Source organism: Paralichthys olivaceus, chromosome 3 (assembly GCF_024713975.1).
Source record: "Paralichthys olivaceus isolate ysfri-2021 chromosome 3, ASM2471397v2, whole genome shotgun sequence".
NCBI classification, from domain to species: Eukaryota; Metazoa; Chordata; class Actinopteri; order Pleuronectiformes; family Paralichthyidae; genus Paralichthys; species Paralichthys olivaceus.
Window position 1 is genome coordinate 3,350,905 of NC_091095.1, and position 121,896 is coordinate 3,472,800.

The 121,896-nt window shown below is 43.0% G+C and overlaps 2 protein-coding genes across 3 annotated transcripts; both read left to right on the forward strand.

Moving 5' to 3' along the window:
* Window positions 1–3,715: 3,715 nt before the first annotated feature.
* fetub (fetuin B) lies at window positions 3,716–8,057 on the forward strand. Its single transcript, XM_020102601.2, has 7 exons — window positions 3,716–3,998; window positions 4,719–4,832; window positions 4,933–5,020; window positions 5,158–5,324; window positions 5,523–5,627; window positions 6,235–6,321; window positions 6,964–8,057. The coding sequence occupies exons 1-7, from the start codon at window positions 3,789–3,791 to the stop codon at window positions 7,696–7,698; spliced, it is 1,506 nt and encodes a 501-aa protein (XP_019958160.2). The 5' UTR covers window positions 3,716–3,788; the 3' UTR covers window positions 7,699–8,057.
* Window positions 8,058–14,747: 6,690 nt separating this feature from the next.
* nos1apa (nitric oxide synthase 1 (neuronal) adaptor protein a) lies at window positions 14,748–118,004 on the forward strand. 2 transcript variants are annotated; one of them, XM_069520997.1, is made up of 10 exons: window positions 14,748–15,246; window positions 15,833–15,904; window positions 65,382–65,474; window positions 68,160–68,218; window positions 85,950–86,058; window positions 92,115–92,256; window positions 96,462–96,679; window positions 105,907–106,068; window positions 114,780–114,945; window positions 115,869–118,004. In XM_069520997.1, exons 1-10 carry the CDS (start codon window positions 15,142–15,144, stop codon window positions 116,447–116,449), a joined length of 1,707 nt encoding a protein of 568 aa, XP_069377098.1. In that variant the 5' UTR covers window positions 14,748–15,141; the 3' UTR covers window positions 116,450–118,004. The 2 variants fall into 2 exon arrangements, with proteins under 2 accessions (XP_069377098.1, XP_069377107.1); XM_069521006.1 differs by having other exon boundaries at window positions 96,510–96,679.
* The last annotated feature ends 3,892 nt before the right edge of the window (window positions 118,005–121,896 follow it).

The following is a 121,896-nucleotide window of genomic DNA, read 5'->3' on the forward strand; positions in this document are numbered from 1 at the left end:
AGCCTAAGTTCTAAAAAACGAGTACTTAACCATTTAAAAGCATTTAAAATCACCAAAGACAGTTTTTACATTTCAAATAGATGCATCTTCAGCTGTTCATGTTTCAGATGAGTTTTTAAGAAGTGGTGAAGTGTCGTCCATCTTTTTATAGTCTCTGATGGAGAATAAACAATAGAGTAAAGGTAACAATAAAAAGCAATATTCTAAAATAATTTGTGAAATAATGAAATAAAAGTACTCAATATTAAAATTGTCTGCAGAACTATTGTTCAGTCTCATAACTCATTGTTTGAACAAGCGTTTCAAGCTGGTGTTTTGTTATTGAGAGCTGGTGGAGGACGTCTATCGAACATAGATTCTCATATTTCTTCTCCAAATAATCAAAAGAACATCTTATATCTCACTCATAAGAGGGTTGTGTGGTTTACAGAGCAGCGCACGAAGCACTCATTGACCTGCGCTGTATTTCCTCAAGGGTGAACTGACTCACCAGCACAGAGAACACTTCATCTCGGAGGATCAGCACAGAGCAGCGATCCTGGAGATTGAAGGATAAACCCACATAAACCGCTTCTTATCCACATGATCTCTAATTTAACATCATACCAATGTGAAACTGAAGATGAGGAGAGGAAGAAAACATCAGCTGTCTGTTCACAAACACTGTTGAGGTCTGAGTCAGTGCAGAAGGTCTATAGAAGTGAACATTACCCTAGAACACAAAGGTTTAACTGCCCGTTAAAAACACAATTAAGTTTATTGGTTGAATGCATCGTGTAAATATTGCAGTGTTGTTTGCAGTGGCCTGATTTAGAAAATAATCTTTAGACACTTGTGCAGCAAGTTATTTTGACACTCATGTCGATTAACCTCATTAAATTAATTAAACCACATATAATTTTTTATTCTAGGGAACATATGACCTCCTCTTTCTCTCTGAATAAAAGTGAAGCTAACATATTCTGGATACAGGGGCATTTGTCAAATTAGTAGATTAAGTTTTGTAATTAGCGTTATGTAAAAATGATGTGGAGCCGGGGTATCGAGGTCTCGACCAATCAGTGAAATGAATCAGAAACCTGAACACAGAACTACCTCAAATCTTTATATCTAATGTGTACTTTTACTTTTTAGTGTCCCATCCACTAACACGGAGCAGGTTTCTCACCTGTACTGTACCTGCATGAGTACGACTTCCACTAGAGGCCACCAAACAATGAAAATGGTTCGTAATCGCCTGCTCGCTCACACACGACCTACCGTTTGTGCTCGTTCTTCACAGGGGGACAAACTCTGGAATCTAAATGTAACACATCATAAACCATAAACACAGTCCAGGTCTGACACACACACTGAAGTGGGTTTTTACACGTTACCCCCGGAGCAGCAGGACCTGAGACTGAGACGAGATAAACAGAGTCATGACTCTTAAGGAGCGTCGTTCATCATCCTCCACCTTAACTCTGTTTGTGGCTCCTGCTCGTAAACGGTGAATGTGTAGTTTTGTCTGTGTAAATGTGTATTTATACCTTCATTTTACATTACTGTAGTTTTACTTATCTTATTCGGAATCCGTTCGTTCTCCACCTCACACTTGTAAACAACTTATTTTGCACCTTTAAAGGTTCAGCGTGTAGAATTTAGTGGATTTGCATGTTGCGGCTGAATAGCCCTCACCTCCCCCTCCCCCTCCCTCTTCCAAACATAAAAATGACCCTTAGCCTACAATTTTTATGAAAACTCAAAAGGCGTTTAGTTTGTCCAGTCTGGACGACTGTAAAAAACATGGCGGCCTCGGCCTCTGCCTCCCAGTGAAAGAATTTAAACAACAACTTGTACAGTTTAGACACCAGTGAGAACATTGCTAGGATTAATTTATATTCAATTTCTGCCAATAATCCCTTTCACCTAAATCTTACATGCTGGACCTTTAAGTGAGTCTGTGTGTGCTCTGATGTTACATTATACTGTAGCACCACCTAGTGTCTGATATGAGACCTGTCACACTGAATCCCCGAGAGCTGACTCAGTATTTCTCAGAACTTGGCTAATTTTCAACCTTATCTGTATAGACCTGTCGTACATCATCATGATTATACAACATGTATTCACTCAACATAAACCTGTGGTCAGAGGTCCGAGTTTATTTTCTTATTCTTCTGCTCTAACTCTTTTCTATTTTATTCCAGAGTAGAGTCGTGTAAATGTACTTTTGTATTAAAGGTTAATATATTTCACTGTTAAGACGACAGATCGATGTACGTGTAACTCAAACCTGCAGGGGGAACATGCCCTATATACATTTTCACCTTTGCCCTTTGCTTGTGATTGTGCTGTGTTTGCTTTATCAGCAGCTACTCTGCTCTGTTAATAAGATACCAAGATATATGGATGGATATGGATAACAAGATATATGGATTATTTCATTATTGTACTGATTTCACCCCCAAACAAACAGAGAGTACAACCTCCATCACGACTCCCGTCTGTACGACTGGGTGCCATCAGTGTGAGGCCCTCTCATTCAGATCAGTATCTCCGAGAGCGGTCATGTTCAAACAGTTCTGAGGTCAGTGTACCTGACAGAGGTTGCAAAACAGCAGCTGCACGAGAAATATAGATTTTCTGCATTTCAGACATTTCCATGGATTGTCTATCTGGTCATGACAAAGGTCAGTATGTTTCACCGCTCGTTAGAAAACAGTTGCGTCTATTTACCCTCAGACCAGATGTTGATTGGTGAAGACTCAGAATAGGTAAAAGTTCAGAAAATGTGCTGAAGCATCGTCTCCCTCAGTTCGTGAGCTCTTCTTACATCTGTTGTCTTACACCCACAGACTCCAGCAGGCCGTTCACAGATGTTTGTGCAAGGAGACGCCTTAAATATACAAACACATACAAAGCAGATGCTTGATATTTTTATCTTCCTCTGGTTACATTATGTTTTTACCTCTGTCCCTTTGTGTGTTGGTTGGTTTGTCTGTTTTTGAACAAGATTACACACAAAAAAACAAACGTATTTTCATGGAAATTGGTGGAAACACGCAGCGTGAGTCAGGAAAGAACCCTTTAAATGTTGGTGCAGATTCAAATCAGGGAACGGATCCACGGATGTTTGGTTAACTTACCTGAACGTTACTAGATCAGACATTTCTCAACATTTCAGCAGCAGTCAGAAGAAAGTCTGCGGTCACGACCTCTGCCCTCCTCTCTGCTTCACTGTGATACAATCATGGATCGTTTCCCCCTCAGATGTGTCGCAACGGCCCCCTCACGCAGCTTCAGGACCAAAGTGTTTACATAGACCTAAAATACTGAGTTTGGACGTTGTTCCTAGTGGCGATCCAGTGGATCCTGGCGAAGCTGCATGTCTTTAAACGAGGATCCAGCCTTTAGTCTTGGATTTGACTGAAATCTGTTGTGTTGAGTGATTTCTGACCTTTTCCGCTCCGATCACAGATGGATGACGGATCACAGTTCGACTGCTCATTATCTCCCGACTGATAAGCTCCATTGTGCAAGTCTGTACAGTAGCTGAGTGGTCAGCAGATGTAGATGGACAGATGCAGCATTCTTTGAAGGGGCCCTGTGTTTTTAGAGGGGTTCGGGGGTCAATGGTTATATTTACCTGAGGTAACATGAGGGGAGGGTAAGGGTGTGTGTGTTTGGGGGGGGGGGGGGGGTTGCTTACATGATATAAGAGGACACCCTATACCTCTCTGCTCATCTCTCCACTCAGTGTGTGTCTGTGCGTGAGTGTCTGTTTGGACTCATCTCAGGCCTTTACCATGAAACACTGCGTGCTGTTGTTGCTGGTGTTGGGGTGCGCCCACGTCCGCGGCGCTCCGGTGGAGCAGGGAGGCCTGGAGCAGGGGTCGTGTGAAGACCCGGCAGCGAAGGGCGCTGCAGGACAGGCTCTCAAGAAGATCAACCAGGACCGGCAGGAGGGCTACATCTTCGCTCTGCACCGTCTGTCCAACGTGCACTTGGCAAAACATGTAAGACACTGACCAAACACCCGATCCTGTAATATTGTTAATTCTACATTTTCTACAGTCTTCATCCAAACCTCTGCTGACTGACCACATCTGATATCCGACATTTGAATCTATATCTGCATGTGACAAAGCAAGTTTATAAAAGCAATTTAAAACAAGAAATAAAAGTAAAGTTTAAAAATATAACAATGAAATGTAAGACCTGGGTCATTATTTGATTCAGCTAAGGCCGCGAGACACAGGAAAGACTTCAGCATTGATTTAAAGGAATAGAACTAGTACCAGTAGAAGGATGTTTGGGTAAGAAAAATTATGGAAATGATCCAGATTTTACTTTCACCAAAGCCAAGCAGCATTATTTCCTCCTCTCTAACTGAACACGTAGGACTTTTAATCCGGGACACTCTGCTGTGAAGAGTTTGTGAATAATGTTTTAGGTTCAAAATTCATTTTAATGTTGCGATAGAAGATAATCTCATTTTGGTTCATTGTTGTTTGTTGACTTCCGTGACACATTTTAGAGGAAAGAGGCTTTTCAAGGTTCAGTCAAAAGAAAAACCAACCTGGCAAAAAGATTAATGAAGCGTCTCTGAGTAGTTAACAGCAGATACGTTTAGACTGGATGATAACGGACAGTGACAACTTCGTCAGTCACATGGTTTCCTAAACAAGTTTTCTTCAACTTGTAACCGACTGTGATTGTGTGTGTGTGTGTCACAGGGAGAAAATGGCGTTGTTTTCTACCTGACGCTGGACGTGGTGGAGACCAACTGCAGCGTTCTCAACAGGAACGTTCAGAAAATCTGTGAGGCTCGTCCCACCCACGATACACCGGTCAGAAAACACACTCACACACACTTTGTCAGACATGAACAACGCATCTACATTCATTTATCTTCATTGCATATTTCAAATATTGTGTTTGTCTCTGCAGGTGTATGGACAGTGTAAGGCTGCCATCTTCATCAATAGGGTGAACAGAGTGGTGCGTCTCTACAAATACAACTGTGCTCTCAGACCAGGTAAAAGAAACAACAACCAATAACTTTGAAATGTCTTTTAATTTAGATTTCTCTTTTCTTTTGAATTAAAACTATAATTTCTCAGACTGAGATTCAGTGATGTAAACTCACTCCGACCTGCTTTTCTCTCTCATAAGCTCCTGCAACCAGGTTGACTGAAATCTGCCCCGACTGCCCGACTCTGACCAGCAATGACGACGCTGATATTCAGAAGGCTGTGTCCGCCTCTCTGGAGAAGTTTAACAAGGAGAGCGGACTGGCCAAGCGTTTCGCTCTGCTCAATGTCACCCGCGCTACTGTTGGGGTCAGTTCTCCAAAACACGAAGATGTCATTTTTACAAGCTGTGTCCTCCCTCTGTCTCATATAATCTGAACCATGCAGAGAACACGGTGGCTGTGAACAACACCACTAAACCTTTGTCCAGCTCCTGACCAAGTAAATATATTGTGATGCTATTATTTGTTTTCCTTCACAAACCTTTCTTTGGCGTGTTGCATCCAGATGGGCATGGCCACATTCTACAATGCTGAGTTCACCATCCATGAGACGACCTGCAACAAGGACACGGAGGCTGATAAGTGCCCCATCATGGACTGCGAGTTCGCTGTGAGTCCTGACAGATTGTTTGTTGTCTCTGTATTTTTTTCTCCAACATTCTCATCACGGTCAAATTGATCATTTCAAATTCCAGGATCTGTTGAAAGAGACATTGGACAATCCTTTAAACATTCACTCTCTGCCTCTCGTAAATATTATAAATTAAATAGCAATGTTTGAGTCTCAAACAATTGTATATTGGTCTCAACTGTCAATAGTGATGTTCCACCTTGTTTTGGCAGCATCAGAAAACCAAATAAAACCAAACGTATCGGATACATGAACACTTGAACAAACATCGATGTGAAAAGAACTTCCCTAAAGGACATCTTTGAGAAAAAATATTTATTCAACGTGCACTTTGATTTTTGGAGTTTGGTCCATGTCCCGTCTGCTAAAATGGAGAGAGCAGGGTTTACGACTAGCCAGCCACCAGGGGGCAATCAAGATCATGTGGCGTTAGTTTTGTGCTGGTAGCTCTGCCACCAGTATATTTTCAATTCAATTAAAAAAGTGGGAAATAGCAGATAACTTTATGGATGATTTTGATTTTAAAGTTTATTATATTCTTGGAAATCCACAGTTGTCTTATTGGTTTCTCTTGTTCCGTCCTCAGCACAAGGGCTTCTGTAAGGGATCCCTGATCACCCCTCCCACTGGTGACACTGAGACCACTGTGGAGTGTGAGATCTATGAGCCTGAGGTAAGACTCTCACTGATTATTTTACATGTCACCCTGGAATTAAATGGAAATGGAAGAATTCCTCGCAGCAATGATGACATATTATAATATTATTCTATAGAATGACCGTTGTAGAACTGAGACTTGGACTCAAGTATTTAAAAAGGTCATTGGTTCAATCCCTGGACCAGCAGGATTAAATCTAAATTGGTTGTGTTAACGATATTGTTTCGACTCTAAGTGCCGGAACCTCTTAGTCCCAGGAGCATTTTTCAAGAAGGTAAAAGGTTCCTCCAGATTGTTGACTGTATTTCCAAAAGAGTGAAGTCTTGCGTGGAGAAGTGCTCTGGTATTAAAGCACATTCAAAATAGAGCGACAGATCTTTAAAATGGCTGACATGAAATGCTGGAAGCCCCCCCTCAAAGCTTCCTGCACTTTTGGAAAGTAGAAACCAGGGGTGTAAAAACCTGATCCTCCGCAAATTAATTTAGACCCGAGAGTTCCTGGACAAAGTTACGGAAAGAAAAAAGAAGAGGAAACAAAAACCAACAAATATATGATCCAGGCTAAAATTGGAAATAAACTTAACAACATGTCTTTATGGTTTAAAACCAATATTTAAACCCAGACACTTGATGAATCCTAATTATGTGTGTTTGCAGGCTGCTGACAGAGAGAAGAAGCTCCACCTGCTGGGCGGAGAGGCTGACCACAACCACAACGACACACACGCACATGACCACGCCCATGACCACGCCCACAGCGCCGACCACTCACACACACACGACCACGAGCATGACCACACTAAGGGCCACGCTCATCACGACAAAACCCACACACACGCTGACAACGCAGAGCACCACCACACTCACGACCACGAGGCAGGCAGCGCCCACAAGCACGCTCACGATCACTCCCACGACCACGGGCACGGCCACGATCACGTGCATGCCCATCATGCCAAAGCACATGAACACACCGGTGACTCGCCAAACCAACACCACGACTACAAACACACCAGTGGTGAGCACACCCACGATCATGACCACGAGCTGGCCCTGGACCACGACCACAAGCACCCTCACCTGCACGCACACGAGCACCACCACCATCACCACGACCACCAACATGAAAATGCACACCACGACCACCCAGAGGGCACGGTGAAGATGTTGCCCGCCATCGACCGGCCCGTGACCCTGCCTTACTTCCCTGAAGTCCCTGAGGTTGGAGTCACTCTGCCCGCAAAGCCCGATCCCCAGATCCCCGAAGAGGTGGAGCCCACAATTGTGGCGTTCCCCACCTCAAACTCCGCGCAGTGCACCGCCCCAACGGGAGAGCTCACACTGGTGGACAAACTCTTCAACGAGGACCCTCTGTTCAAGCCAGCCGCATAAGTAGGAACTCAACTAGAACCTGAATGGATCTGGAAGAACTCACACAAATGCACAGACTGTTGTGAAGTAACAGGAAACTTCTTTAGTCACATCTCGGCCGTTTCCTCTCGGTCAAAGTTGGTTTGATGTAAGAACAAAACATCTAACTGCTCCTGTGTCTCTTCACTTCCACCATCTAATAAAGGTTGAACACATCTAACACAAAGGGAAATGTTACATCAACCTGTTTTATTTTCACATTTTCATCGGTCATGTCATAAAAAAATAAAAATAAACAACAGAAACTGTCGAGACCTTCAACCTTTGTTCAAACATTTTCTGTGTTTGGCAAAAAACCAATAAACTGTACTGCAAATACTCATCTGGTGTTTGATCAATGACCAGGAAATCCATTGTGTGTTGATTCAATTCACTAAATGCACAAAATCTGTTCCCCTGTGTTTCCTCTCACTGCTACTGACGTGGAACAGAACATGAAAAATAATCTTTAATCCAACACTAACTGAAATTACACAAAGATAAAATGAGCCAAAAGTTGTTTTAAAAGACTTTTTTCTGATCATATCAATGCACAAACACTCACAGTAGCAAACAATCAACATTGAAAACTCCATAAGAACATATATATATACAGTATATATATATATATATATATATATATATACAGTATATATATATATATATATATCGTCTGCAGTGATGCTCCACACATCAGGACTGTACGTGTCGGATCTTCATGATTTTAACAGTTAACTAATTCTTTAAATGCAGAAACTATTTACAGCATCTCCTAAGTCCCAGTTTTGTTTTATAGTTGCTTTTAAATAATATTTCGTCAAATTTCTTGAGCGCCCCCTGGTGGCTTGCTTCAATGTAGTTCATAAACCCTGCCTCCTCCATGTTAACGCACAGGAGATGGACCAAGCTGCACATTAAAGATGGTTTCTGTCATTTTATGTTGTTCACTTTTCCTCTATGTTTTTAATTAGCCACAATCACAACTTTCAGACTCCGGCTCCAAATAATGTCAAAGGCGCAAAATAATAATATAACAATAAACTTAAGTTGTTTTCGATTAGTTCAATTACTTATATTTGTATTTAAAGTTTGTTGTTAAGTGATAAGAAGAAATGAAACCTTTGCAAAAATGACTAAAACAAAAATAACAAGTTAGTATAAATGGAGGTTTTGAACCAAAATGAATATTATTATTATTATATTATATATTTTAGCGATGCGTTGTCTGTCTTTATATAAAGTCAAGAATACAACCAGATTCTGCAGCTCCAAGGAACTTCGATGAGTCTTAATCTCACTGTTTTTGGTTTTAAGCTTCATGTGTGGTTCAGCGTCTTATAAACATGTGTGTTTACCGAGGCTGAGCCAGCTCCTCACGGTGGCTCTTCTCTCTCCTCCTCTGCAGGCCGCCGCTGTGGAGGAGCAGATTCATGCACAAGCAGAAACTAAACACAACGGGCATCAGCACCACATCCACACACACCTGAAACCCCACGAGCACGTCACAGTCACACCGAGCCCTAACGTCACTGTCTCCAAACCACGGGGCTCCCTGGGGACTGTGGTGTATAAACCTGCTGCTCCCAGATCTGCTCCGGCTGCCAGCTCCTGCCCCGGCCCACAACGGCACTATCTGAACATATTCGGTGTCAAACTCTGACCGGCTGCACACACAGGGCCACGTCTATTTCCTGTATGTTGTAGATAAATAAGACAAGAGATTGTAACTCAGAAGTAAAATGAAAGAAAATGTTGAGTTTTACCAACAACAATCCTTTTTATGTAGTAATCAGGTTACATTTACTGTTTGATTAAAGCATTTATAAAGCTGGAAGTCGTATTATTATTATTTCCTTCTCACGTGGGAACTGGTTCGGAAGTTGCGTCAGTTTAGTCTTTCTGTAGAAACATGTTTTCTTGAGTTTATACAAGAAAACAATATTGGTGCATCAGAAACAGCCACATCAGCGTTGAACCGTCCGTTATCAATCACCTCTTTTCATTTCCTCGGGTCGATCTCTGTAACAAAGCTGAAGACTCACTTTCTTCCTTGGCAGCCTGAGGAGACTCTTTCACAAACGAGTAATTGAAATTGTTTTCAGGCAGCTTCCTCCAGAGACCGAGGTCAGATTGGTCCGTCGTTCTCCCCTCCACCACCGGGCAAGTCGGCCATAACGGGCTCATGAAACAGTCGCCACAAATCACAGCAGAGCTCCTGTGTTGTGGGCCTCTTGACTCAATGTGCTGCCCAACACGCTGCAGTAAACCCATCGAGAGGTAAGAGGTGTAATGAATTTTCAGTCTGATATAACAGCCCCCAACGGTTTGTCCACACACACACACACACACACACAATAGCTCCAGCACAGCGAACACTCAAACCTGTTGCTGAGTTGTTTCATTCACACGACACCCTGACAAACCATGAGACTTCCAAGGCTTATTTAATTGTTTTAACACTGAGGATTCTGCCAATTAATTTCCTGGACCTCAAAGGGAAGTTTTGTTTACCAACTTTTTAATTCCTATCGTTTTTTAATTATCATTTTTCCGGTTTTCACTGAACAAAAATTGGTGAAAAACAAAAACACGTGCCATCTGCAGCTGTAACTGAAGTCCTGCCTGACGTCATTTCAATGTGAGTACTGTGTTTTAGTTGCAGATCGACAGTCTTCACAAGCATTAATGTAAAAGGTTGAATGAGAAGCACTCTGTTATTCACGATGGCTCCACATGATGTCACCCTAGCTTTCATTTTCACTCTCCTGAGCTCATCCAAATACTAAATATAAAGACAAGGAGAAATATAAGATGCAATAATTGAAAAACTCTAATTAGTTTAACGAAGACAGAAGCACAACAATCATGTTTACTTTATTGTAAGCGAAGATAAAAATACTTATAATAACAATTAATTTAACTGGTGTTGTGTTTTTAACGGAGCTCAGAGACAATTATCATGGTTATAAAACAGAGAAAGAAAACAAAAAAGCAAATAATTAATAACCAGACATAATTAGAAATCTGACAGAAAAACCTGACGCTTGCTGTGATAGACTTTCAAGAAGCTGCTGTTGTACAGTGTGTTCATTTGCTCACAGGTTTTTTCTACACAGTCACTAGTCTGTGTGATTCAGCATCACAAAACAATGTTTTTACATTTTCTAATAAAATATTCTGTCCGGACATATCGAATACTTCCAGATCGTGTGGCTTTTAAACTCTCATTTTTAATTACATCCGCAAATGATGGTTTTAAATTAACATGCTTTTGACAAAGAGTTGTTTAACTGCAGAGCTCAATCATCAATTCACTGCTACTAGATTATATTCATGCTAATCTCCCTCTGACAGTTTCTCTGTGAGGTTAATGTTCCATGTTGTCACACAGTTATATATGATATGATATGATATTGGATACGAAGCCCATCATTTGTTCCACCGCTTTCGTCTTCTCTCCAACTCTCTGAGGAGAACTGCATCGAGTTCTCGTGCAGTGTGTCCCACATTCTGTGAAAATCCCCATTATTAATTAAGAGGCCCTCAAGATGTGAACGACTTTGTGTGAGTGTGTGTGTGTGTGCGCGTAGACACAAAGAGAAACACACACACACACCCAGAGTCGTGTGTTAAGAGTCGTAATTCTGTGGTCGAGACAGACCCCACAGGGAGGGAGGGTCCCTGAGGTCCTGCCGACACCCTGACCTCACCCTCAAAACAAAAAGCACCAACAGAAGACGTTAGTGGTGCGTTTGGATTAAGAGACAAGGTTCAGTATGTGACAACACCAGCAGCCGCTGATAACCACTGCTAACTTAACACAAATCTGAAGGCAGAGTACTGTGAACAAAGTAGAATACACATGTTTATCATTGCTGAGGTTGGAGAACTTCACGCCACAGTATTGCAGCCATTTCCACCTCCACCGAGGAAGTTGTGTTTGAAGAAATAACGACATTTTCCCTGGACACAGTTGATGGATCTTGACTTTGAGTTGATATCTAAGAGTGTGTGTGAAATCTGGTGCAGCTTGATTGACTTTAAAGAGATTACATTGGACCTTGGCAGGTATGAGCTCCAGCGAGTGCCTTTCCATGTTGCAGGCTGTTTTAGTGCACTAATCTCCAGGACCTGCCTCCCGTAGTGGGCATATGCTTTCAAAGCTGAAGCTCTAATCAAAAGATCACATGTATTTGAGGACCTGGCCGGGATTAAGTTGCTCTCTATCCGTTTTAAGAGCCTTAGGAGCCACGTAGGGCCCCGGAGAGCAGAACTGGCTGCAGTCAGCAATAATTCCTCATGCAGAGACGGCAGCTGGTCTCGTCTGCCTCTTTGCTGTTTTGCTGCCATGAGGGGAAGACAAGCTAGGAAATATCCTTGAACATGCTCTGTCCAGAATAAAAAGTGGGAATGCTATGAGTGTCGTGTGGGCCTCAGTGTCCACACCGAGGCTGGAGACTGTCCAGAGCTGTTCCGCTCAAACTGTTCGGCCACACATCTTTCAGAAGCAGTGGCTAGACGAGGCAGTTAATTTTTGATGACTGGTGATTGTGTGTTGTGTTTTCCATGACCTGTATAAAGCGAAGACGCTAATCGAGAGCAGGGGCTGAATAGCACGCAGCAGAATCCGGCAGCCAGATGCCAGTTTTGAACCCACGGAGAGGAGATCACATGCAGAATCATCCTGTTATAAACCCCGGAGACACCATTAGCAGCAGCAAGCAGCAGCACTTTATATATATTTCCAAAGAGGTGGTGAGAATGTGAATTACTGCTGCCCCACTTCCCCCTCCACTCCACGGCTGGGACCACCTTAAAGGGGAGCGATGCATCCTCACTCCCAGGGTGACACAGATGGTGTGTGCATTATACAACGTGACAACTGCATTATGCATTAATGCAGCTCCACTGTGTCGGCTGACCACAGATCGCCGAGGGTCGTAGGAGGCCTCTCACACTGGAGATGTTCTCAACGACAATTTATCATTATTCTACATGTTGGTTTCATCAACTGCAGGATGATGTTTTGACCAGGATGCATTTATGTTGGTTTTAGTTTTGATATTTAAGTTTCGACTCCTGACCCTTAAATAACTAATTTTTCTAATAATCTATATTATTTTTATGACCCTTTTTGCTAGTTTATATATTTTGTTTTGCATTCAGTAATAATTGTAGGTTATTGATCTGTACCTAAAAGCAAAAAAAATTAAAATTGTAAGTGCCTGCCTATGATGCGAAAGATAAAATATGAGGAATTACAATGAGACATTTAAGTGGAATTACTTAATTAACTGAGAACACAACATTTCTGCTTTGAAATAACTTAAAACTTTGAAATTCCTCGTGGAAGGTTTTGTTTTCCACTTTATGATCGAGTGGATTCTTTTGCCAGAGAAGGAAAAACAGAGACAGTAAAGTCTTATGATTTCTTAATCTTACATTTTCTAATAACTCAGCTGCAGGAGTTGCACACAGCCCAGGTGGGTACAGATGTGGCCACTAGTTGGTAGTCTTTCCCTTTTTATTTGACCTTATTCAGATTCTGGTATTTGTCTACAACAGCCTGGGAAAACACATTCATATCCTGTTTTCGTCATCAGGATCAATTTCTGGGATGCGAATGAACCCTTTGATTCTCACTTATTTAAATACGACACCATCATAAACAGAGTCCACGCGATGTGATTTACAGAAATTAAAGCATAAAAAACAACATTTAAAAACAAAGAATAAAAGCAGTGTAGAAAAAAGTATAAAATCAAGAACTGATAAAGTCTCATGACGTTTATTTGATTCCTCTGTATCATTGCAGGATTCAGTGATTGATATAAAATGTTTGCGTGTGCATGTGGTGTGAGTTCATTTATCACCGGCAAAGGTAAAAAAAACTAATGTTTACATAGTGAAGTCGGCTGCACCACTCCTCAGTCTGACATTCAGGTTACTCAGGAGAGTGTGTGTACTTTATCTTTGTGAGGACCATGTTTGAGAGAACTATTTGAGGGCTGATATTTGCCTTTTTACTTGATTATTGTTTATAAAGCACTGACCGGTTATAATATATATTTCTGATCTGCAGCCACGTTCTGAAGCTTCCAGGCCCCTCAGGTCGTCAGGTCCGTCCCCAGAGTCAGAACTAAACACGGAGAAACTTCTTCAGCTTCTAGGAACATTTATGGACCGAGCTCCTGGAGACCTGCAGGTCATTTTATTCTGTTATTTAGAATTTAACTCTTTTAATTTCGTTTTAAATGCTCTTTTGTTTTGTCTCATGTTGCTTTTACAATTTGTCACGATGCCTTTTGTATTTTATTTAAAGCACTTTGAAGTGTGTGTGTGTGTGTGTGTGTGTGTGTGTGTGTGTTTGTGAGTGTACGTGTGTGAGTTTGTGAAAATGTGTGTGAGTATGTGTGTGCGTGTGTCTGTGTGTGTGTTCCTGTGTGTGTGTGTGTCTGTGTGTGTGTGTTCCTATGTGTGTGTGTGTGTGTGTGTCTGTGTGTGTGTGTGTGTGCGTGTGTTCCTGTGTGTGTGTGTGTGTCTGTGTTCCTGTGTGTGTGTGTGTGTGTGTTCCTGTGTGTGTGTATGTGTGTGTGTGTCTGTGTGTGTGTTCCTGTGTGTGTGTGTGTGTGTGTGTGTGTGTCTGTGTGTGTGTGTTCCTATGTGTGTGTGTGTGTGTGTGTGTGTGCGTGTGTTCCTGTGTGTGTGTGTGTGTCTGTGTTCCTGTGTGTGTGTGTGTGTGTTCCTGTGTGTGTGTATGTGTGTGTCTTCCTGTGTGTGTGTGCGTCTGTGTGTGTGTCTGTGTGTGTGTGTGTGTGTGTGTGTGTGTTCTTGTGTGTGTGTTCTTGTGTGTGTGTTCTTGTGTGTGTCTGTATGTTCGTTCCTGTGTGTGTGTGAGAGAGAGGGGCGGGTACCACACCTCGCGGCTCCTCCTCCACGGGGCCCCGGTGCCTCTCTGCTCCAATAGAATCACGTGGGACCTGCGGGCTCCTCCAATCACACCGGGGCTCCGGGCGGGGGGGCGGCGGCAGCAGCGGGGCCGGGGGCGGGGAGTCCGGTCCGGGAGCAGGAGGCAGGAGAACTTCCACAGTGTCCACGGTCCTCCACGGGGAAACTCCGCTAAACATCTGGCTCCTTCCTCTTCCTCCTCCTCCGCTTCCTCCTCCACCTCCTCCTCCTCCATGTGTTCAACTCGGACACGGTAGAGACGTTACCGGGGAAGACAGCAGCGGTGCTCCGGGGCCGTGTGGAGGTAGTTACCGGGGTGTGGAAGCCTCGCAGCGCCGGGACGGGACGGGACGGTTCTCCGCGATGGAGACCACGAAGTGAACGTCTCTGTTGTTCCCTCGCCTCCTCTCTGGATTTACTCCCCCCCCTCCCCTCTGTTTCCCGGTGATTCTTTGATCGGTGCCACTTTTAAACAAAATGCCCGGAAAGACCAAATACAACCTGGTGGATGACGGACACGACCTGAGGATCCCGCTGCACAACGAGGAAGCGTTTCAACACGGGATCAACTTCGAGGCGAAGGTGGGTTCAAACTTTTCACATCAGCCTCTCCACGTTTCTACCACCTGAGAAACTGATCACAGACTTTTATTAGTTTAACTGTCTCCCGGTGGGAATGATTTACTCACAAATATAAGTTATTGCTTTATTCTTACATGTGTATATCACGATAATTACAGCCTACCTTCTAAAAAAACCCCCCAATATATTATTATTATTATTATAATATTCCACCAAACACATGTGAAACTACAGTTCTGTCTGTCATCATGTTGTCATTCAAATGATTAGAACAGGGGCGGATCTAGGATTTTTCTGGGGTCAAATATAAGTCAAACAACCTGTGCACAGTTCCTGATGCAGGCAGGTGGACATTTAAGTCACATTATTAAGTTCTTATTCAAGTACATTGTGTTTGAGACACAAACTTTCAACAAATCGTCATATTTATTGTTAGTAAGGACAGGGGCACGTCAGGGGCCAATCAGATTCCACCTGCCCCCCTGGATCCGACCCTGATTGGTCAACATCTAGGATACGTGGTAAAAATATTGCAAAGTAAAGAGGTTAATTGTGTAATTGTGCTGTTTCACCCTCCTCACAACAGTACATCGGCAGTCTCGATGTGGCGCGGCCGGGCAGCCGGGTGGAGATTGTGGCTGCAATGAGGAGAATACGGGTGAGTGGACGCTCGGTTAAACTATTATTATTGCAAATTCTTTTTGGCCCCCGTCTGTCAGACTGCTGGGACCTGCCGTGTTCCAGGGTTAACTGCAGGGGAATGTTATATCACAGCAAAATGTATCTGGAAAACATCAAGCTTTTCAAGTGGGTTGAGTTTCCAACCTGGTGAAGTTCATGTAGATGGAAGACTGTGGGAACATGAGCCAAATATGTGGATTGAAATATCTTACCTATCACTTTCCTTGTTTGGTCCAGATCTTCAGACTTTTTTCAGTTTGGTCTGATCCAAAATATCAGGTGTGAAAAGTTCCTTGGAAAAGTCTGGATCCATTTTTTTTTTAGATATTTCGACGACAGGAACTCGAGACACATTTATCCCGCGGGCTCACTCTGATATTTTCTGGATATTTAACAGGGGGGGCTGGCAGGAAAAAGTTCAGGAGACTGAGCAGAGCAGCTCTCTCTGACATGCGCGTCGTCACAAACAGCCCCTCTGGATAATTTAAGGAGAACATCTGGAGTTCGGTGGTTATCTAAAAATCACTTTGTTGACCTTTCCCACCAAGAGGAGGCGTAAACCAACGACCAGACAGGATGGATAACACGGTGTTTTTATTTAGTCATCGCTGGTGTGTTGGTTATGAAAGATTCTCAGAGTTAAAGTGTGCAGACTTTGTTCTGTCTCTGAATCAGGTTTTCCAGAGGGAGGTTTTGGTTTCTCTCCCATGTGGTCCGTCACTGTTTTGAAGTTCCCTTTGAGGTAAAGCATTGGAGTGTGATCTCTCTCCCCCTCCTCACTCCCTCTCTCTCTCTCTCACTCACTCACTGTGTAAACCTAAGATTTACAGCTTCTTTTTCTCCGGCTCCAGAAAGTAAACTTCATCTTCATCAGTGACTCTGCCAGCTCGGCAGCAGTTGGTTTAGCAACCTATCAAAGGCTGTGGACGGGGTTTGGAGGTATTTAAGGATCGTGGTGATGAACTGGTTGGTGTGCCGCCGTGTTAAATAGAAGATCCCATTGAAAACCATGTGCAGCAGCACACATTTAATTCATATGTTCTCCCTAATAATACTTAACTAGTTCATAAGTTCAATTTAAAAAACAAAACGAGAGTAAAATATAGCTTTTAAGGGATTGATGCACAATCATTTCACTTTTCCTTAACTTTTCTTTTAAATACCAGCCATAGATTATTTCACTTTTCAAAGCCTGTGTCTGGATGTTCTGCTAAAAGTTCCCTCACATTCAGATCCTGTGTCCGTGCACACGTTGAGCAAAAGGTGCAAACTGTTCTTATTGCCCTTTGCAGAGGAGTGACCGGCTCCTATAAAGTGGACCTCCCAGTGTGCTGCCATGGCAGCTGCTGTTGTTGCTGGCGGGAGAAGAGGCTTTGGTTTGGCTCCTCCAGTGTGAAAATGGTTTGACACTGGCCTGACAACACAATCGAGGGAAACCACGGGTATCTCAGCTGGAAGGGAGGTCACACTGGGAAGCATGGGGACCGCTGGAGCTGCTCTGGAGGCATTTGTTTTACTTGGGTAGAAAGTGAGCTGAAGCAAACGCCTCTAAATGTTGGTTTGAGAAAAGAAGAGCAAATAAAACTGTGCTGGTGTTTTAGCAAATTTGAGTTGGATACCATGTTTTTTCAGAGTCTCGCTCTCCTGGTGTAAACCCTTTATCTCTGTAGCACGTCTACAACTGGAGGCATCAGAGGGAGGTTATGTTTTCACCCTGTGATGGTTCATTCATAAGCAGGTTATGCAAAAACTACAAAACGGATATCCTGAAAACTGCGGTGGAATAATGAGACGAGGGTCAAACAAGAACAAACATTAACATTTGGGGCTGATCCAAGATTTTCTTCTTTTACTTTTTCAACTTTATAGATAAGCTGCTTTTTTGACAGTTTCACCGATTTCCTAGAAATAACTCAGCTACAGAAAGTGTTGGAGAGTTTGATCAATCAGTAGAATTAGAGGCGTTGACTTCTCTCAGGAATAATTTTTACACACTCATATGATGGTCAGCAGAAAGAATAGGGAGCTTTTCCACACTTCACAACCCCTGTTATAAACATATAATTTATTTTAATCAAATTATTCTGGCAGAAGCTTCATAACACCGCAGCAATGTCTTCCCTTAAAAATAAATAATCTGTGACTCTGCTGTCGTTTGCTCGGTGTTTCTTTCCCCATTTGAGGAAGAACGAGGCTTCATCAAGCTTCTGGTTTTTTGCTTTCATGTAACTTTTGATGCCTCGCGCAGTTTCTAAAGGAAAAGTTTTTATCAAAAATGAAGCACCCCGCGGTGTCTGGTCTGTTCCAGGACTTCTGTCAGCTCCTTCTGCAGAGTCAGTGGGAGCTGTGCTGGTTGCCAGGCGACCCGTAGATGCATGTTGTCATTGTTCATTGTGTGCATGAGTCACCTGTAAGCCTTTGGCTGATAACAATCTAATGGCAAGTAGGAAATGGCTACCTGCAGCGGAGAAAAGTGCAGTAGGAGCTGATGGGGTTTTGTTGCTCTTGTATGTATGCAATGACACACACACACACACACACACACACTCTCTGTGAGTGGTGCATGCTGTTACAGCTACATTACACTGTAACTCCATCAAAGGTCAAAGTCACGGGCTCCTGGCTGAATGCTTATGGAAAAAACATACGTACACAATTGAGATGATCTTTAATTCATTTAGAGGTTGTGTTAATACATATGTACATGTGTACTTCAGGGATAATCAGGAACTTCACAGTTGAATGTGGTTGTAGCGTCTGTCTGCTGAGACTGAATGATTAATTATTGTTCCCTGAAATTAATGAGGAAACACACTTTATCAAACGTGGAACATTTTAAGCTTCACTCTGTAAAACCTCCTGCAGGAAAAAAAAATGATTGCTTAAAATTGTTGTTTACTTGTTCCTCAAGTGAATCTGAGTCGCTCAATATTTTTTGACCTTTTTAGAAAAGTATTTGTATTCGAAACTGACGGTGAGAGCAGTTTCTGCTTGACGAATCAATTAAGAGATGATACGATCGACAAACGGATGGATTAATTGTTGTGGACAAAAACATAATTTATTTACTCTAAGTGAGTGGGTGCAATTTGGTGTGATTCCAAAAAAACAATCTGGATCTAGTGGATTTGAATGTGGTTTCATAAAGGGACTGCTGGGCTTCGGCGGAGGCGGCGCTCCACTGGGTGCCAGTCTAGTTTTCACACTGTGAGCTGGGGTCCTCACAAAGGTGAACACGTTGTACAGTGTAATTCAAAGATCTTCCTAAATTGAATTTATCATTATAATTGTCTTTCAGAGTCTGGAAGCAGCTTATCTGGTTAAAAGGAGAGGAGATCTTTACAGTGAATTAAAGGGATGGATTTATCAGTAATCGGCCTCCGCTGGGTTAAATGACGGTGGGGCGACTGAGCAGCATGAGGAGATTAGACGTGTCTGTGGAGACGTCTGTGGAGGCTGAATGAGCACAGCCGTGGTGCTTAGTGGGAAAAAGAGACAAATAGAAACAACCTTTGTTTCTAACGAGTATTTTTTAATTAATTAGTGATGAGAAAACACAGTGTTTGTCTGGATTTCAGCGTTCACTGGTTTCACACAGCGCAGCGAGCTAAAGAAATGTACAGACAGTCGGATCGTGTCAGTTTAACGACGCGTCAGTGGAGAGCGATAACACGAGCGGTGACTTTGCAGGTAGTTTCTCTCTGGTAGGTGGGAGCTGTGATCTGTGCAGTGTTGATGAGCCATATCACACTCAGTTTATAATTATGTCTCCAGTGATGTATGCTTATCTGCCCCCAGGACTTCACCTCGCTCACACAACACATGTACAACAATGTGATGAGAGGTTGTCGGGATCATGTGCGTGTTAATATGAGGTTTGAACTACGTCGATCAAATTGTCTCGTGATATGTCGTTTCATTTTTTAGAATTAGGCTTTTTTTCATCACGGATTGATTGACAACTGTTTTGATTTAATGATTACTTAAGAATGAGGATAAATATGATGCCATATTCTGAAATGAGGAAAAAAGGCTTTAAATGATTGAAACCCAGTGTTTGAATCCATACAAACATTATTTTGTATTTGATCTGTCCTTCTTCAAAACCACAGCTCTCTCTCTAGCAGGTTTAGATGTGGTTTCACAGGGGTTAGGCTCACTCAGATTCAGTCTCTGTGTATCTTCGAACTACGTCCAATCCAACGTGATGGATTTCAGGTGGAATTTAAAGAGACTGTTGGGTTTTGACGTGTTTGCTCCTCTAGTGTGTGCAAGTAACATGAAGAAAGTTAGACTGTAACTAATTTACTTTAAAAGCCACTGAAGACAAGTTTCATCCATCTTATGAGAAGAAGCTGCAAGAAAAGCATCTTTTTACAGAACCAGCATGTGAAAAATGTCCAGAGCCACAAATCCTGCAGCCAACAACCCAACAGGAACACAGCCAACCCCAGTTTATTAAGAGCTTGGCAAACCTGCCTGTCTCTCTCCATACATGCTTGTGTACAGTCCCCGCTCACCACAGCAACACTGGGGCAGCAGCTCAGTCTGTTACACACATCTGAGGAACAGGCGAGGCTGAATCACGTCAGGCCGAGGGAAACGCACTCACGAGCCTCTAATGCTGCTTCTCTCTGTACCTGTCGTCTGCCCCACGTCCGCTCCGTGTTCCACCTACAAAGCACGAGATGAAGCGTGCGGAAGAAAAGATGCTTGATATCTGTTTTTGTGGCTCTTGACTAATGGAGCTCTCAGCCTTTTTCTTTTTAAAGTGCGGCGCTTTAAAGGATGGCGCCCTTCACTTGGAAGCAGAGAGGTTATTCTCTCCCTGAATTAAACCCTGTTCACTGTCCTCATCCGGCAGCAACACTGGGCGGCGTTTGTCATCGGGTGAATTAAATTTTGCTCCGCACGCCGAGGCTTCATCTTGATTTCAAAACAGGAATCTGAATTATTGACACAGCTTGTCAAAGGAAAGCTTTTTGCTGCTTTAGTTCAATTGTTTGCTCTCAGACATGAATGCTTTACAGATCCTTGATATTTGCCTTCTTCCCCCCCGCCCACCCCACTGCGTCTGCTCGAGCTGTTACTTGCTCATCTACTTTCCTTGGCTTTAAAAAAAACTTGTTAGGTGAGTTTTTTTGTTTACAGTTACATCACAATGATAAAATAGTGATAATATCTTAGCGTCACACATAGTTCACATGAAACATAATAGAACGTAATAAAACCACAGCAATGAGAGAATGAACGTTTTAAACAAACCATATAAAAAATGTATAGAAACCCACAAACAGAATAAAGACTCAAATCTGATGAAATCCGGAAAGGCGTGTTGATAAAAGGACATTTTAAACTGAGATTCAAAAGAAGCCACTGACTCAGCGTGCCTTTTTTCTCGGGCAGGGTGTCCCAGAGCCTCTGGGCTGTTATTTTCAAAAGCTCTGTCGCCCTCAGCCTTCTGCTGCTGAGAGTTTGGAACAGAAATCAGGCCCCTGCCCCGAGGATCTCAAAGTGCAAGCAGGGTCGTCTGGGGAAAATAGATCTGAGATACACCGAGGAGTTAGACCATGCAGTCAGGGCCTTGTACGTAATTAAAAGATTCTTATAATAGATTCTAAATCATATGGAACACAGTGAAAACAATGGAGATGTGCTTAAACCTGTTTATTCTACCTAAGAGCCTTGCAGCTGAGTTCTGTATTAGGATTCACTGACATACTGTGTTTACTGCACCTAATGGGGACATACAAGTGTGAGTTGTCAGCACAACCAGGGATAGTAAATGATACCACCTAATGGGAGAATGTAGAACCAGAAGGCAATTGGTCCCAAAACTGACCCCTGAGGTTCCCCATACTTGATTGAAACAAATGGTGACAAATTGAATGGATAATGATTAATGGATGCACATCATTTCCTGTTGGCTGCTCTGAGTTACTACCACGACATTAGCATTCAAATGTATTCAACCAATCAGGATGCAGTTTTCTCACTTTGATATTCAACTTACGGGAGAATAAGAAAACTATAATTCCAATTGTGATATAATGAATTATATAGTTTAGTAATTTTCTGCAGATCGACTGACTGAGTGCAGTTTTTCATCATCTACTGACATTTTATAGTCGAGTCAAGATTATAATCAACAATTCTTTTTATCGACAATTAAAACAAAAACGTATTTTTCAGCCCTGACTCCAGAAACGTAGAAAAAATATTTAAGAGCTTGGCGGCGCTGACTGAGCTCAACTCAAAATGCTGTTGATGTAGAAACAGGGTCACCTCGCCTGGGGTGTGTTTCTGAGGGAGCCTTAAATCCACGCTCAGTGGGCAGTTATTGTGTCGGAGAGGATGAAAGAGAATAGATGAAGGGGCATGAATTCACCCATATTTGACTTTGACGGAGGGAAACAGACCAAATGAAACCGTTTGTAGATGGAAGAAAAAGAAAAATCCTCATTTTATTAGTGAGCCATTCCTGCCTCATTCAGAAATTTCACTTCTACAGGACTTTAAAAACATGAATGACAGTCGTGCAATTATCTCACAGTAGGAACCAGAGAGCAGGAGCATCTGTGAGGCCATAAAGGTTATCGCCACACTTTTTCAAACGTGGACGACCCCCAGGGGCCTATTAGAAACGGCCGTTCCTGGTACATCAGTGCATAAAGGGGCCTGCTTATGTAGCATCTGTGCATGATAGCGAAATGTGTTTTCCAGTAAGAAAAACTTCAATCGTAAACAGGCGGTCGTGCGGTTTGTCTGAAAGGAAGATGCTCTCGAATACTTTATGTTCCTTCTCCGCCCTGCTGTTTGGAAGTGCATCAATGTTCTTGCTAAAGTTTTTATTGAATAGAGTGTTTTAAAGCATGTCTTTGTGTTCTTTGAGCTCTTTCACTTTTCTGCCCTGAGCCCGGAGACATTGTTCACACTTTTTATTCAACTTAAGGTCACAGTTGAAAGGTCAAAATGTGAGCCAATAACAACCCAGGCATGGCTCATTACCCTTCCTCCCTTTTGTTCTGCTTCTCCTCATGTGCACTGGCGGTGACTGTATTGGTGGATCATTAAAGCATTTGAGGCCAGCTCTTAATCCCACATGTCTCACCGAGCGTGAGCCAAAGTAGAAACCGCTAAACTCTGGAAAATTGTGTCTCTTATACAAAAGCCACTCATGACTTATGACCGACCACTACAGGATGCAATGTGAGGACTCTTATAGCTGAAGGCAGAAGGATGCAAGGCTTAATTAAAAGTGTTAAGTGACTCCGTTTTGAATTAAATATGATTCATGCAAGTTGTGACCGGAGGAGGGAAACTTGCACGCCAACACATCTTAGAAGCAGTGAGAGGTAAATACAGGAGCTGAAAGGAAGTCGTAACTTTAGGAGAACACTCACAGGTGATGTAAGGATGGAAGAGTTGGAAACGTTGATCTCACAACAAACAATTAATCCTTAAGATGCAATGTTTATAAAGCGTTTAGACTTGTCAGGCCGTTAATTTGAGTTTGAGGCCGCATTCACACTCGTACATTTTAGTTTTAAAACACTTCACTGTTGCTACAGTTACGCCCACTACTCCAGAGATTCCATTGTTTCTGCGTTTTCTCCGTTAGTATTAATACTTAAAGATTAAAAAACATGTTGAATGACAAACTTTAAACGAACTCACCATATAGTGATTAGTAGCACGTTCCTGTCGGGTGTGCGTGAACATGTGTTTTCAGGTCTGTTCGTATGGACGGAGATTATTTTAGATACAGAGCTAAAATGTTTGTCTTGACGGAGATCCTTCACACAGTTCGAAAGCTATAGCGTGTTAGTAGTTGTTAGATGTTTGAGCTAATCATCCTGTCACCAAGGTGTTTCGGTCACTAACCTACTGCTCGTGACCCTGAGTGAAGAACTGTTGATTGGAGGCTTCATCTCTTGGTTTAGTTCCCTCATAATAATAAACAAGAGAATTACAGATTTTTCCATTGTTGCCTATGAACATGATTAACATGCTCTGTGCGAAATGTAGATGAGAGTGAAACAGGGAAAGGGAAAAGGTTTTAAAGGAAAGGTCGCTCTGATTATTAGGCTGTTCATATCCTTTGTCAAAGATTTGTGTGCGTCGTCTCTCTACATAAGTCGTACTTGATTACACACACACACACACACACACACACACACACACACACACACACACACACACCCACACCTCCTGGTTTCCACTGTGAAGCTCAGGACTGTAAATTAGCCATTAATACATTTTTGTTCCTGTCCCCCACAGCTTTAACATTTTCCCTTTCTCACCAGTCCCACCTTGTTTTATACTTTTTTGCACCTCTTTACGTCGTCTGTCAGATTAGGCCCCTCCTCTTCACCCCACTTTGTCCTTTACCTTATATAATCTGCTGAGCATGTCGCACTGACCTGCCCTTCTTCGCCGGCTCGAGTGAAACTTTGGCTGATTCACTGGTTCTTTTCTCTGAAACAGCAGGACCTTTGTCAGCCTTTGTCTAATGGAGACAGAGGCTTAATTCGATACCCTCCCTTCTTATAATTAACGTCCGATGTGCTGCCGAATTTCCTCTCCATGCAGAATTCCTTCTATCGTTTTTTAACATTTTTAATCGAATATTAAATAACCCTAGAGATAAATATCCAGAAACCATGTCCTTCAATGTACCCCCGGACAAGAGAGGAGGAATTATGTTTAAGATAATGCTGCGGTCGACATGGAATCAATTAGTTAGGGAAGTAGAAATATCCATAGATTTCGACATTGTGAATATATGTAACTGATACATGAGGTTTTACCCTTTACTGTAGCGTTGTGTCTGTGTATCTGCTGCTGTTTAAGTCAGGGAATTAATACTGATCCCTTGAGGTTTAGAGTTTAATGCATGATGAAGATATCCTCCTGTTTCGGGGGAGCGCACACACCACCATCCTCACCCTCCAAGCGGGCGATGACAAACTAGGCAAACAGCCTCAAATTGAGTTGTCAGCAATATTAACTGCAATCCAATTACATCTTTACTTCCTTCCGTCCCCACTTCCATCTTTTCATTTTTGCTTGTATTCCTGAAACACTTCTGCTGTTCACAACCCGCCGCCTCACTTACTCATCTGTGTTCTCTGACAAGAAAATGTAATAGCGGACGATGCTGCAGGATCACCTCACAGCGATTCATTTCAAATCTTTTCCCCCACTGCACACAGCACCACAGGAGCATCACCCAGCACATCCCCTGATTGCCCACCCCCTCGTGTAAATGTCAGGACTAAATTGGGGAATATGTCTAGGTTGTGCCTTGAGCCAGGAGGCGAGACAGTGGCGATCTAGGAGTTGGGGAGGGGGGGGGGGGCCCTACTTTGGCCCTACAGCGTCAACATGGGAAGGTGCCGTGAAGAGCTCTGAGAAGTAGAGGAAAGGTCAACTTCAGCAGATTATCTGTGTCTTGTCCATCTTCAGAAGTAAAACACAGAACTGGGTGTGGCTGAAGGTTCGATTTGCTCTATGCCTTTTCATTGAAAGGCAAATTTTATGAGGAGAAATACTTTTTAATTGACTCTCCTGTCTGGGTTGTAGTTTTGAAAAAGTTTGAGTTGAAAAACCTGCGCATAGAGAAACCTTTGCTGAGATGCAGCACGGATCACCTGTCAAACTGCAGTGGGTACCCCGTGAGTGGTGGTGACTTTATTGCTTTATCTTTCGTTTCACAGTCTGAACAGGACTTTGGAGAGAAATTGTCCGGTGGATTTCTGCTCCTATTGTATTTTGTGTGTGTTTAACATGAGATATGATCCCGTCAGCGTCATGAACACTTAACAGTGGTGAAAATGTAATCTCTTGACTTCCTGATTGGCTTCATCTGGCTTCTTAAATAAATACACCAGGATGTCATCTGCATTCCCAAAGGAAGCATTCATATGTTGAAAAGTATTTGCCCTAGCATAGAGCCTTGTGGAACTCCATGACTAACTTTTATGTGCATGGAAAAGTCATCGTTAAAATAAACAAATTTAAACATGTGTAGTGCGTTCAGCCTTTTAAGGAATTTTGGAAATGACAGGGGGGTTGGATATTTGGCTGAAACATCTGGGTCAAGAGCAGGTTTGGACAGTCTTGTTCGAAAAGATAAAGAAACCGACGTAGAAGGAGAGAAGCAATTTGAATCAGGCATTAAACTTTATTTCGATGCCTCAGAACCAGTTGTGGGAATGATGTGATATTTTTTGGATTATAATTTAATGTGTCTGAGAGTTATATTCTCCTGATCTCAATGCTCCTTTATTCTATTCTTTGAATAAAATGATGCTTCGAATTTAGAAATGTTGGAACAAGATTTTAGCCTCTAGCACTTTTAAATATCCTTCCTCTCCCAGTGTGTTACCTAGATGTTCACATTATTGTGAAACCAGCGTTTTTATGTGCCTGTAATGGGATGTAAGGTTTGTTTTTGATTTTAGCCCGGCGGCAAAGTGTTTTTTCTACAGAGCAGAAAATGGATCGAGACAGAGTCGGAAATCCAAGTTCTTCTTGAAATGAAGCAATGAAGAAAGAGGTTGTTTCGCAGCATCATTTCCTCTCCATGTTTTAATTGAAAGTCAGGGATGCACTATAATCCTGGCTGCAGTTTGTGTATTTTGTCCACTTTCTCAGTTAGATGTGTGGCTGAAGAGTAATTACTAACAGATTTTATTAGGGTCTTAACTGTATGTCACACTGCATTAAACTTAAATACCAAATATATTGCGGTTTGTTCATTTGCTGCCTTTCTCTGTTGTTTTATCTCTGTAATTTGAATTTCTTTGGTTTTCGGAGTGTGGGTTGGAAAACAGCATTTTAAAGGCAACACTGGGGATTTTTACTAAATAATTTATCAATTAACTGGAAGAGTGATGAATGCATAATGCAGATTATCACCATCACTGTGGAGCTCTCCCAATAACTGTCTTGTCACCAACCATGGTGGTCTGTGGAGGAGAGAAGGGTGAGGTGTCCCTGCTGAGGTGTCACAGTGCAGACGGTCGGTGGCTGGAGTTTAATTGTTCTTGCCGTCTGGATTGGTTGTGCTTGGGGACTTTCACCACGTCCTCTTGACCTTCTGTCTCTGGCTGGAATTAAAAGTTGCAGACTCTGCTTCTTCTTCTGCAGTTTTTCAGCACATCTAGCAAACACAGGCCAAGAAAGCAAGATTGATGGAGGACAAGGAGTCAGATGGAGATTACAATCGGATTTTGGCTCCTGCTATGAGAGATCTGCAGGATTACAAACCAGCAGACCAAAACACAGGATTCCTCCTGCAGCCAGCCTCACTTATAACCGGCCTCTTTAATATCTGCACAGCATCTACTTTACAGTTTAAAGTGGACTGTTTATGAGCGTCTCCTCTGTGGAGAATGAAGACGTCCAGAGACGTGCAGGAACAGACTTCTCCCTCTGGTTGCTTCACCTCCTCTTTAACATCCTCTCATCCTGTCTTCTTATCATCTCCTTAACTTACCTCTCTGGATTTCTGTTCCTGGATTTGTCTTCCTCTCAACTCATCTTTTAGCTTCCCCTCTCCTCCTCCTCCTCCTCCTCCTCCTCCTCCTCCTCCAGTCCCTTCACTTTATCTTTTCTACCTCCCCTTTTCATCCATATCCCTCCCCCGCCTCTCTCTTTTCCACTTTCTCTTCATCCCCTCCGTTCCCTTCCCCCTTTACTCCTCCCAATTGTATTTTTCCCCTCTCCTCTTCATTCTCCTTTAGTCCTCTTTCTCTTCATTATCTTTCACCTCCTCTCCTCCCTCGCCCATTCTGCATACTTTCAATCATTGTTGTCTTCTCTGAATACTTCCTGCATACTTAGCATAGCTCATGGTGAGAGTGTCTCTTCTCTATACACACAGAGCATACTCGTGTTTATATCAGTTTAAAGTGCACAGAGTAACTGAAAATGTAAAGACGTGAAACTCTGTTTAAATGTACTAGCTCATAGTTGAAGACGTAGTGATTCTGTAACAGAGGCTGAAGCCACAAATTAAACTTCCACCAACTTAAAGTGCAATAGTGGACAATGAAACAAGGATACCAAACAGTTTAATACCATTTAAGGTTCAGCCTGTTGAGCTCACACTACTTTACCGCTGTACCAAAACAGTAATCGAGAGATCACGCCTGGTGATCATAACTCTGAGATTGCAGAACTCCCCCAGGCTCATTAAAGTCAGCAGTGTGGGGATATTCTTGTACTACCCTTGTCGATTTAGAGAACCCACTCCATATATTGCTTTAAAATCATTTTAGCCGACACACGCTAAATTTAGCGAGTCAGCAATTCTGAGAACTGGTTCTTAAAACACTCAGAAAGACTAAAAATGATCCCAAAACTGATCCAACGGTTCCAGATAATACGAAGCCAAAAGTGTCTCTTTCTCTAAATCACTGAGGGCTGAGCATTGTGAGCGGAGAAAGGAGGAAACTGTTTTGACTTGTCCCCACAGAACACGACTGTCTCATTGAAACTGGTTTTGAAACCGGTTTGTGGTTTTGAGGTTGCTCTTGATAAATGATTATTGATAATCAATGACATTTTGAGTTGGAGTGAAGTGAAGTTGAATTCACCTCTGAGTCCAGGTTCGTCTTCTGTCTTCTGCTTTGTCACGTTGGTACTTTGCCCTGAAGAGCATACTTTGCATTCACCACTTATAGATCCATACCTGCTCAGATATATATTTATACATATACATACGCTCACAGATGTAGGTATACGAAGGTGCAGGCTCAGCGGCACAGTGCTGACTGATAATGTTATGCAGTCATCTGCCGCTCCCAGCTTGACCTTGGAGCTGCCCTCATCTATCAGCCCCGGGCCCCAGCGTTATCTTCACACAGCATCCATCCCTCCTCCCAGCTCCTCTCTGCGGCTGCTTCCCTCTGCCGTATCTTAATGCTGCCAGCGGCCAATCCAAATACTTCCCCTAACCTCAGCTTAATTTCAGGGCTTCCAGTTCTCACCCCCGCTGTCCTCTGCTCCAACTGACCCCCTTGAATCATATGCATTTCCTCTAATCAAAGTCAACCCTGCCAAACAGTGATCCCCATTTTCATTAATCCCTTTAACCCTCTGAAATCGGACGTCCTGCAGGCGGACAGAGTTATTTGCATGATCCCGTTCAAATTGATCTAATATAAAAAACGGAATATTTTGAACATCCATTATGTTTTATGCTTGTGACGATGCCATAAGGTTTCGTTACCCGCGGGGGAAAACTGTGTTGGTAGAGAGAGGAGAAAAATGGGTCTTTCAAACAGCAATGTTTCTAAGTTTAATGTACTTAATCTTTTTTTTACTATTTTGCACATTTAATTACAATTACAGTGCTTTTCTTAGTTATGGTGGTTTATTGGCCGACAGAACCTTTTAGTTTATAGGATTAGGTGAGATTTTTGGGATGTGAAACATTTGAAGATCCTCCCAAGAAATGACATCACAGATAGAAAATAGCACGAAGACACTGGTGGACAATTTCTGTTGCAGAGTTCGAAATGTCACACAGGGGTTTGAACCAGATGTTAGCAGGAAATGAAGCCTTCATCTCTTGTGTACATCCAAGGCGCAATAAAAAGATATTATATATTATAATGATATAGAGCTGTCTCACATTTTTGTTCTGTTCCTTCACGGTGAAGGTTTCCTCCTCCGGCCGTAACTGCTGCCGCACGGGCTGCAAAATGTTTTTATGAAAAAAAAAAAAAAAAAACTGGACAAGCTGAGGAGAGTATCTGAGCACATCAGCCCAACAACGCTTCAAATGAATCTCTTGCTTTTTAGATCAGCGCAGATGAAAGGGCGTCAGGGAAATGGGATAGGGAGGTTACAGAGATTGTTGGCTGTCCAGAGAGAGAGAGAGAGAGAGAGAGAGAGAGTGTGTGTGTGTGTGTGTGTGTGTGTGTGTGTGTGTGTGTGTGTGTGTGTGTGTGTGTGTGTGTGTGTGTGTGTGTGTGTGTGTGTGTGGCTGCAAGGATGAAATGATGTTGCCCTCCAATATGGTTTTAATGAAAACTTTTTCCTCCTCAGATATTTTCATTAAAGCTGCAGGCTGCTGCTGTCAGCCCGACTCTACCCACAGCCGTCGTGTGGATAAACTCCTCCTCTGAAACTTTCTTCATTCCGTTATTATTCTTTTTCTGTCTCTGTCTTTTGTCTCGCTTTGTTTCGGCCCTCTCTCTGTCTCTCTGTCTCACTTTATTTCTCTGCCCCTCTGTGAGCTCCGTGGTCACATTTCCAACAAAATCAGTTGTAAAAACCAGCAGTTTAATGTTAAATTCACTGAGATGATTAGACAATTTTAATACCATCTGATTAAAAATGGACGACATGACCCTGAACTATTACTCCACATCCAATAAATGTTTCTAGAGAATGTTCTAAGAAGTTATTTTAGTGAGTTCTTATCACACATGTCCTCATTTTTCAGATAAGCTTGGTTTTAATTAGTTATATAATGATATCAATCTTGGCAAAACATCACGATTGACAGCTAAGAATAAATAAATAAAAATATTCATATTTTAATATTTTATTGATCGCTCGATAACCTGATGACTGCATGTTTTCACTCCAAATACAGAGAATATTCTCGTCCACGTTTCAAAACATGTGCGCATGAGGCTGCTGCTTGTCTCCACACAGTACACACAATGTGCAGTCAGCTGCTTTGGAATCATAAGATTGTTTCTGGTTCACAGTATTTCAGAAAAAGCTTATCACAAAAATAACATCACAAAATACTTAAATGTCTCCCAGGTACAATGCTCAAAACTATTACTACTTGTATTCATATCAAGTATGCCAACAATAATATATCGACGCGTCCTTCCCCTAAATTCAGAAACTCTCAGAATCTTCGTTATTCCCATTTGTGTTTATCTGTGTTTGTATTATTAATCATGTGAGTAATACTGTGGGGAAACAAACCAGCTGCATCCAGGCCATCCAGTCCCAAACAAGTGGCTGAATAATTCATCGACAACAATTCTCATCATTTATTTTAATTCACCAAACAGAAATGCCAAACATTTGCTGCTTAAAGGGGAGAAGATGACGTGTCTCTCCCGTGATCGTCTCATTTACAGTTCAGAGGAGAGCAAGGCACTTAATTGATTACGGTTTAGTTTCAGAGGTGGCGTGGACACCATTCATCACTGTCGCCATCATCCATCATCCCCCGGTGCTGGAGGTAGAAAAACTGAGAAAGTACACGGTCGAAGCGCAGAGGTTAGAATCACTAAATCAGTGTCGCCCCCTCTTATGTCTTCTCATCTCCTCCCTGACTCACCACATTTTATCCTCTATGTCCTCACTGTCCTCAAAACACACTGTAGAGGAGACTTTAATACCGGATTGGTTGACATTACTCAGAAATAAGATGGAGGACGTGACTCCAACTTCCCGGCACCATCCAGATATGAAGCCAAAATATCCACAATCTTGTTTCAGGCATCTTGCGCCAATGACGTCATTTTAAACCAGAGTCGATCGTGACGTCATTAGCATTAAATAACTAATTAAAACCAAACTTTAATGGCAGTCAGTAGAGCGCACACTGCCCGACAGTCTCCTTACATTCAATTAAGAAAATTTCAAACACTCATATATACTGTATATCAGTTCTGTGGTTTCCGTGTAATCATACTTGCAAACAATCTTTGAGAATAATTTATTTACATCTACTTTGACGTTTTAGCTTGGTCAATGCTAACACGTGTTTTTGGAGCGTGTTTTTATTTTTATGCACAGTCTGTGTCTCATCACTCCAAACAACCCTGGAGCGATATCAGAGGAATCATTTCCATCAGTCAATATATCCGCATCAGACATTTTTTAGTCGGTGATATTGGTATTTACATCAAGTCCCAATCATCCCTGTCAGCCCGGCTCTAGCGTTGATCTCTTCCCTCTAAATTTGTTTGCCGGTTGCGCTTTACTTCTCTAAATCATTTGAATAAATGTATTTTCTGCTGTCACCTCGGTGTCCCGGGAATCGCTCACAGTTTAAGTTAATCATTACGACTGACACTTGGAACAGCAGCCAGGAGCTGGTGCCAGCCTCAAGTGATGTCGTCAGATCTGATTTAGAGAAGCGCGGGGGGCACAGGTCGAGATGGAGTGAATTTATTGATCAGTTGTCGTTCAGTGAATCGCAGAGAGCTGTCAGTTACTCTGCTGTTAGTGGAAATCTGCATTACGCTTTATTCTGGCAGCTCCTCAACAGTGTCACCTTTTTAAATGCTCCTCCTCTGTGGCACCAGAGGTTGGTTCAAAAAGAAGGAGTTGATTCTAAAAGTACTGGAATACTTTTTTCTTCATGATATTTTGATAACCACACTTATACCAGGCAGAATGAAATTTAAAACAGCTTTCAGGGAAACATTTAGCCAAGGAGCTAGTTGGTTAGTCTGAAGGGCTGTGTACTTCAGAGAACAAGTACCAGAAGTTCTACTGATTAATTGTGTGACAACAGTACTTTATTTAACTATTGTAACAGCAGTTTATTTAAATGTATAACAACAGTACTTTATTTAACTATAGATGTATGTCATTTACTGAAAAGACCATGTTATTTAAAATAGATAGTATATGCTCTGCTCACTTGGGAGTTTTTGAAATGTTAAAATAATTCTGCCAAAATAGAAACCACATATCCTCTGGTGGCTTCTTAAATAAAAAGTTAAAATAAATAAGTTAATAGAGGAGGTGATATGGTGACAAATTTGCTAAGATAATAAGAATAATTTTGCATAGTTACTAGGATACAAGGATTATTCCTTAATCCTGTAAAATCATGCACCAGCCAAACCAGGTGTATTTTCAGCATAATGAAGCATGACTAAGCCTCATTAGCTCTTGAGCTATCGCTGCTAATTATGTGAATTTGTCGCAGTGCCTTTTCAGTTCAGGAGAAATGTGTCTCTCACAAGCAAATTAACATAAATGGTTCTCAGGTGTTTTTATGTCACAGACACTTTGCTGAGAAAAGCCACAAAACCACTTTTGATGAAAGTTTGTCGAACGAAGCCGCACTTAAGTGTGTGAGAAAAGATCAGTGTCATCAACTATGTGTTTTGTGGCTCCGCAGTTTGCTGAATATTGTTTTACTCTAAATGGGTCGATTTGGCACTTTCAGTCAAGTTCACGACGGTCACAGTTTTATATCCAGCGTTTCTCTCGGCCAGCGTTTATTATCTGGCATTACGTCTCAAAGTGGTTGGCAAAGTTCTGTTTTTTGAGCTGAATGAAATTATGTTTCTGCGATAATAAAATTCTGGGTTAATACACTTGGAGAGAAAACACATGGCTTTCAGTGGCATTGCAGTTTCTTTTGCAATAATTTAATTGATACTTCAAGAAAAAATGAAATCTTGTTATTGAACGGCACTGACCTCTTCAGCAGATTAACCATTAAACGATTTCCCCTGAATCTGAGCCGTTGGCGATTATTCAGAGTTGTAAATCTTCACAACACCAGTTCATTTTAAGTGGTTGTGTCCTGTCCCCGATTTTTTTGTGTCTCCAGTCCCATTCCTGAATATTCCTTTGACACTGTGAACAATTCCTCTTTTGACGTGCTGAATTACAGAGCATCGCCCTAAGCTGTACAGGAGGTCAGAACGACAGTATTTCCTGTTAAAGTAGCTCCTGTCTGCCCGGGCGTAGACATTCACATAAGTCGTCCAGATCAATATTAGCAGACTTCATTCTGCAGAGTGCTTTTCACTCTTAGTAGATTTTTAAATATTTAGGTAATTCTGCTTTTCCTCCACATCCAGCCGTCCCGTTGTCTGTGAGAGCAAAGATAAATTATTCACCTGATTTTATAAAGTTTAAAATGAATAATTACGAACAGGAGAAATTCACACTTAATTATTTCAAAACGACTGGACCAGAGAAGGAGCAGGACATTGACGGTGTGAGAGTTGGACGTTCGGTCGTCCTATGAGAGCTTCATCTTACATGTTGCAGTTTTACAGTTGGAATGGAAGACATCCCAAGAAGTGATGCCAAATCACCTTGATCACCCCCTGGTGGCTGGCTGTAGTATAGATCTTAAACCATGCCTCCTGCATGTTAGCAGATGGAAAATCTTATCATCTTTGTTTAAGTGTTGATTTTACAGATAAGCTTGGTTTTAATTAGTTGATGCCAAAAAAATCGTGATGAAATGACTGACAGCTGAGACCGACTCCTGATTGGTCGTATGATATCAACCTGCTCCACTAATTAAATTAGAGACTAAGTCAAACCCTTTTGAAGCCTGTTTCTGCCATAGTGATCTTTTTTACCACTGTTACAGCAGCTAAAGCCCGACACCAACATGTGCTCACATTGTTAAATTACAGCCTGAAGACTCTTTGACGTGCTGCGTGTCTGCCGTGACTTTTCCATCTCGGACTCGTCACACAAATGTGTGCTGCTCGCAAAGCAGCAGGATGAAATTTCGTCAGGATCCCTCTCTCGGCGCTCCTGTCCTGCTTTCTGAGTCAGAATAACTGCGGGGGCAGATTCAGACTGCACTTGATTAACCTCGGCAAAAGTGGATCATGTTGTGCTGCGGATTCGGAGTCAGGCCGGATTCTGAGTTGATAAGGCAGCATCAGAGAGCCGAGACATCCCAGTGCCGGAACACACAAGGAACATGCATGATTATAAAACCCTGTTTGGCGGATTTAGTTTTACTGAACTGGCTGCGTGATCTAGTGATGTGGATTTTTTCTCATTAGCTGGTTTGGAAAAACCGGAGAGGGTTGAGAGGAGGATGTGCCTGAATATGAGAAGGAAAGGAGGGAGGACACAAACAAAACAAGCAGGAGGAGAGAGAAACTAATGAGGGAAGAAGAACCTGGGAACAAATGAGGATATAAACCCAAGATTTTTCTGGATATCAGAAGGTTATGACTCAAACTCAAATCCGTGGGTCAGAAGACAAACTGAATTTTGCAGAGTAATGACGTCTGAGCAATTACCAGCACACCGTTTATTTATTTTCAGGCTTTACTGTTTTCAACTTTTCTGTTTTTTTGCTTCAAGAAGCAATTAGTCCCCAGAGTTCACTGTATACATTTATCGTGGGGATTGTTTTGTCTCCCAGATTTCTGCAGAACCCTAATAAGTTTGGTTTGTCGGTTTTAATAGTCAAAGCGCGAACCAGAGAATTGCTGAATTGATTGGATAATTTCTCCAAATTCTTCTAAAAGATTATTGGGGAACATTGCAAATTGTTGCCGCATTTGTGAGTCAACTTGTGATTAGTGGAGTCAATTACTCACTTTTCACCTGCAAAGGTTGTTTTGTGACAGACTTTAAATCATCTACATTTTCTCGAAACAAATGGAAATACAAAATAATAATCCCCAATCCATAAAAAGCCCATTTACGTGGCTCATCACTTGTTTCCTCACACGTCCTCTTATCCAGTGGCTTCAGAAAGTTTTCAGACCCCTTCACGTTTCTCACTTGACTGAATAAAATTGATAACATACCCATTTTCCTGCATCATCTACTTTTGAATTGAAAGTGAAAACATGCTTTTTGAATTACTTTCTGCAAATGAATCAAAAAGTGAAACCTCTAATTTTCAGAAGTATTCAGACCCTTGATGCAGATGCCCTTTTGGCAGCTTTAAGCGTTCTTGGGCAAGTCTCCACAGCTGGATTTGGGCAGTTTATCCCATTCTTCCGGGCAGATTCTCTCAAGCTCCATCAAATTGGATGGGAAGCGTCTGTGAGCTGCGGTCCCCGGGTCCCCCACAGATGTTCTGTTTGGGGTTTAAGTCTGGGATTTTGTCGGGCCTCTCAAAGATAGTCTGAGTTGTCCTGATGCCACTGAAGTGTTTCCCTGGCTCTGCTTCAGGTCATTTTTGTGCTCAAAACCATTGCCCCAGTTTCAAGCGAAGCTGTTTTCGACCTTCTTTCAATTCCGACTAGTCCTCTTGTCCCTGCCACTGAGGACACAGGGGGGGGTCACTTACTACTCGTTTTTCTATTTGGTGATACATGTAAATGAGAGATTTTGGTTTCTGACAAATATTTAAACATGTTTTGTCATTTTTTATGCTACAGAAGTTTGTATAAAGTATAGTGCTCTGAATAGTTTCTGGAGTCACCGTACCCGTAACTGGTAAAGTCTATAAATATTTAAATGAGTCCTGTAGGAAGATGTTTTAGAGCCATTTGCTGCAGAGAAGCTGCTCTGATGAAATATTGGTTTTACTGGGCATTTGCCAGGGGCCATCAGCCACACGCTGCATATGCAGAACATCTCTCAACTGGGCATGTGTCTAAATCCTGTGATTTTCAGCAGAGAATATCAATCTCAATGCTTTGCACCTTTTGAAAGCATTAAAGCATCTTTGTCTTCCTTCCCACTGGTGAAGTGGAGCGGTTTAACAAGGTTTACGGTCATCTGAATTCAAGTTTTCAGTTGAATTCTATTTGTATAAGAAAGGTTGAGACTTCACAAAGTTACAGATAAAAGTTTCCACAAAGAACGAGCCCTCGGTGACAGTGGAGAAGACAAGCTCAGACTCAGGGAGGGCGGCCGAAGTCCTCAACAGGTTGAGATTAAAAGACAGAAACGAGGTGAGGGAACCAGGAATAGTCATCGTTGTACTTGGGCATTCTCGTAGTGGCTGTTGTAATGACAGTAATTATAGCAATACCCAAAGACTTAATGATGCCATCAATAACAACAACTGTAATCATAGCAGCAATAACCAAACATCTGGATCGAGAGTGGGCTTTTTAAGTGGAGGTTTAATTGCCGCCTTAAAAGCCTGTGGTGCGTGGCCTGTTAATAAAGATGAATTAATACGATTTAATGTGGAGTTGTTAATTAAAGGCAAAACATCCTTGAACAGTGTCGCTGGAATTGGGTCTAGCTCGGAGAGACGCACAGAAGAGAAGCGGTCTAATTATATTGTATTGAAAGATTGACGATGACACTCACATGGCTGGCTGAAGAAAAAGGTCATAAACTCCACTTCCTCCATGTTAGTGGATGGGACAGGGGCTAAAAAGTCATACAGGTCAAATACATTTTTTGTTAAAGGTGGTTTCTGTCATTTTAAATAGTTCTTATCACACTGATGTACGTTCAAGTGTTCACGCTTCCAGTTTGCTTGGTTTTAATACATGGTTTTATAAAGATGGGTCATGATTGACAGCTGTTGCTGGCTTGCGATTGGTCTAGTGAGTGTATCGACAGGACCCTGACATCTCAGCTCCATCCCTGGATCATTAGTCTCTGGCTCCAAATGACGTCTTTGGCACGAGATGACAGCGTTCATATCCGGGACATTTTGGCATCGTTTTTATTCTTTAGTGGGAGGACAGGGAGAAGCCAAATGTATTTACAGTCTAACCATATCTATAAAAACTGAAACAGGGGGTGGGGCTATACTGTTCCACCCCTGTTGTGTTTTCATCAGACGATCTTTCCTGTACAGACAAACAGTCTTTTGCTCTATTAACTTGCTGCCACCTTACTTAAGAACCTCATTTCAGTGTCAAAACCAATCTCTCTCAGTTTTTGTATTCTGACACACACACACACACACTTGAGCGTCTTGTTTACCTCGAGTCAAGTCCCATATTAACAGAACACGTTGAAAGAAGGACGGCATAACAGAGTGTCTGAGTATTTTCATGAATCTAAAAAGATCTTTAGTCTCATGTTATGTGTTATTTGTGCAGCATTAATAAAACAAGATGTTGAAAAGTCGCTGAGCAAATAGCAGAGTATACTGTACACATAACAAGATCCAGTGGGAATGTGTCTACTGTGTGTGTTTGTGTGTTGCAATGCAGGTAGACTTGTTTTCATGGTGCTCAGGATGTGTTTAATGTCAACATTTCCACTCACCCACCCTCCTCTGTGGAATTCTGGGGTATCTTTTATATAGTTGACCAGTCTGTTACTGTGTGTGTGTGTGTTTGTACTGGTTTCAGGAAGGTGATTTTATGGACAGGAAATGGGAAAACAATGCCTCTGGCCTCAGACTAGCACAATCTGGTCAATGGGGCTGTGAGCAGGCTGAGTGCACTGCAAAAAAAAAAAAGTCACACTCAGCAGGAGAAATTCTTGAGTCCAGGCTCGAAGGCTGGACGCTGCAAGATTTTTGAAATTGACAGCATCAGTAGCTGCCTCTAAAGGCTGCAGTCACACTGTATGGAAGTCTCAGATGGAACGAGTTGGTCTGTGTCCTGCAGAACGTCACAGGATAGTTTTGCCTCTATAGATTTAATATCGCATCATGTATCTTCAGTGAATTGTTAAAAATGAATTGAGATGTTCTGGCGTGTTGGTCCCCTCCCTACAGGACTGCTAAAGCTGCGTTAGCGTGACTGTTGGGTTCTTGGTCTTACAGTAAACTGCGGGATCGACCACGGTCATAGCAGCGGTCCTCCGTATTCGAAGGTGGAATTTTGTCGAGCCATTCGTCCGCTCCGACCTCCTCCATCTTCAGACCTTGCCGTTGCCTTTGTTTGTTACTGGAGCAACTGATGCTGATCCCAAACCGAAACGAATGAACATTTAAACAGGCTACTCGACAGTGTTAGTCGCAGTATATCATATCTTTCATTGGGTTTTGCATGTTTACCTAAATCAGAAGATGTGTCTTCAGATAATTGTCTTGCTCAAAGACACCTGGACATGTCGAGAGGAGGAGCTGGGAATAAAACCAGCAACCCATCTTCAGAAAATCAAACATAAGTGTAAAGAAGAACATAAAATTATATTTTGCAAAAATGTAAAAATGCAGAAGTCATTGAATTGCCAGCACTTCCGAAAGTACTTGTATTGAAGTACATTTCCCTGGCAAGTGTAAGAAAATGTTTGACCACATTACTGTTGCTCTCCGTATTCACAAAGTCTAATGTTCCTCGACAGCCCAGTCAGTTTTTTACAGTGCTTCAAGTCTGGTTGCTCTAATTTTGGGAACACAACACAACGACTGATGAGTTTTGAATGAAGAAAGACAGGAAGCTGTGGAGGAAGTCGATGATGAGGCCACCGATACTTCAGCTTAGACACTGACAGAGGCAGAGCACAGATAACACTGTAGCCTCTTCGATCTATGAGGTCACACGTGTTTCTGAAGGTGACACTCGGACGATTCATGTACCTGCAAATCTTCTGAAACATCTCTTTAAAGTTCCAGTCTGATCCTCACTGCTCCCAGGTCTAATGTTCCATCCCTCCAGAGACTCAGGATACTTAGTCCCAATCAGCCAGACAAAATGGCCACCCTGCGTGACCCCAGATGCCACAGATCTGTGACTGAACTCTTGATAGACGGGCTGGAAAGCAGCGAGGCCGACACCGGCTGCTCACATTCTTCTTTAACTCTTTGTATCCTGATTGCTCGTTCGTCGTTTTCCTCTCATCAGTGGGTCGGAGCCGCACTGATCTGACATTAGCATCTAATCAGTTTCACCTTGCGGCTGCCTCGCGGAGATCTACACACTTTGCAGAGCCCTAATTTTCTTGTAGATAAAATGTCTTGGCATCGGGGCTGCATCCGACAGGGGGAGGCCGATTGTTTAATGTAAAACAAACTAATTGTGTGGTGGGACTGAATGGCCTGCCTGCTGAGTTATTGGTTTAATGTCACAGACAATGTGGAGGGCTGATGTTTAGTTTGTTGTCGGTGTTGCTGTCTGATACCACGGAATCTCTGAATGCTGTTTAATCCAGTAGATGCATGTAAACGTCTTAAGACCGCTCGTGCTCAACAACACTGATTGTACATTTCCCAAGTGGAAATTAGCAGCTAATGAGATCTCCTCCACGAACAGCTGGCACAGCACGATTATTGACATATTTATATTGTTTTGCATACATTTATCATGGAAATTAATTGGTATGCTAAGGAAGGGGAGTGATGGCTAAAGGTTCGGTTTTATGCTGACGGCACTTTTTTTTTCAGGTACTGCATTAACGACATCAGCAAAAAAACCTGTGACATGAAAAATCGGCTCATTTGGAAATTTGAACCCCCCCTCCCTTTTTTTTTTTTTTAATCAGAGTATTTAGGTCTGGGAATCATTAATAACTGTGAGTGTGAAAAACAACACACACCAGATTTTGAATTTAGATTCTTTAGCTCTTATAAGAATATTCATCATCAGAAGAAATTCTCCTGAATTTAAATGTCGGCTGTTTTTCCTTTTCTGAGCCGAGTGTCTTGTCTTCAGTTTCCTGCAGATGGTTTCCTCCCACATTCCAAACACGTGGAGACAATGGGTTCAACCTATTTAGCCTCATGGAACACATGTGTCTATTCCTCTAAGACTCGGTGCAATGTTTGCAGGCTTCTCTCTTTAAAGACACTAAAATGCATTTTGGGAAGAGTAGTCTGCAAAAAAGTGTGGTGACTGATGCTCAGGAGGTACAGCGGGTTGTCCACTAACCAGATCTCGGCAGTTGGATCCCTGCCTTCCTCATTCCGCACGTCAAAGTTTCCTTTGGCAAGATTTCTCAAGATTGCGAGAAAATGTGTGTGTGTGTGTGTGTGTGAATACGTGAATGGACAAAGTTTACTGTGAAGCTCTGAGTGACAAATACAGATGTTCCTGCTGAACAACGTCCAGTTGGTCAGACACGAGTTTGAGGAGGAGGAGGATGAAGACGGGTCAGATCCTGGCAAGATTTATTGTTTTTTTTAATACATGTACAATAAAAGCCACATATTTAAGCTGCCAATATTCATTTCATGTCTCTATCTGCTTCAGAGGCCGAGAAATTAAAGTTTTTAATGTTGACGCCCCTGTCAGCTCTTTAGAAAACTCAGATTTTAGGAGGTTGTTTTCAGGCCCTTCGGTCTTAATGTGAATGTGAACAGGAAAGTGTTTATTTTTCTGAGTTTAACAACATGAGCACTAACGGGTACACATTAAATCTAATTTGGCAAACTTCTCTGGCAAATTGACAGATTTACTTCCAAAGTGTGTAATTTGGTTTTACCCTCTTCAGTATTTATAGACACCTGACCAAACAAATTCTTTATTTCCACAGATCATGGAGCCTGTTTGCTTTGTATTTAAAATGGAACAGGTAAACCTGATTGATATTGTTGATGTGAAGCATCTCCTTATCCCTCATTTGTCCTTGTTGTGCTCTCCAACCTCTGACGTGAATGTTTCAATTATTATTTCACCGACAGGTTTACAGGTGACTGGTAATTTCAGTCCTGAATGATCGGGTGGAAAGATGGTTGGATCATTGATTGACCTTTGCACATTATAAAATCATAAATGTCAGTATTAACAATCATCACAAATGCCAGTCATTGACAAGTTAAAGTCGATCTTATGTATACGTTATGAATCATAAATGATTGCCCACACATTTATTTTCTTCATGTTTGTTTGAGTAAAGAGGTTAAGAAAGTATTCCATTTATAAAAAGGCTCTGACGCAGAATACCAACGAAGGGTAAAGATGTAAATCATGCAAAATGAAAAGCCATAATATTTCACCGTTAGCGTTTTTAGTTTTTATTAGTCACATTTAATTGCTCTACTGGCCTCACGCTGTCGGTGTTAATTTGGCCGCAGTGCGTTCATTAGGATATCCTCCGGGTGGTGCAGTTTTGAAGTTTGATAGCACATCCTCTGAGCTTAACCCCTCGCTAAAATATTCATGAGCTCCACTATCGTACGGCTTTGAAGTGCAGGGGTGCACCTGTGGCTGGTCTCTGAAGAACCAGGCGGCTGTGCAAAGCGTGCTGCGTATCTCCAGCCCACTTGAAACACAACAATGACATTTGTATTCCCCCAGAATCCCCCTGAAAACTTAGAGGGTGGTGGTGGTGGTGGTGGCGGGGCGGGGGGGCGTCAGAGCACAGAGGACCAGTCTGGACCACACTTAACAGGAAAAGGGTTTGAGTCTGGAAACAATGGTGTGATTCTGACGCACCCTCAGAAACACAGGAGTCATTTTTTAGTCCTGCGTGTTACGTCCTTCAGAGGCCGTCTCTTTGTTCATGCGTGATTAATGGTTGTGGCTCTTGAACAGTCACGTGTCACAGTATACGTTCATATATAAGGACACTGAAAGGTCCTTTCTGCTGCGATACTTCAGCTGTGCTATTAACCATTGATCGGGTGCTAATAAGGGGGATGGGAATCGGTTCACTGACCCCATCCCATTCCCCCTCCCCCCTCCACTTCCCCTCGATGATGATAAATTGTCCGACGCAGTGAGCTGTGATCGCTTGTTGTATTCACCTGCAGTCCTTCTGCTCATTATTGACGACCAAAGTATGAAAACGTAAATCGACAGAAGCTACATTTGTCACACGAGGTCGTGCAGCTGGACACGAGGAGACGGCTAACGCATTCAGAGCTGCAGCTTCAAGGTGTTGATGGCTTTAGTGAAGATGTGAGTTCACAAAGAACAATCTCTGATATTTATTTTCTTCTTTGAGTTCATCTTCTTGAACAAAGAGATCAGGTCGGAATAAAAAGGACCACTCCTCGATACCAGGAATAAGAATAAAGTCTTAATGAACGCAGGTGATTATGTGGCTGCTGTATAATCTAGAGAGAGATGTTAGCGTTCGTAACGACAGCCTTAAGTGAGAGCTACTGCAAATGACAATGCTTTTAATGCTGCTGTAGATCTGCCTGAATGGGGCTAATTTTCTGGTTTAGTGTTGTGCTGATTTTAATGACCTTGTATTTAAACTTCCTGGGCTGGAGAATTTTTATATTTCAAATGCTGAGCGTGTTCCTCAAACATTTATTCTCATGTGAAGTTTTGTAAATGGAGACCGGTGAAGACGATTCCCTTTGCGCTGGGATGTTTGTGGTCAATTATCTGAGGCTTTATCCCTGAGAACACAACGCAAGACCTCTTCACCTCCTACTTGCTCCTCCTTCTTCCGCAGATCTAAACTTCTACCTCTATGCTGATGACGCAGTTTTACCTCGACAACAAAGCGTTCACTCAACTCCTCAGTGAATTCATTTTCTTAACTCTGTAAAGTCCCTTGAAGGGCACTGCAGAAATCCAAGAGATAAATGTATTGATTATAATGATCCTGTATTTAAGTTCCCCACTGACGGGCTGGATCATTCTCTCATATAATATGCTGAGCGTGAAGGTTTCACAATGACGAGATGTTTTTCTCATATCGTCAAACATTATTATAAATCGAACATTCCAGCCGAGGCGTTGGAGAGTGCTGGATTGCTAATAACTTGCATGAGGGAGCCTAATTGGTGTGATTCCAATACAAGAACTTCACATTTCCTAATGTGCTTATGATAAAAGACTTGAGGATGTTTCCATCAGAATGATCAGAATAATTAGAAACCCCTGTAATGAGGATAATGAGGTGGAAAACAGGACAGGACAGCAAACAGCAATCCGTCGGGATAATTACAGGTCTGTTTGCTCCTGATACGTCGAAGGGATCAGAACAGTTTCTCGCTCAAATTCACGAGTCGTCTTTACTTTAGTACATCAAAACATTATTAGTGGCAGTTTTCCCTCCCACCTTGGGTTCTTTCATCTTTCACTGCATTCGGCTGAAAACGTTTCACTCTCCACCTCTGTTCAGTTCAGTTCACAGCAGAGGACCATTTCGATTCAGCTCATTCGGTTCTTTTCATTCACCTTCAGAAAGTCTGCGACACATGGCAATGAGCTGTGAGAATTAAACTCAGATGCAATTAAAACCATAAAATACATCAACTGCATTGAATATGAAAGTAATTATACACCTATAACTGCCCGAGTACGCTGGAGGCTGGAAAAAAAGACTTGTTACCACAGTTGAGCCGTTTGTCTCAAGCTTTGGTTTCATATTTTTCCAAACAAATAATCAAATGAAACTGTTTCCACGTCTCCATCGTGTCTCAGATGGAGGTAGAGAGTCGTATTTCCTGTTCCTCTTTGCAGCCCTAACAAGGAAGTAATATTGATTAACCCCTCCAGCAAGGGAAGAGAAGTTGTGGTGTTCGCTTCCTCTTCTTTTGCCACCGGCCTCCAGCATGCCCTGTTGTCATACTCCAGAGAGACGGTTAAATTCTGCCAGCCGAGGACTTGTTTTTCACTTAAGTAGACAGAAAAGAAACGTATTCAGTAAAAATCCAGTGTCTTCATTGCAGCAGAGTGTTAGCTCCACTTGAAGGGAAACAAATTCAGAACATTTTCACAATATTGGGAGAATAAAAAATCATAATGTGTCATTTTCGAGGGGAGATATCAGAATATGATTTTAAAATGAGTGATGTGCTGCGTCTTCTTAAGTTAAGCTTTAGTTTCATAAATGATTAAATGTCTCATCTGCTCCAGATTATCATAAGAATCAAGACTATGAAACAGTTTTTTCTGAGGAAAGAGTCGCACAGACCACTCTGTTGTACTTAATACACACAGAGAGAGTCTGAAGAAATATATATCTTTTACTGTTCAACAATTTTAATAATTCCTAAAAACCACATTAGCTTTAGAATAAAATAAAAAGCTTTCTATGATTATTTCCAGTCTCAGATCTTGTGATGTCCCTGATTTGATTCCTTATGTCAGACAGAAAATGTCCTCCCTCGTTGTCTCAACAGGAGACTAAATGAAATCCATCTGCAGAAATGACACTAAGTGTCCCACCTGGGTCGCCGGCTTCCCTCTGGCGAGCGTCATGTGGAGCGAATCGAGAGCAGGATGCTCGCAGCCTCTCGAGCACTTGACTGCTTTATTAGGACGTATCTGTCCAGCCGGCATCACTCTGAAGACAGTGACACAGACTGTTTGTCTCAGCCTCAAGGCCTCGACTGTAACATCCGCCCCTGGACGCAGGCGTTTTCAATTTACAGATCAGAAAGGACCAGCTAGGTTTAGAGGCTTGTAAGCGCTTTGTAAGATGTGATAATTATTTGACTGGTGTGTCTCCTCCTCCTCGCTCCAATCTAACTCTTCACTCTCTTTCCACTTCATTAAGAAAACCTCTTATCTGCTTCTTTCCCTTAATTCTTATATCTTTTCACTTTGTCCTCCAACTGTTCTTCTCTGTCATTATTTTATAAATCAAGATAGAACATGCGGAATGAGAAAATTGTCTCAGTACATATCATTTTCTCTCCCCCGCTTCCCTGATTACTTCGCACAGCGTCTGATCTCGCTAATTAAAGTAGATATCCTCAGCGAGGCTGAAAGAATTAAGAGGTTTTGAAATTAATCTTTTTTTCAAAATCTGTAACGTCCCCCTGTGTTTATCACAGCCCGGGTGAGATTGAAGATGTGGCACTGTTTGCATGGCTAATTATACTAGAACAAAATGTCAGCTGTCCCCATGGGCTCAGGGCAGAAGGAGAATGGAAGTGAATCTATCATTTGGTCATGAGAGTATTGATAATTAGAAGCCGGTGGATCAGAGAGGTGCTTTGATTCTTTCTTTGTTCCTGGTTCACACAGGAAGCAGAAATATGTGGGAATATAAAAGGAGCAACACTCCTTTTTTTAGTTTCCTTCAATGAAACCTACGTCCCTTAGTTGCCAGAACTGCTCAATGTCTGACAGAGCGTGACAGCGAGCGCCCACTCTCTTCCTATTCATTTGTCCCATTTTCAGAAAATCCTTAAAAACAGTTTTGAGCCTGAAACCACGGCGACCAGCTACGAGATGAATCATGACCACGAAACATGTGATTCAGAGCAAAAGAATTTCAGACAACGGAAAAAAAAAGGCAAAGGTACAAGACTGTGTACCTAATTATTATTTGAACAGTGAATAAACCCATAAGGGTATCTTTTTATTTTGAGCTCAATCTATAAATCTAGAATTTACTTGACCGTTATATTTGATTTTATATTGGCCAGTTGTTTTTTCAGAAATATTTGCATGCATGAGTAGAATAGAGCTGGTTTTACTTGTAATAATGAATGTCAGCAGATTGTCACATTATTTGATGGGTTGATTTTGGTTCCTGTGAGAACCTGGCACTCTGCACTGTTCTTCTCCTCAGAGAAAAATTAATACCCTGGGGCCAGATTGAAAACCACTCTGGCTCCTATTAACACCCATTTATGACAAACGAGTTCCTAACTGTCAAACCACCCGAGCTCATTTGTTCTGAACCATACTTTGAACTGTTATCTAATGACCAAGTTGTGCACAGCTAATGTGATTCCTCCACCCTCTGTCTCATTGCCAAAAACTTCCACTAGGCCTGAGTCCATCCATCAGAACAAGCCTCATCAGAGCAGGCCAGAAATAATGTGCTCTATGTAATGGGACGGCCATAACGTTTCCTCAGGTCGGGTTACAAGTGAGTTCATACATCACTTACGCTGCAGGAGGAGCAGCTCCAGGATGATAGGGAAGCCATCGCTAATGATCCAGCGGAGGAGTCAGGTGAGCGAGCAGAGTGTTCCTCATGGGTGTTAATTAGAATTCAGATTGTCTCACAGATTTTCCTCATCGATACTTAAAATGTATAGTGTGCCGTTTATACATGAGGGAAAGACCTGGGCAGGGGGTGTAGAGGGAAGTAAAGTGAGAGAGCTGAGTATCAAAGAGGAGAAGAGGAAACAGACGCCCTCGTCCTACAACATTTGGAAAGGCCTCTAAAACAACAGTCGAGGAGCTTCATTCCAAAAACAAGATATCCTGTATCTCAGGAAAGCACTCTGTCCCTTTTCCACATGGCCGAGCCGTAACTGTGCTGTAGCTGTTGCACAAAGACGCTGGAAGCGATACAGAAATAAAGAGCTCAGTGTTTTCAGCGACCGTCCAGCGCCAAGCAGACAGTAGTTCTCAGGACATATACGCTCCACTGAGGTGTCTCCTCTTACAGAGACACGGTGAGATGACTGTTTTCCTCAGGTGAACTTTGCACGTCCTTCATGAAACACTTGGCAGCACGCTGTTCAAGCTCTTTTCGTTTCTGTGGTTACGAAACTTAAAGTAGAGGTGATGGTCTCTCTCCTTTAGTGTGTTACTGGTATTAAACGTTCTGCAAAGTAAAAAAACAAAGAAAGTGGTAAAGATAAAACAGCTCGTCCAGGGTACGTCATTCATTCTGATCCTCAGGGGCCCCCTCTCAGTTGATTTTATTCGCCTGCTTTGCGTACCCTGTTGCGATACGCCCTGTTGGTACTTTTACATTTAGTTGCAGTCTTATCACACACTCTCTTATTTACCCAAAGATTGATATAACAACTGAAAGTAAGATCAAGCTGGTCTGGTCTTTTTAGTGCGTACCTCTTTAAAGGTTTTATTATACTGTCTCTTCTCATATTTCAAAATGTTTTCTACCTCTTGGTTGTCAGAAAGTATTTTCAGCTTTGGTTTTTTTTATTGTCGTCGCAAAGTCAGCTTTAGGTTTTTTTCATCTGTCTGAGTTTTCCTCCCTTCTATTCTTACCCATCAGCACCAATAATACTTGGTAACACCTGCTTGGTGTTGGGTGACCTCATGTTTACAAAGGTCTGCACAGATATACGCCAAGAGACAGCAGCTGAGCACAAGGGAAAGATTGAAAAAGCAAAATAAAAAGACAACACACACAAAGCGTTTCCCGAAAAAACTTATCTCATCCGGCTTTAGATTGTGTGGTTTGTATCTCAGTCAGCTCGGGGCTGTGTTAACCACCCCTGTGTGAAATGATGCTAAAATGCAGAACAACAGATTTGTAGTAAATAGAATCTGATGGTGTTGATTTGGAGTTTTAATTCATTATTCACGTAGTGGAATATCATCTATTTAAAGTATGTGTAGGATCAGCTCACGTCTCCTAACTGCGCTGCATATAGACCAGCATGCCGAGCATTTCCTCGTGTCATCCAGTCTTCTACTATAGATCACATGATGTGATGAATCATCAGCACCCGGGAGAGATTTGAGACCGTTTCTCTCCTCGCCACAATTAGCGTGCACACATTCTGTTGCTCTCCCTGTAGGTGATGTCTCAGCAGCGGTTTCCTTTAAAAGTAATATCGATAAATGCCAGATTGAGAGCGGGATAAACAGGAAATACACGCACCTCAGGCCGTATCACCTAACCTCTCCAATCTTAGCTCTGAGATTGCAAAACATGTACATCTTTCCCTACAAGCTCAACTGCTCCCTCTGGTTCCTGCTGCCAATAACGTCGCCCCGGGAGACCGTGAAGCGTGAAGCTGGAGGCGAAGAGGGAAAACTTCTGTAGGTCATCCAGGGCAAACACACACACACACACACACACACACACACACACACACACATACGTGAGAGAGAGGAAAGTGTGTACATGTCAGTGCTGGTCGTCAGGATGAGATGAAATCGTCCTGGGAGCAAACAAGACTCACTCAAACATTCCCACCTTTGCAGTGACCGTGTGTTTTATTTCAATAACCGAGCTTCACATCTGCTGATCGTTCCTCAGTCGAGCACGAAACCTCAGCCAGCTCGTCTGCGCTCGCCGTCGACGCCATCCTTCACATTATGCAAGTCACGGCAGGATCAGAAGATGGGGAGAGGTCCCGCAGTCTCTCCATCCACAATGGTGGCAGTGATAATAATGAGGGTGATAACGGCAAAAGGCCAGCGTGATGGTGTGCGTTACCATAGTAACCATGCTAAGTCGCTGAAGGGTAACAGCTGGAGCTGTAGGAGGATGGAAGAGGGGTAATTTAAGAGCGAGAGGCTGAGGTGTTGATCGAGACAGAGGAGGAGACCGATGAAGACCCACTCCCTTACACAACTATTAAAGTTAGCAGGAAAAAATATATTGACATCACTTCTGCATCTTTATTGGGTGATGAAGTCATGTGGTCATGCAGAGACAGATTTTTTTTTTAAAAGATGCCAATTTTTAAAAGCTATCTTGCAAAACATCGTAAAATAGGATCTGGGACCGTGTTCACGCACAAACACTCGCAGCTGTAGCTGTTATTATCTCTCTACACGCAGCCTATTTCATTTTCTCATGACTAAGACGAGATGATGATGTTGAGAAGCCATCAACTGTGATGATGTCACCATCTGCCTCATTGATAAAAAGACGAAACTTAACACGCAAAATATTTTTTTGGAACAATTACATGACACAAACATCCGTCTCAAGATGTTTGTGCTGCTCATTTCTCTTCCTGTGAACTTTAATCTTTCTGTTGATGCTGAACAACCATGAACCACAGACACTGACGACCGTTCCAGACTGGACCGATAGGTGTGCACTTAGACACTGTTGGAGATAAAGTAACACGCAGTGAAGGGGAAAGAACATGACGGCAATAAAACAGGTTGACATTTGGATCCACTTTTAAATTAAAGGCTGCAGAGAGAAAAGTGAGTTTTGTCGGGAGAGAAACTCTGCAGCTGCAAAACCACTGGGAACAAAACCACATCATTATGTGAAACACACAGAGAGTAAGGTCGACCTGACATTCACATGTTGAATAATAACATATATTATTGTCAACTTATTTCAACACTAGACATGATCGCTCAGGCCCGTGGTGATCAAATGTTTAAGGCATGTTCCATCTAAAATCTTGTTTGGAAGCAGTTTCCTGAATATTGACTTGAATTGAATTGAATTTTTCTCAAACTAAAACATTTTCATGGAGTTCGACTAAATACAACTGAAACTAAGCATTGAGGCTAAATCCAAAATATAATGATTAGCAGTAATAACCATTCCAGCCTCTGTTTCCAACGACTCTTTCAACAGGTGCTCTGACTCAAAATATCTCTGTTAAAAATTTGAATAAGCTGCAAGTGGCCGTGTTGCTGCTGCCACTGTCCTGTTGACAAGATGGAAACTCAAACCATCCACGATGAGTAACACGTCCCCGAGTTTGCACAGAAACTCTGCACGGAGGCTTCTGATACTGTCACAGGTCTTTTGCGTCTGTCGGCTGAAGAATGCTGCCCTCACCCCTCCTGAAACTACTAAAGAATTTGTCTGGCGACGTGAAAGTAGTGGAGTCATTCATGCATGAGTATTGTGCATCTGAATTCCTCAACAGCTCTAAGTCCACTGGGGAAGTTCGTCCTGTCCTGAGACCCCGGGCTCATTAGGACACATTAGCAGTCCCGTCATGTGGGGACCCTGCAGACGTTTGGCCCCTGCCCCCGTGTTCGGACTCAACCTGGAAGTTTTAGAATCCCTGGTTTAGATAATGACCAACAGTTTTGTTTGTGAGTTATGAAGAGCTGTCCTTTTGTGTGAAGGTGTGAATTAATGTTGCTCACGGTAAATCGATCAGGACAGAGCTGGGCTCAGTGTGGTTTCACGCTGCTTTATATTTAAACTTAATGCCTTTATTCCATCACATCAAGACGTTCTCATGCTTTTTAAAATCCATTCACTTATCTAACGACTTCATTTATCAATTGAAAGTGAGAAAAAATGAAGCTTCAAGTCTGGAAGAATTTCAGGACTTAAAGCAAGAGATCAAGTACCAGAGTGGGATGATCAGACGGAATCAGCTTTAGATTTACACACTTATTCCAGATATTTGATTACATCGATTACACGTTCCCGTTCCTCTGGGGTATTTCAGCTGTTTTAGCTTAGAAGTGTCAATTAGAAGTTTTGCTTCTTACGTTGACAAACTTCAAGTGAAGCTGGAGGTTGAGAAGAAAAGCTCTCAGTGCTCGGAGCGGCTTTGACTCGGTAGTTGCGTGGCTGAAAGCAGAGCAAAGGCTCGTGAGCTCGGCAGAGAGCAAACTCCAGCGAACGCTGTCAGCTTTGATACTTTTCTTCCTGGAGAAGCAGCGGCTTTGAAAGGCACTCCAATCCCAGCAACTTCGCCTCCACGCCTGTATCAGCGTGTAAGCCTGTCAGGCTGCCCTCTTTTATTCTCCGCATAGGTTGAAGAGAGTCATCTGAGCTTCCACCTGCGTGAGTGCAAGCATGCATGAAAACGCGTGTGTCAAGCGAGCGAGGCCCAGTCCGACTGTGGTTGTGTGTTGGAGTGCTTGCTGACAGAGGGGAAGTGCTCTGAGGAGATGTGTGTAATAACGGCCTACTTCTTCTTCTTTTGCACACAGCAGGAGACGAGTTGTGAGGACCAATCAAAAACATGTAGAGAAGTCTTCCTCCCTTCACTGTTTGCTGGGTCTCAGAATGCTGAAAGAACAAGTGTGTGCACATTTTCCCCACAACAAGCCACCTGACTGTTAAATCACACCCGGCCTTCTCTGTTGTAGCTCAACCTCAGCTTTGCTCCAGGAGAAACACAACTTTATTACTCATAACTCAAATTTACAGTGGGCGGCTGCGTGACGCCCTGATTTCTGACACAACTGGACAGGCTGTGGTTTCAGGAAGTCACGTGTTGCCGCGGTGAGCCAGACTGGTCAGGGTATTGTTCTCTCGCTCCTCCTCGTCGAGGCGCCTGGACTCTTTCACCTCGTCCCAAACAAATATCACAGGGCAGATTAAGCTGCCAGTCAGCCTGCGCCTCAGCCTCCCTCTGCTGCTTTTCCAGCGTCGAGTCAGAGTTGGCCATAACTGCCATTGTAAGATTTTGGCAGCATCTGCAGCCAAGGACAAACTGCTCTTATTACCTCCACCAAGGAGTTTATGTGTTCACCCCAGTTCAGTGGTTGGTTTTCTGCACAAATTTAAATCTGACTCAAAGTTATACAGATGCATGAAAGACAAAAATGAAAAGCTGGTTTAACATCATGCAGGTAGAGATGTTGCCCGCAGGGCAATCATCCATTGGATTGGACAAACAGGATCGCTGGATTCGGACCTGTAAACACCCGCTGCTCCACTGGAGGCTGACTTTACGCCCTGAATGTCCCCACATCTGTGTCTTTCTGTTGTTCTTTGGCATCAACAGATATGAAGGAACTCATGTGAATCCCTCTGATGGAACAGGGAGACAGGCGGGGATGATTCAAACCCTGAAACCCTTTGGAAAACTGAAAATTAGATTATTCTCCTCTCTGTGGAGCAGCTGAATAATAATGTTGCAGCATTAAAGGAATTTTTAATTTGCAAAAAGGCGCTTCGACATGACTCCCTTAATCACGGTCTGTTTTATCAGTAGAAACATCGATGGAGGAAAGTTATGATGCCCTTTACTAATGGATTTTCTTTTGAGGGGAATGATAAGCAGATTGGATTATTGGGGATATTCTGTAGAAACGCCTGACATCAGAATCTGCTTTCAACATTGATTGATTCTTTTTTTTAATTTTTATTATTGGTACAAGCGTCAAAAACTGAGCATCTTCTCTTCGTCTGCACCGGATTTTACTTTCACCTCTCTGTATCATAGGACCTGTGTTGTGAAAGTCTTATCTAGTGCTAATGGAGGAGATCACAGAGGATCACTTGCGCAATTTCCATATTCTCTGTTCCATATCATATATCAGCTGTCTGTGGCGAGAGGAGAGGCGTGTGTCTTCTTCTCTGCTGACCTGTGCTGATGCTACATGAAGCTCAAAGTGCTCTTTACTTTGCAGACACTGTTCTGAGTGTAGGTTTTACAGCTTCCATTTTCTCCTTCACTTTATTGATTAAAGCCCAGTTCAGAAGAAACGAAGCCCGAAATTGGCAGTTGAACGGCCAGTTGGAGTTCGAATGGCTGTCGACGATCTCTACGTGTGAACTCTTCAAGTTTGTGACTCGACCGACAGTTTGCAGACTCCACATAGATTTCTGTAGCGTAAAAAAAAATCGTAAACTTTGACAACAGTCAGGTTCGAGTCCGGCCCTGTTACGCCCCGGACACGCTGGACACCTGAGGTGTGTCTGTGCATCGCAGCCTTTACATGTCGAATATGTTACAAACACATATTTATAACAATTTCCAGTGTTTCTGTTAATTGAACAGGAATTATATTTTAATCGCAGGACTAGAAGATGCACAGCTTCATTCCTTAGTGTCCTGCCGTTTAGTTGAGTACTTACTTTTATTGTAGGAAATACAGTGGTCATACCAGAAAGCCCACGTGGCAGCTTCGTAGGAGACACGCTGACTGTGTGAACAATAAACAACACTCGTGGACTCGGGCGTTTTCTGTGGTGCTCAGTCGTGTACGGACAGAAAAATGAGACGTCCGCTGAATCATTTCCCCCTCCATTGAGCTTGACGTGTTATTCTGTAGCCGGATGACACAGGTGAGCAGGAGGATCATTCAGACTCACCGTGTCTATTCTTGTTTTTGTGATCAGACGTATTAGACGTACTAGTCAGGGGTCTCTACTGGTAGTAGTAGTAGTGTTGCATGAGTCCTTTACTGTGACTGCACAGCGGTACAACATCTTTGAAAGTTGTGTATTGCTCGAGTATAGGCAGCTGAATTTGTGCATCACACCTCCAACCAAAAACTCATTGATTATTATTCACGTTATACTTCTTTCCAGCAGTCCCATAAATCCCATTTAGATTAAACGCCACAAGGACTGTAAAGGAAATCCTATGTTGGCCACCAACTTGCACAGAAGAGGGGTGTGCATGGAGTGCAGGGCGTGTCACGTGGGAGATGAGGCCGAGAATTCCCTTTTACTGATCGGGATATTGAACAGGTGCACTGGTTGAATGCAGATGAAGTGCTCAAGAGAAATCGTCTTAATAAACCAATAAGGAAGGTCAACGTGTTTAATTGCCGACAAGGTGAAGCACAACTTCTGTGCTTGATTTTGCATGAATGAAAAGTTTCTCATTATTTTTTGGATTTTTTATTAAACTGTCAGGAAAGCAAAAGCAGCTACCAGAATGAGATTTTCTTAGAAGTGAATTGAAGTGTGACAGTGAGTCAGGTTTGAAAGGCAGAAAGGTTCCAGGCCTCTGAATTACTGACTACACACTAGAGAGATTTCTCCAGTCGAAGAAAAGTAAGAAAATAAAAGTGAATTTACATGGTCACACAGAAATGTGTTCCTCGAAAAGAAAGGGCATTAATAAATTAAATGTTTTCATCAAAGACATTTGATCCATTGGATTGAATTTGAAAATACGTGTTTGTGCAGCAGAATGTTTTTAAACTAGTCCATCAATTGATCAGTTGGTTCATTTGGACAGACAAAATGTCCCTTTACTGGGTCCAGCTTCTCTTTGTTTGATATCACTGCAAACAGAAATCAGTGAAAGATGAAACCTCTTCAGAAAACAGAAAACATAAAAAGACCCATGTCCACATTTTCAGTTGTGCATACTTTAAAGTTTTATGATGTGAGAAGTGAGGACATCTTCTGTGCCCTGCAGCTCGCTCTCCTCTCTTCTCCCTGCTGGGAAACCAGTGGTGGAGCTGCTAAGACTATTGAACATGAAACCTCTGGCCACAGCTCACCGCAGCGTCCCTGATCAACCACGATCATTTGCTGTGAAGATGAACCCAAGTGCCGGCTGTTGGTGCTTCTTGTTACAGCAACACCTTGAGATAAGATATGACGAGAGAGCAGAATAACTCCTCGGCCCCTATAGAGGCAGAGTCTGTACCGTACATACACTCTGTGTGTGATTTGTGTTTCTGACAGATATCACCCCCCTGACTCGGAGGTTTCTTCCTTGTCAGGGCTTTTCAGGATTTGTTTGGCTTGGTGTGGAATCATTTCGGAGAGGAACAGAATCCTGGATCATCTTAAAGTGTCTGTTTTTGTCTTTTCTCCGACATTTGTCTGTGAGAATCCTCCTGCCTGAGTGCGCACCTGCCTGCCAGCGATTCTGATTATCTGCCAATCAAACAGAGGTTTTTCACGGGTGGGCTTTGTGTATTTTTTTCTGATAAGTCGGTTTGAGGCAGCGGTGTCAGTCCAAGACAATAAAAAGGCAATTTTCTTGACTCTGCAGTGAACAGAAACGCTGCGGTCATCAGTCTTTATTACTGTTCAGCCTTTAACGGGCGCTTTTATAGACAGAGCAGAAATACTGACCTCTGTGGCCACCTACTGCCGTCTGAATAATGTGGAGCTGGTGGGGAAAAAGGGCTCTTTTCTGCAATTATGTACATAAGTTTAGAGGTCTTCATGCTTTGGTCTATGATCCTGGACGTACAACCACTTGATAAAGGCTTTCATCCTCCACCACTGCATCACATTAGTCTGAGTGAAACTATGAACCCTTAAATCTCCGCTGTCTAGCTTTACCCAGTCGGCATCGTCTCCGCTGGTGAATCATAGCAGACAATACCTCAAAGCCTAAGGACACAGTAGTGGCAAGGATGGCCAGTTACACAACAGGCTTTTTCACATTTTCAGATTTGTGGTGTGGAGATAAATAATAGCCAGTGTCACATTCAAACAGCACTAATGGCCGATAATGAGCAAGTGGTCTTTGCCAGGACAAACAATAGATGATTCTGCTCCATTTTTCCTCTCCGTCTTGTCTCCTCAGCTCAGCAGAGAAAAAGAAGAGTGGTACAAACTCAAAGTCTTTGTTGTACAAGTTGTACGAGGCGCACATTACCGTCCTGAAGAAGTGCATTACGATGAGTCAGTTGGAAGATGTGAGTTTTGTTAAGTAGAGGTTTTTTTTTTTTTAGAACTACCGAAAATGACTTGAAATGCATTTTGACTTTTTGGTTCCCATGTCCCATCTGCTAACACGGAGGAGGCAAGGTTTATGACCTATCCAGCAGCCAGCCACCAGGTGGGGAGACACTTTTGGCGCTTGTGTGGGAGTGGCAAATACACAGACTCGGTATCGTCTCTACTACAGACGCTGATACAGTCACTGTACAGTATTTCGTATATTCTCTTGCTGGTGAGTATGATTCATCATTTTGTCCCACGAGCAGAGGGACCCAAACACACGTGCAGAATTTATAATAACTATTAAGTTTTTTGTCAATGGATTGGACTCGTTACAAAACCTTTTTTTGATTAATCGTTCAGTCGATCATTATACATACATTGTGTTTTTGCCAATATACTTTTTCTGGAAAAACCTGGGTACACATTGTGAATTTTCTCAGATCAATGGTTCATGCGTACTATGGTTCCTCAGTTCCTCAGTTGCCATCATCGCCAGCAGCTGACGCTTGAGGTCGAATCATGGGTTCATTTCACCTGCATGAAACCTGACATAGAGCTCCGTCAGAACTCAAGTGAACTTAAATTGCAGCAGTAAATTGCATCGTTCCAACAGGATAATGACGACTCTTATCCACTCTGGACTTTAAAGTCCATTAGGAAGGTGTTGGTCTGTGAGTAACGTCAGTCGCTCTGAAAATATATCACCTCATAGTCACTCCCTGTTCCAATGAAACCCTCATGTCGCACTGTGTGAAAATCCTCAAATCCAGATGTGCCGAGCTGCTGCAGACTCTTTATAACTGGAGCTGGAAACATCCTGTTCCTCAATGAACTCATGAGACTAAATACTTACCGATACTTCATCCTCATTTTCACTACTTTTAAAAACCAGACTGCAGCTTCACGCTCCGCTGGAAATGTGCTTCATTCCTTTATCTTTTAAACGGAAAATGATGTTCCTGTAATGTGCTGGAATCCCCTCGCAGGTTTAAAAGCAATATTTGCTGAAGACGTGCGTGTAACCTCCTCATTAAACTGCCATCAAGGTGCCTCTGGGAACTTTTCAGGTTCTCCGTCATTTGCAGGTGCCACTGTTGCTTTTCCCCAACAAATACTTTGCATGTAGTGCTCGACGGTGTTGTGTATATTTAGATTTTTCTGTCGGCAAAAGGTGAAGTTGAGTCTTCCTCAAATGCAAAGCACATCCTCCTAATCCGCTGCTAATTGCCCTCGTCAAACACAGATTACCACTGTTAATTGCATTGTATTGAGCGCATATGACAAGTTTTATAGCATCCACTTTGAGTGACTTAATGAATGTGCTCTCTGCCTGCTAATGATACTCTTTGCAGTCACCTCTCAAACCACTATTTCACCCTGGGGTGTGTTTGATGTGTACAAACAGGATGTCTCCCTTTAATGCCTGTCAGAGGCATTGTGGGAAACTTTATTAAAGTGCCAATTAAAGCTGATAATCCTCCGCTGTGTTTTCTGTGGGGGTTTTATCATGACAGTCAGCCTGTAACTGCTGGGCCCACGCTGTAATTTCATTCCCGCCAACACTACCTTGTCAGCAGCACAGGCTCCTCCTTGTAACAGGTTGTCTGACGGTTTCTTTTTTTACACCCTTCTGCTTTTGAATGTACGTCTCTACGCGTGTGTTTGTCACTGAGATGACGAGATAAGAGCACTATGTCAATGTTTTCCTAATAAGCGACATCCTGTCTCACACAACAGTCAATGTTTGTCTTCTCATAGGAAAGGCCAGTTTATTTATATTCCACCATTCAAACACCAGGCAAGTACTCCACAAATTCAGAAAAATACATAAACAATCTAAGATATTTAAGAAGACATTACAGTTACATGTAAAAGACAATAAAATCAAATCAAAGTGTTTTAACAAAAGCCTACAGAGTAAGCCTAAAAGTTTGAGTAATGGTATAAAGGGTCACATTCTTGAATAAAACTGTTTTATTGCTGGTTTTATTCTGTGCGATAGATCAGCAGCCACCCCACAGTACAGCAGCTGTAGTCTGCGGTCATTAACACAGTGTATCATGTGTCACTTAGTGTATGGTATGACTGGCAGCCTCGGTATTCTGTGCGTCTTTAGTCGAACCAGATGTGTGTCGCAAGAAAATCTTTACAGAGACTATTTAAATCACCTCCATCAACCAAATGTGTGTCACCATGCATAACTCTGCTGTCAGTCATTTTACCCCAAATGACCTAGTTTGTGTTATTATATGACATTAAGTGCAGCTGTGTGGTTTTGTATATTGGCTTTGGTGTTTGCAGCTTCATGAGAAATAAAGTGAATGAACAAAAAGCTCTAGTTGGCTTTCATAACTTTCTCAGTCGGGTTTAGTATCGTCTCTGGTCTGATTAAGACTCTGTAAACTTCCACAAAAACAAATTTTAGTGTTTTAATCATCATTTTTGTTGAGACTGGTCGATCTCAAAAGCACAGAGAGATAAAAAGAAGAAGCTTTCAGAATAGCACAGATAAAGAAATCTATTTTCCATTCAGCGTAATATCGTGCTGTGCGTGAGTCAAACAACTGGAGGGAAGGAGAAAGTTTTCGTAACCTACTTCCTGACCCCTCAAGCTTTCTATCCTGCTGTGCTTCCCCTGCAGGTTGCATTGATACTTGAGTGGATATTCAAGTACCACCTCGTCCTCCATTTAAAAGCTCAGTGGCTCAGACATGACAGTGGCAATAACATCGGTTTATTCTCCTGCAATCCAGCTTTCTCTTCCACTTATCTGAATGACTGCAATCTCTCGCACAATCACTCTGGGACTTGCTTTGACTGTTTTCACTAAAATATTAATGCGGTTTCTTTTGTGAATACATCAAAAAAATTGGGATAATGTGTTTCTAATGTATTATTGATGGATGATAAGAATTGGGGTCATAAGATTTAAGGCTCCTGCTGCTTCAGGTTTGATATCAGCTAAAAAATACAACTTAACTGACCAGTCAATTAAATGCATCCCTTTAACAATGACTGTCCAATCATGGCCTAGCATCGGAAACTAGGAAACCCTGTTGCACAAAGCCTTGTGCATGTGGCTTTATGAGACTAGTACTTAGTTTGGACTGTTCGTTTCCTTCTCAAACCAGAAAATTAGGTACTAACCCAGTGTTGAGGCTGAGGAACATAGAGGACTACATCGTCTTGTGTCGACATTGGAAGTGTCCAGACATTGTGTTGGAAAAGGCCTAGTTCAAGACTAAAACATCTATTGCATGACTTCTAGTCAATGCTACATGCAAGTGTCAACCCATCGTGATGTCACCCAATGGATTGTGATCCACCCCCCAGTGCACAAGGTGATTTATTGTCTGTTTGACCATAATTTACAAAATGACCATGATGCTGTATTGAAGAACACTTGAAGCTGGTGTTGAACTCCTTAGAAAAATGTTTACTGGCTTTATAAATCAAGAGAGAAGTAGAGTTATAGCCTTCTATAAAACCTGTGGAGTCGCCCTCTGCTGGTCATTTGAGAAAAGTAAATGTTTCGACACAGGCTAGTGGTTGTCTACTTGTATGTCTCATTTATCTTTTAGCATCATCATCATAAACGATGCTAAAATAGAAAGCCTGAAAGCCGTGGCTATAATGACTAATGGAGCCTTTTGCTAAAAGACCACTGGCTCTAGAGTTTTAGTTGAATTCTAAAAGTATATTCCAATAAAACAAATAGGGTTGCCAGCCTCCCGTGCCTCCAATACAAAGAGGAGTACAATAAAAACCCATTTTGACGTAATCAGTGGTTCCGCTTTCCTTCAACATGTGCATAATCGAATAAAATCTATTACGAATGAAAGAAAGCCGCAATCCCTCTAACCAATGAGGGCCATTAGCCGCTTCAGCTTTTAAACGGTACGGCAGGGCCCCTGGAAATGAAAGTGCGATGGAATGATTTGTCGATATATTAACTGCCTCTAAATTGAGTTTGTCTCTTCATCCTTTTGGAGAGGAGAGGGATTTCTCCTCTGACATGGTTCAATAAGAGCAAAGAAAAGCCTCCATAACTCATCTCCTCCCCTCTCCTGCTCTGAAGGTGGAAGAAAAGGGATGGGTAAAGGTTGACGCTGATGAAAAAGAGGAATGGAAATGTTGATATTACCTTAAATGACCTCACCTTTATCTACGCTTTTAATAGTGGAACACTCTGGAACCAACCCTCATATAAAAACATTCTTCTGGAAGATCAATTAAGCAATTTACTGGTCAATTTCACAGTAAACCCAGCAACAATCTTTGTTGTAACAACAGTAGATAACAGATTAAAATGGCTAAAAGGTTTTTAATGGAAGAATCAGATATATAGTAATCTTAAGGGTATCGATCCTGGCCCGACAGGGATCTCTCTCACTCTGGAACGATATGTTTGATTCTCCAGGTGTCACGATAAGCATCTGTTGTCTTTGAGGCTTATCTCTCCCTCTGTATGAATCCATGCAGCTCGGGCACAGACGTGAGCAGATGGTGAGAAAGAAAAGACATCGGTCGGACAGGAGGCAGAAAAACTTAGATACTATGAGCCAGGACTGGGAGACAGTGACAAAGTGACGGAGGAGAAAGTCTTTAACTGTGCTTTATTGCCATGATGACAGAGAAATAGATTTCTCTTGTTTCGTCTCTGACAAAACGGGAACATGTGCCAACGTTCAAGGGAAGTCTCATTAATCAGGTCTGACAACTACACTTCCTTTCTGAAGTTGAGGTTTCCACACTGGAGAAAGTCCAGGAATTTACATGTCTTGTAAATTGGATGCAAATGTTGTCTTTTATGCTTTAGTGATGCATGTGCAAACGAGCTCTTCTCTACCTGGCAAAGAGGAATCCATCATTTCAAAATGTTTGCTTAAACTGAAAAATATCTCCAGTCTTTGAAAAAGACATTATTATTATATTGCCATTTCATAAAATATGTATATTTGAGCCAGTATTTAATTATTGGAAGTATTTTACTCTATCAGACTTACTTTATCAGAGTCACATCATAAACACACATCCAGTAGCCTTTTTTTAGGGTGCCAGTTTTTTTACGTCAGTGCGATGTGACTTTAAATTTACATTAAATATTCAGGCCATTTTGTACTATTGGGTTTGTGGACGACTGTTTGTATACTTTTATATATTTACTATATTTTGCCTTTAACTTGTCTCGTGTAGCTGAGGATGCTGAAATGAGATGGACCATGTAGCATCATGAACACAAATGGTTCTGGAAAGTGAAATGCCTTTTCATAAACAACATTGCTTGAGATTGAATCAGCCACTAGCCTGTGGAGAAAATAGAGGGAGGGGGTGGAGGCAGGGGTGATGCAGAAAAAAAAAAAACTATAAGAGAAAGGCAGAGAGAGGAGCAGGAGTGCAAAAATAATTATCATGAAGCCGGAAAAAATGTCACAGAAGGTGCATGTCAATATGGTGGTGGGAAGTGGAGTGAGAAATGACAGAGTGGTAAGAGAGAGGAAGTGAACACACACAGATACACTAGAATGACCAGCAGCAAAGGAACAAGATTAGGACAGATGGTTGAAAAGAAAAACAGAATCCAAGCGGGGCTGATGATAGATCAGAGGAAGGGATGAAAGCTTTGTGTTTGGCAGTAAATAGAGACGCATGTGGTGGTTGGAGAAGCCGAGAAAGACGATATCTCTGGGGAGATGACATGGGAGCTGTGGTCTAATCAGAGATGAGAGGATATATAACACTGGCTGTTACTTCCGTCGTACAAAACACCCTGTGATTCCATTTAATCCGTTTTCTTTCCGGATACTACATTTCTGATTCTTTTTTCGGTGAATTAAAAATGGGGGATTGTGTTTTTTACACTTTGAACCCTGCAAGAGAAACAAACAACTGTACAACTGACTTTGAACAAAAAGCTATTTATTGATTTGACCCATCAGAGTCAGCATCTACACACAAATCCCTGTTTGAGGAACATCAGACCCACTGACCAAAGACAAACCACCTGTTGGACAAACATGTAGAACGCTGCACTCGTTTGTCCTCCGCTCCGCTGTTTGTTATGTAAACATGGCGTCCGCTGAGCCGGCGAGCGCTGAGGTGTTCGGCGGTGGTCCGGGCAGAGCGGCTGTTTTCAGCTCTGCTGTCTGAGTCGATCGCGGCTCAACTTTCTCATCCGGTCGCTGCAGCTCACTGTGTATCCATGGCAACCGGAGAAACCACACCACGATCAGGTTGTCGGAGCGTAGAATCACATTCACATGATGTCACGAATTCAAGCACATTTCATCTATATCATTGTGGTTTTTACACACGGTAAAAAAAACAAACATTATATAAGAAGTACGAGCAGTGAGGTCAGGTGCTTTACGAAGGATAAAATCCCCTCCCCCTCAGTTCATCAGGCACCTAATGACAACACAGTTTGCACAGTTAAGAAACCGCGAGTTTGTGTAATAATGTGCTCAATTATCCGAGCTGTTAATTAAACATCCTATCCTCACTGTGTCACTGCTTCTCTCTCTCTCTCTCTCGCCATCACTCTGTTACTCTTTACAGGCGTCTGCAGTTTCTCGGTCTGTTGTGTAGTGACGTTGTGTAGCTGCTTTCAGACCTGCACGTCAGAGTCAGTTGATCCAGATATTTTCCTTCCAGCTCCCTACAGAAAAAAAGCTCTGGATAATGTCAGAGTGTGAGAATACAGCGGGGAAATTCACAGTGAGTGGGCGTGTGGACAGTGAAGTGAATAAAAGTCAGCGTTGCGTGACGTGTGTCTGTCTCTGTCGCTAACAAAAACTGAAAACCACATGTATTTAGCTTTTAGCTTTTGGACCTTGAATCTGTAACGTTACGGTTACGGTAACCCTGATGTCCTGGCTCTGCCTTCTGCTGCGTTCTTTATGTGGATTTCATATCTGAAAAAAGTCTGGAACAAATTTACATGCAGCATAAGTGTGCGTGTGTGTGTGTGCAGGCTAAGGAGGTCTGGCTGACATATGAGGGCTGAACACCAGCAGAAATGCTTCCTTGTGTAAAAACATGGACGAGCAGTTGGACAACGAAACTCTAATCACGTCAGCAACGAGCCGAATGAAGCTTGTTTCACTTCAGACTCTTTGTTTACCGTCCGCTGACCTGCTGAGATCGCTGAACGATCACTGCCAGCTGACCGCAGCGGCGCTCTGTATGTGTATGTGTGTCCATTTGAATGTTTTATTTCTCCTCCTCTCAATGAACCGTTGCGGTCACAGACAGAAACGCAGCCTCTTTGTTGAGCTCTTCTGGCTCCAGACTGATATTTCTGTGAGGGGAAAATAGTGGCGCTGGCTGGGGACACCATTGTGTGTGTGTGAGTGTGTGTGTTTGTGTGTGTGTGTGTGTGTGTGTGTGTTGGCGTCTTTGTTGCCAAAATGATGGATTATACTGGAAACAGGAAGAAGGGGCCTTTAGGAAATAATGACGCGTTTATCAGGAAATAGTGGCTGCGAATGTTGGACTGACTTATTTTAATGATGGATGAGACTATTCCTGGACTTGTACACTTAAGTCCTGCCACTGTCACAAAGTGATCCAACCACAAAGATCTGCACGTAAGCAAATCCTGTTTCCCGTGCTTGGCCAGGAATAAATCCCAGGAAAGGTTTTACCTGGGACTTCCTGTTATTTGTGTCCTCACTTGATGAATTAGTGAATTGATTATTGATTTGTGTTTTTTTGAATATCAAACAGAAATTCTACTTTGACGCACAAAATCTTCAGGCCTCAAACATTGATTGGACCGTCTCTCCTGATGAATAAGAAAAATAAGAGCAGGGCGAGTTTCCAGAGCTGCTGATGCACTTAAACTCTCAGATGTTGGAGCCGGTCCCAGTTTGATACTTTGAATACGTCATTAAAGAAAAAGCTCCACATCACAATGTCCTGAATAAAAATGTTGGAAGCTCACGTCATAAAGAATCTAAACTATGAATAAATTAGGATCCAGCTGCTCCTGGATGACGGAGACACAAACAGATCATGTCTCTACAGCAGGTGAAGCTTTGGTGCCTCTGGTACATTCTAATGTCATTAAACACTATTCTAGATTATTGCATATAGTTTTTCTACATGGTCGTGAACAAATATGAAATGATTGTAAAAGAGCTCATGCTCATCGGCAGTGGTCCTCATCTCTGGAAGCTCTCGAATGTATCCTGAGATATCTGGATTCTTTTTCTTTCTCATATGGAAGGTAAAGTTCCAGGAAATATCCGGAGCAACTGACTCGGACATTTGCGTTACAGCCCCTCTGGAAAAATTCAGCGTGCGTGAACGAAAGCATCATATCTACTGATAAAACATGATCTGGAGAATCTGCAGCGACAACAAAGTCACAATAAACTTAATAATTTCACTGGAAATGAATATCAGTGAAAAAATACATTACTGAAAGTCCTTCCTCCTGACCTCTGACCTCTGACCTGCTCCCTCTCAGTGGCAATGAGGCTGGTTTGTCCACAGACAGACAGGTTTCGTTTTAGCTTCACCATAAAAAATACAATTTGTTTAACCTGTGCACTCTGACACGTTGACATGTGATTATTTGATAAAGCTTTTTATTGGCCCTTTACTTTTTAGTGCACATAGTTGTTGCACATAGTCAGAGGGGTGTAAGTTCACCTGGATCACTGTGTGTCTGTGTGTGTGTGTGTGTGTCTGCTACCACGAGCGCAGCAGCTTCTGAGCCACAAGTGTTTTAATTACACATTCATTCATATTCTTATATCACACTGATAGATGCAGCTGTGATATTATGAATCATATCACCGTTGTATCTTGGATACAGAGTATCTTGGAGTATCTTGGATGGTAGAGTGTTAGCGGGCGAGGCGGCTGATGTGGATTCAATGACGGGGCCGTATCAGACGGGAATAGACAGGCTCGTTAGAGATAAGTGCCTTCTGACTTCTTGCGCTGCATACACTTAGCCCGTCAAACCCTGCGTGAAATGTGTTAAATTGCTGCTGTAATCATCTCGGCGGAGGTCAATCATACGATCCATCAGACACGCCACCGCTCGAGTCCTGCCTGCGCAGCGCGGTCGACAGATTACGGCACGCCCGTAAAACACTGACACATAAACACTCGCGCACTTTGAGACTTGAGAATAATGATTGACAGGCTTCAACTTTCTCTGTGTTACTGTGGGATGTATATTCTAAGAACCTGAGTTTTCTGCCTGGAGCTGACGACTTCGACAGCGTTTCACCAAACAGTTTTAAAAGAAGGTTTTCCAGCATATTTCCTAGAAGACGTTTCTCTCGGGGGGGGATCTAATTCATGGATCTTGATGAAAAATATAAAACATATGTGAGGGACTGATATCCATGAGTGAATGAGGCTTGATTGAATTCAAGGTGACTGTCGGGCCATAGTGGAGATATGCACTCCACTGAATTCCACTCTAATTGGTGCCGAAATGATTTGGCAATGAAATGTGAATTTATAGAATACACACACAAAAGAAGCGACTGCAGGAATGTTAATACGACACAGCATTTACAATCTCCTCTTTTGATTTTTCCAATTATGCCGTTTGTATCCATCGGTGATGTTGAAGGTCGTCCACGCTTTCACGTTTTCAATCTCAGGCGGCAGCAACTCTGCATTTCTGTTTCACTTGTGGGAACACAGAGAAAAGATGACATCGTCCTTGGTCGTCTAAACCGATGATAGAGCGGAGAATGTTCTGACTCCAACTACACGTGGAGACGGTTGTTGCAGAGTCGTTGTCTGCTAATGTGACAACTCTTATAATATGTGTTTTAAAGTTTAAAAAAAAAAAAAGGTGTAAATGAAGAAAAACTTTCCTCGGATTCACCGTCATCTCTTTAATCTCCGTCCTGCTTCCAGACATGACTCATCGTCCTGGATCCACACATCCCGACCAGTGTCACTGTAATGCAGCCAAATATTAATACACCTGTGTCTGTGTGTTCTCTCTGCAGTATGAGTTCAAGGTGAAAAACATCAAGAAGAAGAAAGTCCACATCACGGTGTCAGTAGACGGCGTGAAGGTCACAATGAGGAAAAAGAAAAAAGTGAGTGACCTTTATTATCTTGTCTGAACTCGTCTGTTTCTCTTCTTCTGTCTGGTTGTGTTGGACGTGTCGTCTCAGAACAAGAGCAGGAGATGGAGATTTAATCTTTTACTCATTAAAACATCATGTGAAAGTTTCTCAGTTGAGATTATGCACTGCTGACCGTGGCTGTTTGAATCTTTAAAACTTGATTTCCAACCGAATGGGGACGTAAACTAATAACAATCAGTTCTTACACTTCAAACTGTTATGGGAATGTCCAGGTAACAACTGGATTCCCTCAGTTTGGATATTCACAGACTGTAAAATGTTTCTTTTTTGCTGATTAGATTTTTCCCGTGTCTCAATTAAGAGGCTGCTTTCTGCGAGGGACGATCCCTCTTTTAATTAAACCTCAGACAGAGAAAGCAGCGATTGTAAGAAAGGACAGAAGCCTGAGACCGCTCAAAAGTCTGAGGGAAGATGTGGGGGAAAAAAAGCGTGACAGGTTTTGTAAAGTAAAGAGAAAAAGATGAAACGAGAGAAGAGAGTTCAAAGATGAAAAGAGAGTGAAGAGAAAACCAGAAGAAGTTGACGGGTAGGGCGCTGAGACGCGTTTCCAGGTGCGGCGAGGCTGACAGTTGTAATCCACAGAGACGGAGCGAGGTGGACTTAACCTGCCGACAATCACGGAGTCTGACAGGGTGGACAACCCACTGGATGCAAACAGAGTGAAGTTCACTTAGCAGAGCTGTCCGTTGTCTCTCCCAACATTTTACTCTTTTCATCTTGTTTCATTAATCCTGACTTGAGGCCTTTTCATGGGTTTGATATGTGTTTTAACACCGTCAACAATCATCTTCTGTTTAAACTCAGATAATTCCCAGACTCGCGTTGAATTTATCAGTCTGCATGTTCGGAGAGAGACAGACAGACGTGGGAGCTTAACAAATCTGACAACTGAAAAGGTCATTGTGAGCAGACTGCCTCGGCTGAGTGTTTACCGTTCACTCAAAGGCAAATTTCTCTGCTTGTTTCATCAGAATTGACTTCTCATGACATCTTCGCACAAAATGCAGTGTTTGGATACAGAAAATATTTTTAAAAAACCATTTGTTTAAAGTGAGAAACGTAGATTTTTGGATTGTTCGGCTTCACTAAAGTCAGGAATGACGGCAGCTGCTGTTTGACCTTGACGTGTTCTTACAGCCACGTGTGTAAAGCAGATACGCATTAGTGTCTCGTGAAAAGGAAGCTTAATTGAGTTTTCTAAATGGTCCTCTGAGGAGCATCCATTCAATTCACCACTGAGAAATGCTCCGTTATGTAAATGTGTGTGGACTTGGAAGCTTGACTGCAGGTCGATATTCTTTTGTTCCGTTTTTTTGTGTGTGGACAGAATTTAGAGAATATGTTGAGTACCTCTAAGATCACATACGATCTGAAGATAATTTCATGGTATGTGGAAAAACCTCTCCATGAGAAGATTGTCCAATACTGTTTAATTTCATTGCCATGTGTTTCTCTGTTTGTCTGGAAATTAATTTCTATAGATGTTGCGATTACGCGGAGAGTACACAAATGTGTGTATTGATCCGATACTACTTTGTCTATAAAGTATATTAGTTCCCAGGCAATTTTGTAAAATATCTATAAAGCTAGGATAAATCTCAGAGGGTATAAGAAAACCAACTCACTGTTTGAACAGCAGGTAACTTGTAACTTGCTGTTAAATTTTTATGTCGGCATAAACGAGGGAATAACCTCCATCTAATCAGAAAGTGCAGATACCAGCTGACTTGTAATATATTGGGTTTACACTTCGGTGTGGGGACGCAACTGAAGTTTGGTTTTATGCATCCAGCACAGTAACGCTAACTTCACATGTGCTGCGTCTGAATTGGGACCTGACCCTCGGAAACGTGGACCCTAACCTGCACTGGTCCCAGGTTGGGTCTCTTGTTCCGGTGGACTTGTGAAGACGTCGACCGTGAAGAGCAGGACAAAAACAACACCTGACTGTTATTGGGCTGATCGCAGGAAATAGACCTCGAGAGACATTTTCAGATCTGATTAATCTGAGTCTGTGATTTTCATCAGCTCAGGTGTCGACTGTTTTGTTATAATTTAATTCTCACACTCATCAGGTTTTGCTGATAATTTTTCTAAGACCTTTACAAATCTGAAAAGAAGCCAAGCGAGAGAAGATTTGATGAAGAAATTCATTAGAATTGTGATGTCTGTCTGATGAGTTAAATATTAAAGGCCTGTATTGAAGCCGTGATATTTGGCCTCCACCTGTTTTCTCTTGTCTTGTCTGTCTCCCTGGCTGGAAATCTGAAATGTCAAGTGTGACAGTCATCAGCCTTTGTACATCTACGGCCGAGGAAATGAAAGGAGCGAATAAATGACTGAATCAACTGCGCTCTGAGCAGATGGAAATCAATATGAATAATTCCTGTCTGCTCATGTCTCGACATTTTGATTGTGACATTAAGCTGGAAGATAGATTTAATGGAATGGAAAAGGACAAAAGGGAAAAATGTAAATAAACGTCTCAAATATTGAGACGTTAAAATAAGAGCGACACCATTGTGACGCGGTTCACTCAATAACGATTCACGGGACGTCAATACGTGATCGCTGATTTAAATTTTAATGACTTCTGGTGCAATGTAGTGAAGGTTTTTTATTTTGTGTCCACAGAAGAAGGAGTGGACGTGGGATGAGAGCAAGATGATGGTGATGCAGGATCCCATTTACAGGTCAGTTCACCGTAACATTTAATTTCTTTAGCTCCGTTTAAAATGCTGATTCAGTTTCGTTTTAATCCTAATGAGTGTTCCCCTCATGGTTCATTGGGTCTTTTCAAAAATTAATTTTAATCCAAACTTGATTAAAAAAGACTCTGTGTTGGTTCTGGAAATTAAAATCTTGTGTCTCTGCCACTGATGATGCTCAGACCACATGAGAACAGAGGTGAGAGGATTTGTGTTTGTCACCTCACAGGATTGAAACATGAGGTCAAGTTCACTCAGGCCCTTTGCTGCAGGGGTGTAATCCTCGGATTTGAACCCAGAACTGTGTCTGTGGTCGGCAGAACCGTGGAGGGACACTTTCAGACGTCTGCACCATTAATCCCTCTTTCAAAGACACACACAGGCAGGCAAATAGAAGTTTGATCAAACCAGTGAAGGGAACATGACTCAGTTAGTGAAGAACCATCACACACACGGTTCATATTCTCCACTGAGTGACTCCTCACACACTCCCACCGCAGCTCCGCTTGCAGAGGAGCGTCCAGGAGCCCAGTTCAGGGGTTTGGAAATGATTCTGTCAGGAAGATAGATTCTCTTCAGGTGTTTGTGTGAGCAGCTCTGGAAGTTGGAAATATTTGAGAAGCCTCTTCACTCTGCACTTTGAGCCTGACGCACAGTTTTTTAATATGACAGTCACAAAGCTTCGCCCCATGTGACCAGATGGGCGGAGGAACTAAAGCAGAGAAGGATGTGTACGACTCATCCATCAGTCGCTGTCGACTGTTTGTTGGGCCCTCGTGACATCTCGTCCCCTCTGATCCACAAACACATCGTGCTGCTCCACACGGTCGTTAGCTATTTGGTTTGTGCTTCTCATAAAAACTTTGATTTTTAGTGGAGATGAGGATCTGGGCTCTTTATTCTTGATATTTCCATAAAAACAAAAAAGAACTCTGCAGTGAAATGATATTTCACAGAACCCTCATTTGTTATCAATATACAGAGAGTGGCTGTAACTCTGAGCTGAGTGTTATTTGAAAAGTGAACTCATGCAGGCTGCTGTCTGGATTTAAAAGAGCAGAGACATTAGTCTGTAAAAGTGTGAAGGATTCAGAAGGCTTCCCACAGCCAGTGGAAATCCCCACGTGAGAAAACATGTAATCTTTTTGGTCTTATGGTTGAATTAAAAGCACATTTAGCTTTTCAAATGCAGAGCAAACTGCTTATCAAAGACCCCGGACTGTTTTTAAATGCTCCTGTGTGGGTTTTTTAAGATGCACAGAGGCTGGATGCCGTGTGTCTAAATCATTTGAGAGGATTTCTCGCTGAGCGCTTTGCATTTCTTCTGTGCATTCCTTTTCATCTCCAGCTGCTTTCTCACTCGAGCGGCTGGCTCGCTGCCACCGAGGCCGTCCACCGACTCAGCGTCAACGCTGGCCGGGGTGGAGGGGCAGCGATCGCACGCCGTCACGTTCACACTGACTCTATACTTGTAAATATGTCTCAGGGCTCTTCTGGTGGGTTTCCACTGATTGCATTTCATTAAACGTATCTGTTGTGGCCCGAGGACAAAACGTCTTCGCCCTGAGGCTCTTTAAGTCCGAGTGCTTCTCATAACGACAGAACCACAAAGCACACGTGCACAAACATTAGCATATGGTCAACAGTACATGAGTGTGCTTCTCAGAAACATGCAAACACAACTTCAGACTCATACATATTTATTCAGACAATCACAAGCCCACACACATTCATTATTTATTTAGCACTTCAGAACAAACCACACAGACTTTAGAGCAGCGAGAAAGAGTCGACAATATTTGGACATTGTTTACGGCCCCATGCCGAAGTTTTATGTGACAGGAAAACATATTTTATCCCTTTAATTATTTTGTGACACCTAAGATTTATCTTCGCAGCGGGCTCAGATGAGATGATCGGCGACGGGAATGTCTCGTTCCCATCACCATTTTAAACTTAATGTTGCATGGCAACAAGGCCTCGTGCATGTTTAAGCTCCCACACGCTGTTGTTGGCAACAATATTCACTGTGACTATGATTATCATAATGTCTCCAGCCATTAGGACTTCTTTCTTTTCTAAATATCAAGCCATCACAACAGGAGCAGACTATACAGGGACTCACTTGTGGCCCAGGTCTTCAAAAATAAAAATAAATAAAAGGAGGAAGTCAGATCACGTGAAACGACCTGGGACCGTTCTTGTACTGACAACGAGTGGATCTCTAATATCACTTGAGTGACGTCAGAGGAAGATCCAGGGGGTTCACGAAGTCACAGAACGTATGACATCATGAGAAATAATTTTCTGAAGCTTTGGATCGGACCATATTTTTTGTTGACCTTTGACACATCAGCTCCAAAAGTGAATCGTTAAGTTCGGTGAGAAAATCCATCCATACATATTTGTGTTATTCTGTGCACGTACAAATAGGTGTGAACACAGTCCTGCTGCTTCTGGCTTGGGTCGCAGCTTAATAATTCAAACTGGCTGTTGATAACATTGTTTGTTATCGGGTCTTGATGGAAGAAGCCACAGAGGTGGAGAACTTGAACTCATTTTTACAGGTGTAGACCTCTTCGCTCAGTTTTTTAACACACACACAGACACACAGACAGGGTATGTGTTTTACATTCCACCTGCCAGAGAGCCGCAGCCTCGGGGCAAACACCAGCAGACCAACTCACTCAGGAGGGAATCACAATCCCCTGGATCAAGCACACATACTTACCCACCCACACACACACACACACATCAAACTGACAGCCTGGACATCTTTTCATTTTTTAACCATGCTACACAGGCACAAACATCCACATACACACCAATTAGGAAACACAAAAACACACATACACACCGAGCGTTTCTTTGTCTCCAAAGCAAACATACACACTGACGAGTATTAATATATGAGTGGAGGCCACCCACCAGCTCAGAGCTGGAGCTGCAGGGCTGGGAGACATTGGAGGGATAAAACAAAACCTCTGACCAACTAAATAATAAACTCAGAAAGTGTATGACTGAGTTTTTATTTTTTTTAAAAACATATTCGTGGTGTGGGCTGTACTCACGTCCTGTTTCCTTTATAGTCGGAGGTAATAATGTTTTCTCTCGTCCTTTTGTTTGCTGGTGGGTTGGTCCTGCAAAGATTACTGAATGGATTTACACAAAACCTCATGGACAAAGGGACCGATCAAGGATTTTACTTTCTTTAACATTATAAGATGTATACACAAATATCTTCATATCGATGTGAAGACCCCTCGTAATGCCACTTTTGTTTGTTTACACTGAATTACCAGATATCAGCGTTTGTGCCGTGTCCCAATCGATGTCTGCTCTGACTCCCTGATTCCCTCCACCCATGGTATAAAGTTCGAACAGCGATGCCCCACCTCCGATTCTGTGCTTGCGTCTGAAAGGCTGTGCTGAATAAAGGTGCAACATTCCCTCCTGGAACAGGCCGTTCAAGAAGGGGCTTATGATTACTGCTTTGAAGAGAAGAAGGGGGGGGGGGGGATTTCAGAGTAAGAGTCTGGGAACTTGGCCTCTTTTTACATGTGGAAACCAAATGTGCACAACTGCTTTCGTCTGATCTCCGCTCCACTGAAAACACACTCCAGATCCTTTTTTTACACCAAACGTTGTGGTTGTGAGTCCAGGAATGCTCACATTCTTCTTGCTCAGATGGTTTGATCGATAATTTCAAAGTCAGCGTAAGAGCTCGTCTCACTGTGTGACAGCCGTCATAATAGTTGAGCCTTAAATGCATCTCGCTATTCTTAATACCCTCCATCATCTGTCAGAGTGTTGGCAGGCTCACACAGAGAAAAAGCTATTGACGATAATGCTGTGGGATTTCAAAAATTCCCTGAGGCCACTTTTGATCAAAGCTACCCAGATTCATGGTTATTTGTTAGAGCACATTAATACATAGAAGACAGGTGTTGTGGTTTTTACATGAATGAATCTGTTTTCCACTTTCCCCTGTTTCATGCTCATTTAGTCTAACGATGGACAGGTGGACGTATAAAAGCAGTGTGTGACAGCACTATCCACCCCCACATCAGTGTAGACTGGTACCGGTACCAACAGAACACCGCATGGGTTATCCTCTCCTGCTTCAAACTTAGGTCAAAGCTATCTGGCAGGACACCGGATAGTTCAGCAGGTCACCTGGACTTCATGACCCTGAGATGTGATCAGCGTCTCCAAACTTTTTTTTAGTGATCGAACTGAACTCATTCAGGTCACTTTTCAGTTCCTTTGCAAACGACTGAGTTATTGATTAGTTCATCAGATACACTCATCCACCAACCAGAGCTATTTTCAGAAATGAACATTTTTCTGGAGGTCATGACTTCGACAGCAGCGTCTGGCCATATCACCAAAAGCTCTGGAATATCCTTCTCTTTCCAAGTTTGACATCTTCAGCTACTGACTTGTGCGTTCTCACAGCCCCTCCAGAAAATATAAGGAAACTTCAGTGTGTGTCTGAAAGCAGCTCAGGTCAGTGACTTCCAGAAGCTGCAGATCATGAGGGATATAAACATTTCAGTCACGCACAGTTCGATGAGTGGATCCGTCCAGTCTGAGCTCCAGTCAATCACTTAGCTTCACCTTTAACAAAGATGTATATAAGATTTGTAAATGAACTGATTCCAGGGACTCCACTCATCAGTAGCGTGTCACCACAGTTATTCAGGGGAGCGTGGTTAGATTTGAGGGGTTGTGATCAGAGGGGCTCAGGACGGGGTATGTTTTGGTGTCTCTGAGGCACAGCTGGGATTCCAATCCTAACCTACTGAAAAAATCATATTCAGCTTGTTGTCGGTGTCTGTGCTGCCACCCTGCTGACAACCTCTGATGCTGAAGCCTGTAATCTGCTTCATGCTCTTCCACGTGTCACAAGGAGTCCTTGTTTTCCCTCAGGCTCACAGCTCCCTGCTTATACCTGATTTGAACATGTATCTTAGGTGATGAAGGTTAATGCAATCCCCAGTGACTGTCACAAAGCCTCAGGGGGTTGAGACTGTAGTTTTACGCCTCACGCTGCTGCCTCGTCAACCGACAGGGAAACGTAAACACACATCAGCAAAGCAGCAGCAGAAGAAGAGGGAGAATAATAATAAAAAATAAAAAAACCAGGACAGGAACAGACTGCAACGAAAAGTAAAGTCAGCAGAAAAGATAATTGGGACTTGCCTGACCTCCCTCCAGGACTTGTACTCCACAAGAACCAGGAAGTGTGCAGAGAAAAGGAGAAGGATCCGTCACAACCTTTTCCAACTCCGTTCCTCTTGAGGCCTCTACAGAAGCTCGTCCAACAAAACCACCAGACACAGATAGAGATTTATTTTCACCTTGCAATCCGCTTCATGAATAACTGACATGATGTTATTCACAAACACTGCCATCCCTATACCTTTTTATCCTAGTGCTTAGTGTAATGTCCCCAACCCTGAAATATCCTGAAGTCGATGATGGATGCGTCAGTGTCTCCGTGAAACAATACGATATCTGCTCCCTCAGAGTCGTTATCTGTTTGTCCATTTCATTTCCCAAAGACCTCACATAACCCACGATGAGCGACAGAGCCGATGGTTTAAATCTCCACACCCTCATTCTGAGCTTCCCTCCGACTTTGCCCCCCCCCCCGGCGTTTCCTCCTCCTTAGCCCCGCTGACATCACAGATCCAGCTCCAGGGGTAAGTGCTGTGTGGGAGAGCGCCAACAGCTGGAAGCAAGTGTAGACACACATGGCTCAGCTTAGCACAAACACCCCCCCCCCCCCAACTACAAAAATGAAACAATAGTGAAATGAGGAACAATGATGGTGAAAAGCAACGGCAGGGATTTCTCTTCTTCGAGAGATGACGAGGTGGAACTGATACTAAACGGAAGTGTTGGCGACATTTTGCATTCAACGCTTCAATTCATAGTTAAGAAGTGATACGTTAGTGTTTTCAAACCGTATCTGGGTTTTTCTCCATTTTCAAAGTTTTCCATTGCAGGTGCTGCAGCAGGCGTAACCATAGCAACCAATGCATTTGTGTGTGTGTGTGTGTGTGTGTGTGTGTGTGTGTGTGTGTGTGTGTGTGTGTGTGTGTCTTCTCCGGCCTTCAACTGTGGTAATTGCCATCATCCTCTATCGCTGACTCCCACTTAACATTATTAAACGTGTTCGGCTCTGCCTCTTCATCCTCACTTCAAAGCCCGACAGTAAGAAGTTCACACACACCCCCCCAATTAAAGTCAATCTGTGTGTTTGTGTTGTAGAAACACTCTGATCGTGTGATATGGAAAACAATCGCTGAAATGAAGCGTGCACACACAAACACGTTCTCAAGTCGTGCATTAACATAAACAACATTAACACAGACACCATTTTTTGTAGCAACAGACAACAAGGATTTCCTTTAGTTTAACATGTCTGTAATTTGAATTCTTTGACTGACTCATTTGTTCTCTCTGCGTTATCACAGTTTGCAGGGCATCGTCCAAATCGGAGAAAATAGAAAAAACTTCGTCATTGACAGTCTGAACACGCAACAGTGTCCCTCACAGCTCGACCTACTTCCTCTCCTCCCAATACACGATTCGGAAGTGGGAAGCACCGCTCAAGTTAAACTTCTGCACGGCACCGGCAGCAGCAGCGGCAGCATTACTCCTCCGACTCCAGCTTTAACTGGCATTTTTAATTTGTCACTAAAACCTGCGAAACGCCCGCATGACACGGACAACGTGTACAACTCATCTCTGTCCTGAGGAAACAGATGTCAGCTGCTTAAATGAGTGGAGTCCTGTTGCTTTCATTTCCATGATAATGAAGCCCTCTGGAGGTCCGAGTTCCACAGTCTCATAATCCACAGGACACCTCAACTCAGAACGTGTCCTAACTCCCACAGTACATGCTGCATACATACATGATGAGTTCCTTCCTGTGGGTTTTCCACATCACAGCTACAGAAGAGTTATTTTGTCGAAGTAAAACTACTTATTATGGATTCCTCCGTGGTGTTGTCCATTAATAACCGGAGACACTGTCACACCCACCGGGTTTGGTCCGGACCCTCCGACTTTTCAGTTTAGTCTGAACCAAAATATTTGTTGTGGAAGGTGTCAGACCAAGAGAGGAGATCTGGGTCCAGATCAAACTGAACCATGGTTCGGGTTCCGGAGAAATGGGCTGAATAAAACAGAAGTCGGTCATAAAATGAAATTTGTCTGAAGCATTTAAGACCTTGTAAAAGTTAAAAATCCTCTTCCTGGAGGCTGCACGTGCTCTGAGATTCCCAGATTATTTGAACGTGATGTTTTTATCAGTAAACAACTCCTGCTTCGCCTTTTGTTTGTGGTTTCCTGAACATTGATCAGCCTGTAATTGAACTTTTGAATTAGCTGTGTGGATAAAGTGAAAGCAGCAGCAGCAGCAGCAGCAGCAGCTCATTTGTTCTACAGCCTCGTGATCGTGTCTAGAATGACCTTTAACTCTGAACTGTGTCTGTGCAGAGAAAACAACGGTGACTGGAGAGAATTGCTGCAGTTATTGGATGTACTGTCCTCTCCAATCAGAGTGAAACTAAAATATTCGGAGAGGTGTTGCAGGTCTTTTTTAATCACTTCCTCCTGCTCTTCTTTTTACGCTTAACAGGCGTTTCAATTTGACTTTCTTTCCCTTTCTCATGCAAAGCAGCCGTCCGCTTTATTATTGATGACCGGAGCCCTCGTCTGGATTAAAGCTCACAGGGTCATAATACTGTGTTATCACTGATGCTCTTGCCTAAAGAGATTGGATTTCCTGGGACTGTAATTGCTTCAGTTTGTGCGTTTGTATTTTATTTATTTTTCTACCAGGCTTCAGCGCTCCGCTGCTGCAGCTGCTGCTATAAAACTCTCTCACTATTGAATGTAAATGAAGACGAAGATGATTCAGTCCTTGTTTTGCTCCTCTCTGCCCACTCATTTCTTTCCACTGCCTCTGGGAATTGAGTCTGTTTGTGTGTGTTTTGTGTGTGAGCCTCTGTTTTAGTGCGTGTTTAGGTATGTGAGCGTGACCTTGTTTTGTGCGACCACGTTCTCTGGGTAGATAGGGGTGTGGTGACTGCATACACACACACAAACAAACACACACACACTTAAGAGTACACAGAATAAGACGAAGGTGATCAGTCCCTTGGATTCAGGGCCGTGAATAAAACTACATTTACTGTGGACAAGACTAAATAAAGATGGACAACTCTGCCATTGAGGCTGATATTCGCTCCTGCCCGATTTCAAATCAGTCTCAGGTGTCAATCGTGATGTCTCACCCCATTTTCAAGAGCTATTCCTCAAATCACCAATCACTATCTTTGTAAAGAATTTAATTCACAGTTTGGTTTGTTTCATGTCCAATGTGCTCGACAAAGCACACATCACAGACTTTTTTGCCTGTTGGCACCTTACAGAACATTTATTGTGACTCTGACCAAATTCACACCCTGAAGGCAAATGTGGTTAGTCTCTTGCATTCAGGGCTTATTTCTTGTGACACTGGGTCAGTTCTGCCTCTCTCAGTTTGTCTTCATCTTTTCACCTCACACACACACAGGCACAAAGCTGCGTTAAGAGAAAAAGGCTTCACTGTTTTCATTTCGCATCGAATTTGTCACTAACAAAACACCTTGAATCTTAAAAAGGAGTCAGTTTGATTAGATTTTTCACAGATTGATTTTTTTTTTTACCTGGCAGCAAACGTTTCTCTATTTTCCTGGCACAGGATTTATTTGCACTTGAATATTGACTTCTTTCCTCCAGTTTCACCAACTAGATGGTGTCATATAGTGCTGGAGGTTTCCTCTGCAGCAGTGAAGCAACACACTGCAGTGTTGTGAGACCACATGCTGCAGTCATGCTGTTTTGTGTATGTGTGTGTGTGTGTGTGCTGCCTCAGCTTGAGGCTCCTCAGACCTGACTAAGGTTGTTAAGGAATAACCCCCCCACTCAGCCGAGTGTTTTCATTTTCATAAACTGTCACGACGACGACAGCAGCAGCTACACACACACACACATTCTTTCATATTCATTCACCCACGACCCGATGGAATAGATGTTCAACTTAATTTAAAATCACATTTGCCATATTTAGTATGTTAATCCCTGAAGGTTATATATATTAAATGAGATCATGCATTTCCCCGGCACTGTATCCGTAGATTCCAGATGTGATGGATTTAATTAGTTTTATATAGATCCAGTGGTAAAGTGTTAACTTAATGTCTGATAAAGCTTAAAGCTGTAAAAAGAATACAAAGGATTAATTTCATGACTGTTTCAGAATCAATATAATAAAATATACTATTACGCCTGAAAATGTATTAAACATGACCATTAAAGGTCAAGGGAACAGTTCACCTCTCGTGCATGTAGTTTTACAAAATACATATTTTAAATGCAAATCAGCTGCTACCAGAGAAAACAATGTCTGCAGCACTTAAGATGAGATAAGATAAACTAAAGCTTTGTTAGTCCCACTTTGGAGAAGTTTACCATCTTACAACCGCATAAAGGAAATAGTGTAATGGACTCTAGGGACACTTTGTGACCTCCGCCTTGTTTTTATTTACAGAATGCAAATCCTGAAGTTCTGGAATACTCCAGTAACAAGCACATAGTACACAGCAAGTACACCCATGATGCATCTGGTCATCTACGCGAACGTGTGACTAAACAGCAAATATATCTCCGGCCTTAGTTTTAAAGCAAATACATATTTTAGTTGTTGGGAAAACAGAGTGTTGGTATTTGATGAGGAAATAGAATCAACCTGAGTGGAGGGATCAATATCAGGAAACATTAACATTAATACATTCGTCCTGCAGCTTTAGACACCAACGTGCACAAAAAACTAAAACCTCCAGCATAACAAGGTACCACACAAAATACTTTACATGGCTGGATTTGTTTTCAGGTGTTTATGTGCGAGGAGGTGCGAGCTGATCATTTATTGACGGGAGGAGGGTGCGGGTATTGATTTTGTGACCTCGTTTAGAGGCGACTGTGGCTCAGGAGGACAGAGCAGGTCGGCCACTAATCAGAAGGTGTGATCCCGAGCTCCTCCGGTGTCCTTGGGCGAGATATTTAACCAGACTGTCGGAGTGGGTGTGTGTGGATCGAGTGAAAAGAGCTTTGAGAGAACGATAAGACAAAACAAGTGCTGAAGGAAATGGTCAGATGTTTTGTTATGTCCGTTACATCACGTCCGTAAAATATCCTCAAAACTGGGTCCATGGATTTCAGAGTTTGTCTTTCACACATGAAGACGGCGTCCGGGTCACATTTGTTCAAAGCAGGAAAATTGTCCAGCGCAGGACTCACAGACCGGACTCGGACGCAGAGTTTGGAGTGAGCCGACAAAGTTCAGGCTTTATTCTTCAAAACAAGATAATAAATAAACAGAGGGCGACTCGAAGAAGAGGGATGGCTGCAAAATTACAGCTGAAAAAACCTTCTATGAGGGAATAAGCAAAAAACAACACTTAACTGAAATCTCCTCCAGAGTAGGAAAAAGCTTTGAAAGTTACAAAATAAATCTCCTCTTAAGAGGGATAAACTATCAACGTTTACCAAAATAAAACGCCTATGATGAGGGAAAACACTTGTAATCTATAAACCAAAAATCTCCTCCGAGGAGGGACAAGACCAAAAGATAACTAAACTACATTAACCTAGAGAGCTATGAAAACTATGAGGCAAAAGGCCAACAAAAACACTTAACGAGGCAACCGACTGTGAAATACTGACTTTGACGTGACAAAAAAAAGGCTGGTGGCACTGGACTAGAGGACAAGACACTGGCAGAGGACAAACGGAGACGCAGACTATAAGCACACATGGAGGTAATGAGAAACAGGTGGACACAATCAGGATCGGGGGAAGACAATCAGACCGAGGCACATGAGGAAGGGCAAGTGACCTGAAACGAGAGGAGAGCTACTTTCCAAAATAAAACAGGAAATCACAATACAAACAAATGTCCAAATGACAAATGTCCGTAACATTCAGGTCAGGGGTGGAGCCTGTTTGGGGGAAAGTGTGCAGACTTGGGTGCACGTCTGAAAACAGCTTCATCGTGGTTTATCTCGCCGTTGCCAAGTCGGTGCTGTTTTTGTAGAAGTGTCTCAGACAACCTGTGGCTGTAATTACACGTGTCAGAAAAAGAAAGAGGGTTTGATCCTGTGAAGCAGAACAGTGTTTCTGCTGCCGAAGCTTGAATTATTAAATGTGCTTTTGTTTAAAGATCAACCTCAAGTTAAAAAGAAAGAGACTTTGAAACGAGGAGCATCGAGAACAAAACTGTCAGACAGATCTCCGTGATGTGACGGGCTCATTGTTAATGTCTCTCCAACGTGTAAAACACAATTCATGCAGTGAAAGACTGTTGGTGAAACAAATACAAATGAGAGAAGAGATTATTTAGCTGCTCCTGGGGTCGTGTGTGTTGTCTCACTGTCTCACTGCCGTGTTTTACCGGGACACACCATCTGTCCCACACGAGGTCTCAGTCCAGTCGTTTGTTCTCATTTGATCTAAATTAGACTGAGCATCTGTACGTGAGAGTCCAGGAAGCTCAGCCACTTGTTGTTCCGACTGTAAATAAAGCAAAATCCTCCATGTTAGCATGTGGGACACAGGCCAAACTGAAAATTCAATATTCCCATTCTATCAAATCTTTCTCAGAGATGGTTTTCTGCCATCGCAGGCAGCTCGTATCACACTCGTGTGTTCACGGTTCTACATAGTTTGGTTTTACCGGGTTTTTACTCCACAGTCATGAACGCACACGTCAATGACACCAAGATGCAACATCGTGCATATCTGTGAAGTTTTAGAACAAGCTCACTTGAGATATAATAAGCGTGCAGAGAAGCACAATCCTGTATTTCTGGCAGTTCAACACCTTTAAAGGCTGAGAGAACAATGAGCCTCATTAAATCAGTCTAATTAAAGATCAGACTTTAAATCCACCTGCTCTCAGTTAAACACCTGATGTAGGAGTAGTAACTGTTATATCCATAGACGTAACAAGATGGACGACAGGTTTCAACTTCTGGGAAATGACCCAAACTAAAACTATGGGTACATTTTTCTCAAATATAATTTTAGGTAGTTCTTATCACACTGATGCATGTTCACGTTTTCACCGTCACCACCCGGCTCAAAGGAGGGAGATGACAAGTGTTATATTTAAAGACATTTGGATGCTGCCCTCGGGAGTCAGGGAGACACAACCTCGTCCCTCAGAGAAAGACCTGAACGAGGCGAGGCCTTTTAAAGGGCGGAGCCTGATCTCAGACTCTGGCTTCACACGGAACAAGATGGCAGCGTTTGTCTTGGATTCAGTTCTGCATTGTATGAAGAAGTGGAGACGTGTCGTCCGTCTTTCGCGGTTACACCACTGTTCATTTCATGTTTTTATCTCCACTGTCCAGAGTTCGGGATGATGGACGTTACTAATTCTGCAGCGCTTGTGCAACATAATTCACAGGCAGAGTTCAAAAGCTCCTCAAGCAGTTTCTGCTTCATTTCGTCATTCAGCTGTACAGTCGTGTTAAATTGATTACATGGGACAGAGTGTCTCGGCCGGAATCAAAGTAAGATTAAAAGCACTTTATTTTAACAGCGCGATGTTTTAATGGATCGGCTCAGTGATCCGCCCACGTGTGTTCCATGTTACTGATACTGGAGCTTTTATTGATTCCCAATACCTGAATGTTTAATGTCGAGAGATGCTATTAATCCAGATGTACTTGGCTTTCATTCCTGGACATGATGCTGCTGCTAAAAACAGGCCCACACACACACACACACACACACACACACACACACACACACACACACACGCACACACACACACACCCAGCTGGATCTGGCACAGGTGCGTTACGGTATTGATTCCCAGTAAGTGCGCGATGGTCGATGCCGTGTGTGTGCGGTGCGTCGCCTCTTAGCTTTTGATTTATAGCAGCCAGGTTTCACAGGCGACGATTCATCACAGGAAAAAATGGCAGAGGACTTCTGAGACAAGCTCACTTCATTACTCAAACATCACGTCACACCCTCCTGTGGGGTGTGTTGTTAACGAGACGGGCTTATCAACGAGTGTGTGTGTGTGTGTGTATTTGTGTGTGTAGCTCATTTATGTTTATTTGAGCACACACACACACACACACACACACACTGGTTCTGTTTCGCTGGCAGAGGCGGCACTGAGGTTAAACGTGAAAACCTGGGAGCAATTTTCTTTTTGTCGAGCTCTCGATGCAGCCCTGAACCTAAACCCACTGGATGACTCAGACGTCTCTTTTTTTCTTTTCTGTTTTTCAGCTTCTTATTCATGCAATCTCAATCGTCTCCCTCTTTCTTCTCCTCTCTCCTTCTCCCACTCGCTCTCGTTTACTCTGGGTGTCCCTCTCTCTTTTTCACTCACTCTCGGCGCGTTCAGTCGCATTCTTCTGCTTTTTCATGGACTAAATTATTCCATCTTTTCTCTCATCTTTTGTCATTAAGAATAAATGTAATGGAGGCACCAGTGGAACTCCTTGATTGTCCTGACGTCTTCTTTTAATGCTCCAGAAAAAAGTGGTCTTAAATAGTAAATGGTCTGTTCTATTCTAACAACCATTCAAAGTGCTTTATATCACGCGTCACATTCACACACATGCGTACAGTGTTTTTCACTCCTACATCCCATTCACACGCTGCCGGCTCAGTCATCAGCTGCAGTTTGATGTTCTGACTAAGATATTTTTTATTCCCATTGAGAGAAGTTGAACATCGAGTCATGACTCTGTGACGCCACAATCTCTTCAGCTCTTTGAGTGTTAAACCGGATTTCACAAGATGAAATGATTAAAAGAAATATATAATATATATTATATAATATATAAAGGGTTGTAATGATCCTGATTCTGAGACTTTCTCTTCATTCAATCTTGCCTTTATCGATGGAACGATTATTTTACTGAATTTGCTCAAATGATGCCACGAGCGCTTTTATTCTTGCACAATGGACTAAGAAGTAATTCTGTATTTTAATGTGCTGTGTTTTTATCCCTCTGCTGCCGGATGAATTGGATTTGACCTTGATTCACACTCTTGTATTAAGATAAGCCAAACACCATCCAGCAAAATACTAGGCTTCAAAACACACAGTTTTTAACTTACATGTTATTATTATTTTATTTTACAAAGATATTTTATAATTAACATGATGTCAATAAGCTACATCTTCCCTCTGTCTCCTTCCTCCTCACTGGACGTTTCTGAAACAACGATGACATATTTTGATAAAATCACTGATCGTTTTGCAAAGAGACACAAGGGCGGATTTTCATTTAATTTCTTATCTCATTTATAGATTTGTCCTCCACAGATATGATGCTGTCCAGATGATTTAGTATTAAAATTAATTAATTTTGGCCTCGCAACAGAGTGAGTAAATCTTTTTTTTATGGGGCAGAAGATTTGTGCCTCATGGTTTACTCCGTAATTGCTCTAAAATAATAATCAATCTTTGACTTTTATTTTTCAAACTGTCGTGGTCGTTATCCACAGGGAGGAATGCATCTCCATAATCTCTGTCAGAAGATCAAACGGTAGCATTTCTGCTTTGAGGATTTGAAAGATGACGAATCTTTAATTTAAACTGTGATGAAATGGGGGCAAGAAAAACATGTTTTTACCATTCAACTTTATTATCTCCACCACGGAGGACATTGTGAAGTTGTTGGTTTGTCTTAAAACACAAGACGAGACGTTTTTTTTTCTGCCGGCAGAGTTTGTTTTCTGATTTATTTTGTGTTCAACCATCTTTGACTCATCGAGCCAGCCGCTCTCATTCCAGTCTGATGGGCCTGATCGGGTGACACTCCCTCACCTGCAGCTGGAGACACCTGATGGAGACGTATCTCACTTCCTCCTCTTGGGGTTCGTCAGCCGAGCCGGTCGCCTACGCTCACTTTCACTCACTGTCGGCTGAGCTTAACCTTGACAAGTGTATTGTGTTTCTGTTTTAACATTGCCCGCGGTTTCAGAGTGAGATTTATTCCCCTGTTTGGCAGAACACAGGACATCTGTCGGGGCTTAGATTTTGATCTGGGAAGTGGAGGGAGGGCAAAGAGATGAAACAGGAGGCAATTAAAGGGTTTCTGCAAAGATCAGTGGGTTGGGCGTGGTCGGTTTTCTTCCAGTTGATGACATGGGTTGATAACAGTGACCCTGCTAACCCTCCGTGTTTGTTGACACATACAGAAATGTTCCTGCTCCCCTCATTAAGCTGTAGCGACTCACCCGCCTGGTCTCTCACTGCCTCCCTCTCTTCGCTCCTGCATAATGTTTTCTTATTTCTGAGCATTTTCCAGCAGCTGCTCTGTCAAACTGCTTTGACTCAGCAGCATCTGTCATTTGTTCCGTTCCAGAAGGAGTTTTAAAGCTACTGTTGATGCTCGTACAGGAAAACACTTCAGTGTGTGGTCAGTGAAGTAAGAGAATACTGACAGGTTTGCTGACATGAACAGATCTCTGTGCTGATTAAATCCATGTTGTAACAACCCTTTATTTAATTACTTTTACGACTCTGGTTTTAGCTCAGTTACCAGAATAAGAATTAGAATAACAGAAAAGCTGAGAAAGAGTCAAACGGACCGAGAATAGAAGCAGTCAGCCAATCGGACAAGTTGGAAACAAACCATATAATCAAACTTCTCAGCTCAGAACAGATCAGACGACATTAAGAAGCAAGCCACATTTCATTGTTTGAGACCAAGACGAGAACATTTTAACAAGAATTTTTTTTCCTTCTATGAAATTATATTAAAATCCTCCCCTGCCATCACCATCACCACCGGCGTGCTTGTGTGTGTGTGTGTTAGAGATAACTGTGTCGACTAAACACAACTGACGAAGACACCATAACACAAGACCTCAGCTCGTCTGGCTCCCCGGAGAAAAAGGCAAATACCACAGAAATGTCACTGTGTGTACAAAAACACACACAGAGACACTCAAACACCACACACACACACACACACACACAAAACTACCATGCACGGAACTGCACATACACATTTAGACAAACACAACTGTGTCATTAGCTTAATCTCCACCTAATTTCTGTCTCTGGCCATGTTCGGCCTCGTCTCACTGTGATAAATGACTCTACATTTCCATCAGGGCCCATTTATATGACGCTAATTGCTCAATTAGGAATCTGCTCTGCCTGAGGTTTCTGCTACTTCCTTTAGCCACTTGATATTTCCAGTTCACAGCATTAACCCATTAGGACGCCGTCTGAAAAAAAATCATCCTCGAACTTAAAGTAATGTCTCGAGGGTTTTCTGGAAAACTTTCTCTGACACATTTATTTCTCAGCCTCTGAAGCAGAAGGGAAAATGACATACGCACCATTTCAGAGCTTTATTGTATTTGTACAATGAAAACTGCAGAAATCTTTTATTCCAAATTATTGCAACAAGGATTCTGTGGGTTTACACAACTTAAAGAATGTGATTAAGACAAAGAGAAGACTGTTTTAAACTCAGGAGGTGAAACACTCGGACACACGCACATCTGGTCTCGTGCACTGGAAGCAACAAAACAATGCTAAATTGAATTCCAGCTGCGTGATTCCCTCTGTGCTGGATTTCTCTGGGGAATAGAAGCGTGTCTGGGAGCAACTCGTCCTTCAAGCTCCAGTAACATCTGGAGAATTTCACACACTGATCCAGGAGCTCCAAGAGGCTCAGAGCTTTCTTCAGGGCTGCTGCTGCTGTAAAACCATCACACACGCTTTGTGCAATGATGTCATGTTATGTTTTGCACCAACATGGAGTCACTGCTGGTTTCGTGGTTCTAATGACGGCATCCAGGATCTGGGATTTCCTCTTCAGGCACCAGTGTTCTGTAGATTCCTGCAGAAATGATGAGCTTCAGTAGCAGCTCAGAATAAAACCGATGCTGCAGCTCCGCTCCGAGCTTCTCTTTTGTCTCCGAACACGACAGTTTCCAGCTTCTTGTTTTAACAACGTATTGTTATCTGCGATGGTTAAACTCTCAGGCAGCGTTCGTTTGTCATCACAAATTAGATCCAGCGTAGAGCTTAACCCCCCCCCCCCCCCCGCAGGTTATGGTGTATTATCTCATTTGCTCTTGCTTTCTGCTCCTGAAACCTCTTTCTTCCTATTTACCCGCTCTGTAGGAAATTGTGCATCTCTTCACTGATGGTTGAACTTAATCTCTCCGCACCAGGAGAACTCTATTTTTGTCTCAAACTTTGCTCCCCCGACGTCCTCTTTGACACAGGAAAGAATTTGATATAATAGTATTGCATCCTCTGCCTCCTGCTCACACCGGAATATATCACTGCTCTCGTTTGAAGTGTTGTTTTTATTCGGCATTGTTTACCTGGCGCTCAGTGTGTGTGTGTCACTCGTCCCAAATTCCCACATAAATAACAGAGAAATCAATGAGGAAGTTTGCACTTGCCAGTTTATTTACATAGTTGATTTTACCTTTGGCTTAATCACAACTTTCCCAACGGTTGTTTATTTTTGAAACCCCAGAGGAACGGGCTCGGTGCCTGTTTTGCATCTTAAGATAAATAGACAAAAACACTTGCCAGCATCTTAATCTGTTTCCTCTCTTAACGTCTGACCTATTTCATTCTCTGTTTCAGGATATTCTACGTCTCCCATGACTCCCAGGATCTGAAGATCTTCAGCTACATCGCCAGAGACGGACAGAGCAACGTCTTTCGCTGTAACGTCTTCAAGTCCAAGAAGAAGGTAAGACGGACAGTGGGGCTTTTTTTTTTTTTTAATGTGTCACCTTTTGACCCGTGCAGTGCGGAGCCTGATGCGGAGCTCGAGGGCTGTCGCTCTTCTTGAGTTATTGAGTTAGAAATCTGACCTGACTCTGACTCCAGGAGGGTTCAGGCACAAACTCCAGAAACTCTCAGGAAACTCTTAATGGATTTCCCCCAAAGCATCGAGTTATAAATTAGCCTCAGGAACACTCTGGTGGTCGGGTTTAAAGTTTTACTCGTGGTAAAATACTCAGTTTGAAACATTGATGGTGATGTCAGTCACCAGTCAAGACAAACCTTTGTACTTTCCAGGAGAGGTTCAGGTGCCCTTGAGCAAGGCACTTAGTGAAAACAGGCTTGAGTGCAGCTGCTCAGTGGCCGTGAGGAAAACGGTGACGATAACAGTTGGCATTAGTTTGTGATTTTTATAACATGTACTTCAAATTTTTGATTTTTTAAGTACAAATACATGAGATTAGATAAATAACTGAAAGTGTTTATGTTACATCAAAAGTTATTCTGTATTAATGACAACATGATAAGAATTATTTAAATATTTTTTAAATATCTGTTTTGGTTTTGAATTTTCATCAGGATCAACTTAGGGTGGAAGCCGCAGAGCTGAAGTCACAACTGAGTCCGTCTGTGTGACACAGTTTGTTAGAAAAATGAGCTGCCAGGTCTCTTTAGCTGCCAATTTGTACGACTTGATGCTGAGGTCCAGGGCTGAGCCGGGTGAAGAACACACTGCCTCATTATCTCCTGCAGACAGACCCACAATGACACGAGCACACACACACTGACACGAGCACACACACACACACACACACACACACACACACACACAGATTGTTGAGTGAAAGTGACACATAACAAAAACCTCTGGGGCAACCCATGGCCCTGAAGCCATTACACTGGAAACTGTGTGTTTGTGTGTGTTTGTGTGTGTGTGTGTGTGTGTGTGTGTGTGTGTGTGTGTGTGTGTGTGTGTGTGTGTGTGTGTGTGTGTGTGTGTGTGTGTTTGTGTGTGTGTGTGTGTGTGTGTGTGTGTGATGGTTATGGAGAGGCTAAGGACAAACTTGCACGATTTCAAATGAAATAAAGATGGAGCACATGGACACTCCCAAAAGTGAAGCCAAATCATCTTGAGGGCCCCCTGGTGGCTGCCTGCAGTATAGGTAATAAACCCAGCCGCCTCCGTGTTAGCAGATGGGACATGGACCAAACAAAGAAAATCTCAATACACATGATTTTATCTTATCACACACGTTTGTTCAAGTGTTTTAATTTGTCACTTGAAGATATAAAAACATGACTCACGATTGCTCGTGTGAGTTTCACATCAAATTTGTTTGAACACCTCAGTGTCATCAAATCATATGTCAACACATGAATCAGTGTTCGAGGTCAAGTATGTGTCATAACTTTTATTGTTTTGTGACACAGACGTTTCTCTCCTGAGCTCAACAGTGATTCACTTACGCAACATCATCAGGAGCGAGATGTCGTCACGGTGCAGGTCCTCCAAACGCAGCCTGTGTGACGAGGCAGTAAACGTTTATCTCGACTTCTAGATTCTGCTGTTTGTTCACAGCTTCCACTCGTCTCAACTTTAAACTGCAAAGTAAATACGTCAGATCACCGAGGAAAGAGAGGAGATAGAGAAACTCAATGAAGGAGGTTGCAGGAGATTGAGAAAGACAAAAAGAGAACGTAACAACGCCACAGCGGAAAAATGACGAGGACGCACAAATCAAACCTGTGATAAAAGTGTCATCGGAGGCTGAGTGTGATCTTACAGAAGTGTGTTTTGACTTGTGGAGGATTGGGAAGGTGAGATTTAGATCAGGCAGATTTTATTTCCCTCTTAACCACCAGCAGTGAAAGAACGGCTGCGCTTTAAATCACAGAGACTTTAGTGTCCTATCTGTGTGTGTGTGTGTGTGTGTGTGTGTGTGTTGATACTTTGGTCCGTCCCATTGTTGTTAACGCGATATCTCAAGAACGCCTCGTGGGAATTTCTCCAAACATTCACTTGGACTCAAAGATGAACTGATTGGATTGTGGTGGTTGAAGGTCAAGTTCAGGTTCTTGTGAATCACCCATAAAGGGAATTTCCTTCCAGCTGACACAAACATTAACATGGACTCAAGGATGAGCTGATTAGAATTTGTAGGTTACTGTAAACTCGTAGTGAAATTGCTGAGGTGTAAAAGGTGATTTGAGAACTTTCCAGCCAATGTTTTGTTTTTGTCCTCGAGCCTCTGATACAGTGACAACCACAGATTCATGTGCGGCAGCTGCTACGTGTGAGCACTGGACCCAGCTTGTGTTTCTGCATCGTCTGCTGGTCGGCTGTAATAAATGATGTATCACATTTTTTGTACGAAAAATAGTTTTAAGAAAAAACCAAAAACCTTGTTTTGTCACACTCTCATTGTGTTTTTGTTGCATGATGCACTTCTGCTTTTGAACACAACCTAGAAATCGAGCTAATGGTTCAGAAGAGTCACTGAGGCGTCGTCAATCGATTTCCTCTCACTCCACTTACTTCATACCCTCACACACACACACACACACACACACACACACACACACACACAGACACAAGCCTCTCCATTGATTAGTACTTATTTTTGCTCTGACAACATTCACCCACGCTGTTCTCGGACACTTAGCATTGTTCCTCCTGAATGTCTTACTGATATATTTGAGGCTGGAATTGCACCAAGTAAACCATCGCTGCCCTGGTTCAGGGTTTGGCGGTTAATAAGACGGAGCAAATACAAATACAGAGTGATGGATGTGTGAATTATGGAGGGATGAGGTGAAAATGCAAACACGACGAAGTACGAGAGAAGACGAATGGGTGAGCTCATCATCAGGGGAGACGGGCCGAGCGAAGGCTTTAATCACAATTAAATCCCCTGCCATCCTCTCTTTGTTTACCCCGATTCTTCATAGATTGCTTTACATTCCCTTCTGTCCCGTCTATTTGCTTGTGTCAAGACTTCCCAGTCGACCGCGAAGGCACCGCCGCACCTCCGTGGGTAATCGCCATCGCTCTTATCCCGTATCCGCTGAGAGAGACGACTAAAGAGAGCATGGAGGAGAGAGATGCTCTCGTGGAGTCGAACTGACAGAGAAGAAAAGTGATGGAGGGAGAGAGATAGAGAGGCAGACAGAGATGACACATGTCCAACATGAGAACGATTTCATTTCTTTTCAACAGGACGTGCAGACTTTTTCATTCGAGAGACAAATCCCTTAGAAGTCGTGTCAGCTGCCAGAGTTAGAGATCTATTGGAGAATCAGCTCAGTGCAAAACAAATGTCTGGTTGCAGAACATCCTGACAGGAGAGAATCTATTTAATAAAGGTGAACGTAAATCTGAACAGTCTGACAGAGCACCTCTATAAGGACTAAGATGAGTTTTCTCACATCTATGATTAAGATGTGGTTAAGTTTAGCCAAATAAATGACTTGGCTGTGGTGAAAAGGAAACGTGTGGTTCATTTCTCGTTCATTGCTTTTGTCCAACATCAGTTCAACAAGGTTCCTAAACTTTTCAGCCTCCGACTTCCAAAACAACCTCCCTCATTTTAATTTCAATCACAAAAACCCAAATCTAATGTTGACTGCACAAGAACCACATTCAAACTTTATTTAGAGCTCAATATCACACATCTTTCCCAAAGGACTTGTGCCCAGCCTCCTTCTTAAGTAGGATACAGAGAAGCCAGCTCTTGCTTTTATTCCAATTAGGCTTAACGACTGTGCTAATACACTGCTCTTCAGTTTCCTCCCAAATAATCCATAAAATAATTGCAGCCTAAAGAAACGCTGCTGGCTGAGTTAGAGCAAAGAAAAAAACATAAACTCCTGCTCCGGCTTCAAGGTATTTCAAGGAGAGATTTTTCTACCATCTTGTTAATACATCTATATATATATACATTCTCACACTTGACTGTGTAGTTGATATTCTCTGAAGATATGAGACCTCTGCCGTGACCTGAGCTGCACAGACTCTCTGCTGCAGATTAAAAACGACAGTGAAACTTTCTGCTGCAGCTCTTAATGCCTGGAACCTGTTTTTATTACCACGACCCAGCGACCCAAAATATCCGTTGGTGCTCAGTTTTAAAATATTTGAACGCTTGCTCTCTTTTTAAAACCCATCTCGATTTCTCTGTGTAGTGGAATAACTCTTTGGGAATATCATTTCAGTGTGGGGACTACAATTTACCAATTAAACCCAAAATGATAAAATCATCATCAGCTTTAAAAGACAATTTTTATAAAAAGTTTATAAAGACACATTCAAATTCATGTGAAATCAGGCTCCCTGAAGAAAGTTTGTCCAAAGAAGAGATTATACGGAGTCAGCTGACTTGATTTCCTCAGGCAGATCGTTCCCGAGCCTCAGGGTCCCTGACTGCTAACGCTCCTTTTGTCCCATTAAAATTCAGCCTGGTTTCATGGACAAATAATCTCAAGGTGCGAACCGGAGCAAAGGGTCCGAAATGGAGCATGAAAAGACATTAAGATCTTATGTTGAAGGTAAAGAGGCTAAAACAATATGTTAAAAGTCTTAAACACACAAATCAACTCACGCTGTTGTTTCCACCAGCTTCCTCCTCCACTCACAATAGTTTCTTATCTCTTCTTGTTAGAATCATCCGTCTTGTCTGTTTCAGGATATTAACGTTTGCTCAAGTTAAAAAAAGAGAAGAAGACACGTGTCAGAAGGAGAAATGAGAAACTTGAGCTGAAGGTGGTTTTTAATTTAGCCATCACTGTCTCTGTCTCTATAAAGTTAAAGGTGCTTGTCACAGTCACTCGTACATGTTGTAATTTGTGTTCACGCTCCGTGTTTGGTCCATATATCACATTTTACGTTGTTATCCACTGCCTCCGTGTATTTATAATAATAATACAGTGGGTATTATATATTGAATGCAGCCGACAAAGCCATTAAAGGTTTTAACAGGGTTTGAAGTGTGACTGTAGGTTTCATACCACAGAGGCTGATAAGTGGCTGTTGTCAGTAAAGTACTTGAAGCTCGTGAATATGTGATGTCAAGCACAGTTTGCTCACTCAAAAATCCTTTTCTGCTGATATTGTGGCGTCACCAAGGAAACAACATCAGCGCTGAACGGAGCTGAAGCAGCAGGTTTTAATGAAAAATAAAACAAAAACAATGATAAGAGTGAATTTCACCAACACTGCAGCTAAACACAAAGTGTGTGTTAGAAAAACCAACAGCGTCTCTGTGCTGCCAAAACAACAGTCGGCTTTAACTGAAAGAAAACAACCGTAACAGCAACTGCTAATTTATATTTGTTCATCTGAGTCTCAGCCTGAGGTCAGAAAATGTTGTGTTGTTTACACTTTGTCCGACGGCTCCGAGAATGAAAAGAAAGGATTTTGTCTCTTCTGGCTTTCAGGACGTGCTGCATCTGTTCTGCTCGTTCAGCTGAGGATGAGTGGTGTCCGCAGGCCAGGCCTCGGTGCCTTAAAAAAAAAATCTGTTCTGCCTCCGCACCTCTCCGCTGTGACGAGCCAGATGAGGGGGGCGGGCAGATCTACGAAGTTTTCACATGACCTGCCTTTGAGAGATAGTCTGACACGTCCGAGTCGCTGCCCCTCAGGTTAAACTCAAACTCCAGGACGTGTCGAGCCTTTTAGACGGTAAACACAGACGGCTGTTAGTTCATGTGACACAGAACTGACTCAGTGACCCACATGTGAACCGACTATTGTGTCTGTTTGATGCTAAATACACTCAACTCGGAGGCCCATCTGGAGCCAGTCTGCATCCGACACTAGTGGGAAGTCATAGGTTTTACCTTTCTGGTTTGTTTTGAAAAAGAACTCGGCTGCGGGATGAATAACGAAAAGAAAAGAAAGAACAGCACCTGCAGGAACTTTATAGAAACAACTAAATCCAGAATCTGAAACAAATGATGGTGTATGAGTGTAACAGGTTGTTTCCTGAGTTACAACTGTGTCTCTGTCTTTGTCTTCCTGTCTAGAGTCAGGCCATGCGCATCGTGCGGACGGTCGGCCAGGCCTTCGAGGTTTGTCACAAACTGAGTCTGCAGCACACGCAGCAGAACGCTGACGGACAGGAGGACTGCCACAGCGAAAAGAACGGCAACGACTCCTCCGTCACAGGTACACAAACACACACCCACACAGCAACGTGCTCCACCGTCAGCAGCATGTTCTCCCCGGCTCGTGTTGTGTGGAAATGTGAAGCACTGCCGCACCGCCCGACGGAGGAGGGGCCAGTCAGTCGCGTGGGTGGAGCTGGTGATGGTGATGATGGAGGAGGTTCGGTTTGTTTACGGGTTGAAAAATGTGTGAATGCGTCCAAAACAAAAACAAAAGCTGTTTGAGGAGAGACAGAATTTCAAAGAGTTGTGTTATCAACAGGAAAAACCGAGCTTGGTAATCTGTCATCGGCTGTTTGGTTGTTTTGCCTCCGTCTAGGATCCAGGACACAACATAAAACAAACCCCATTTCCCTCACGTTCCCAAGCAGCCACAGAAACACAGGTTTTTATAAATAACAAAACTTACAAAATCAAACTAACTGTTCACCTGACATCCATCCATCCATCCATCCGTTATCTGCCGCTTATCCTCAGTTAGAGGGGGGGGGGGGTCAACATCCTGGACAGGTCACCAGGGCCGCTAATAAAGAAGAGAAATAAAGAAACTAAACAAAACAGCTTTAGTTTCTTTCACCAAAGTCCTTGTCTGAGACCGAAGCAGTGGAAATCGATGATAAAGCTGCAGATGAGCTTGAAAAGTGAAAATATGAATTACAGTTTGTTGTGATCAGACGTGTGAAGGTCGTAGTTAATATTAGTTGATGCAGTTAAATGACAGTGAGCTTAGTCATTGTTTTTATGACGGTGGTTGTTGCTGTCGGTGATGTGATGCCAAAATGCTGCGGAGCACGTTGGCAGTTTGTTCACACATTAATTCCGATATTGGCAGCCATTGGTGAGTCACTATGGAAACAACGTCAGCACTAAGTGAAGCTGAAGCAGCAGATTCTTTCTTTTAAAAAATAAATATATAAAACAATCGTAAATTACACCGAGAACGTCAACGCTGCAGCCAAACGCCACTGCTCTGCAGAAAGTGTACAAATATCTTATTATAATGATATATTTTATTTGTACGGGGCTTTTAACAATGCATTGAAATGTACGATACACGTCACGATACATGATACACGTGTAAATCCACAAACAAGCGCCCTGACAGAAAACTGCTTGCGTTTATCGCCTCATTCTCAGTTTCTGTGTCCCTCACATTTCTCAACAACTGTGTAGTTGAGTAATGTCTTCGTTTCTAATAGAACTGAAAGTCAAGCTATGAAAGTAGAACCTGGGCTGTAAAACGTTGTGGTATGATGTGAGGTAAACTAAAGGAGCTCTGTGGGGAAGTGGGTCAGGAAGATGGAGTTCCACTGAGAAGCCGCCAAGATCCATCCACCCCCGCGTGAGCAAGCTTTCAGCTCAGCCGACGTGCAGAGCTCATCCGTCACCCCTTCACAACAGCAAGATAAACAAACCTTATTTTTAGGTCACGGAATCAAAAGAAAATAGAAATGAACATCGCTTAATTGAATATCCATGCTTCCATTAGCTTTAACTGCTGGAGCCAATTCAAGCCGGCGCTGGCTCGGAGGCGGGGGCGCAGCACCGACAGGTCGCCTTAATGCGAAATCTGAAGCCAACACATTCCACACACACTATCCACATTAACACATGCTAGCATGTTGTCAGGAAGCACAGTGACAAGCCCATGCACACACACACAGACACACACACACACACACACACACACAGACAGACGTGCTCATTCCTGCCTGCATTGTGCCCAAGTTGGCGCGAGAGACCGACTCTGGAGTGAATGTCACGGATGAGTCAACCCAAAGAAAGAATGCACAACAACACTGGTGGGCTGAGCTACTTTTATCTGCCGCCTCGTGCCGGGACGGGACGGGATGTGCTTCGCTGCAGCTCGGGGACACGTGGCTCTGAGAGGACAGACGTGGGGACGAGTTGGACGAGTATTCAGCTCTTTCACAGCAGCCGGCACCGGTCACACACACACACACACACACATCCCCCCCCCCCCGACCTTGATGAGGAAGCATCAGGCCAGGATACGTTATCTGAACAAACTCCTTCCAGCCCTCCAGAGATGAGCTCACTTTCACATGCTGATGAGCCCAGAGGTCGCCCACACACAATACTTGTACATCCACACACACACACACACACACAGTGAAGGGAGCCCACGTGCATGCCAATGGACGCCTATACACACACACACTGTCATGGTGTGTTAAACAACACAAAAGCTGCCATGCACAACCAACGAGCTTATCTGGAGAACTAATTATCACGGCATTGGAAGGAGAAGGGACAGACGAGTGGGAGATGGTGGATTAGCGAAACGCAAATCTGGAAGAAAGCAAGGATGGTGGAGGGGAGGAGAAGGAAAGAGAGATGGATCATGGAGGACGAGAGGAGCATGGAAAGATGAACGGCAGATGTGGATTGTGGAGGAGGAGGAGGAGGAGAAGTGATGAACTAGGTCGAGCAGTTGAGGAAAGAGGAGAAAAGTGCGCGACAGATGTTTTGTTCTCAGAGAAATGTTTTTCAGGACGCTGGTAGAGAATGCGGCAAAATATCACCTGAAACAATAAAACGTTATAATCGTATTAGCAAACAAATAAACCGTGTAAATAATGTCTCTCATCACTGGAACTAATAACGCTCACTGACTGGAAAACACTTCACATTAACATGAGATATAACCGCCCCGCGGGCTGATCCATTCACCAAAGCTAAGTACTCAACACTGAGCTCAAGCCTGCAGGACATAACTCTGATGAATGTTCCTGTTGAAGAGGAAGAATTATTCAGTTAACGTTCATTATTTCTGTGGAAGAAATAAGTATTTTAACTTGTTAAAAGCAGTTTTACTGATGAATAATTCCAGTAGTCATGAATAAAGGGCAGATGATTTCAAAATAGTTCAGTCATAATTATAACTTCTTATTATAATTATATCTTAATAAACTTGTTTAGAGGGAAAACTGTAAACAAGCAGTTTACATTTAAACACATTTACGACTTTTTAACGTTGTAAAACTAATAAAAACACAATGATAGATGTTTCGTGGACCAAGCAGATGACAAAGGCGGAGCTTAATTGAGACGTTCTACGGACCTGCGTAGCAATGAATTCTGGGATAGGTTGGTCCAAGAGGATTTCACCCATTGGAGCCTTTGTGGCTGAGGAAATATGTGTTTGTCTGCTGTGTTTGAAGGAGATTTTGAAATGGGACCGTCAAGTTATGCAGTGGCGATTTGGAAACAGGTGAAACAAAGCAGGGCAGACAAACACACACACACAAACACACACACACACACACACACAGCTGACAACAAACAACACTGACAACAACAAAGAAAACTTAAAACTCAGGAGCAGAGAAGTAAAAAAAAAAAGCTCTCAGTTCGACAGTTTGAATTAGGCGAAGTTGCGATTCACAGTCAACACAACAACTGCAGGCGTCACAGTCGAGGGAAAGAAATGTTCCAACACGAACAGAAGTAAAAGTTTTTTCGTGTGAAGCAATCAAATGAACTGGAAACGGTAAAATATTCAACACAATCCAATACTGCTGAAGGCAAATGTAAGAATTATGAGAAGGTTTTCAAAACCCATTTGGTTAAATCAACTTTGGAGCTTTTTGCCACAAAATGAAGCTTTTCACTGTCGCCCTTTTTGAAATGTTTGAAAGTTTCCTGCTGTTTTATTCAACTGAACTTTTCCGGAGATATTTATAGAAATCGAATTCAGTCAAAAGTAAAATAAAAACAGGGAGAACGTTTCAATTCATGTCTGACAGAAGTCAAACGGAACCCACCTCCAAGGTCGGAGTTAAAGTGTGGAGGGAAAAAGAAGAGGAAGAGTTGGAGCGCTCATCGTGAACTGTTCACCTGCTTCCATTTCCTCCAGTTGTCAGTGACTGTAAATCTGCTTTAGTGAAGCTATGAACTGTATTTTAAAAATGTTTTAAACACCAGTAAGGAAACAATCAAGTGTTGTCACAGTTGTAGATTCACATTTTCATTGTGTTAAATCATTTTTTGTGTTAATATGGAAACTAAATTACTAACTTCACTGTTTATTTGTTTTTCTATTGAACTGCTAAAATAATTATTTATCCCTCGCTCTGTTTCACTCAACTAATTTTTGTTGTTGTGTTTCCTACTCGAATGTGTTTTTGTGTGTCCGCCCATGCGTGCGTGTGTACATGCTCATGCCCACATGTGTGCGTGCAGGCGTGCGTGCTCATCCACCTGTATGTGTGTGTACTTTCCTCGGCTCAGCTCGGGAGCTAACGGGCGCCGAGAAGACAGAGGTCGTCGCTGAGGAGACAGACATCGATGCCGAGGAGGCGAGCCAGGGGCTGGCGGGCGAGGAGTCGAACCTTAACCGAGGAGTGACGGATCTGGACGCCACGGCGAAGACACCGGATCTGAACCACATAGACAACGAGGTAAATGACCCAATACTTGGTTCTGGACAGGGTGGTGGGAGGAGATAAACAACCAGGTGGAAAACATCACTGTCCTCAGACTCTTTGCTGCAGCTCCTCTCTTCAGCCTCTGTCTGAAACACTTGGTGTTGGCTCCTGTCTCTTTAAGGCCCTGATAACACCCACTCTGCTCTGATTGGCCAGCTGGCCCCATTCTGTTGTGATTGGTCAACCGTCTCAATGTCGGCCTCCGCTCTCGCTTTACCTGCTTCGTTAGGGGGCGTGTCAGACTAGCTGATAGACGTGCGATGACATCACAGTGACGCAGACGCCGGAACTACTGACGAAGCGTTTCGGGAGCTTCAGTGTTTTCTGTGGTGGAAACTTTGAGCTTTTTAACTTTTACATTCACAAAAAATCCCATAACACACTAAAGGAAAGAAAAATAAAATCCAAAAAGCATCTTACGTCTCTTTGAGGCTCGAGGACTGAATTAAATTACTTTATATGATATTTTCAAAACATCTCTTTAAGACAGACACAGTATAAGTGTCAAGCTCTCAGAGAAAAATGCTGGACTGCTGTGTTGTCACACTGGGAGCTATAGAGATAGTTACTCTCAGAATCACTTTGGTAAATAGCTTTTGTGCCAGTTTATAGTTTTAAAACACTGTAATAAATCCTGCATCCTTCAACCAGCAAGTATTTCATAACGACCACCTCCTGCAGTCAGTCAGGGGCCGCGTGTTTTCTCAGGGTTAACGTGATTTTTTAAAGGGTTAATTGTGACTTAGCTGCAGAACATCTTCAGACTCATGGTTCACATCCAGGTTTTGACCTTTTTTTGCAACTCAATCCCCATTTTTTCCTCTTTTTCCTCTCTTTTCTTTATCGGCAGCACTGTGATCAAAAACAAAACAAACCAGAGAGCAAACAGAAGTTTATTTATGAATGTTAGATTCGGGGGTTGAGGGGAGAAGAAGTCGAAGAAGAGAGTCAGCTCAGGTCAGTGCAGTAAAACAAATATCAGTTCATTCAGGCCTCGCTGACCCCTCAGTGTCCAAACTTTACACAAACCTGCAGATTTTCCAGTTGAAGCTCTCGTATAAACAAGATTTCTTTCAGGCCTAAAATAAAGAGCTTTTTCCAGTTTCATTTGAATTATACATGCCAGCATTAACCACCGGTGGAGCTAACACCGTGTCTGTGTCTGACGACGTCATGAGATCCGTTTCTATTCAGAGTCTGTCGGCAGCGTGTTGGCAGCTGAGCTCCGTGATCACCGCGCTCGTCATCCATGTGTTTGTTTGTGTTGTAGCTTTGACACAGCTCCGTCAGTCCGTCTGCTCCGCGGCCTGTGGAAAACTCACCACCAGCAGCCGTCTATGTTTAACCAGAGACATGCTCTCCGGGCCGATCGCGGCTGCGTGACTCAGCTGGCAGAGCCGCTCAGTCGCTGGGATTTACACTCGTGTGCAGGGGGGTGATTGGTTTTCTGATGGAGGACGACGCTGCATGATGAGGGAGCAGGAGGTGATTCTTACTACTTCACGCTTCAGACTGAAACCACAGGCTCTGCATCCAGTCGGCAACAATGTTGTCTCATTCAATTTATTATGTTTTCCTTTTTTTTTTTATCACGCTGTCTGGAGGTGCTGCTCCTCGACTGGATCCATGTGCTGCAACATATTTTTTACCCTCACTGCGTTGTCTGGGTGAAATGTTGTTTTTGTGTATAAAAGCAATATGGAGAAATAATTTGCTTTCGCTTTCGAGAGTCGACCTTGTTTCCCAAATGTCACTGGAAAATGATTGAATGCAGGATAAGCGGAAATCTGTATTTTATTTGTTTTACAGCTATAGCTCCTCCTGGCAGCACATGTATGAATTATGGTTTTGGTCAATTAGAGTAAATGTTGACTTGAAGCTTGTGGCTCAGTCTTCACCCTTAAAAAACTTTTTCAAAACTTACCTGGACAAGTGACAAAATAAAAACCTTAAATCTAACTTTTCTCGTGCTGCCGCAGGACTCTCTGGTCAGTTTGGCATCTGTACATCTGGTTGATCTCCGACTCCGTCAAAGTGCAGAGCCACTTTTCTCCAGGAGTGAAACCTGAGGAGTCTCTCTTTAACCTTAATAAAGTGTTTAAAGCTCACCGAGACCTTTGTGCTACTAAGACAAAGTGCGAACAGTGCGTGAAAAGCCTTTTGGGAGAGTGGAATCAGTGGGTCTGCCTCCTGAATAGAAAATCCACAGCCGTTAGTCAGGTGTATGAGGATCTGAGCTTCTTGATCTTTTCTTCATATTCTCCTGTTTGAGGGAACAGGTGTTATTTATGTGTTTGCAAAATGTTGACGACCCAGTTTGTGTGAAGGTTAATGAAGCATTAAACCCAACAACACGTGCAACAGACACAAATCAGCAACAGCAATAATTAACTAAATCAACCATATCTTACAACAGAGCTGCTGCTTCGTACTTGGAGAAAAAAAAAAAGATCAGTGCATCAACATTCATCACTCCTGAGAGAGAAGCTGTTTCTAATTTGTGGAGCCAAGTTGCAGCACTTGACAAACTTTCCTTTTAGCTAAACTATTATCTCAGAGGACAAATCTGCCGGCACCACTTAGAACGTGTTCACACTGGATAAACTAAGAACAGAACCGAGCCATGATCCAGTTTGATGCGGACCCAGACCTCCTCTTTTGGTCTATTGGTCTGGACCGTGGTCTGAGGAAACTGGAAAGTCAGTTTGTCGGAATCTAACCAGATAGGTGTGAAAGCGCCCCTGAGAAAATCTCTTTATTTCCAGTTCTAAGTCAGTTTCCAGGCTGCATTGTTTATTTATGAAAACTGGTGATCACATGATGCATGAAACCTAATTCTAAGGAACGTTCCTGTTTCTCACCTTTCCGCTAAAACTGCCGAAAATCCTCTTGCAGGAAAGTCGCCTGATCTGAAGTAAACTCGGGGTAATTATGTCGTTCCTCAGGCAGCTTCAATTAGCTGTAAATAATTAAACGGACAAGCTGTTAGGCAACACTCCAGGCCGGAGTTTATCAAGCTTTTCATCAAGGGCCTGACGACGACGTTGCGTCACTTAAGCAGCTCCGGCTTCACTCAGACAAACCTGTTTAGAAAAGCAGGAGTTAGAGCCTCAGACAATTTCTGGGTCTGAGTTACAAAACCCGGCGGCTCAGATGTTCAGTCCTCGGGTCCATTAACGTTAGAGTTATGAGACCTTTCATTACAGAGCCTGATTGAAAGCAACACGGCGTGAAATCACTGAAACAACGAGCTCCCTGCGATGACCTCTATTCTCAGGTCACTGGAAAAAGTGTGTCTGTGTGCGTAGCTGCTTTTGTGCATACGTGTACGACATGTATCCCCCCTCCTTTAGTTCTTTTCCCCTTGACAGATTAAATTGCATGGGGAGGGTAGCATTGAATAAGAAGCACGTGCGATGCGTCTGTCGGCCTTTTACGACGTTAGCGCCCATGTGTGAGGATTTTTCATCACAGAGCTGTGCTTGGATTTTCCCGAGCGGCGGGATTTTAATTCACTACAGGGTTCCTCTGGAAGCTCATGAAAGGGAAAGCAGCCTGTGAGCGTTAAAGTTCATTCTCCTTCCATCAGCTCCCTTTAGACTTACAAACCATCCCAGAGGTCGCGGGGACTCACCTCTGGCCTTTTCACAACATCGGGACGAACCTCGCCTCCAGGATCAGGGAGAATATTCAACGTTTTCGAGAGGCTGCTGTATTTTTTACTTTGGCAAGAAAGTGATGGTAATCGATGGTTTCAATAAAAGGCGAGTGCCGCGCATAACTGTGCCTGAAACCAAATGTCATTTCAAAGCCTCAAAACAGAATGCTGTTGTTCTCTCTTTGTGTGTGTGTGTGTGTGTGTGTGTGTGTGTGTGTGTGTGTGTGTGTGTGTGTGCGTCAGGCAGGTGTAAACACTCAGATCTCTGAGTGTAGCAGTACCCCCCCCCCCCCTCCTCCTCTCGTACCGTCAGTAGTTTGCCTCAGTTGATCCAGACCTGAAATTACAAACACACTCTCACATGGAGAGATTACTGAAAGGCTCAAATGGGCTCAGGCTCGGGGGCCCAGAGGTTCAGGAGACCCCCCCCCCCCCCCCCCCGGTCCAGAGCCTCTTTGTGGGGATGTCCTGATTGTTGCCTCCACATGACTCCACAGATTTCCACAAACCACGGTAGAAGGATGGGACATGAGCCAAGGAAGAAACCGAGTGGATTTAAATGTGGATTCAGAGACAACGTGCTGTTGTTTAGTTGTTGAAAAAACCTTTTTCCCCCGATCGTCTTCAGGTTTCCACATCCTCAAATGATCACACACACATCAACTTTGTTTCTCTCCTCCGTCTGCCTCTCTCTATGCCTCTATCGCTTTCCACTCCATTAACTTCCAATTTGTGCTGACGTTCATAATCCTTCTTCAAACCGGGGCCGTGTTCTGAGCGGGGATCGAGCATTCAGCGCAGAAGTCCTCCATAGAAGATTCGGACGGCCGTGACACTTCTTTTCTCTTCGGAGACACTCAGTTATGAAAGGGTTTAACTCAGCGAGCATGTTCAGCTGTTCTCCGTGACACATATTCGGGCCTTGAAGATACAATGAAATGTCCAACTCTCTGGAAAAAGGAGAAAAAGTGAAGAATGAGAACAAGATTTACCACAAACACTTATTTGATCAGTTTGTTTTTCTCTAAGCTGTTAAAAAACTGTGAGTCTGCTGGAGTTGTGGGATCTGTCAAAGCAGTATAGATTTCTTTTATCTTGCTGCAGTTCTTCACTTTCACTAGCGTCTGAATGTACAACCATGTGCTGCTGAATACCGGGAGTCAACAGGTTTTCTTTGTGATGGAAAGAGGAACATACAGGTTGTTTTTTCACTTTCTTTAACACGGTGAAATGGGCAGAGGTGAGCACACTCTCCCTTCTAGTTAGTCCCTGTGCCTTAGCTTTTTTGAATTTGCTTCGTAATTTGTCCTGCAATTAAGTCTTAACATTATTTCAGTGATATAAAAATTCCACTCAACAACATTAAGAAAACACATCTCGGGAATGAAACTCAGATTTGATCATTTTCTTTTCTACCAAATAACTTTGGAGCAAAAACCACAAATCACATCGGGGCACTTTGCAGAGGAGACGGCGAGGCAATAACCTGATGTCTGAATTACTGAGAATAATATCCCCGAGACACCAGAATGCAATGCATCCACAAGACATTTGGAGTTTTAAAGGGCACGGCTCTTCAGATTTTGCTGAAGAAGAAGATCTCTCTGAAGCGGCTGTTAAGTGCTTCACAAAGTACAGGGTCATGCACGGTATAGAAAATCCTTTAGAAAGCCTGTTGATAAAAATTCAACTTACGGTGGTGGCACCTGCTGCATGACTCAGCTTAATAAAAGACCGACGCTGTTATCTGGCTGCAATTTCAAATAAAATAAACGTTTTTTTTAACAATTCAAAAATCGTTACAGGGAAATTCAGTCAACGGAGTTTCCCGCCTCAATGTTTTACCAGAATCGCTCTCGGTGTAAAACCACAACTTTGAAATGACTGTAATTTGATTTGATGCTGTGACGTGATGTTACAGGCACAGTGGAGAGATCTCCCAGGATTTGTCTCAAGAGCCCTGGATGAGGTTGTAAATCTGTAGCTGAGGCTGTTAGCGGTGAACAGAGCCAGACTGTCTAACCTTTTAGTGTTTTATTGCCTGTGTGTGTTGGGGCGGGGGAGGGGACAGTGTTTGACAGACAGAGAGACACTAGTGTAATCACAGCTGGAGGAAGAGGAATAAAAACTTCCTGAATCTCTTTCCATCCATCTCTAGTTTCCTTTCTGTCTCGTTTTCTAACCCTCTCTTTTTCTCTCCCTCGCTCAAGGAGTCTAACAAGAGGCTAAGAGATAAAGGCGGACTCCAGCTGCCTGCTAACAACCTGTATTAGCATGTGTATGTGTGGGAATTAGATGGTAATAGCTCAGTCTCCCTCAGGCCGGCCAGACTCTGAGCTGTTATCATGAGGAATTCCAGCAGCACGCTGTTTTTTTCTCCTGCCTCTTTAACTCCTCCTCTCAGTTTGTGTATTCTCCTCCACTGTCGGGTGAAATTGGCTTTGACTGTGGTAAACACACGTTTAGGATTCCGTCGACAGAAATGGGTTGTTGTTTCTCATCCTGTGCAGTAAACACAGTACAGAGAGGTTCAGCGTTTGAATATTCAGACGCTAATTTGACGAACTTCGACTTCCACTCACGATACATTTGATCACTTTTGCCGTGTTTGCGCTTCACGTCCACGCTCCTCCAGACTGCTGACCCAGTTTTAGTTGGAGGGTTGTGTTCTAGTCTGGACGGACAGAAACTGAGAACTTTCCAAACTCATGACGCAGACCATCGACTCTTTATAAAGATGGACGACGCCAAAATATCCCAGATACAAACGCGGCCATCTTGAGTCTGAACAGTGGCGATCGGGGGGGGGGTGGAGGCCCCTAACCCTGTCAAATCGTGAATCAATCATGACGCTTCACCCTGTTTTTATATTATCACATAACTAATTAAAACCCAATTCTTCAGGAACGTGGACACTTCAACAAACACCAGTGTGACAGAAACCATCTTTGAGGTTCATATAACATGCGCTTTTTAGTTTGGTCCATGTCCCATTAGCTAACATGGAGGAGACACTGCAGCCAGTTGGGGAGCTGTCATCATGTCCATCATGTGCAGTCTATGACGCAGACATTAACGTTTAATTCAGGATTACCATCATGTAGTACCACTTCATGCACTACCCACATGTGTTGGAGTAGCTAATTTGTTTGTGTCGGGATGTCGACTTGTGTGACTTTGTAGAATTAAATGTGCAGAAGTTTCTTGTCTTAGATGTTGAAACTTGGTCATTGTGGATCAGTACCATCCATTAATTCAGCAATTAATCTGTCCTGTTTGAGTTCATTAATTTATTCATGAATCCCTCATTAAAGCTTTGATTAATCTGTTGACTCCCCTAAGATTTTTGATGAATGGATTTTTTTTACCGACACACATAGATGACAAATGCCTCTTTGTCTCTGTCCTTCGTCCACAGTCCCTCAAAACCCATATTTTCTTGCCCTATTAAGCATCTTTTATGACATTCTTCTCACATGCCATAACCACTCTCGGCTCAATCAACCAACATTTCCCCGGACTCGCTCCAGACGTCAGCTGAAAAGATTTCTCTGGAGCTGTTTGTGCTTTTTGCAAATTATAGTAATCGGCTCAACGGTGAAACTGTAATAACAGGTCAAGAAAAGGTGACAGATTTCAGGACAAAGTTCTGTTTGGCCCAGGAGGATAAATCTTTGTTTCACTGCATCTTCATGTGTTTTGGCTACTTCCTGAAAAGAGCTGTGAAAGCTGCATGATGGGATGTGTGATCACCGTGGGGCAGAAACGTTCCAAAGCAAAAAAAACCACAGAAAGGAAGTCTTGATATAGTTTGTTCGAACCTCATTTAGTGGTTATTGCTATCATCATGTCAGCAAACAAAGCACTGATATGATTTAAAATTGATTTGAACTTAAGGCTTCTTCACAAATGCTCCTCCGGAAAGAGGATTCAGCTCACTCAGCCAAAAACCTGAATATCACCTCTGTCAGAATTTGGCGTTATCAAAGCCGTTTGTGAGAAAACCCAAACTCTGTGACTTTATCTAAATAACTTTATCTTCGCCCTTGTATCTCATCCAGTTCCGCTGCACATTTCCAGCTGTAATGACGTTCTCCGCTTCGAGGTCGCCCACCCACGTTCCTGCAGACTTCTGCCTCACCATTCATTATGTGATGGCACCAACCAACATGTCAGCTTGGATCATTTCCTCTCATTAACCTAAAAGATCCTGCGCAGACAGGCCATCAGTCACACGTCGAGCGTGTCCCATTGTCTGTGTCTCCAGAAGGTGTTTAAAGAAAGACAGATGGTGAAGCGCTTTGGCATCGACTCCTTAAGGCCTTCGTGCTCATGTTCAATTTAATCAGGTGTCGACTTGTTTGCCGACCCCCTGCCTGCGTCACTGCTCTGTCACTTTGAAGAACCTCGAGTCTCCTGCGAGTGTTGGGACGTTATAGTTTGGATTCAGTCAGAAAACTGTCCGTGCAGATTTGGCAGCCGTGAAAATGATTGATATCCAACAGGCCTGTGGGTCTGAAGTTGAGGAGACGGCAGCAGGAAGCAGCAAAGTTTGCATCGTACGATCAATGTTGATTTGTGTTTTTGCACGAAGCGCCAGTGGAGCATGTTCTTGCCAACTTCAGTGCTGCAATATTAAAAAAGCGACTGAACAATATCAAATCATATTAAACATTGAAGTAACAAAACAATGTATTTTTTTCGACATTAAACTTGAGGAATAAAAACTAATTAACTCTTCAGGCAAATCTTTTGTTTTTTTTAAATCCATTTCATGGGATTCGTTCTGGCCACAAGGTTTGCTGGTTTTTGTGATATGACCGCAGAAGATCGGAAAAAAGTACAACTGCATCAACGATGTAATCTTGTCCATCTCAACCATAATCCAACCATTTTCACCTGTAGGACAGATTATCAATTATTGTTTTGAAACACATTAATATTGAAATATTCATTTTGAATAATAACTTGAAGTTTCCTCAGGGGCACCAACACTTTCTATCCAGAGGGAAGGTGGTTCGACTGGTGTTGAAGCAAATAACAAAAACAATGATTTTGACGAGTAGAATAATGTCGAGGACAGAATGTGTCATCGGTTACCGGAGCCTCGAGACAATTAGGATGTTTGATGGCGTTAGATGACGGAGAACTGAGTCTCATTATTGTTTCAGTGCTGCTGATCTACATTCTCAGCCCCGCTCGTTCCACGCTGCTGCAACTAATCAACAACTCCGCATTTCAAATTCAGATTCTTGTTTTGATGACGGCTTGTTCTCCGGGGCATTTTCTGTTGATGCAATCGCTTGTCCTGATTATTTTTTTGTTATTCATCAGTGATTCCATTTCTCTTGTTTTCTCTGTGTTTTCTGCCTCATCCTTGTAACTGTTTGGGACTGTGAATAAGAATGGGCGACACTTCTCTCACTGCAGAACTCATCAGAAACATGAACACATCATTCTTTGTCAAGAATATGTCCTGATTCTCTCTCTCTCTCTCTCTCTCTCTCTCTCTCTCTCTCTCTCTCTCTGTCCCTGGTTCCAGGCTTCAGAGGAGGCCTCTCTGCTGGTGTCCAGCCCCAGGATGCTGCTCCCTGCAGCGGCCACCCTGCCGCCAGCTGCGCCCCTGTCGGTCCACCACCAGATTCAACTGCTCCAGCAGCAGCTCCAGCAGCAGCAGCAGCAGACACAAGTGGCTGTAGCACAGGTACACACAAACACACACAAACACACACAAACACATACAAACACAGCCTCTGTGATTCTGCACTAAAGTGAGACAGATGCTAATTTTCTCCTGTGGCCTGAAGAAACTAAATCAGTTCTCTCAAGAAGATGTTAAAAGCTTTTAATTAGTGTAATTAATTAGGGAAATATTCCAAGTTACTGTTACACACACACACACACACACAGAGTCAGCATGCGTGTCACACACACTCCTGACCCAAAAGCATCTCAGACAGTTCAACAGTGTAGCCGGGGGTCGTGGTTAACGCCAACCGCTTCCCTGTCTCGACCCGAGCGACGTTAAACATCTTCCGCTGACGGCTCCGTGCTCACAGAGAGCGTGCCCAGACATGAACGCCATTAATTATACCCAGATGGAGCCAGAGGTCAATGTCCGCTGGCGAGGATGCGAGTGTCGATTAAAAAAATAAAAAAAAGAGCCTGAAGTTCTTTGGCACATGAACGAAGGATTTTACCGTTTGTGGGATTATCGAAAAAGTTAGAGAGGTGTTTGTGTCTGACCTTTGACTTTTAGTTATCTGAGCTGCTGTCGTTGTGTTTCTGAACGACGAGCGTCTGATGCGTCCTGAATTTAAAAAAGGAAAAGAATATTTAATTTCTTTTATATCGACGTGACGTTTATGCATCAAAACATTTTCTCCATCATCTGATTCTTTAAAAACACCGACGTCGTTTTCGCTGCTGCTGATGATGCAGCTGATCGTGGTCCCACCAGGCAACTGTGAAACTGTGCTCGGAGCTGAACCTGAGCAGAGGTCCCAGTTAATGGAGGTAAATGAGCGAGCTGGCCCGCGCTAATCACAGCTCACTTAGGGATGAGTGGAAGAGGAGATGTTTAATGAAGTCAGGCAAGTGAGTCCATCAACTCTGTTTCAGGAGGAAACTCGCTCCGCAGACGCTGCGGAAAAAGGCAGAATGACAAATTTAACCCTTTACACTCTTTATCCACGCAACTACATTTTTGTTTTCAAAACGCATCCCTGTTGCTACGGTTACGTCTGCCCTCCGCACCGCTGCAGAGGTTTTGTGTGGCCGAAAACTGAGAACTTCAGAAACGCTGCCGGCTTTGTTTTAGTTTGAAAACTCCGGTTCTGCGTTTGAGTCTCGATGAACAACATGAGTCGCCTGCATCAGCTCTCTGATTGGTTCTCGTCAGTCTCGACTACCAGCAGTGAAACACGATGGAGTGGCACGTGGTTGTCCTCTAACCTCACTTACCAGTTTTTATAGCTCAAACCTCCCCCTGTCCCTCATTCTGTTTCCACACATCATTTCTCCCTCTCTCGTTCCTGCGCGTCTGCTCGGACATTCCCGGTTTTCTCTCATTTCATCAGGCGCTCGCTCGCCGTCCCGCACACATTACGACAGTAAGTGTTTCCTTATCACCGCACCAGCAAAATTGATCGTCGCTCCTTCAGTCTCTTCCTCCAAAACGGAGATGTAAACGAGGACAAACCAGTGTCGCAGGCTGTTCAAACACAAGCACATCAAAGGGACCTGGCGTGGGCAGGCAGTGCACTAATGATAATCCTGTGTGAAGAGTACATCCTCTGAAACCAACCCTGAGCTGTGGAGCTCATAACGTGCTGTCCTCACCCCCCACACACACACTGTACAGAGAGGAAAGTGTGTCATTTATATAAGATAAACTCTCACTTTGACTCCTGGTTTAATCTCTTAGAATTCCTCACAAGGCAAAACACTGACCTAGGGTAGGTCGTGCGTGTGTCTCGAGGGAACCGTGCAGCCGTGGATCTGACCCCGGATCGCTACTTCAAGATGGCAGCGTTCGTGTTCAGGATATTTTAGCGTCATTCCTTGATAGTGGGAGGAAGTGGACATGTACAGTCCATCCAGGTCGAAGGTCACTGTGGTGCCAACAAACGTTTGCAGCCATGTTAAATTCGATCAAATGACCTGCTGACATTTTATATCCAAGAGGTCAAAGGTCAGCTTCACTGTGACATCATAACGTTCTGCATGAAACTCTTCTCTGGTCATTACTGACGTCAGGAACAGACAGGTCTTAATTTAATGAAACTTCAAGTGGTAACTCTACTTTATCGATGATCTCGTTTTGTCTCTGATCGGAGTTTTCTTTCCTGTAGCTGTTACAAAGGAACACTTACCACCTGATGTTCATCAGGGTCTGTCAGAAAAAAACTCATACTTAAAAACTTAAAAAGCTCTTTCTAGACTCAAGATATAAAAGCTTTAACAACGCCCCTGACCGCATCTCATTCTCAGACCAACACTCTCACGGTGCCGGGCAGGAAAATGAAAACTGTGATGTTGCTGCTCAAGGTTTTTAACACAGTGGAAATGTTCTGCTTGTTATTTATTCTAAATATTTGAAGTCGTCAGTTATTTTCAAATAAACTCACAGATGGTTTTTACTCTGTAAAGAAGATGGAAGGAAACCGGGTGGAGAAATGGTTGTAGGAGGAGATAAAAAATTGTCCTCGGGCACTGTTTGGTTCTGAGGAACAGTTTTGAACAAAGGAAGGAATAAAAAGCCAGAGAGATGCTGCTGTTGCCTAATTAGAGCTTAAAGGACTTGTTTCAGTCACTCGAAGCTCCTTCAATTTCACGACCCTGATGAGAGGGAGGAAAACCGCTGGGCAGCCGCAGGTTTACTGTCGAGGGACCAACACAAGTGGAGCACCTTTTAATTGGGTCTTTTTCTGACTTCTACTTTCAATTAGATATCTTTAATTTCCCCTCTTTAAACTTTAGGAATACAGACGGACATTATTTCTCTAAATTCCTCTAGTTGTGGTCGACAAAAGGATTTTTGCGCTTGTGTGCGTTCATCTCTTTGTGCTGCAATCCCCTTTCTTTTCTTTTTTTTTTGCAGCTTTTCTAGTTTCACCGTGATTAATCCAATTCTCCATCCATCCTGTATTCTGCACCACCTGATAACATTGTAACTGAGGTCTGAAAACGTGTGGTATGGAGGGACGGTTACCGGTCTGTTGCATCACCAGCGTGCACGCACGTAGAAGATGAGCAGAAACGAGAGCTCTAACAAACAGCATCAGCTTCACATTTCCACACACAAATGAACAATCACCATAGAAATGGGAGAAATAATGGAGGCAGTAATAAGTCGGGCAGTTTGACCTTAATCCCTTATTAAAACCAGGATATTGAAATACATCATTGCCATGGCAACAGTATCTCACAGGCAGATGCGTTTCTGTTTTCTGGCAGGTCACACAGTTTATAGCTCAGACTCCTTCACACTGTTAGAAATCATGACACGTGTTAACGCACATAATACAGTAAATTACTTAAAGGCGTCGGAGGGATGATGCGTTGAACAAACCCTTAGACTGTAGGTTTTATTTATAAAGATGGACGAAATGACGACTCCCACAAAGTGAAGCCAAAGCATCTCAATTGCTCCCTGACAGAAAAATCACTGAAATGAAGATTGAATCTAAATTTTGAGGCACAGTCACTTCAGGATGACAGACTCCCACAGATACAGAAAATAAAAATCAATACTAACAAACAGCTTCATCCCACGTCTGATTCATTTGACGAAAAAAGTGAGTTTCCAGACGATATAAACTCAAAGATCTTCAGCCAGACAGTAGAGATCCAGGTGTAATAATTTAGCCTTTGTCATTTCTCGTCTTATCGGTTTCTCTTTCCAATGTTTTTATTTTATCTGCGGGACCAGACTCTGTTTCCTCAGATATCAGTTCTGCTCGTTGGTTGAATAAAACACAATTTAACCTTGTGTGGCTGCTTCAGAGCGAGACTGTGTTTATTCATCAGATATCCAGACATCTGACTTTTAAAAGAAAGTTGTTTTCATTCTTTCAGCTTGTTTTTTGCTTTTGCGTCTTCGTCCACTGCTTTTTCTTGCGTAAAATGAGTCCGTGTCCTTCTACCAGCCCGTGCAGCTCAGCTCAGAGAGACAGCGTCACGACAAATGTGACACTCGCCGCCAAGGCCTCGGCATAAAGCACGGAGGAGTGTCCGAAGCACTATTAGAGTTGTCAGCAGGGCAGCGTATGTTGGAGTTGAAGCGCCACTCGTCCATAGATCAAGACGGGGTCCTGGCAGCAGTAAATTACACCAGCAGAGCCATCATCAGGGTGTCACTCTTTACAAATGAGGTCTGCAAAGGCAGCCTGGCCCCAACACAATCTGAAATCACCTCTGTTTGTCGTTAAGTGCACAGATAATAGACGTAGATGACAGTCTTCATCAGCACTTCTCTTTCTGGTGAGTGGAATGTGAAAGAAGAAGAGGAGGAGGAGGAGATGTGGAGGCCTTTGGAGGGAGGCTTTGAGTTCTCACTCCCATCTTGGTTTTCTTTGCTTCGCTGGCTCCTCATTACAGTTGTGATAGTGAGCTGCTGGAGGAAGGTTCTGGAGACCCAGACGTCTCAAGCAGAAGCAGTTTAGTGAAGAACAGAGGAGAGGGATGAGCAAAGTGAAACGAGTTTACACTGGGTACAGTTGAGGATGGATTTTAAACCAAAATGACCCCTCGTGTTGTAGATTCACAGTTCGTCTGTTCTGCTAAAGCCGTTTTCAGACATGACAGAGTTTCCGGGTCGGAACTGAAAAATGTCGAGGTGTGTTTTTGTTTACAGCACATCCACACCACGGTCGGCAATTATCACCAAAACCTCTGGAATCTCCTCGTCTTTCCAAATTGACGTCTTCTTCGACGTCTTCTACGTTCATCTTGAGATATTTGTATTCTTCCAGTTTCACATCTGTCGTGTTTTAGAAAAGTCGTTAACACGCCGACTGTTTGTTGAGGCAGTGATCTCAGAGCTATCGTAAAAGAGACAACACTTCTGTGTGTCCAACAAGAGCTCGAGAGGAGAAGTCCGTCTGAAGTCATAATTTCACTCTTTGTCTTTTTTTATTACCTCAGCCAATGAGGTAATAAACTGTTTGTCAGATCTGGATAAACGTGCAGATCCAGGAGTTGGTTTTCTCTTTATCCATCATGCACCCTCTGAACGACCTTCCAGTTTATTTATCGGTTTGTTTGAGACCGTGCACATTCATAAATTCTGCTGTAAATTCACCTGGACCGGTGTTGCACCCTCACCATTTTAATGAGTTTCAGACTAAATTTGATACTAAAGGACTTTCTACAGCCTCCTGCTGAGGCGTCCTGTGTATTGTTCAAGGACCAATCACAGTTTATGTTTCACCACTGACGTCAGGAGCCTCCACGGTAACGAGTTCTGTGACACCACATCGAGCTGAAATGAGAAACCAGGGAGTCATTCTGAGTTTGAATGACTTGTACCTCCACATCAGACCCAGTAATTCAGACCCCGCTGCGCTCGCTGGGCCGCTCCTGCAGGTTTTATGGGCACCTGTTCAGACACACTCTCCTATTGATTAGACTATTTATATGAACAGAGCAGAATGTAAAGAGCTTTACTGACAGCGGAGAGGGACACTACACTATTCTCACATCTCAGTGTTTGTGGAATCACTGGATAAAAGCAGGTTTCACACTCCTTTGTTCGGTTCCTGCTGCACGTTGGTCACACTCCAAGGTTAATCTCCCTCAAACTGTCATGAGAGTTTTGCTGCTTATCCTAAAAGGATCACGGGGGGGGGGGGGGTCGGGTTCACGCTCACGTCACAACATTCGGGCGATTGTGGCCCTGTTCACACCTGGTGTTCACATCCGTCTTGAGGGATACAATCATAAGTGGGAACCTCGAATGCCTGCTTCACTCCGCAAGATATTCTGCACGGTTTTCTACTCGCCAACAAATTCTGGACCCGTCTGACAAAGCGAAATCGTTTTCAATCATCAGTCGCCAATCGCTACGAGTAAACTCAGTCAGTCAGTCGTGTAGCATGAACCTTCAAGACAGCAAGTTGTGTAGTGTGCTGACACAACAAGTGTGTCTCACTCTATAGACAAATACACAGTCTGAGTTTACAGTGTGTGTGTGTGTGTGTGTGTCAGAGCGGAGGTAGGAGGGGCTGAGTGAACGAATCCTCTACTATGGAATCAGATTTTACCCATTTAAAAGAATATAAATCATTATGTAGCGGAACAGTTTTGATAACGTGGCCACAAACAAACCAAAGTAAGGAAACTGAGAAGACGTCAGCTGAGTAGGCGACGTGTGTGCGTCACCACCTCCCAGTGTGGAGCGATCTGATCTCAGGACACATTTGGGCGTCCACTTGTGATCGGATCACCCGGCACTGAACCGGATACGAGGACTGAACTGAATCGACACACGGAAAGACCCTGATCGAACCTTCATGCTGTGAGGCGACAGCGCAAAACTCAAGAATTCCTCCTTTTGAAATCGCTGAAAGCCATTACGAGCCGAAGGATGGGGGGAGGCTAAATAGGGTGGGAGGGGTGCCACTAATATTTAATTTGGAGAAGTGCTTTGAAGTAAAAATGGGGAGTCACTGCTGCCACTAACGCTGCGCATATGTGTGTGTCAGTGTCTGTGCATGTGTGTATTTTAATATGTATGTACGGCGTCTCTTTCTCCCTCTCCTCCCCCTTTATATAAAAGATTTAGTGTCATACAAGTTTTATTCTCTCTGTCTTAAATTAAGATGGAGTTTGTGCTTTAATCTTGCGGACCACAGCCGGCTGCGGCATTAAGGTTACATGAGGATCAGAGCTGCAGCTGGAGCCGAGCGCGTCCGGCAATAAAAGTGTAACCGGAGGTTATAAAAGCAAAAGTAATTACAAAGACACAACATCTATCGCTGATGTTTTCTCTGTAACTCCAGTGTTTCTGTGTGTCGACAATGGAGACGGATCAAAAATCTGAAAAATAAGTTGAAATGAGTCGAAATCAATCGTGATAATTATTTTTTAGTGCTGGTAGAGGCCAAAGGTCAAGGTCGTTGTGAAACCATTTTTTTTGCCTTGTGAACGCGTTGGTTCAAGAACGTTCATCACAAATCATCTTAAATCAGCCACAAACACTCGGTTGCATTTGAAAATGAACTGATAAGATGTTTGTGGTCAAAGGTCAACGGCACGGTGGTTTTGCAAAACATGTTGTGGCCTCTTGAACTTGATACGTCAAAGCTGCCTGTAGGGAATTTCACTTGAAACGTCTTTTACGCCTCACATAGCAGGTAAGGCGATTGACTCCTTTCCCTTTGCCAGAGGAGGAGTTTGCCGAACAACCTTGTTTGGGTAAATTAGCGTGTTCACCCGGTTGTCACGTTTCCATCTGTGCCAATCAGAGATGATAGAAATTTGTTTCTACTGCAGAGTGAATGCTGATTGTATCCCGTCCCATTGCAGACAAAAGCCAGATGTTAGTGTGATTTTAAACCAGGAGGAGTCAAGAGTAGAAAAGATTTCGTGGTGATCTTATAGAAAAAACTGGTTTGTGGAGGTAATGATTCTATTCTGTCTCTAAATGTCTAAAGATATTGAAAATTTCATCTCACGATTTCCCAGAGAACAGAGCGACACGACCGTTCCTTTGAGTTTGCATCAACGTTTGTTTTTCAGCTGAGGTGTCTGATTTTGTTCAGTCAGCTGTTTGTCAGCGTCTGACTTGAATCCACTCGTCCAGATGTTAATTATCAAGAACAAGCAGCGCTGCTCTGTTTGTTTCCAAAGTTTTTCTTTCCTTTAAATCTCCACCCGAGTGTCACTGATTGATTTATTCGCCTCCAACTGGAAAAACTCTCAGAGGGGATCCCGGGGATTTTTTTTTTTTTTTTCCTTCTTTGATTAATTATCGCGCGGTGAAAATACAGTGTGACTGATCCATCACTGCCACCTGCTGAGCTGACTCAGCCTCGTCCTGACGCCTCTCATCTCCTCATCAGTTCAGAGACGAGGTGAAAATCTAGATAATAACAACGTTCATTAAACTCGTGGTGTTTCATGCAGTAGCACTTTTAGCACATTGTTGTAGCACAAGGCCAAAGGTTTTCCTTCACGTCTGCTGAAAGCCACGTTAGCATAGCCAGCTGTTCGTACCAATCTAGAAGAAACACTGCGAGCTCAACACAAAACCTTTTGTCTTTACTCGTCAACAGCTGTTGTGTTGAAGTTACCGAGGAGGTTGAGGTTTCATCTCTGTCCACTTGTTTGTTGCTTGGTTTATTTGTTGGCAGGATTATGGTAAAATTGCTGGATGTATTAATGTGGTGGAGTCAGGGAAGAATAAACAACGACATTTTGGTTTCTTTAAGTAATTTACATTTTACCTTTTCACAGATTTCCCAGGGAATAATTCATGGATCCTGATTAAAAAAACAAAAAAACAACACACACTGAATATGTAAACTTAACCTTTGCTTTTATTTAAAATATAAAAAAACAACATCAGTTTTGACTCCAAAATATCAGCGTATGCATTGAGTTCATTCAGTAGGAACACGGGTCACTGACGCAGTTTAAAAACCTGCAGGACTGTGAGTCGCCTACTGTTCTGTATTATTTCCTTTAAATCTTAATTCAAATATTCAAAGCAAACAGCTCAGGTCTGATTTCTCTCACAAGCAAATCATGTTTTAAAGATCAACGCAGTTTGACCTTCGGTGTGTTGTATCTGTGGGTTTTAGAAGGGGAGTGTTAGCATTGACTTAACAAGCAGTTAAATGTGTGTGTAACGTTTTCCTCCCGTATATTTTTCCACCTCCACCTCCTCCTCCTCCTTCTCCTCCTGTGCAGGTCCACCTCCTGAAGGACCAGCTGAGTGCAGAGGCCACAGCTCGACTGGAGGCTCAGGCTCGAGTCCATCAGCTGCTGCTGCAGAACAAGGACCTGCTGCAGCACATCTCCCTGCTGGTTAAACAGATCCAGGAGCTGGAGACAAAGATGTCTGGACCAAACTCAAGTGAGTGGATTTTATAAACACGGGACTCTCACACTCACATTCTGAGTTCATACATGAAGAAATGCACACGCGTTGACATGTTAGAGTACACGCACAAGCATCTACAGAGTGTGAAGCTGCAGGGAAGCAGGCGCACATGGAACGAGGCACTTCCTGTCCATTTAATGTATTGAATTTTTTTTACATAATTAGAATAAGTTATTGATGAGTTAGAACCTCACAGCAGAGTTAATAAGATATAATATTAAACACATCTCGCTGAGTTAAACGAGCCACTCGTCTCGCTGTGTTGCATTAACACAGCATGTGGTTGGAAACTACCCTGATTGGCTAGTTTGCGTTTTGTTAGCGTGCGCGTTTTTCCCAGATTTTAAATGTCAGATACGCAGCAGAGAAGAAGCTGATTTTGTTTTATTCCGGTTCGACCAGTTTCCATAACTTTATCGACAGACGTTGTCAGTGATTTTTTAAAAAAACACTATTAACAACTGTGATTCCAAACTGAGCTGCTGCGTCTCAGCCACATTTCCGTTTTTACCGAAGTGTTTGAGACAGAAAAGATGAACTGTTCTTTTTATGCATCTGTCAGTTTTTTCAGGGCCAGGTCTTTCCCCTGTGTCCATGAAGACGGATGCAAACCATGTCTGGCTGTGCCGTCCTGATGATGATGAAATGCTTTGAAAAAATTTTCTATAGAAAAATGATTTATTCGTAACAGAGTGATTGATTTCCTTTTCATCGCAATTGCCAGATATCTGTATCACATATATTATTCTGCTGTGAGTGATGGCGGAGGAATTTAAATTAAGTGGAGAGTGGAACTTGTGAATGTGATATAAATATTTGATCTGTCTGATCCGCTCCTTCATCACTTGTCACCTTCTTCTTCTTCATCTTTTATGCCTCGTCTCTTCTCTCTCCAGTGGGCTCGCAGGACAGTTTGTTGGAGATCACCTTCCGGTCGACGATACCTCCGGTGATCTGCGACCCCACAACTCCTAAACCCAATCTGTCGGCCATCAACCTGCCTGCGCTGAGCAGCGGTGACGGGACGAGCAAGGCCTTCTCATCTTCCAACGGGACTCTCGGAGGCCCCATAGGTAGGGACCAGTGTCTTCTCAAACTGGAGTGTTTCCGTTTCCTCCCAGGACCCCCGGGGCCGCCTCCTCCTCGACTTCCCTCGCCTCCCCCGCCGCTCAAGCCAAGCAGCCTAGAGATCAAAAGCCCAGAGGGGTCGGAGGGCACGGCAGAGTCGCTGTCCGCCGACGTCAAATCTCTGGGCTGCCTGGACTTTGCCAGGTTTCGCGAGTCAGGCATCGCCTCAGAATACGAGTCAAACACGGACGACAGCGACGACAATGAGGACGAGGGGGAGGAGGAGGAGGACGAGGAGGAGGAGATGGAGATCTTTGGCTGGGGGACGGACGAGGAGACGCTGAGGCTGCTCAATGTTCTCAACAGACAGGCGACTCCCGACTGTCTGGGAGATGAAATAGCAGTTTAACTCTCCTCCGCTGAAGAATCGAGGTTGAACACAAAACACCTTGAACTGTTTTCTTCACTCACGTCACAACTACAATCGTAGGAAAAGCATGTAGCAGATTAACTGTCGTCACACACGCACAATAACTCATAAAAGGCTTAAACCAACATATCAGAATACACAAACAGTTCACCTCTGATTCCTTTTTATTTATATTATTTAATTTTATTTATTTACACATTTTTTAGAAATGGGGACATCAGAATTTAAGTGAATTTTACTGAAATTCATGAGTGTGATGGTGTTCAGCCCTGATTAAAGATCAACACCCTGGTCAGTAATGAGCAGCAGAATACACTGATGTATAAACATACATGTTACACATTTTATCTACATTCATAAACAACAAACTAACCCACAAATCAAACTCAAACTAAATATAACTAGATTTTTGCCGTTAGCTCGAACACATCAGGTTTATTTTCAGGCAGATTTGTGTAAATAAACTTAGATAATGATTCGCTTCATGTTCAATCTGAACTCAGTTTAACTCACCTCTGGGTCACATCTGTAGAACGAGTCTCCAGAGACAAACTGTGTGAATCTAATCTCTAATCTATATGCACAACCATGCATCCACTCTGATTCTGTAAATCCTCCGTCTTTCCTTTCTTTTCTTTATTTCTCATTTACCTCTTCTATCACACACACACACACACACACACACACACACACACACACACACACACACACACACACACACACACACACACTACCACCAGCTCCATGTTACCGAATTTCTAATTGGGATTCAGGAGCTCTATTACCAATATCAGGGAGTTGACCTGAAATCTGAGGAGTCGTTCTCCCCTGCAACAGATTGAGATGATCTAGTTTGTTGCTCGTCTTCATCAATTCGACTTCAGGACACAACATGAACCAGCTCCTTCTGGTTTAATTAAAACTGTACATACACTATATCAACCTTAGGTTAGTTCAGGGGCGTGTTTTCGGTTTGTCGGGCGTGGGAGCGCAGCTGTCCGTCACGCCGGCGGGAACAAGACGACAGGGTTTGGACTCGTGAGCTCTGAAAAGCGACTCTGGAAGAGATGAACTGGAGATGAACTTTGCTCCAGTCTCCACGTTTGGACAGGGAACGTCTTCTCTCGCTCTGTTCATAACAAATCAAAGACTATTTTTAGACAAAATCTGTATCTCTACTGTAAAAGCTTTGTTTTCTACGTCATCCCACTGAAATGTCGAACCGCTCCGTCCTTGACTTCTGCCGGCAACCCTCCTTTTGTCTCCTCACAATTTGTTGACTTGTTAGTCGGAGCATGTTTGCACTCTTTTCACTTGTCCGCGCATTTCCTCGCCTTTTAATTTATGCAAAGCCGGGATTAGTTGGACCTCGAGGAAAGCTGTTTGTTTCCTTTATTCATCCCCTCAACAAAAACCCTCCCCTCTTGCCAGAACAGCGGCTCATGACGGCCAAGAGTGGTCTTGTTTGGTTAAAGCCCGGCTCTGTGTATGGCCTCCAGGCAAAATGCAGTATTAAAGTGTTCATTTTGTTTCACCGGGAAAGCCACAGAGTTTTCTGTCTCCATGTATCAGAGCTGCACTCGGGTCAAATCAGTGCAAACACTCCAGTATTTGGCTGAAGTAGATGCTGCAGAGATTTTAAAAGGGAATCGGGCCAATTCTCACTATCTTTTACTGAGAGCTTTATCCTGATAGGATCTAACTAATCTAGTGAGAGTCCAGAGAACGAACTCCCAGTCAGCCGCTGACCTTCCGAAGCTGTTTGTATCAAAACCATATCAGAGATTCTCTCCGAGATTTTACTTCTCTGAAAGTTTGTTTTGTCTCACGTGTGTGTGTGTGTGTGTGTGTGTGTGTGTGTGTGTGTGTGTTTCTCAATACCAATCAGACAAGAGACAGACATCAACATGGGTCTGATACAAAATAGACCTTTTAGTCAACCTGCATGAACCCTACGTGAGAAAATCCATTTTCAAAACAGGAGTCCCAGTCTGAAAAGGAGCCCTGGGGAGAGTCTGACCTGATTTGAAATGTGCCTCATGAAAACTGACCCAAACAGACGGAGATCACCGCCGACAGGGACGTGTGATTACAATTAATGAGCAGGGTCGGTTAGAAAGAGACACATGATGTTTCATAATCTCCGTCTCAACGAAGATTAAGTTGCATAATCTGAGCCGACAACACGAATGTCAAGGTTCATGGTTCAGAACTTCACAAATCACGACATCACCCTTTCATTACTTTGAAAGTGTTTAAAGTGTTTGAGCGAGCCGACAGGAAGCAGACTGAAGGCCGTCCTCTCTGACACCTTGTCCTCCGCGTCTTCTTGTCTCTCCTCGTCTCCTTTCTCATGTTTCTCCTCCTCTGATGACATGAACACGCAGAAGTGTGTTTTTAGCAACAGCCCACCGTGAGGTTAAAACACAAGTTCATCGCTAAAAGTTGTTTCCTCTCTGGGACTGGGGCCGTAAGATTTTAACAAATACCATATCTAATTCCTGTTTCAGTCGCTGGATGCAATCAATGTCAGATAATGTGATGATTCAGAATATAATGAAACTGCCCTTGAAGTCGGCAGAAAAAAGAAATCATCAGTTTAGCACGTCTCCACTCTCATATTGCAATAATTTAAAAAAAGAGACGACCCTGATTCAATAATTATATTTGCTCAAAGAACGGATTGTAAGAAAGAACTTCAGCTTCAGTAACCAGCAGAGTGAGGTTACCTGCGAGCCCGGGGACCAGGGCGTGTGAGGAGAACAGGCATTATGACAGCGAGAATGTTAGTTATTGTATTTTTAGCGACTTAACTTCCTCCCTCTTGCGACCTAAACCTTCAAATGTGATAAGTCCAGGAAGTCGCAGCCATTCATCTTGAGTTGTCATCTCACTTGAAGCAGCGAAAACACTGCAGGAGAAATGGATCAAATATCACAGCGATAAGTCGATAAGAGATATATTACATTTTTAATGTTTGCTCTACCTGTCGAAAAAATGTGTCAGCTCAAAGGTATTTCCACAGATTCATTTTTCAGAACAACCTCGCAGCTTCTGTCGAAGGGATGATATTATACCTTCTAGACAATTCATTCTCCTGCTCTGAATGAACTTAATTGTCTAGTTTGATCTTAAACCTTTGTCTCCGTCTCAGTTTGTCTCTCTCTCACTCTGGTTTCCTCCCTCCCGTCATTATCAATGAATTGCTTGGTGAGGCTCGTTGACACCTGAGGGCCACGTCCCAACAAGCGGAGCGGTATTCCACTCGTATCAATTTCCTGTCAGAGGCACATATAGTTTGAAAGGGAGGTTAATGGCTGAGACTGGGAGCAAGGGAGCGGCGCGGATCGATCCGAGTATTTACAGGCTCGGCCTGTCGCTCGCAGGGAGACAGTTAGACACAGTTATACCAGGATCAGACTTCACACACTCTTACATTCTCTGAATGATTTCTGCTGTTTGGCTTCGACGTGAACTCTTGAGTCTTTAAGGAGAAGAACCGAAGACATTTTCATGAATATGCCAGTGAATAATTTATGGATCTTAAAGAAAGTCCTTTGTGTGCCAGCAGGATTACTACTGCACCGATTTAACCATAAAGGTTGGAAGAGGTTATGACTTGGCGTAGGTTTGCTCTCTCCGAACTGTTCACGTCCATGTGAGGTAACCAGTGACAGTGTAGAACCCCTAAATTTGAGATAATATAGAAATGTCATTTTTCCAAACGTCCAGGTGAAGCCACCACGCATTTCAGGGCCAAATTGTGGAAAGTGCCTCGACTGGTTGATTAAATTACCTGAATCAGACTGATTGTGTTTATTGCCGACGACCAGAATGAAGTATAAAGTAAATCTGGCTACAACAAAGGTAGAGTGGCAGAGAAGATTCTGAGGTCAGTCCGGGCCTTATCTCCCTTTTGTTCTTGTGTCCAAATACTTTAGTCACTGTAGTTTAAAGAAGAACTGCGTTATACATCCAAGGTGAGCTTAGGTTACATGTAAGAGATCCTCACAGTCAGGTGCAAGTTTATATTTCATTCCAACTGTTGGAAGCAATACAGTTAAAATAAAATTGCTTTCCTTCAGGACGAGGCTGCAAAACCTGAATATAATCATTCTTTTATTACGTTCAGGGTCTTTGTTTAGCAACACACACACACACACACAAAGAGCTGCTGCTTATTAAAGCAGTTTGCCCTGTGCCCCGCGAGGAGTCGGCTGAGGTTGTGTTGTTAATACGAGGTGCTGCAGACAGACGTGTGGCGTTAACGGGTCACGTATAAACAAACACTCACAACAAACCGTCACGGCGCTGAAATTAATGACCACATCTGCACCAGAAGGGCAGAGGGAATAAAAGACTTTAAAAGCCGAGCAATGAACCCTCCTCCTGACCTCCACCTCAACGACCAAACAGGTCTCCACCAGGATTCACACCAAGAAGATTACAAACTTATCTGCTTTTAACACCCGAGATTATCTTCTCTGGTTTGTATCATTGTGAATCTCTGCAGCACTTTGAAGGCGTCACCTTGGACTCTTACACAGTGCATATCTCCGCCAAGGCCCAACAGACACTTAAATACAGTCAAGCTGCACCAAATCCAACATTTCTTGCATCAATATCAATGAGTTATTCTTGGAGAAATCAACAAAAATGGTAAAAAAAAGCTGTATCCAGCCCTGATCTAAAATGTAATGGGTCCCTCTCTGTCTCAAGCCGCATCCTTCCCCATGTTTTGTGGTCATCTGTGCGTTAGTTGTGCGTTATCCTTCTAATTGACGCTCGTACTCCACTGGTCAAAAAAAACAAAACACTTATCACCAGCTAACATCTGGCTTTTGTCTTCAATGGGATTGGATACAATCGACTTTCCCTGCTGGGTGAAATGACTTTTCCACAGGCCCAAGTTTCAGTCAGCTGTGGTTCCCATCAGCCGTGACCCTGAAACTTGACACCCGGGTGAACAGGCTAACTCGACGAGACAGCGAGGTGAGAGAGCGCCTCGTTGTGTTTGTGACGTTTTTCTTCCACTTTCCTCGCCACTCACACAAACAAGCGCAGACATTTGGAGGCAGCGGGGACTCGAGCAAAGCCGCGTTCATGTTCTTACCAGATCTCTGCTGTGCAGCCACATCTGGATGTGGTGACGGTCTGCTCTGATGTCGCCGCTCTGAGCAGCAGCTTGGTCCATAATCCGGAACATGTGGCGCTCCTGAAGTGATCCTGAATCGCAGCACAGTGGAGAGCCGGGCCTCGGCCACATCGGCCGCCCGGTTCTTCCCTTTTACTCTGTAGCTTCCTTCGTGCTTCTTCACACGCTGACTGACAAAAGAAAGAAAGTTGAAAAATGTAACACGCTCGCACGCTGAATTTAAAACAGAGGTGAAAGTCGGCATCAGCCTCAAAGAGAAGAGCTCCCGCTG

Excerpts from the sequence above, each read along its gene's own strand:
- fetub (XM_020102601.2), top strand. The coding sequence starts at position 3,789 with ATGAAACACTGCGTGCTGTTGTTGCTGGTGTTGGGGTGCGCCCACGTC. Across the intron at positions 3,999-4,718 it reads ACGTGCACTTGGCAAAACAT|GGAGAAAATGGCGTTGTTTT; the intron begins GTAAGACACTGA and ends TGTGTGTCACAG. Across the intron at positions 6,322-6,963 it reads GTGAGATCTATGAGCCTGAG|GCTGCTGACAGAGAGAAGAA; the intron begins GTAAGACTCTCA and ends GTGTGTTTGCAG.
- nos1apa (XM_069520997.1), top strand. The coding sequence starts at position 15,142 with ATGCCCGGAAAGACCAAATACAACCTGGTGGATGACGGACACGACCTG. Across the intron at positions 92,257-96,461 it reads CAACGACTCCTCCGTCACAG|GCGTGCGTGCTCATCCACCT; the intron begins GTACACAAACAC and ends GTGTGCGTGCAG. Across the intron at positions 106,069-114,779 it reads CACAAGTGGCTGTAGCACAG|GTCCACCTCCTGAAGGACCA; the intron begins GTACACACAAAC and ends CCTCCTGTGCAG.